The 132,384-nt window shown below is 42.7% G+C and overlaps 1 protein-coding gene across 1 annotated transcript; it reads right to left on the reverse strand.

Annotated features, from left to right (window-relative positions):
• Positions 1-26,027: 26,027 nt before the first annotated feature.
• On the reverse strand, positions 26,028-75,187 carry CHST15 (carbohydrate sulfotransferase 15). The gene is made up of 9 exons (XM_005154489.3): positions 75,133-75,187; positions 71,497-71,604; positions 45,581-46,668; positions 44,490-44,829; positions 40,335-40,481; positions 34,982-35,138; positions 31,045-31,201; positions 27,915-28,062; positions 26,028-26,653 (listed from the first exon to the last, which is right to left on the reverse strand). The coding sequence occupies exons 3-9, from the start codon at positions 46,121-46,123 to the stop codon at positions 26,463-26,465; spliced, it is 1,683 nt and encodes a 560-aa protein (XP_005154546.1). The 5' UTR covers positions 46,124-46,668; positions 71,497-71,604; positions 75,133-75,187; the 3' UTR covers positions 26,028-26,462.
• Positions 75,188-132,384: the final 57,197 nt, after the last annotated feature.

Below are 132,384 nucleotides of genomic sequence, written 5' to 3' on the forward strand. Positions count from 1 at the left end.
GGGATAAGAAGAAAATGACATAGCTGAGGAAGCAATAAAATTAACAGTAAGATCCACATGCTGAAAATGGTGAAAATTACAACCTGTGATTACAGATTTCATCTGTACAATTTGTAATCTGTGTTCATGAGCCTCCCTGGCTGCAGATCACAAACTCCCCCTCCTTGCAGAGTCTGAAATCAGTGATTTCCCTGTTCCCCTAGAAGTCCATGGTGGTTTGAAGACTCCCAAAGGACACTACTGTAAGCCCCAAGGTGGCTGTAACTGCTGAGCTATGTCATGCAAGCCTGCACTGCCATAGCTGTTACAGGCAGAAATATGGTCCTATTGACTTTAAACCCCCAAAATACACAAACTAAGAGGAAGAAATTGAATAATCTCATTGCTTTGAATGTTTTCCAGCAAAAGCCCCCGGCTGAGCCAGCTTGCTTCCTGGAAAACAAGGCAGAAAATAGAAGCGATGGGTTTGTTTCTAACTCAGTTTCTCTGCCCACTTCTCCTCCTGCATTGGCACAGAGCAATCCCTGCAGACTCTGGGGGAGCTGTGAAAACCCAGCACCTCTCCACATCAATCCCTCATTGCTGCTGTTACAGCTTCAAAGCAATTTCTACCCTGAAGGTAGATCCCGTCAGTCTATCAGCCCAGACACATGGGAACAACTTCTGATTATTAAAAGTATCATGAGCTCACCAGCTTGGAGACCCAGTGAGCTCTAGGGACTCTTTAGCATCCTCTAGCGTGAAAGAAAATAGCAATCCTTGTCAAAGGTTTTGCAATGTGCAGGAAATATTCCTTTATGTCTACCAACAACCTCGTGGTGCTGTGGTTGTCATGTCTCCATGAACCTTGCCTCTCCCATGCTGTTGGACCAGGGCACTGAACTAAGACCTGCCAATTTCACTACCCAAAGCAATTCTCAGACTTATGTCATGCTCACTTATGATGCCCTAATTGTAGCAACGATGTGGGATAAAGCTGAGCAGGTTGTCCCACCACTCCTCCAACCATGGGAGCTCTGTGGAGATGGCACTGAAGGAATGGGAAGCTGTCTGTGCTGATCGATGCTTTGGCATGGTTAGGGAAAAAGGCTATGATCTTGTTGAAATACATGGCATGAAGGTGTGAATATGTGAGATAATAAACAGCCTCCATCTCAATTAATGAATAGACAATGTATATCCCCCCCTTTGCTTTCATTTTCTTCTCTCTCCCATCCTCTGGTTAAAATGCTTTCACTGTGGAAGCCCAATGGGTAAATAATGGCAAAATGGGTAAATCTCAGGTTCAGAAACACAGGAAGAAATCACTGGGTGAGGAACTGCAGCTGCCTTTTCAGAGGACTGTGTTTGAAAGGCAGCCTCTACTTCCTCCAGCAATGAAGATCATCTTCATAGTGTATGGTGGTAAAGGTTTAGCAAGATGCTGACTTCAGTCTGCTATCTGCAAAACATTCAGTCTTGTTTCAGAATGTGCTCTGAATACAACCTGATGAAAGCAAAGCTTTGCTCCCTTGTACCTTTTGCCAGGTGAGAAGGTGAGAAACCTTCTCTGATTTTAACGTCTTCAGTCTTTTCATTGTTCTTTAACCTGGGTAACCTGTTGTGTCAATTCTTTTTTCCCAGAAACATCAAAATAGAGGGGGTTTTGTCCTCCTGTACCTTCTATTCTTATGGAAGTGCTTTACTGGAATTATAAACTGGCAGAACTCTGTCTCAGGCCACAAGCATACAGTTGCCTTTACAGGCATAGAGCCAATCTGTAAAAATGAAGAGAGAAAACTAAAAGTATTTGAATGGAAACATCAATTTTTAATAAAAATCACATTTTAATTGAAAAAAAAAGATTATTTAAGTGATTCTATTTTCAGCTAATCAAAGAGTATCTAATACAGCTCTAGAAATTCCAGAACTGTTAAAGGCCGATGTTCATAACAAAAGCTTTACCCCTTAGTTTAAAAAGAGAGTAAGCCACAGGGTTATCATGGATTGACTGTCACAGCCACCTTCCTGACAAGTGTTTATTCAATATCTGCTGGCTTTTCATTCTTTATCTGACTTTAGCCTCACAGAACCAAACCAGATTGTTGAGGGATGTGGTCTGGGACTTGGACAAGACAAATAAATGCAAGTGTTTTGTGATCTGCTCCAGTCAGAAATGAAACGGATTGTTCTTTATTTGTTTTTTATTACTGTCTCTGGACAATTTTGACTTTTTGGGAAAATACCAAGCCAGAAATATTCAAAACATTCCCAAGATACAACAGGGTAATTGAAACTGACTCCTGTTATTTACTGTTCCCTTGGAGGAGCTGGACTTTTCTGGCTGGATTGTCTTTACCATCACTACAAAGTGATAAAGGATGTGTCTGAAATGCGTATAGCAGATCCCAAAGAACATGTGAATTTAAATATTGGGAGTAGGGAGGATTTAAAGGCAAAAATATCACAAGTCCCTAGGAAAATATTACCAATACATCTGTGACAGATATCTAGAGTTCTAGTGTTTGTGTGCAAATATCACTGAATTCTAACACTGTTGGTGTGGATGTGGCAAGACAAAGAACAAATAACACCTGCAGGACAGACTTAGGAGAGAGAACTTTAACGGAAGCCTTTCTTTCTCCACTTAAAGAACTCTCTATATTATAGAAGGTAAAATCATTGTGGCTTCATCACAAAATATGTCCAAGGGAGGCAGAGATTTTTCGGTTAGAAAAGGTATTTTGTTTACCCTTGCATTCTCAGGGTAAGGATTACCCTAGATCTCAGTTTGCTGCACTCTGCTGCACAGGCAGATCTCTTATGACTTCATATAGGGAACATGGTTTCTGAAATAAGAAGACGTTTCTTTAAACAAACTGTGACATGATGTTCATCCAGCTGACAAAAGAAAACAGTGAACGCTCTCAGTAGTATGTAGAAGTAGGTTTGAGAGCTTCTGTTTACATGCAAGTAGTACTTCAGGCAATGAATCAAATTGCTGGCATCGAGTTTTGTCAGGACCCTCCAATCTCTTTTTCTTCGTATAATAATATTTACTTTCACAACACCCTCAACTACAGCCTCAAATTGTCAGTGCAGAAGATAAACTTCCAGTACAAGTTTCAACAGATACTTTCTTTTTCCCAGTACCATGAATCTGTGGCTTCTGCTTCAGATTCCCTTCCTTAGTTTTCCTCCTACACTCATTTTTCTCCAGTGTAACTTCTGTATTTTTCATATCTATCAGCATGAACCAATGTCCAATTGGAGATAGAAATATTGTTAAGCGGTTTTTACAGATCTCAAGCCCAGATTGTTTATTACATTTAAATAAGAACAGATTTTTCCAGATTTGCAACCATGTCTTTGTAATAACCCATAGTACATTAATAAAATATGTTCTTTACTGCTTGCAGTCACTCTGTGCTTTCCAGAGGTTGTTCCAGTAACAAAGGCATATCCGGATACATTCTTTAAGTGAAGCAAAGAAAAACAAGATCAGCCCAGAAGAGAGATTTCAGTGGCACTCCTCAATCTGTATGGCTTTGAGCTGAGGAAATGCACTCTGTGCCTTGGTGAAGGTTTAAGAGGTCACCACAGAGCTCAGGTTTTCTGGAGCTAAGTTGATGCTTACCCCAAAGCTTTCTTCTGCTTGATGCCTTCACCCATCACCCTGCAGTCCCCAGAAGAAGATGTCTGTGAAGGAACAAGTCCATCCTCCTCTCCTTGTGCTGCAGACAAAGACATGGGTCACAAAGGATAAGGGATCTAAGGCAGTTTTGTAGCCCACCTCCCAGGTTACCAGGTCCTTGGACATAACTGTGCTGTGTGGTACATGACATGGGTAGCATACTGAATTTGGTGGTGCTAGTGCTGCAGTCAGTGGCACATGCCCCATTGACTTCATTTGGATAGGGTTTTCATGTGAAAAGAAGGAAAATGAATCCAATTTTCTGATTACCATAGAAGAAAAAAAGATGATTAGCCTTAAATGCTAATAAAAATTTACAGAGCCAAGTGCCATGCTGAGTCCAGGCAGGCTAAGCAAAGTCATTGTGTTGCAACCAAGAAAATGCATTCAGTTTTATGAAAGGAATAGCCTGTGTTGTTATTATTGTTATTGCTGTCACTGGAGAAAAGAAAAAATGAACAAAAAGAAAAGATTTTATTCTATTTCCTAATGTTTTACTGAGTCCTGAGTCACAGGTTTTTTCCTCAGGTTAGAGCATTAATAAGAAAGCAATTTTCTAGTTGGCTGTGTGTCAGGCATATAATCCTTATCCTACTTTTTAGAACAATTGTCACTTATAAGACTGTAATTATGTTGTGTGCTAATCCACAGTAACTACTGTGAGAATTCCCAGAGACAATATCCTCAAAATCACACTTTTCTATTTAACTAACACAGAATGATATGGCCAAAAAATCATATTCACAAAGCTCAGCCCATTGTGGGTATAGTCCTTGTCCTGAACAGGAGAAAACTTCAAGTACTCTATCTGCAGATGCTTGCAGTTTTGTGGTGATTTAAATACACAATTTACCAGCAACAAGGATTTGGTCCCTAGCACTGTCAGGTGTTAGGCAGCATGAGATCAGACATTGAAAGTATTTTTCATTGGGAAAGAGAAATCAATTCAGATTTTAGATTTGAGTTTTTGTTTTAAATATATATATATATATATCAGTCACTTATTGCTCAAGTATTGCCATGGAAATCAATGGAATTGTCCTTATGTTCAACAGGAATGCAACTCCTCTTTCTGTGCTTGTTTTCAGAGGTAAAATGCCAGCTCTGCTAAGAGAGTAGGTCTATAGAAAAGGGTCTTGGCAAAGAGTTCAGCCATGAATCAGGCTGAACCCAGGAGCAGGAGATTTCGGAATGGTGTGTTGAAATGTCATTTCTTCCAGTCTTTATTTCTTTTCATCTTTGTACTCTTCCTTTAGTTTTTTAACCAATATCTGACTTTATTAATTTTGTTTTTTATGTAAATCAAGGTTTAGAAATTTATATGGTATGTTATATAGAATCATATATGGAAATGTATATGGTGAGATGGTATGTACCAGTACAAAACCAAACATAAATATAATGTAACAGATTATGAAAAACAGTGTCGGAAGGGGAGGGGAAGGTACAACAAATGGTTGGGATAATAAAGAGTGGGAGGAAAGGAGAAAGGCAAGAACACAATGAGCTGCATTATTTTCCTAAGATATGAGAACTTCCCTAAGCTTTGATCTCTAGACAACATAAATCTGTTGGTGTACATTGATACTGGCTCAACAGTGTCAACATAGATAATCATTTGTCTCTCAGACTCTCAGTAAGTCGCTCACCAGCTCTGCCATCCATCAGGAAATTGCCTTAAGATGCTAGGAATAGGTCTGTGACAACAGCAAGGGGTGATAAAAGTTAAGGTTTGAGATATAATGGATTTAAGCTCCCTGGCCAATGCTGAGAAAGCATTTGCAAGCCTTCATTTTGATAATCTGGGGCATAGGAAAGTTAACTTCAACTGAGGAAAATCCAATCTATCATTCCAGAATGGCATCCGACAGTCACCTTTGCAGCCTAGAGAAAGTTACCCCATTGAGAGCTGCAGTCACAACACAGTTTTTTCCCTAAGGACATCAGCTGGTGTTGGCAAATACTCTGCTTGTGCTGAGAGAGGTGAGGAGCTTGTATTATCTGGAGTGAGACAAAATACAAAGAGGAGACCAGCTGCCGGCTCTGGATCTGTCCTGGGTTGTGGCAGACACTAAGCAGCAGTAAAGTCGTTTGATTTGTCTCTTTGTTCCACTTCTCTATCAATGTTGTCCAGCACAACTTTATGGCAACTGGAATTTCTCTTCACCTGTAGAACTAGTATTCAACTACTAGTTTACAAAACTTGTACCTGTTTCTTTCTAAGCTATCAGGATCAGCCTCATTCTGCTTCCTTAAACTTAGCAGAAATGAAAAAGCTCTTGGAATTATGAGCCAAAACAATGTCATACTTTATAAACACAGTTCCAGTCCTGCCATCCACAGAATGATGGCATTATGTAACTGGCAAGTGCTGACTTTTTATTAGGAAATGTAATAAATGTATTAAATGGAAACATGTGATGCTAATTGGTTCAAGGCCTGCTCTATTTTTTTGTGTTGACAGTTTCTCCTTTAGCTTAGAATAGATTTGGTATTTCCGAAGAGTTTCAGGTATTAGGACAAATAATGTATTTTTAATGATATAGTGTTTGTCATGGTAAAAGCATAGTAAGGCATCGTTTTAAGGCCAAAACTATAAGCAGAATCTCTTGTGAAAATAGGTTAATGCAAATACTTCAAGTAACACTACTTGTCAAGTAACCAACTCACCTGCAGCAGTAAAGAGGCCATTCCATGGAGCTGTGTTCATTGCGTAGGCTTTCAACATTGGCCACCTAAGAGCAATGCACACTGAACACTGGAAGAAGCCAGCCCATGAAGAACAACCCTGCACACACCATAGCACTGATGAAAGATTTCATTATATGTGGCTTGGTAATGAATATTTTCTTTAGACATCCATCAGCTGAACTTACTTAATGTGTAAGAGTCTCGATTTCCTTTTAAGTTTCTAGCCCACATGGCTGGGAAGGCAAACATGAAAATGAAACAGGAAACCTGTGGATAACAGGGAAATGTAAGCTTCAGAAATGGCCCAAATGTTTTACTTTAATCAATTTCACATTTTATGGGATTGGACTCGTGTTTTTCAATACATGGGATTAGCAGCAGTTCACATGCAGTATATGTAGGTTTTTTTCTTTTAATTAAACCTGGATTAACTGACAGTATAGCATTTCTTATGTGACCAACTGTTTTTTAGAGATTTGCTGTTTTCTTGTGGATATACCATGGTCCAAGAGTGGAGATCCCCAACCTTATCCAGGAGTACTCAGTAAAACTGACATCTGTCAGAGGTCTGGAGCAGTACCTTTACAGAATGACATGTCCTGCTGATGCTTTGGCTGAAATACATCTTTTGTACAAATTAAGATGCTTTCCTGACTTTTCATACAGAAACCCAGGTGCTTTGTATGTTAGCAAAGACTGCTTGCAGCTGAGGATTATAGACATTAGCCTTGCACTTGATAATGTCAATAAGATCCAGTAGTTTGGATGGATTATTAGAATCAGCCTGGTATCAGCAGTCCCAGGTCAACTTTTAAAGACATTTTTCATTTGGACCTGTGTGCAGTCCACTTAGAAACAGCAAAATAATTCACATTTGCCTTATCTCCTTAAAATTCTAGTTGGGTTTTCTTCCACAAGCAATGGATTAAACTGGATTTCTTATCAATTACTTAGCATAGAGATATAGTATGATTGCCCTTGAAAATAAAAGTGCAAAGGTGAGACGTCCCTACCCATGGCAGGGGATTGGAACTGGGTGATATTAAGGTCCTTTCCAGCCCAAACTATTCTATGATTCTATTGGATTGGAACTAGATGATCTTAAGGTTCTGTCCAACCCTGTTTTCTGATTCTATGATACTGTAATGGTAATATTACCTAAAAAAAGAACAGATGCAGAACTTGATTCTTTCTTAGCTGAAAACCCACAACATTCAGTAGATGAAAAAGAGGATTATTAGAAGAGAAAGTTGAACTGATAAATATCTCAGGATGTAGAACATGCACAGTTGTGGTGGAATTTCTCATTCCCATTTGGAAGTCCCAGAAGCTGGCACACTGCTTTCAGCCAGGTTACACACAGAGGTGACTTGCAGACCTATTGCTGTTGCAGTAAATGCTTGTTTGGTACAATAATGAGGCATAACTCCCCAGTGGCTGATACATTGAGGATAAGAGGCACAATTATAATGAAAATGATATTTGGAAACAGCATCAAACAGTACTCAAAAACAAGCTGAAAACATGGTGGGTCTCAGACTCCGGAGTTGAATAGAAACAAGAACAACTCTATAGATACACAGACATGGAAAATGTGCTTCCTCATAAAAGAACCAAAAGGAAAGCTGGCTGTACAGCTTATAAAGACAGAGACTGTGACAACTTTCTCTACACGGTAAGATTTTAGTAGGAATGTATCCCTTGGCTTGAAAGTTTGCCCAGTTCTAAACAAATGGTCCATTTTTAGCTTTAGCACAATACTTTGCATAGTAGTTGCTTTTAGTACCTAGTTAGTATAACAGTTTGAAGCCAAAAAAAGAACGTCTTGCAAACAGACTGAGAAATGGAGTTTAAATTTAGTAGACAAAATGCCAGAAATAAGTGGTGAGGAACTGATGGAAAATGAACTTCCAGTGTGACTGAAACAAATATTGGCTTCAAACACTTTTAGCCAGCAAGCCAACAGATTCAGTGAAACAGTTGGGAAACATTTGGATGCTCATTCTCTCAGATATTTCTGATACTTAAGAAGAGGAGGGGGGATTTTAGTGACTGAAAACATTACCCCGAATTTAGGGCTGTGACATGAGTAGAGAAGAGGAATCATAATGACCTTGCCATGAAAATGATGCTGTTCATATCGCCATTAAGCAGAGGAGGTACTAGGTATGTTGGTACGTAATGCTCTATTACCCAGAAGTTTACAAGAGAAAATCTCCAACACAAAAGTGATTCAACTCAATCATTTTTTATCTATTTTTTAAAAAGGGGGCAGGTTAGGCTTTAGTTATCCTCATCTTTCAACCCTAAGGTGCTGACACCTCCAGCTGCTGTATATCCATGTCATTGCAGAACCAGGAAACAGGGGGATGATGACTTTGTTTGCCATAAGTGCCAACCAAATGACCAGGCTGCCAAGCCCATGCTAGCATGGCCATGCTGCCCAGGTGTGGAAGTTCCAGCAAGAAATGTAATAGAATTGTCCAGTAACATCAGGCCAAGAAAAGGGCAGGTATTTTTTTATTCCCTCATCTCTATTGGCCAATTCAGAATATTTTGGATCTTAAGAAAGCCTTTGGTCACAGATACTCATGGCTGATAGTTTCCTTTCTTCAGACATGTTATATTTGGATGGTGACGCTGCCATAAAACACTTTTTGACTATTGGAAGTGCACTGATCTCCATGCTGCCTGTGTAGTTTATCTCACACACCAGGATGAAGTATTGATAGACTATGGGAAGGGGAAGTATGGCATGGGGCATCTTGCCCTCCCCAGGGCATCACTTGTGCTCTGGCTTTGCTCTGCGGAGGGAAAGACCCTGGAAAGATCATAGTACATCTGTCCTGTGGCTGTCTGTTTCTATCTCCTTACCCTCCAGCTGAAGTTCACCCAGGCTGCCTGGCAGGGGCTATGTTCAGTAGAGAGTTTGAAGTGCTCCACACCAGCCATCAGAAAGCTCTTTTTACTTCCTGTTGCATCTCTTCCAGTTTAGGTCCACTCCACCCATGGGAAACACAGTTCTATATTCTGCTTGAGACCTCTTGGAAGTCCTCCCCAGCACTTGCTGTGAGTCTTTGACTATGGTTTTCAAAGACATGTATCTTTTTAACAATGGCCCTTGGACCTCTCAATCACAAATATCTGTGGCTTCCTGATGAGCCAGCCTGGCCATGCACTTCCTTAATCTCTTCTTACTCCTTATGACATCCCTAGAAAACTGAAGGGCTTAGATTACAGAAGGATGCAGACAGTGGCTGGCACTGAACAAACCCAACCTGTACACAAGGCAATGGGTATCCAGTGCACACAAATCTCATTCTCACAAGATGTTATATTCCTGTTGATTTAAATGATGTTGGGTTAGTGGCATCCCTGCCCATAGCAGGGTTGTTGGAACTGGATGATCTTAAGGTCCTTTCCAACCCAAACCATTCTGTGACTTTATGAAATCCTGTCAAGGTACTAAGGAGGGAATGTTATTCTCTCACTCATGCTATGAAAAACAGCCTTCTGTAAAGAAACCAGAGACAGGGGCTGGCCACCAGGCATCCTCAAGGTAAAGTTAACACATCAGTCTTTCTAATGCAATGGGTATGGCAATGCAGACTGCTGTCCACAAAGGTATCCCACCACCTGCTTTTGATCTCCAGTCTCCTAACAGAGGTGACCAGAAGGGTTCCACAATTCAGGCTCAAGCGCTGAACCAAAACGGATCCACTCTCAGAGCCAGTGACCCCAGAAGGATCTACTCTGAGACTGTAAATGCATTCATCACAGCTCCCTAAGCTCAAGCATACCTTTGGCAGCCACCCTCTGTTTTTGGGAGGGCTTTTGTTAGAGAGGTGAGGTCAGTTTTTAGCAGATGGTTTTATTTACATCCCAGCAGCCCTTTCTCAGCTTTATTTGTATTTATTGCAGAGGTTGTGTTTCTGGCTCTGGGGTTGCACTGGGGGTGGTGCATTATAACCAGTGCTGACCATTCTGCAGGTTGAACAAATGACAACTGGCAGCCTCTGGAGTGTTTCCATTTCATAAGCACTTACTGCTGTGTCTCTCTGTGATAAAACACGTCAGCTCCCAGGGTGTAGGCTGACCTGGAGCATGTTAGCATCAGAGATCTAACACCTGATCAGAGTGTTTTCAAATGACAAGTGGCCTGTGGAGAAAGCAGGACATGGGAACCTCACCAAGCTTTTCCAAGCGAGCACACTTCCAAGCATTTCCCTGATCTTTAGCTCTCTATAACTTCCAGGTTCACTAAGCAGCTCTGTGGGATGCCACACATCAGAGGCTATGAAAATTGCCAGATCTTCAGTATTGCTGCCAGAAGAGTGATTACACCTGTTAAATACTAAGAAAGGTGAACCATAGGGAAGTAGCCTCTCACCAATGGGTTCTGGGAGAGGGTTATTCTAAGGAGTCAGGGATCTTGTTCTTCTACAAGGCAGACATTTTCTTCCAGAACTTGCAATGCTCATTTGATCAGGATCTTTATATGCCTGCCTGCCAAAGAAAATATGGCTATAGCATACCAAAACCATACAGAAATAGCACTGTGATTAAAAAGGCTCAGTTAGGAAATGCCAGCATCAGCCTGTGTGTCTGTGTGTGTGAGTGCGTGGAGGCTGTGTGACAACCTAAGCTGGGGCTGCCGCTGCCACTCTGTGTTAGCACAACAAGCACTGCAGGGCCTTACTCCTCCTTTAGCATCCCTCACAATGAATAATAGCCATATACCATAGAAAAAGCAATCTGAATCATTACAAGGATATTGGGGAAGGATGGAAAAGATTGCACAGGAATTAATGCAGTGTTTTAAAGACCCTAAAGTAGTTTAGCAATACCAGCCCAAAGATCTCTTATTCATTCCTTAAAGACTTGAAACATATTTTGCAGTTTTAGGAAATGAGTTTTTGTAGAGTTGGGCTTGAAAAAGCTCAGCACAAATAGCAATGTTTGCTTTGTTTTTGATGTAAAGGAAAAAACATGTTTTCCCTAGAAAGACAGATGATAAGTACAAAGACATCAAACCTGCTTTTTAGCATTACAGTATAATGGATGATATGCAGTATTATGACTGATTATTATTTTCTTTACTATATGAGAGCTTCCTCATGGCAATTAAAAACAGCCTTTGAATAACAAACATTTCTTCCACTGGTTTTCTTTAATGGGAAGCTGGAAGGGACCACTTGAGTCATCAAGTCCCCTCCCGTGTAATGCAAGGTAACCATATAAATTATGGAATCATAAAATAGTTTGGGTTGGAAAGGACCTTAAGATCATCAAGTTCCAACCCCCCTGCCATGGATAATTAGTTCAGAAGGCTCCCTTAAAACCCCATCTGTAGTGACCTACACCCCACAGACTGCACCACCTACCCCATCAACACATTCAGGACCTCAATTCGAAGGTCATGTTATAAAGCACCCCAGGGAGAAAGAAGGAATGACGTAGGAAATTACCAGTTACTCTAGTTCCCTGCAAGAGCAACAACATTGCTGTTGACTAAAACTCCCAAATCTCTATATAAATTTCCATATATTTTCAGCAAATCCCTGAGTTTTTCTTTCTTCCTTTACTTTTTTCCCCTGGAAGAAGCAATTTGTGCTATTCCAGTCATTTCTCATTTCTGCATTGGAAATGCTTTGTTTATGAACCACCAAGATCCAAAGGGCATATAAAATTTTAATGAGACATGTTCTCCCAAGGATGAGAAGATTCAACATTTCACCTGAGAGTGCCTCTTCTATTAAAAGTAGGCCACTTCAGCCTATCAACTCACATGGCCAAGACAGCAACCCACGCTTTCTATTTGAGTCTATCTGATGGTAAGAGCAAGTTTCTGCTGTGAGAGATGCCTCTCCAGCATCTTCCCACTCCACAGATGGCTCCCAGCAGATGTGTTGGATGCGCCTCTATTTGCCTAGGACCTCCTGAGCTGTGACCTTCCCTTGGCACATGGTGGGACCACCACTGGGCAAACACCTCCCGCAGCTGGGATCTCCTGCTCCTGCAGAGCACCAGGACCTCACAGACAGAGGAGCAGGCTCGGGGCCATCCCACCCTCACACATAGGGAGAGAAGAAAGGAAGCTTCTTTTCATCAGAAGAAATAACCAGAGTCAGGGCTTTGGAGAGGTTCCAAGGACCTTCTGTTGTTCTCTCCATTATCCCAGGAGCTTCTATTGTTCTCTCCACTAGAGATGACTTTGGCACTGCCCCCCCTTCTCCTGCTGAGCCTATACAGCCACCTTACATACCCCATTGTGCACACCTGGGGTTTATGTCCAGAGACATATGGTTTATGTTCATGCTGGTGAGAAGCAGCACAGTGGCACTGTTTCCTACCCAACATGGGACTTGTGCATGTGTAACACTCAGGCTGGCAATCACAGAAGAGCACTGTTACTCCTGCTCCTAATTCATGGAAGTGCTTCCTCTGGCTCTGCCTGTTGGGTTTTACTGACCTGTGCTCAGTAGGAACAGGGGAAGGTTTTATACCTTCCAGTGGATTGCCAGTAGAATTATTTCCTAAGCAATAATTAAAGGCCTAAGAAGATAAATCTCCACAAAGAGCATCTCAGCATGCATAAATACATCAGAGGGCAGAGAAAGGCTCTAGAGATCCCAGAACTTCACTACTGCTTGCATCTATAGGTAGCATATAGAGAAAACATGCTTTTACTTATTTTACTGTGACTGTACTGCATCTTTTATTTTCATTGCAATGTCTGCATTGTTACTTCGTGTAGCCTTTGTTTTCAGAGTAAAACTTCAAGTGGTTGCAGTCAAAATACTACCTTGTGATTTTAATTCAATATCTGTTTAATCCTCAGCCAGTAAGAAACCCTTTGAAGTAGAAGAACTTTGCTTGGACACACAGTAATCAGAGACAGACAGCAGGCAAATGTACCAGAGCAGAAATCACAGATTTGCTGCTAGGTCCCCGACAGCTCCAGATAGACCACAGAATCCTGGAATGGTTTGTGTTGGAAGGGACCATAAAGCTCATCCAGATCCAACCTCTTCCACTGAAGCAGCTGCTCCAAGCCCCTGTGTCCAACCTGGCCTTGAGCACTGCCAGGGATGGGGCAGCCACAGCTTCTCTGGGCACCCTGTGCCAGCGCCTCAGCACCCTCACAGGGAACAGCTTCTGCCTAAGAGCTCAGCTCAGTCTCCCCTGTTCTGGCAGGTTCAAGCCATTCCCCTTGGCCTGTCCCTACAGGCCCTTGTCCCAAGCCCCTCTCCCCTAAACTAAACTAACCCTGCATTAGTTTTGCTTGCTCCAAAGAGAGGCATAACAGTAAGAGGACCTTGCTCCATTAAGTCCCCCCACTACTGGACTTAGAACAAGTGACAAAATCCTCACTACAGGGGCTACCAACCAGCCAAGTTGGTGTTTGTCTACACAGAGCCCTGCTCCAAAGCATTTCCAAAGCTCACTGCTGCTGGAAACCTTCCTGATACCCCCCTCCCTCTACAGCAGAGCCCCAGGCTGTGACCACCAAAGCAAGAACCAGCTCACATTTAGGTTAGGGAGGGGACAGTCAATGGGGAACCTCTCAAACCCATTCAACCCTTACTATTCCCAAGTCTCACTTCTGTCTCCATCAGTAAAACTGATGGGTTCCAAGCATTTAACTGGAGCAGCATGTGGAAATGGACAGGAAATAATCAGCCTCAGGTGCATGTCTCAGCTGTGGCTGCAGCAAATGTGTTTATGACCTAAGATGGGATCAACCAGTGGTATGCACTGTGTCTGCTGCCTCTCAGAAGAGTGCTTTGAGATCCAACTGCCTGTTATACAAGTGCCATAAGGCCTGAAAATGCATAGGGGTGGTCCTTGAGGGCCTTCCTTTGAGGAAATGATGTCAGCTAAATGGATTTCCCCTTTACTGAGAATAAACTTGCAGCAAAGGAGCTGTTTGGATTAGAGGAGCAGCCTGAAAGTACCACCTCTTCTCTCCATCCCTTGCCGAGGTGCATGGCACTCATCACACAGAAGGATGCGAGGTGGGTTTGTTCTTCCCTTCAGTTTCCTCACACACTTTAACAAGGTGACATTTCCCATATGAAAACCAGATTGCTGCAAAGCAGAGGGAAGTGCAGGGCTTCAGCTCTGCTGTGCAGGGGTGGGTTTCATCTGGTTTTCATGCTGGAGCAACCTGAAAACTATTCTTTTCCCAAATACATTCAATGAATTATAAAACCAAGGTAGTAGATGCTTGAAATAAGTGTTGCTGCCCCTTGCAGTCCTATTCAAATTGACTTAAGCATGTAAAATGATTTTTAAACTGCAATCAGCATAACTGCATGTACATTTTATGCATCTAAATTTACTGTTGTGACTCAGAGATGTTTTTCTGGTGTAATATTCTCTGGGTTCAGTTTGTACATTTTCCTTATCCTAAACATGGAATGTTTGAAAGACTGTAATTCAGGGAAACAATGTTTATGCTGTAATATTCTTCCTGATGTGTCATGCAGTGCAGGTATGACTTTGGCATCAACACGTGCATCCAGCCTGGTGCTCTAGCCAATGTGCTGGCAATGTCAGAACTGTTCCCATTCACCTGTGGGCTCAGTAACCATCAGTTTAAATACAATTTACACTTTGTTTAGGGGATATTCATTATACTGAAGACTTCTTCAAGTGGCCTCTTGAAGAAAAACATGGTGCAAGCACCTCCATCTGCCTAACCTACAAACCTGAGCCCATGTTATTTGTGTTACTAATGTGTATTAAAGCCAGGCCAGTGTCAAAATGCTTTGAGCACAATCAGGAGCCAGCTCACTTTATTCTGGGGACCTGTGTGAGCTGCAGAGCAGGAAATCTGCAGCAGGTGTCCAGAAATGAGTTGCTCTGGTGACAAATATTAGGAAAACTAGGCCTGAATGGGATTAAATAAAAATGTGGTATTTCTCATGGTGAAACTGATGATATATTACAAATGCCTCTCATAAATTAAGAGGTTTTGCTTTTCAAGCACATGGTAGATATCATAACATCATGTCAATTGGAAGGCCTCCTAAAAGACTCTATAATGCAAAGCTAAAAGCTCCTGTATCTGTGTTAATGTTGCAGAGTATTGATGTTAACATTGCAGAGATGTCACAGAGAAGACTGGAGGTGTTGCACTGGGAACAGACGTGGTTAATCACAGCATGAATTTTGCTTTCTAAAAGCCTAGAGCTCAGTATTTGCTGTGGAAAGGGAAGGTGTTTCAGAGCTTTGCTTTCTTTATACATTTCTGGTGTCCTGCAGTACTAATACAGAAAATTCACCTCTTTTTGTCATAGACCCAGTGCTATAGGAGACACTTAATTCTGAAATACAATGAGGATTTAATTTAACCGTTTATGGGTCATAGCAAAAAGAGGGGAGGGAAAGGCTATAGAGGAGAAACGTGCAAAATTCCACTTCCTGAACAATGTGCAAGTTTCTAAGTATAGATATATATAGTATAGTATAATATATATATTATTAGAAAATAATAAAATAACCCAATATTTTCTTGGATCTTGAATTTAGGAACAGCCAGGTTCTGGCTACCTTCACAAAGCTTTGTAAAGAGCTCCATGTATTAAAACATCTCAGGATATTGCTCAAGCTAGTTACTCTAATCAGTTGCATTGTCCTTTTGAAGCAACTGGTCAGGCAAATACCAGGCTGGCTCCTCACAGCAGAGGGATTTCTACCCATGCTTGTACACAAGCCCTTCCAAGTTCTCTAGACTGTCCTTTACTCTTCCCAACTGGAGCTATGTGTGGACTCCTGCCCATCCACAGGCTGGGTTTCTTAAGTAGCCTGTTTTTACTCCATTGACAAGTTATCTTGTAAGACTTTGGATGATCCCATACTCTCAGGTGGAATATTAGTTTAGGTGTAATGCCTGAACATGGCTGATTTGCATCCTTGATGTTTGCCAGCCTCAAGAGCAGGGAGGTCATATGTCTGTCTTGTGAGAGGCTTCCTTGGGATCTGATGGGGTCTGGGTACCATTAAAACAACACTAAAATCTGCTGAGTTCCAAGGAAGTACATTGGCTACAAGATCCTCTGCCTTTCCTTTAGCTTTGATGACTGCAACCATGAGCTGGGTGTTATATTGCCTGTGGCAAATCCTTGCTGCAGTTCTTGAAAGTAAAGAAATGTGAACAGAGAATGTACAGCTCCTAACAAAAGTACTCCTAAGGGCAATAACAGATTTGGTTTTAAATACCCACAGCTCAGGGCACTTCATATTTTAAAGATATACAGTCTAAAATGCTGTAGATACCTGCCAAGACAACAGTGAACACTGAATGCGTCTCACTGGTTGGTTACCTTTGCAGTCGGAAGACAGTACTTGGAGCCTTTCATCTCTCTCTGACCTGACTTCTCCAGGTCTCCAACAGTTCTATTCCTGAGCTTCAGCTCTGCAAGCAGTTAACTTCAGCAAATGCTGCTTCCTGTGGTGCTGGCCACCTACAGCTTCTGCCTCCTGAGGGTTTTACCGCACTCATGCTAGTCCACTTGCACTGGTTCAAGTGCTTTAAGTCTTCTGGCTTCAGAAGCTGAGGATTTTGATTGCTTGCCCAATTGTTCTGTTTCAAATCCCTGTCTTGGTTCATGCTGTGCTGCCTTCAGCTCCCCAGTCTTTAATTACACAGCAATGAGTACCCACCGGGGTGTTCATTAAGTAATATACACTTCTGTAGCACATATAGAAGAAAGGAACTATTGAAAAACAGCTTAATATGAATGTATAAACCCAGTACTTCTCAAACACAGTATTACAAAAGCTCAGCCACAGTCAGAAGTATGGGACTGCTCTGCAGCACCATCTGCTGAAATGAAATACACCTGGTAATCCAGTTTCAGCAAAGCACATATGAACTGTTGAATCAGGGCAGACATCCTGCACTCTTGGCTTTGGAATAGGAGCAAATGGTCCAGGATTCACTCTGGGCTATATGACACAGTGCTGTCAAAGACCGACTCATATGTGCCTCTCTGGTAGGTGGTATTTAGATGTAGAGGGTTTATTTTTTTTCAGTCTAAGCTTGTTTTTATGTGTTCATAGTACTACTGAAGCAAAAGATGCTTCAGCAACACTCGGTTTGGTAATGTCACTGTGAGGCAACAGAGCACTTAAATACTGTTTAATGATTCAATAAATACTGGTTTGACTGCTTAGCATGCGGCTATCACAGAAGGATTTTTCAGTGGGCGTAAGTTGTTCGTATGTCCTTTTCCTGATATATCATGCTCCAGGATAACTAAATAATGCACTGCAATTAACATACTCCTAGAGTTTGGGCTTATGTTTGCCAGTCACAATAAGGAAGTGGTATTTCTATTTGCTGCCTTCAGAATCCATATTAGTTGCACTGAGGTTTGAAAAGGGATTTGTATTCAGCAGCACAGATCAGAGTGAATAGGCTACCCCAGACCTGGTGGGCTCATGCAGAAGAGAGAAGGATCACAATACCAATGCCTCTACATGAATAACATCAGTGCTGTGTGGTTGGAATCGATGATCTATAAGGTGTTTTCCAATCTAAATGATTACAGCAGTGCATGTAAATTGTACTGCTGTGCATGTTTCAGTCCTTTTGCCTAATTTTCCCCGTGCTCTTTGTGTTATGGATGAGTTATGTTGTATGTGAGTTATATTGAGTTGTGCTGAGTTATGTGTGAGTTATATTGAGTTATGTTGAGTTATGTACAAGTTAGATTGAGTTATGCTGCTATGTAGGGGTTATATTGAGTTATGCTGAGTTATGTATGTGCTTGTGTTATGCAGCATGAGAACCACTTTCACTTGGTGTGACTCTGGGAAAGCCTCTGTTAAAAGCTTTTTGTTAGTGGATCTCTCACTAGGATTATCCCACCTGGCTGCAGTCACCATCAGACATGTCCCTTCTTTTTCCCCGGGTTTCTTTACCTGCCTCCTGGGTGTCATTTAGAGAGCAGCACATCTGGGACTGCCCATTGCACTCCAGTGTTTCCAGCTGCAGCTGAATATCCAGTTATGCCCTGCCCTCTTGTGGTGTGCTGCTGGCCTGATCGCACCTCATCTGATCTTACACCACTGGAGAACAAACGCCTGGAGACCCCTCAAAGCTGCAGCTGAGGGGATGGGCTGCCAATGTGTGAACACGCTGCAGGCAGATGGGTTTTGGCAAGTGCTGTGCTGCTCCTGCCACACATTGCCTCTGTCAGCAGCATCACATCCCACCACCTAAAATTGCCACCATGGCTTCTCACAGAGACTAAAATGAAAAGCCTATGTGATTTTTGCCATCTGTTACACACTCTTTGGACCACAGTCCTGCCCTTGGATGGTCCTCCCATCTACAGTCTGCATGCAGGGACTGAGGATATCTGAGACATCCCCTAATCAGAGAATGCTGGAATGGTTTGGGTTGGAAGGGACCTTAAAGCTCATCCAGTTCCAACCCCTGCCACGGGCAGGGACCCCTTCCACTGGAGCAGCTGCTCCAAGCTCCATCCAGCCTGGCCCTGAGCACTGCCAGGGATGGGGCAGCCACAGCTTCTTTGGGTACAACATCCACAACAACTCTAGTTGGCTATGTCAGCACTTTTCTCTTCTTAGCTATAAATGCAGCATTTAGCCTCTTTCAGTCTCTCAATACAGTCAAGCAGCTCCTATTCTTATTTTAGCCCTTCCCCTTCAGTAGTTTCTCTATTCCCTTTAACAGAGTTTACTCCTTCCCAAGCCTGAATGAGGTGTTGGATTCTGTTGTATGAGCTGAGCAAAGAGGGGTTAGGAACACACATTTCTGCAGATCCCATCCCATCCCTGTTCCTCCTGACTTGAGGTTTGACCTCCCAGTGCAACATGGAACAAAAAACAAGACTGTGGTGGGCTCAGCTGATACATTTCCCGTCAAGCCAACATAGTTTCCCCAGATCATATCATTATTTCCTTTACCTAAGCCTTTTCAGATGGTCAAAATAATCCATCTTTTCCTCTGACAGCCCTACATCTCTTCCTGCTTATTTCTCTGTCTGATTTATTCTAGTAAACCTTGCTAGGATTTACTTTCTTCAGTGCAGTTTTGCCCTATTGATTTCTCTCACCTCTCTGGGATTTCATCTGACTCAACTGCAGGATTTCTCTCTTATTTTCCCCCTTCCTCCATCCCTTTCTGTAGCTGTTGTATCGCAGCCTTTGCCTCTTTACCCTGCCTTGTGTGCCCTGCTCATATGAATGGACAGCAGTTTTCTATCTCTGATTTCAACATACTAGAGGAAGAGTTAACATGTTTAAACTTAATTAATCATGCAGGTAATTGGGGCCACTCAGGCAGACTGCATAGGGAGCAGTGCTTGGCTCCTTCCAGGCCCGGGATAGGTTGGTTGGAGATACCCAAGTCTATTTCTGCTTTAATGCCTATGTAATGGCAGCACAACTGTCCTCTGAGTAGAAAGTTGGTAACTGCTCTTCTAGTAGAAGACCTGAGAAAGCAACAGTCACTTAAATTAAGTCAGTTCAGGCTTAGAATATGCATACGTAAATACATACATGATGTGTGTCACTGCAAGGGCTGAGCTGGGAAGACAGAAAAGCTGGGAATGACCTAGATCTGATGTTGTACACTCATCTGACTTATGGATGTGTTCAACAAGTTTATAGACAAGCACTGAAAGTTTAAACACAATTGTTTTTTCTGTAAACTCTTTTTTTCAATACATGTCTGTGGGAGAAGATCCAGCTTGGATGGATAAACTGTGAGCAGCCACTGACGGGTGATGTCCCACTACATGTACATGTGTGAAGTAGACAGCATCTTTGATCTCCGAGAAACCCAGCATGTTAGACAACCAGGATTGAGCTTCCTCAAAAGCTAAGCCCCAAGTTATTTGCCATTCATCCATGGCACAGGCCTCTGTAGCCTAAACCAAAGCTCTGGGAGCTGCTCTGAGGCTGTTCTTCCACTGCAATGCTCTGAGTATCAGCACCTTCTCTTTTCTCATTCCCATTCATTAGTAGATGAAGGGATCATTTTCCGCAATGTACCTAGACTGAGGAAAGAGCTGTGAGTTATTCTGTTCCTCTTTTGACAGTGACAGTGCTCACCTGTGTTTTCCTTGGGGAGATGCCCTGTGCAGCAGCTTTGCAGTGCCACCACTGCCGTGCAGTAAGTTGTTACTGCAGCAACTGCTACTTCAGTAATTAAACAGCAATTGTAAAGCTCTTAAAGGTGCATTTTCAGCATTTTCCTCTAGATCTTGCCTGTGATACATAGCTAAAGGAGACTGAGCAGCTGGGTAGGTGGGAAACAGGGAGTGTTGCAGTGGGTAGGACCCTGCCACTGAGCTGGGCATCCAAACTGAAGAGGAAAGGCATCTGAGGGTAGGGAGGCAGGTACTAGGTGCACTCCCATCCCTCACTGGGACTTGTTTCTCCAGGACTGGAGGTGATAAACCAGTCAGATCATGGGCTTGGGGTGTCTCACCCCACCAGAGCACCAGATGAGTCAAAAGATAAAGGCATGATACAGATGTGCACAGAAATCTTACCCCCTCTTCCTGAAGCCATCACTGGAGAGAAGTACATTTGGTGGGTGATAGGAGAAGACAGATGGACACATACAGAGCCCAGTATTCCAGTGCTCCCCTGCTCTGGCACAGCCCAAGGGTAGGAGCAGTCCCTTCCACTGCTGCAGAGACACCAGCACACCTAGACCTGCTCAAAGGGGCAGCTTTTCCACCTAGCAGATGGATGCTCAGTGATGATGAGAGCGAGGGATGGTAAGTGTGTGCTTCCTCTGACATGTGAATGTGCTGATCACTATTGTGTCTCTTCTAAATCTTATTTTTCTGTTAATTGTGACTTAATATGTACCCAGCAGGCCTCTAGTTTTCAATGGCAGCTTTCTGCCTGGCAGCCCATTAAGCCCCTGCCATGCTGGCAATCATTTTAAGGGCTGCTCCATTGATTGAGGTAGCACAGAAAGCTGGCAGAGTTTTGACAGGAGCTGTGACTTTAAAGCAGGGGTCCCCAGCAGGACACTGCTGAAATCAACAGAGGTGAGCATCTTCCCAGCCTCAGCCTCTGACATATTTGCTCTGATGCAGGCAGAGAAGCATGGACAGAAGTGTGGACCAAAGGCTTTAACAGCACCTCTGCAAACTGTGCCTGACAGTGGTTTGGCAGCTGCTCTGCTATTAACAACTAGAAGTACTACTGCAATAACACGACCTCACAAATCCCTTCTGTGCAGAGGTAAGTGCTGTATAATGGTCAGCATTGGTGCTGCCAAATCTCATTGGGAGACTGCAGCATGTGCAGGACCCTGAAGCAGCTCCCCAACAGGGACTGCAAGGATGAGGATGTAGCGAGAATTGGGTCTCTTTTCCCAAGTAACAAGTGATAGGACAAGAGGAAACAGCCTCAAGTTGTTCCAGGAGAGGTTTAGGCTGGATATTAGAAAACATCTCCACCAAAAGGGTTGGCAGGCACTGGAACAGGCTGCCCAGGGAAGTGATGAAGTCACCATCTCTGGAAGTAGTTAAAAGATATGTAGATGTTCTATTGAGAGCAATGGTTTAGTGGTGGTCTGGGCAGTGCCAAGCTAATGGTTGGACTCGATCTTTTCCAACCTAAAGGATTCTGTGATTCTACAAAGCTGGGTCTATGTGGAATCAGCGCATCCCCATCGGGTCCCCAGCTCCTGGGCTGCACGGGATGTTTTATTCTTGTGGCATTGGAAAAGAAGTGGAAATCATTTCTATTTCTTTTTTCTTTTTGCACCTGCCTTTATTTCAATATAGGATTAAAGCCCCAAACCATGTCGGCAGCACAAAGTGTTGCCTGCTTTGACCACACGATGGTGATGCAACACAAGCGTTTGTTGGGGAAATACAGCTGCTCACATCCTAAAACTATGGGATCTTAGAAGGGTTCGCTTTGGAAGGGATAAAACATCCAGCTCCAACCCCTTCCACGAGCAGGGACACCTTCCACTGGAGCAGCTGCTCCAAGCCCCATCCAACTTGGCCTTAAACACTGCCAGGGATGGGGCATCATTTAACATGCCTGTGTTGGGGATATCTGTCAGGTGTAACTTCTTATGGCACTGTTGTGCCTTGTCTTTAATAAAAGAGCATTTGGCTTACTTGGAAGATGCATTAGATTCTTGGCAGAAGGTTGTATTCAGAACTGTGGCAGCTTCACTGTTTATCTTCAATTTATTAAGCTGAAGCATACAAACCTGCGCACTGGACACAACAGATACCAGCATTTTCCATGTAAACCAGTGCTTGTTTTCCTTAGCCAGGGATCCTTTGTTTTTACTGTGCTTCTTTCAGCCAGCCAAGCTGCTTGGGCCAAACATGCAAGGTCTTACAGAAAACACATTTCACATTCTTCTGCAGTAGCAGGGAGAATATTTGGAAACAACCTCAATGCCTTTGCACTCAGGAAAGCTGCATCTTTGCCTGATTACTTTTGCTCAGCAGAGATAACAGTGAAAACACAGTATGAGACAACACATTTTTGGATGTCTCTGCAAAGAGCTGTTGCTACGCTTCGGCAAACATGGAAATCTATTGTCTTCATAGCAAGTCCAATTCCTTAGCAAATTACTGTTCTGGGGATGGAGGTCAGCTCAGCGCTATAGCGAATAGCAGTAATATTGAGTTCTTTCACAGCTAGAATTGTCAACAGAAAGGTGAAGGGAATTGGAAGAAATTGAGGTGAGCTTTATCCAGTATAGAGATCTGCTGTGAGGCTGGAGTGAAGCCACTGAATGGCAGTGGTACACTGCTCTGCGGCTGACAGAGAGGGGCTCTGACACCCAGTACTGTCACATCGTTCAAAGAAATCAAATGCTTTTTTACTTTAAGGTCACCAGATCAATACTATTTTTACAGTATGGACTAGAGAGAAACATCCTTACTTCCAAAATACCCTTTTGACAGCTAATTTCCTACTTTTTGATAGTGCTCCAACCCAACAGTATAAGGTTGCGATGTGTTAAAGCGAGAGACCATAATTTAGAGCTCATGAAAAAGATGAAGACCTAAAGGCAGCTTCAACCACAACACAGCCTCACTGGAGACTTTGCTTTCAGATCTCATATAGCTTATAGCCCCTTCCCCATGTGTTACAGTGCTCTACACAACACAGTGACGCTCAGTGCACCGCCTGCTCCCACCCTTTGGCACATCTGGACACTGCTGTCCAGCATCATAGAGGGAACCTCCAATCTTTCCTTTCCTCTGAGTCAGCCTAGGAGAGTGATGGGTATGATTCAGCCTAAAGGAGAAATTACAACCATAAAGCATGTTTTGATTTAGTTTATATACTTAGGCAAAAGGCAGAGAGAATTTCCCCAGCCACTGGTGGACTGCATGAGTCTGCTGGCAGAAACTGAGTTCAGCACCATACATCAGTGTGACACAAACCACTGTGTGTCATTGGTTCATGGCATTAACCCTCACACTAAATGGTAGTAACAGAAACGTTCCTTAGCTTTTAGGGCTGATAAGATAGCATCACAAGCTCATGGTTGTAATGTAAATATTTGACCACGGCAGATCAGGTTAGCGAACATTGTGTATAGCATTATCCTGACCACACAGTGTTGACTCTAATTCAGAGCACAGGCAGCAGAAATCTTTTAGTGTCAATAAACTGTTGGATGAAGCCTTGGGTGATATGGTTTAATGTGAGGTGTCCCTGCCCATGGCAGGGGGTTGGAACTGGATGATCTTAAGGTCCTTTCCAACCCTAACTATTCTATGATTCTATGAAAATGTTACATTTGCAAACAATGGTGAATTTATTCTGATTTTCTGGTTCATTCTGCCATGGTATTTTTTGTACTGCTAAAATAATCCATCCTCAGTTCTCAAACCATTTTTGGTCTTTTAAGAATTCCTGAACTAGAACTAATCTGTTCTGGTTGTCTAGAACTACTTCCCTAAATTACTTATTTTAGCCTTTCCAAACAGCAGACCGAATCCTTTTTAAACAGCACATTAACAGTTGGCAAAGGACCTAGAAATGTACTTCTGTTACAAAAAAATCTCACAGCATCAGTCATAGTCACGTGTGAAATGTTCAGGATTCATGAAGTTTCCAGCATTAATTCTCAGTTTAGAAACAGGAGGTAAATAACTTGGCCCTGTGGAGGAAGATGGTGAATAGTTATCCTTAGTATTTGTAAATGTATTTGTGAATCCATCGGGAAGCTGGATTGTGGGGCCCTACATAAAGATTGAAAGGACACATAAAGCCAATTATAAATGATCCGTTGGGCTTTTGATACTTTCTAGCTAGATATCAGCTTCATTTGACCCATTCAATATGCATTCAGGAAGAAACAATCCATTTTGGCCTTAAAATGAAGTCATATACAGGCAGCATTCTTATGTGTCCATGCTGGCCAGTTCCATCTGCATCTGCAGCTATCAGTGACTCTGACCAGGTATGTTTGAAATCAAATATTGAATTACTGCACATTTATGGAGAAATTTGGCCATTTTGGTCAAATAAAAACCTTCAGTGAGCCCAAAATTTCTTCATAATTGATAAAATGTTTGTTTTTACCAATTCTGCAAATCTCAACCTTCTTAACTAGATGTAGACATCTTTCCTGAAGAGGGAAATACGTAACACACAACTAATTAATTGGGTAACACATCCTCTCTATGAGGGCACAAGATACTGTGCATTCTGTCCATTTATGCATTTAATAACAAGATTTCATAATGATCTTAAAATCATAGAATCATAGAATAGTTTGGGTTGGAAAGGACCTTAAGATCATCTAGTTCCAACCCCCCTGCCATGGGCAGGGACACCTCACACTAAACCATATCACCCAAGGCTTCATCCAACCTGGCCTTGAACACTGCCAGGGATGGAGCATTCACAACCTCCCTGGGCAACCCATTCCAGTGCCTCACCACCCTCACAGTAAAGAATTTCTTCCTTATATCCAATCTAAACCTCTGCTGTTTAAGTTTCAACCCATTACCCCTTGTCCTATCACTGCAGTCCCTAATGAAGAGTCCCTCCCCAGCATCCCTGTAGGCCCCTTCAGATACTGGAAGCTGCTCTGAGGTCTCCACGCAGCCTTCTCTTCTCCAGGCTGCACAGCCCCAACTTTCTCAGCCTGTCTCCATACAGGAGGTGCTCCAGTCCCTGATCATCCTCATGGCCTCCTCTGGACTTGTTCCAACAGTTCCATGTCCTTTTTATGTTTCTTTTCAATGGAGAAGAATAATTTCATAGAACCTAACAGAAAACTCCATAAAAGCTCTTGGTGGCCAGCAATGGACTTTACATCAAGCCCGTTAGTGGTTTCCTAAGTAAACATGTGAGTAATATGAATAAATGATATGCATTTGTATTTACATGAACAATATATGGAAGACAATGAGTTTGTTATATTAGGCACTAAATGTGGCTTGCTGTTTGTACTTCAGTCATCAATTCTTACCTGGAATATAAAATGTTCTTTCACAAGATCTGTGGCTAAGAAAGTCCATTTACCTTGAAGGTATAAATTAGACTTGCAAATTTATGCAAATTCAATTATCCTTTATCTTTGTTTCAGAATTAAGAAAACATAAAAACCTTGCTAACAGCGAAGACCATTTGTGAGTATGCTGACAAAAAGAAGCCAAATTTTAGGTTGAATTCAATTAAAAATTTTAATGACTAAATGACATTGATAGTTTGAAAAAATGAATGAATAACATATACTGAAAATGAGATTATAAGCGTAATTGTAGGAAACTGATGCTAATTCTGTGTTGCAGCATCTTAAAGAAGGTTAAACTTCACCATCCCCATGGAGAGCGTAAGACATCATCTTTGTACTAATGCTTTTCCACTCTTTTCCTGGGGTAAAAGAAGTTGCAATAAACTGATAAGCAAGATGCTTTACATTCTCACAAGGAAAATGTGGTATAGCTGTCGTGAAGTGTGCTGACTGAAGGTGAGAGTCTCAGCTCATCAATCGGCTTCTCTTTGGAATGGGAAAAATGTAAAGATCCACGCACAAAAATAGAATTTAAAAAAATAAAAACTCCTTTAAGCGCTGTATTTGTGGCACTAAATTTACATATTATGTCCTCTTCCATAAAAAAGCATCATCAAAAAGAACTTGTGCCAGTTTCGTATTAAAAGGCCTGTAGAAATCTCTTAAAATTGCCTTTGTTGTTGGTAGCATAGGTCCTAGACTTCTGTCTTCAGGTCGTCTAGTGTTTGATGCAGGACTCTTTGTAATCAGTGCTTCTTGTTTCTCACTTAGAGGTCCTGTGGAAAAACAGAAGATTAGCTTAGAATATTTCACTGAAAATGCCCATGCTAAAGACAGCAAATGACTAAATCATGTTTGCGGGGGAAGATAAATGGAATTTGTGTTAGCAGCGGTGATGTCTCAGAATACTTAATACAGGCTTAGATTAGTGAAATAAATCACTGTTAGTAAATATGGAAATAATATGTTTTCCTTCCATATTAATTAATCATTGCTACAACAAGCAGCAGAAATCATTCCTGGAGGAAAAAGAGTGTTTTAGAAGACAACTATGACATTGTGGAAGGTGGCCCTGCCCATGGAAGGGAATTGGAACTAGATGATCTTTAAGGTCCCTTCCAACCCAATCCATTCTGTGAATATAACTTTCATCCATTTTGGATTTGCAATTATCTGCTAATGTTACTTAATTTTACGATGTGAGTTGTCTCATATTTGATAGTAACTTTATGGGTTTCACTCATGTAAGCCCTCTTTTTGTTTGTTTTGGAGGCTGTCAGTGGGATCAAAGTGGTCCACGGGTATAGCGATGCCCCTATTCCAGGAATAAAAGTAAGCCCTTGACAATGTATTTCAGCAAGATAAAAACCCCACAGACTTTTCCAATGTAAACCATATTCAGGAAGGAGATGCCAAACTCTTCATCTGTTCAATCTGCTACGTTCAAACTTTCTCATCATCTAGACCAGTGTTTGGACCAGCCAGACTATTTTGCAGCCACATTCTCATCCTCTTGCTACTGTCAAATCAACATTGGGCAACATTTTGTCTGCCAGTGTTTCTCTGAGGATTAGCAACAGATGTCTCAATCAACACAGCAAAAACACAACTTCCCCCTTTTCCCAAGGCTAGAAACTCAACCTTTCATCGTACTCAGATCTAGATCCTGGGTTGGTGGATGCTGGCAACAGCAGGCACACTTCAATTTGTTTAAATTGCATGGGATTGCTCTTGCACCTATGTAAACCCATGACAAACAAGCCCTGACTGCCTTCAGAAGAAGGACTGGCTTCTGTATGGTAAGATTTATCAGATACATCCCTACATGCTGAATGGTTTTGACTTTTTTTCCCTGATATAATCTTATTAACATCTTCCAATACCAGCTTTTCTATGGGAATTTGAGAGTTTTAATTTTGCTCAACTCCAGGCAACAAGTTTAATGCATTCTTCAAGTCAGATTCCTATGCTCCTATTTTGTCTCCTAATAAGCAAATATTATCTAGAAGAAGGATAAATCAGCCGGAAGACACATACCCAGATCCAGAAACTGGAACACCATGTGCATGGTGTACTTCACATTTGATGCGTGGTCCTCCAAGCGAAGAACAAGGATCTGATCTTTGTTAAAAACTGTCAGCCAGTCCAAAAGATACACCACATAGAGCCCAACCTGTAACCTTACCTGTAGGCAAAAACAATCCAAAGCAAATAAAGATGAATTCATCTTAGAACACTTGTAGCAGTAAGAAACCAAAGCTCAACTCTGCCTTTTGGGCAAAATTTCCACACACGTGCTTCTGAGGAACCATAAAAAGACAATATCTGAACATTGAACATTTGTTTAATCTTCCTTTTCTTTCCAGTGCAGCTTAAGGAAATCTATGCAGATGGCCTTTCTATTGGTTAGAGATATCATTTTACTAAGGGCTTGGTTGTGTACCTGCTGCAACAGGCACAGGTCTGCATAAAAACACTGCATAGAAACAACTATATGAAGAAGGATGCTCGGCCATCTCACCTCCATGATCCTCTGTGCTTGGGATGACCCAGCCTTCTCTGTAAGTAGTACAAATACTCTGACTTGGTGTTAGGAATTAGATTTGGATGTATTTGCTTGTATCCTCTAATTGCAATAATTAGATTTAGATCTAAGCTGAAGCAGCAGTGGCTGCTAGACACTGTTAATGGCATGTTGTCTGAGTATGCGATGAGAGTGCCAGACTATGTTAGACCAGGCATGTGAAAAGGCAGTTTTTCAGCCTATCCTGATCTAATCTCTGTTATTCTTCCCTCCTCAATTTTACATAACAAGCTGAAACATAAAAAGGGTAGTCTGGAGTTCTTAAAAGTCCAACCTCCAACTGTGCCTATAAATACTTTCCTAAATCCCTCCAGGCTCAGGAGAGAGAATCACAAATCCCAACTCATAAGCATCTTTCATAAAAAGGACTTAACATCTTTAAGTCGCATTACTGCAGAACAAATGAACTCAGATAACAGTTGTAACTTTCACTTCTTACATTGACTCATGGCCTACACTGATATCTAAATTCCAGTAAAATAAGCCATATTTTGATTTATTGCTAGTCATTATTATCATAATGTATGATTTTGATGCAAGTATTTGGCTGTTTATAACAATAAGCATCTATATTTAGCAGACTTCTTTGTATACATGCTACACAAGAACTTGAAACATTTAATTAAAACATCAGCCTAACATGTAATAATAGTGGCACATATAATAATAATAGCTCTCCAGCCCTCAGTCAATGCCCCATTTCATGGAATACTGGGGCAAACATGTCCTCAGTGATGGGTTTTGCTTTTCGTTCTCCTTGGAGATGGAGGTGAGTGAAAGGCAAGCATGAGCTGCATGATGTAGTTTGGGATTGCAGTGCTTTCCCACACAGGTTTAGAATCCTTTTTAAAGCTTTTCACCAGAAAGAGGAATTTTAAGCTATATGTCCCTATAATTTAAACTAATATGTCCCTGTAATTTTCAGTTTTCTTGGAATCATCAAGGATCTTGCTTTTATTCCCTAGACAGTGTGTTGTACTGACTTCTCTTCCATCACTGTTCTTCTGAACCAGATCATCTCCTTCCATAAAGCTCCAATGCTTCTCTATACATCAAAAGCATCAATAGCGTTTCCCAAGCCACTCTCCCTTCCATAATATCTATTCTTTCAGTTTGTTCACCCTGGCTTTGCATGCCTTTCTCTGGGTAATATGCTTTTCATTAATTCTAGGTAAGGATAAGCTGCCAAACACCCCTTCCTTTACACATTAGCAGGTATCAGCAGCAACAACGTCTACGACACCTCTTTTGTTTCAGGAATATATTAACAAACAACAACATTAAAGTCTTCTGGCATAGTCACACAATTAGCAATCTAATGAGCTCACTAGGGAAAATAATCCTTACTTTTTCAACGTGTAGCAAACCATGCACATAACAAACAGACTTTAGCAACTTGAATGAAGCAGCCGCTAAAAAAGCCCGTTGAGGAGCACAGTTAGCATTTGTGGTTTATTACTAATAGCATTTGTGGTTTATTAGGAATAGCATTTGTGTTTTATTACAAACACCTGCTTGTGGCTCTTTGGGAAGAGGCATCCTCTGTTCATTTGCAGAAGTATCTTCTTCAGAGGGCTGCCTAAGACAGCAAATGAAGATTGGTTCTGTACCCTGAGGATGAAGAGAGGAGGGAACTCTTTCCTTCTGCTTCCCTCTCTGCTTTTCTCTCCCCACACTGGAAGAAATGCATTTGTACAGGCAGATGGCTGGAAAATGAGGTGATATTGCCCAGCAGCAGCTCATGTCTGTGGAGGTCCTGGAGGCTATCAATAAAGATGAGCAGCTCCAGTCTACCTGCCAAGGTAAGTAAGAGGAATGTCCTCTGCTGTGGGGCTCAAGCCTGTGCAATACACTCTTTTATGGCTATTTTATTGAGTGGAGGAGGGCAATAACTTCCCCCTGGAGACAAAGAGAGGAAGGATTCCCTCTAAGTCCTTTACAGCCTGAGCAAATAAAATAGGATTGAATGGCAAGCTGGCCAGAAGTGATACTTCAAGCCAATCTCTTCCATATTATTTGCCCCCCCTCAAGCAAAGTTTGAAGTCATTACTACACTGAAAATGTGCATTTTGGAATACTGAGCCTGTAATACTCATCCATTCTCCTGCCAGCACTTTCTGTAGTTCCTTTTATCATTTTCTGATGTGCACAACTGAAAAAGAAAGTTTTGGGTTTTTATCTAGTTATTGGTAGCCTTTTCTGGAGAAAGAATACATCATTTCTTCCGATTTTGAGGCAATTTTGCACCAGAAAGATCCTTGCCAGAGCTACTTTTTGGAGACATCTGCAAAAAAAGCTTACACATTAAACTGTAATCTTCACTAAATGCGCTCTCCATACGCTTGCACAATAGAAAGACTGTATTATTACTGTTGGCATTCATCAGGGAACAGACTGAGGAGACAGCTGAGCCAGTATATCAGCTTTTATATGTTTACATATATATTTATGTCATCCACTTTATAAATGAAGACGGATAAAGTTTTATTTCCTGATGCTTATTTGCTCAGCATTTTGGTGTTTTAATACCCTTGACACAACGCAGCATCCCACAAGCAAGGAACCGAACTTGGAAATACATACGGGCATGGCATTGTTGAGGCTGTTGTTGTAGACACAGGCTCTTAGGGAATAATCCAGCATGCAATTTTCAAACAGCTGCAGTGATTCTGCCACTTTTTCATGAAAATCTTCCACAGATTTATTAGCACTTGCAAAGTACAGATAATCGGAGTACAATCTGTGAATGACAGAGGGAATGAAAGCAGACTTATTTACATGAGAATGGTAACCAGTTAAGTGAATCAAGGGAAAGGGTACATGTGTGTAACATTGTTGGCAGCCTGGTCAGCCAGGGATATATTTTCTATTCATTTTGATGGGGTCTCACTCAGAGTAGCATTCATTTCAGGGAGCTGCTAAACATCATCTCTGCTTTCAAGGTCAGCATCACTTGAGAACCTGGCCCTAGTAGTTGTGCAAGCCAGTATTTTCTCCTGAAAGCAAGTTTTATAAGTGTATGTGCTTTTATTTTGTGTTATCTACCAATAATGGAACTGTTCTCAGCTGACATTGGGTGTCCCTCTATATCTGGTGCTCCACACTGCCATGGATAGAAACAGTCTCTATCTCAAAAGCTTAACGTTGATTTCAAAACCAACAGGGATGGGTTATAAGGAGGGATTTGTATATGATTACCAAGCTGGCCAACATCAAGAGCAGCAAGAGTCCAGATGAATGGTTCAGGTTTGTGCTACAGTGTCTAGTGCTGCACTCCCCAAGCAGTCCCACCTCTGCTTACAGGACAGCAGCACATGAGCCCATGCACGTTTGGAGCTCATAGGCGAGCAGAGCCCGTGCATCAGCTACTGCCATAAGTAGTAGGAATTTCTCTTAAGTTATGTCAAAGGAATATCCCCTCATTGCACATTTTTAGCCCAAGTTTTACAGTTGCTTAATATCACTTTAAAAAGATCATCTAAATTCAAATCCCTCTGCAGGGTGGTGGTGGTGAAACAACCCCAAACCTACAGGCAAGTGAAATACCTACTTTAGCATTAATCCCTGAAACCCTGATTAGACTTTTCCAAAGTAAACGTGGTTCAAATAGACAGAGGAAATGCCCTGACACAGCGTAAATATTAGATCTGCTGAACGTGGTATTTTAACTTTCCTTCAAATTAGGCTTAGAAACTCTAACCAGAACCAATACTGTAGGTATTGTTTGATGTTATTATTGAGAAGGAGTCATTTCTCCGAGTGTATTTGCAGCACAAATATTGTGCCTCCATAGCACCCACCTCTCACAAATCCTAGATATCTCTCAGCCTCTTCCAAAAAACACAGGTGTCTAAGGAATAACCTAATAAAATCCATTTATTTCAGTCTTATTTTATTGCTGCAGTAACCTTTTGTACTGCTCTCTATTTATTTTTTAACTTCCCTCGATGTCCACAGGTACTTAAAAATTCATCATTTAATTTGGGAAGTTTAGGCCCTAATCCAGTAAAGCACTTAAGCACAGGAACAGCCCCTCTGCACTCATTATTTATGTTAGCGTTTTGCAAGAACATGATTTTAACTCCCATATGAAACAAACAGATGCTTCCCATTCAATTTTTACCTGTGTTTTAAAAGAAAACCCATAGCAAACTATAGAAGATGAGGCAGAGACATCCAATCCTATGTATAGGAGTGACCAACTAAGAAAAAAGACTCTTTTTGTCCAGTTTTTCCCAGTCTGGCAAATATGCTTCAGTCAGCTTGCTTTAAATGAAAACAGCCCACTTCAGAGCAGAGGGAAGGTACCAGGTTTAGATCAACCTGGTTGAGCAGCCTATTTCAAAGCGATGCCCACCAGTCCTTGAGGACCACAACCATGACACCATGTGTGTCTCCTCTGCAATGGCAAACCTGGGGTCCCTCATGCTGTACCCACCAAAGAGCCACCCCATCAGTACAGGGTATGAGGTGGAGAAGCTAAGGTACAAAGCCAGCTGACTTCAACTAAATCAGTCACACAACAGCATCTCCTGCTTGCAGAGAAGTGTGTACATCAACAAGATCTGAGCTTGCCTGGCTTGTGCCAGGAATGACAGGACCGACTGCTCCTGGCAGACAAGATGAAAAGCTTCTTGCTGAGGGAAGTCAGCCAGCAGACATCACGTACAGCATGGGCCTGGCTGCAATTTCATTTGAAACGTTTAATATGACTGCTTAGAATTTCTACTCATCCATTAAAATAAATGCATCATTTTAAAGACTTGCTGACATCTGATGGAAAACTACGTTCTTGAAGACAAGCTCCATCTCTACAGGGCAGTCAAGATTTTCTATGTTTCTTTCCATCTGTTTTTAATTCTGGGGACATCTGCCTGGAAATAAAACCTTTGCTGATTAGGATTTCAGTTGTTCCAGCTACTCGAAGTCCTTAACCTCAATCACTATCCATTACAATGAAATAATGACGACACTGACACCCACCATCACAAATCTTGATGTCCTCCAAATATCCCCCACTGGGGGATAGCCCAAACCCTGTGCAGGTGAGATCAGACCCTGTCCCAGACCCGCCTATTGCATTATTGATGGAGTTGCCTGGGCTTCCCCTTCTGCCAAAGCTGCTTTTGCTCCTGCAGCTCAGATGAGCTATCAATAGCAAAGGCATAGGGAATCAAACAAAAAGCCACCAATTTATCATCAATAGAGCAAGTGAGATGAAACTGACTTTTTATCTCACCCTCATTAAAGCTGGCAAAGAACTGCACCCGTATTACAAAGGATGGTTAAAGCAATCAGGGAATTTGTTGGTAATTTACATGAGGAAGCCACTTCAGCCAGCTCTCTAGCACAGAATTACCACCTGTTAAATCCTGGGGTCAGGAGATGCCATTAGAAGTTGAGAGCTTTATTTCCTGACATAGGAGATGAGAAGCACTCTCACAGCTCTGCCTCTCCCCAGTAGCCATGTCCTATCACCAGGGAAGCTTTCCAAGGAGCACCCTTCTCTTCCCTCTGCCACTCTGGGCAGCTGTTGCCTCCATGAGCATCCCAATCCTGCTCTTCTCCCAGTGCTTGAGCTCACACCAGAGCCTGATCTCATCATCATCTGCAACCCCTTCTCCTTCTTGGTCATTTCTGGGGTTTTGCCCCTGAGCACTGACCTAAGTATCCTGGATATCCCTGCGGAGCTACAGAGAGAAGGAATTCACACCCCCTTGGTCTGATACTTTTGGACTCTTGCCTCCATGCCCTCCACCTTCCCTGTTGCCCTCATTGTTATCATCCTCTTTCAGACAAAGCAGTGGGAAGAAATGCATCAGAAATCTGGAGGAAGACTAGAAGAAAAAGTGAAATCCAAGTGGAAAAAAGGGCATTCCTGGCTAACCCAATGGAGAACCGAGAACAGCCTGCACCTTTGCAAAAGCAGGGCCTTTTTGCTGTGAACAAAGTCAGGAAGACCGAGAATGAACTCCTGTTGTCTGAACAAGCTAAAATTGCCCAGTAAAGCTTTATATGACTGTTGCACCAAGTGTTTTTAAGATTAAAATAGGTTTGTATCATTTGCTGACTGTGGAACTATCTGCAATCTTTGAACCAATTTGAACAGTATAACCCTTGAAGATACAAACCTTATTAACCTGAACTGAAGCACGTACAGGACCACACACTCAGAGACCTATAAATGCAAGTGCCATGCTCAGTCAAGTGAGCCCTGCTGAGAACCATATTAGCTCAGGTGATGGTGTTATATTGCATTTGGGAAGATATATATTCATTTCTTTTCAGGTGTCCACATGTGGCACTCACAGTAGCATTTACACTCACATGTCCCTCCTTAAAACACTATCACAATGCCAAAATACACAGAATAAAACCCCTTGGCAGCTCTTAGCACAAACCATGCAACTCCGTCAAATACCACGTGAACATTTATTTGCATCCAAGAGAGTGAAAGCAAATAAAACCATTATAGTAAGAAATTGTTGTTGCATACTTTAGCAACGTGATCCTTGCTCACCTTTCAACAGGGTCTCTCAGCATGACGATAAGTTTGGCATTCGGTTGGAAGGCATGGATGAAATCCTGGATTAAGAAGGGAGGTTCTCCTTCAGTACTGTTGTCATAAAAGAAAATCCAAGCGTTGTTATCCCACATTGTTGAGGCGCTGGCCTCCCCTGGAAATGAAAAGCATCTCTGCTAGTAACTCATTTCATTCCTTGTCTTGGAGTGGAAATGGCTGAATTTTGAAGTGGTGCAGATTGACCAAAATTGACTCACAACATACCTTAGTTGGTTTAAATTGATCTAGCTAATGCTACCTCCAGGGCCAGATCAATCACTCAGCCTCGTACCTGTGTGAATGTAGTGATGGGTAAGGCAGGTTTTCATGTAATTCCACCTGAAATATTGCTGTCCACTAACCACACTGCTTCCTGTTAGTGGTTAACACATGGAAATGTATTTGCTCTGGGCTGGAATGGACGCTCAGGGTTTTGGCACGTCCTCCAGTGAAGACTTGACTGCTGAAGACCTGCCAAGCTCTCTGTAGCACCCAAAGGGTTGGTTTTAATACTCCTGGTCTCGAGAAGTGACTGCTAACAAATAGTACAATTTGACACAAAGAAAAGAAAGAAGCAGAAACCACTACACTGGTGGATCAATAGTGTTTAGAACATAAACAGGAGAGCTGATGAGCACATGGGAAATGTTAAAATATAATGCACAAAGCAGCTGAATTGAGTCATTGTGGTTTGAAATATCCCTTCTTGAGAATATTCCATTATCGGAGCTTTTTTATAGAACTACAATTATTCATGTAGGTGAAGTCAAATATAACTATTCCCCAACCATTAGACAAAAGGTCTATAGAATAAAGAACACATTGGTTAAATGCCAGATTCTGACATCCTTGGTTTCTGAAGATGCTCACTCTGAATGTAATGCTACAGGGAGAAACACAGCCAGTAACGCTTGTGCCAGCACAAGGTACATGATGCTTCAGCTGCTAAATAAATGATCTGAAAGGATGTTTTGACTTGTGTAATCATCCCTGTCTTTTTAAGTAACACTGGCATTTATGTGGTATGCTACCTCTTAATAAAACATATAAAGAAGCTTTTCGGAAACTTCCACTCTTTGACAGTCTAAAGAGAGCTAGTTCTTGTTAATGAGGTTTTTCAAATCAAAAGGAATAAGATGAGACAACATGACTTCACAGACTTGCACATGACCTTGGACATGATTTCCCCCCTCCTTTTGTTTCTTTCTTGGGAAAGTCCCATAAAGATCTTCAAAGATGGCCAAAACAGCATGAAAAATATACTGGCTTCAAACTTCAGCTTGACATAATGCAATTCATTAATAAAGTCTGGAAGTTGTTAGAAAACACATTAATCTTCTGTCATGTTCCTTTTGCCCCTTTTCAGAAGGAGGAGATCAGGTCCATTGGCTAAAGCTGGGCATCCACAGCTTTTCCATTCTAAATCAATTAGCCAAAGGACTGCCTAGTCATCAGTGAGCTTTGACTTGTCAATTAAAACTCATTAGCCCAGTTCCCACACTGGATGCAGCAGAAACACAAAAGACTAAATATAGGACAAGAGCTGAAATAGCCATACCACAAAAACATAGTGCAGCTATTTCTGTGCTATCAGAAGATGGTATTGTTCAAATGGGTATGAGCATTTGTGTACATGGATTTACGGAATAGTGCATTCCAGGGATGAGAGTGACCTTGGAAATTCACTGCTGTATCTCTGTGACTGGAATGGCTTAACTGCTCCCTCAAAAAGATTTACCTAAATCATGCCAAAGAGTGAAGCACACAACCTCCTCAGGCCATTTATTCCACTCTAGGATAGATTGTCTGATCTTCCTTCCTGCTCCTCTGCTCTGAAATCTCTGATCATATCTGATGTACTCTTGGATTTATTCCAATTACTCTTATATAGTGACCAAATCTAAGAACATCTGCTTACACATGTGTTATCTAACTAAGTAGAATCAGTGCATTTACACATAAATGGGCAGATTCTCTTAACATCACAGATCAGACCACTCCATAGCTGCCACCATCAAAGCATTGCAGGCAGTACACACGGGAAGGAAGAACACAGGCACATAGGCCAGTCATGCTAAAGCATTAACAGGGACTCAAGGTGCTTATCTAATGCAGTTGGTCCAGGATAGCTTGAATTCAAGAAGACAAATCTTCCCAAAACAAGATGACTGTCAAGAATTAAGGGGAGGGAATAATGATAATTAGAAAAACAAACAGCATTCTGGTCTATGCTGGCTCTTATTATTGTAATTTCCTGAAGGAGCCAAAAATAATCCTAAAAGTGCTTGTTTCTGTTTTATAATGCAGATTTAATATCTGCAGAAACAACAAACCATAATAAACAAGAGATAAATTAATCACTGGAGCAATTATGTCAAATTACTGCACTATTTTCTCTTACGGACTTAATGAAGATATGAATTAGTAAATTGCCTAAAAAGTGGATGTATAACCTCTTTATTCAATCACTAACAGATTGACATCATATTGTGTTTTCACAAGACATTCCTCTGAATTTATCATATTAATGATCACAAATAAACAAGTCCTGCTCAGAATGCCTCCGGCTACATCAGTGCTGTCCTCTTTGGTGCATCTCTAAGCAGATATTGGGCTTTTGCAAGGGGAAATGCAATTGTTACCCACTAAGTATACTATCCAAAGAAGCTGAACTTCATGTAACCTGATGAACTACTTAAAGGTTTATCATTTTAATAACTTGGTTTTCTTTCTAGTCATCTGAAATAAGAAGATGGAGGATTCTCAGCAAACCTGATATACAAACATATTCATTTTAGACCACCTCTCTGTGTTTTACCAAGGTCATAAAAGACTGACTTAATGAGTATAATCATTCAGGACTTTCCCTGTAAACTTAATCAGAAAAGCGAACAAAACCTTAATGAAACAAGAAATGAGACAACAGGAAAACAAAACACAAAGTGAACTCTAGAAACAGCTGTAACAGGAGGTAAGTAATCAAAGATGTGCTCTGCCAATTAGATTAGTGAATTTAATTAGTGTAAGCACTTCACCCATGAAAGGACAGGAGATATTATTGGGAGGAGGAGGAAAATCTGCAGATGTCCTTGATGGCAACATTCTTAAGACCCCATCTTGTGAATATTTAATAAAGTGAATGATGGACTTAAATGGAGGCTGAGGAAGCATTGAACACTTGGAGCATTGTGTGCAGTTCTGCTGTCCTCATAAAAAGGACATGGAACTGTTGGAACAAGTCCAGAGGAGGCCACGAGGATGCTCAGGGACTGGAGCACCTCCTGTATGGAGACAGGCTGAGAAAGTTGGGGCTGTTCAGCCTGAAGAGAAGGCTGCGTGGAGACCTCAGAGCAGCCTTCCAGTATCTGAAGGGGGACTGTAGGGATGCTGGGGAGGGACTATTCATTAGGGACTGTAGTGACAGGACAAGGGGTAATGGGTTGAAACTTAAACAGCAGAGGTTTAGATTGGATATAAGGAAGAAATTCTTTACTGTGAGGGTGCTGAGGCACTGGAATGGGTTGCCCAGGGAGGTTGTGAATGCTCCATCCCTGGCAGTGTTCAAGGCCAGGTTGGATGAAGCCTTGGGTGCCATGGTTTAGTGTGAGGTGTTCCTGCCCATGGGTTGGAACTGGATGATCTTAAGGTCCTTTCCAACCCAAACCATTCTATGATTCTATAAAGGTGATTCTAGCCAAGTCTCTGTTTAAACAAGGTAAGAGTCACCATTTCAACATGCCAACAAGAGGTTACATTTTTTTGGTTAGAATAAGACAAAACCAAGAAGATTCTGAGGGCAAGCAGCAAAAAAACCATGTCTCTGTTTCCTGCAGAATAAGGACTTCAGGCCTATTTGAAAAGTCTCTTTTCAACAGGGAACTGTCTCTTGCACAACTCCTACTTTCATGGAATGTGTCTGTCTTCCCTGGGAAATTCTGCAGTGACAGAGCAAGCCTGGTCAGACTCTGCCCTTCAGCTTTCTGGTGTTAGACAGCAAAGGCAGAATTTAGAAACTCCTCCTGATTTTCCCCATGGGCACTGTGAACTGATGGTACCATTGATGGCAGTGGATGAGCACAGTGCACTGACTACTGTGTGCCATAGAAAGCAATACAGAGCCCTCTCTAGAGCCCAATTTAACCATGGACTTCCATAAGGTACAATATAACAGCATTCCTAAACCACTTTTAATGCTAATCAGGTGATTTAATATCAACTGAAACTGTAAGATTGTCTTAAAATCATATCCTGTACCTCTAGCTTCCACATCTGGAAAGAAATACCATGCAAGATAGCTCCAGGTTGACTCTGTATGTTCCTGCTCTTGAAACTTGCATTATCTTTGCTGTTAACAAAGCAGTTCAGGGTTTTAATCATTCTTATTTTAGTCCACCACAGGCTACACAGACTGATGACTCAAAAAATAGGGTTCCTTCTTCCTATGTCTATCTTATGTAGGAGCCTGAGAAAAGCTGCTTGGAGCTATAACTATCTCCATTCAGCTACAGGGTTTCTACAGCAACCATTGTATGTCATAAAATCACAATTAGTCTGTTATACCAGATGCATTGCTACAGCATTTGAACCTGATGCTACAACCCCCTGACTACAGGCAAACCCCTGTAATGAAAACAAAAACAATGTTTGATGGAGTCACCAAGATCATTCTCACTATTTTTCGTTTGGTTGGGGGGTTTTTTTAAGACATAATTAAATGATGATGTTCATTAGACATTCACTGCTTACTCAGGCATCTTCTAAGGATAATCACAGGTTTAACAAAGCAAGTAACAACCCTCAAGGAAAAGACAAAAATCATAAAATGGTTTGTGTTGGAAGGAACCTTACAGCTCCTCCAGCTCCAACCCCTGCCACGGGCAGGGACCCCTTCCACTGGAGCAGCTGCTCCAAGCCCCTGTGTCCAACCTGGCCTTGAACACTGCCAGGGATGGGGCAGCCACAGCTTCTCTGGGCACCCTGTGCCAGCGCCTCAGCACCCTCACAGGGAACAGCTTCTGCCTAAGAGCTCAGCTCAGTCTCCCCTGTTCTGGCAGGTTCAAGCCATTCCCCTTGGCCTGTCCCTACAGGCCCTTGTCCCAAGCCCCTCTCCAGGTTTCCTGCAGCCCCTTTAGGCACTGGAGCTGCTCTCAGGTCTTCCTGGAGCCTTCTCCAACATGAACAAAATAATAACTTCTGCACTAATGTCAGGGGCTCTCATTCACATGTGGGACAATGCCCCTCTCATGCCACAGGTGAAAACGCTGCCAGCCTGGAGCTACAGAGTTATATTCCAGAGGGTTACTTCCCTTACCGATTACGATGTTGTTCATCTTGCCATGTTCTTTTGCTGCTTCACTCTGCAGCACACCCTGAATCTGATGCGCTGCTAAGTCAAACAGATCAAGGTAATCTTCCACTGGGTAGCGATCATGAAATCCATCCCTCAGACGAATGATTCCTAAAAACAGTGAAAAGAGAGAAGTTTAAGGCAGGGCAAGATTAACCACTGGTGTGACCCAAGATGGCTTCACTGACATGGCTGGCACTGAGCCAGTTAACATCAGCACAGAATTAGACTGATGAAGTGTAACACTCAGATAAAAGTGCCAATAATGAAGTAGCTGAGATGGGAGATGTTATACGATTAAGCCATAAATTCACAGAGATAGGAAATATCTGAAGTGTTCTGGTTTATGGTTCCTGCATGAATAACTTGCATTTATGTTCTTCTAAATTTAGCTTTTGGAATGAATATAAAAGACCAGATTCCACTTTCATGTGCACCAATATAAATTGAAGTAATGTTAATATTGGACTCCCACTAGATTTACTGTACTGAGATTGAGAACAGGCTCTGGTGCCAAATATGCAAATCAACATGCACTTATCAAAATCAGAAAGCTGTGTAATCATTCATGGTTTTCTCTTCCATAAGTATGAAAACAAAGCTCCACGATAGTGTTTTATTTTCCCCCTCTCCTTCCCTACACTCCGGGGTGTGTTCAGTATCACCTGCTCCATGCATTTCTCAGCATCTTCAGCTACATCTGTGATTTTTATACTTTTTTTCTCACTCTTCTATCCAAATCTAGTCTCACTTTTCTATCTTGTGTACATACTCTCCATGCCTATCTTTGCTTTCTTGCTTCTTAACACACCATAAGAGTTACTTAAGTGGACAGTGGTCAAGGACAATATTGGGAAGGCGACAGGATAGGAGGAAACCTAAGAGTATAGAGCAGGAATTCTCATCTCTCTCTTTCTTCTTCCTGCAAGGCCACTAATTATCAACTACGTGAGAGGAAACCTCAGCAACGGAGTTATTTTGTCCATTCCCTTTTATTTTCCCCTTTAGAAGAGTGGGATTTAATGAGGGTAGAAGAAAGCTCAGCAGTGAATTATGACTTGTTTTGAGGGAAGATAAAAATAAAGTACACTCGTGGTGCTACAGAGAGCCTTGGTCTGTTGCCACCCCACTCACGGGAATAGAAACGGTGGCTACGAGCCAGGGAAGAGAGACAGTCATGCTGGGACAAAGTCCTGTAGAGCATCAACCATCCCAGCGGAATGGGAAAGTGGTGATTTGCGAAACAGGGCTTCCCATGGAAGGCTGGTTAGCTTCAGCTGGAATTAGGCAGTCTCATGAAGATCCACTGAATCAGAGGATGCCACAGAACAAAGAGATTTTCTTGTTCAGATAAGTGTTACAAAGTAAACCGAATTAGTAGCCAGGAGCATTAGAGTCATATTCATTATGTGGCTTATAAACGGGGTTGTCTCAGTTTCACTTGTCATTCTATTTGTCATATTCTCTTCTTTTTTCTTATTGTATTTTTTCAATAGTAACCATTAGCTAATGCACTGATGAGGCAGAATGAAAGGACAAGACACCAGAGGCAAACTTAATCTTTCATTCTCGATGGCAGACAGCCCTAGATGATGGGAAGGTCATCTCCACAGATCTCCCTCCCATGAGATCACGAGCTCTGCATTCTTTCCTCATACTTCAGCTTCATAAAGTCACTTCAGAAAATGTAATTATGCAAAGAATGTTCTCTTCAAGGCTCTGCACTTGTCCCCAGTGGCTGACCACAAGACCATGCAAGTGGAGAGTTCGTGAATGCCAACACAGAGGTAGGAATTTATCCTTATTATGAAACTATATGCACTCCAGCAGGATTCCTTACACTCTTCTGCATGTTTGGTAGGTCCAGTTCTGAGCTTTAGCGAGTCCAGTCTTGCTTTGGTGAGGTTAGAAAACACTACCTCCTCCAATGTTAATTCCAAACATTTAAGTTGAGGCTAGTGTAGGTGTAGAGAACTATTCAGTATAAAGGATTTCAGCTTAACACATCAGTTCAGCTCGCCCTTTCCTGCCAGCACTCTCATGGAAGACAAACTCTTCCACAGCTGCTTTTGCTGACAGTCCCTACATATACATGGCATTTGAACTGGAATGTGTTCAAGCCTAAAATCCCTTTTCTTCACTGAACTGACTTATTCCGTTCAGGTCAGGAGGTAATTCTTATCATTTATCTTCAGTCAGCCCCTGACTGTGATGAATGAGTGTTTTCTAATGGGGCTCCAGGGGACACCACAATGCTTCTCTTGCTTGACTTTGACTCCTCAATTCCCACTACTGCTGCCTCCAGTGTCTCCTAAACTGGGATAAATTATCTCAAAACTGCATTTTCATCATACTGCTTTAACTCTTAGTTTATAACAAACATTTATAAAAGGTCTAAACCACTTATTTTACCCATTTTCTTATGGCATTCACAAGGGAAGAAAATACAGACTCTATGAACACAGGACAAGCATGAAATCCTGGCTCTGTGGCTGAGCTCTCCTCCTCACTGAGCAATGAGGAACAAAGCCCCATCTGCAGGAGCTCAGAGGCTGTTCTGGGCTCCAGGACACAGGGAAATGAGGTGGAAACGGCAACACCACATGCAGGAGAAAGAAAGAACTGAAGGTATGACCCCAAAATAAAGAACAGAAGCAACACTGCAGGTGCCCTGGTCCCTCAGACAGTGTCTGTCCTTGCCTTTAGCCACAGCACTTCGTCAGAAGAGTTTCTCATTTCAAAGAAGCTTAGAAAAGCACCAAAGGAAAGTAGTGATACAAAGTCATCAATTGTCTACCCCACAGAGCTAGGTTTTAACTTGTTTCAAAGGCAGTCTGCGGTAAAGCATCAGCAAATGAGAAATAGAAGTGAAAATGTCACATCTTTCCCTTGGAAATGGTAATATCACTGAAAAACCTGTGATCTTTGATACCAAAGTCATGCAACGTGAGGGCATAGCAGCACTTAACAGCTAGACCAAAGAGTGGGAAAATCCAAAGCCTGGGTGGAATACAGCAAGAATTATATGGATCTGCATTTAGAGGAATGCAATAAGCACATAGAAGTCTGGAACTGAAAATGAGTCTTCTGCATCTCATCTGGTCTCTGACCACACGACTGAGCTTCCTTGGCACCCAGGGAGGACAGAGCAAGAAGGAGATAAACCCCTCAGCTGGATAAAACGATGCTCTCACCTCACTGCCCTCAGACACCCTTTGAAGGTGCAATCATGAGGGGTGGATGAGTTTTGCTCCAGCAGGCCATAACCTGAGCTATTCTAGTCTGCCTTCAGAAGTGAAGGGTCACTTCATGAAATATTGATGTCACCCAAGAAAAGAGCATCAAAAATACATGCAGGTTCCTTAGTGTGAGACAGCTTTCTCATGCAGAGCATCTCTGCTCTTCAGTGCTTGACTAGAGCTGCAATGCTAATGAAGTTCCTACTACAAAGCACAGTTGTGTTATTTACTGAACCGTAAGGACTGAAGCCACCTACTTTTCAAGTACTGGCCCATCTTTTATGCATGTCAGAAAGGCTTTACAGAACTCTGCAATACAAAACTATCACTGCTCTTCTTTATATCTCCCATCACAATCGAGTTGTTCCTCTCCTGCTTTTACAAGTTCACAGGGTTGGTTTTATCTAATGTTTTTACTTTTTCTCTAGGTTTTCCAAATGAAGCTGCATCATCTCAAAAGAAACAGACTGAAGCATACTGAGCATTTATCATCTGGATTTTCCAAAACTGTTCATAGAATCATAGAATGGTTTGAGTTGGAAAGGACCTAAACATCATTTACTTCCAACCCCTCCCATGGGCAGAGGCACTTCCACTAGAGCAGGTTGCTCAAAGCCTCATCCCACCTGGCCTTAACACTGACAGGGATGGGGCAGCCACAGCTTCTCTGGGCACCCTGTGCCAGCGCCTCAGCACCCTCACAGGGAACAGCTTCTGCCTAAGAGCTCAGCTCAGTCTCCCCTGTTTAACTTTTAACTCCAGTGAGTTCAAGGGAAGCCAATACAGAAAAAATCCATAAGCTTCATCCCAAAAGTATACAAGAAATATCAAAGTTTAATAGAGACAACTCATCTGGATGCCAGGGGACACATTTACTTACCAAACCTTTTTCTTGTCCACCAGTGAGGCTCTTTGATTGCTGAGAACCGAACATCAGGGTGCAGCCTGAGCCGGTCATACAGGTCCGTTGTCCCACACTTGGGCTGGCCAATGATGTAGAAATGGGGGAGGCAGCGCAGGCGGTAGTGCTTGTCCTTATAATGGTACAAGTGGTTCCAAAATACCTTCCTGAGGTAATCAAATATGGTTCGAAAGCGCTTTGAATACAGTGCATAAGAGTTTGTTGCATAAGGATCTGTGGTTGTGTTTCCTCTGTACTCTTCATACCAACAAGGATTCTTGCTATTTGGAATGAATTTATTAGGAATTACTGAAAACATCTGCAACATAAAGAACAACAATTTCAGTCAAGGCAGCAAAAAGTTAACAGTCAGACTTTTCTAACTTAGCACAGTAAGACAACACAATAAAATCACTATATGGCCATTTTTAACCCTTATTTTGTTAACTATAAAGATAGCCTATTTCTTCTGATGACACCAGAACCAAATCCCCTACAAACAGTTGGATTAGGAGACAAGCATATTTAGAAATCCTTTGCTTTTAAGGCCAAAAAGGACCTCAATAATCCCCCAACTCCCCTGTAACCCTGGATTTAATTTCTAAAGGCAACCACATAATACTCAAACCAAATTATCTCCCAGTTTTTAACTCTAAAGTACAAGGTTTGCAATGACTACATTTTCAAGGAGGCACACAGGTAGCCAGTTATTAGAAAGGCTCTTTCTTCATTTATCATTTAAGTTGACAGGCAAATTTAAGTCAGAATGATTTTGCATGAGACAAGTTGAAAATTCAATGAGATCGTACAGCTGTCGGAGAGCTGCCTGGTTTTTGTTTTAGGTGTCAAGGCCGTTTACATAACCCACCTATTTTGCCCATGACTCAGAAAGACGTGATCTACAGCATCAACTTTTCAGCTGGTGTTAACCAAGAGGCTCCAGATGGTGTAAATCACTACATGAACATCTGAGCGGTCTCATTTGCTTTTATATCAGTAAAAGATGGACCCAAAAGTCTTGAAATAAGCAAGTATAGAGCAATCAAAGACACACGTCAATTCACACTTACATGTGGCTCTTGTTTCCTCAGTTCTTCTGAATCAGGGCGCTGTCTTGTTATAAACTCTATCTTTGAAGTAATAGTGTCAATAATTAATTTAATGCTTGGATAATCCTTTACGTATGAAATATTCATTTTGGAAGGCTGGTAATGGTCTTTCATGTCACTAAGGCTTTCATTGTCCATTAAGCTTGGATTGCTAGTAAAAGCTCCATAATGGAAGGGAGACGGTATTAACAAGAGGCCATGTTTGGCTCCAGTCAGTATGTAGGATGCCATCACTAAAGTCATTATAATCAACCCAAATATCAAGCTGCATAGCTTCCCCTTCCTCAAACAGAAAACTCCATTCCAGCTTTCACTGTGATCAGTCCTTACTTCCAAAACTGCAAGCAACTTCATCTGCTTGCTATCGGTGTACAAAGGGATCTTACTTTCTTCTTTGCAAACAGGACACTTCTGGTTATTATGATTAGGTCCACGACATCTGAAACACTGTCTGTGCAAGTCATTTGGTAACAAATGTATGCAGCAATTAATGCAATACCTCATTACTACTGTTAAACTCCTGTATTAATGAGCCAAGCACTGCCATGAAAAGGTTTCTGAAGCATATGAGTCATCTTCTGTAAATCTGAAGTTACTTAATTCCTTGAGTTTACAGCAATTAGTTCCTGATTACAACTAATCAGCAATGCAAAAAGACAGGTTCAAACCAGAACAGGTAAAAGCACTCAAAAAGTGACATATGTCCCATAAAGAAAAAAGCCCAAACCAACAACCCACACACAAAAATAGACGTAGTGTGGTCGTGGTTTCCAAGAATTTGGCTCAGCAAGAGGAATGTGGTGAAGGAAGAATTGCCTACAACAACCAGCTCAAGTTTTTCCCATCGAACAAAATGAGAAGAAAGAAAAATTGTTACGTGGTGTGAAAATATGCAAGAAGTAAAAATAACTCATTGTCCTCTGGTTTACGCTGGAATGGGCAAGTATGGGTAGAAATTCCCAGGTAGTCTTAAAGCAAGTGGGTTCCAAACTGGAGTGCTGCTACTGGAAGCGCCATCTTCCCAGAGACACAGATTTGCAACGTACAACCTAAAAAGGCAAAAATACACATATATATACACACAGAACAGCAGACAGAATATCTACATTCACCTTCACTCAAAGCCACAGCGAAGTACCAATCTACTTCAAGTAATTTCCCAACTCTATTTGAAAGATGACTTCTATTTGCCAAGTATATTAATTACAGCACTCACGATATTAAACCCAGGAAACGTTTGGCTTCAAGTTCAACAGCAAGCTGCCCTTTCTTTTCAATCACCCATCTGCTCACATCAACAAAGAGCTGCTACCACAGGTAACAGCAGAGAATCTCCCTCAGCTACTCACTAAGCTATCCAACAGATCTCAGTTGCTTCTTAAATATGGAAGCATTTTTGGGCAGTGTTCAGTAATACAGGTTCAAATATTTACACTCTATCTGTAGCTGGGGACCTTAAGTTAACTGTCTTGAAATGGAGTAGAACCCTAGTTAAGAGCACAAAGGATAAGGTAACAGTCTCCTTTCAAGTGTGTAAGATAAAAAGCCAAACAAAAACCCCCAAAGCTACAAGTAAAATTGAAGGGATTGAATAATAGACATGGGCAAAGGCTCATGAGAGGATCTCTGGATTCCGGACCAAATGTTTCTGGGATGGGAGTAACCACGCACTGCAATGTACTTTATGCATTACTGGCCAAACACGTTTTGAAAACATAGTGCTTGATAAAAACAGGAAATGATGTTACTTAAATAAAATGTACCAACACTGCTGCAACTTCAAGGCAAGACCCTGGATCCAGCAAATCCTCTTAATGGTGGGCACTTTAGTACCTGACAGGTGGTGCAGAAAACATAGGAAGTGATGTTCCCTTGCTACAAGGCATGCACCATGGGCAGGGACTTGAGCACTCATGGGTCCCATGAAGGTGTCCACATCCACACAGACCAGGGGCTAAAGCAACCTGCACACACGGTTTGTGCCATCCTCCTATAAACACTTCAATACCATGGTGTCTTTCTTACAGCCAAAAGTAACCAGAGCTGTTCTAAAGTATTTGTGGTCTTGGTTTGAGCACATCCGTGCTTGAGTTTCCAAGCAACATTCAGAGCAGAGATACCTGAAAATCACAAGTCATCAGCTTAAGGATGGTCTCACTAAAGCATTTTTATGCATAGTTCCTCTAGAATTTCTTTTTCATGCCTTATAAACACCTTGCTGGTACAACACACATTTTAAGGTCAAAATCAGCTTCTCTGCTTTGGGAAGCTAGATTATCAAACACAAAAGTTCACAGATAATGTTATCTTCTTCCATATACTAGAAAATACTCCCATTTTCTAAAATTATTTTTCAGAGTGAATTAAAGACAAGAAATGTTTTAAAATAATCTTGAATAATCAGAAGCAAACCAATAAACTGGCATAGGATGAGGAGAAAAAATATGGGGAAAACCTAAGGGTAGCAGTAATGCTCTGACAGGTAAATCCTGCTTTGGTTTTTGTCCCTGATAAAGACAGAACTTCCCTTTAGCAGCTGGGAACAATGACACTTTAAGGCTGCAGTGCTGTTATGCTCCTTGTACATTCCAATGTGAATGCAGGTGAAAGCAGCTATCCAAATCCCCTCTCAACACCTCCATTTCCTCAGCATCACCCAAGACCTGGTTTGCTACAACCCAGTATTAACCTGAGTAATCACCCTGAAGGTTCAATGCACACAGTTTTAACTGCAGGCTGATTAAGAGGCTCAATATTGCCTCTGAAGAACAGGACTGCCCCTTCTACATAAAATACAACATCTTAGTGCAGATAAAAGCAGCAGCTGAAGGAACCAGAAGAATTCAGAGAAATAAACTTTGCCTGGCCAGAACAGAGTCTTTTGCCCAGAAGACTAAGGATGATTAAATATTAATTAATTAGAATTAATTGTTAGATTAAATTCATCCATGTTATAATTAACTTTGCCAGACCAGAGAACAGCTCACTGCTGTATGGGATATCTAAAGGTCCGACATTCACTTTTACTACTTAAATGAAAATACATTTTCAAAGTCACTTTAATCAAAATATGAAATAGAAAAGAGATTTGACAATTCACACTTAGAAAAGTCAGTGCACTATCACAGTAACAGCAAAACATCTGCACCATTATAACTCCCATGTGGGTACCTTTGTCCTATTTTAAATACACCTCAGTAACCATGCACAGATTTCCTTCTCATTACTTTTTTTGCCAGTGGTTCCCTCCTCTGGACCCACAATAGTTGTTCCTTCTCTATAAAATTCCATCTTTCTTTTTAAGGCTCAGAAACAGCTTTTCTCTGCATTATTTCCAGACATCTTTCTGTTTTCCCTCTCCTACAGTGCTCTTCATCCCACCCAAAACAATCTAACTCAGTTCATCCTTTTGCACACTTGTGTCTTCAGCAGAATTCTTCCTATCATCTGACTTCATCCCTTGGTTCCTGAAAAAGAGACTTACTTCTGAAGTGCACGTTTGTGTAATGTCCAAGACACTAATAACAAAAATAATTTCTCCTGACAATACAGAGTGTACAGAAAGGGTCCTCTGAGTACTCCTACAACACATAGAATCATAGAATAGTTAGGGTTGGAAAGGACCTTAATATCATCCAGTTCCAACCCCAATGCCATGGGCAGGGACACCTCACACTAAACCATGCCATTCAAATCATGGAAGTACAATCATTAGAATCTTAGTATAGTTCAGGTTGGAAAGGACAACCCCATGTAATGGGACTCATCATCACTAATGAGTCACAGAATTTGGCAATTTTGCCTTTAGCTCTCTCAACATTGACTTTGAATTCTTAAGAAACATTGCTATAATCCCATATAAGAAGTCTTCATTCATTTATACAAAAGCATCCAGATCAAATGGGGCAGTCACTTCAGATCCAGCATTAATCATCCTTATTCTACTGCGTTTTTTGTAGGAGACAAAGTGCTTCTGTACAATTGTTTGTTTTCTTGATGTTTTTCCCACCTAACACCGTCACTGCTGGAGCATTTCTGCAATCAGAGCAAGCACGCTGTGTCTCAAGGACTCAGGAGTCGTTATTTAGATACTTTATAAAAGTATTTGCCAAATATCTTCCTACAAAAACTAAGGTTCATTTCCTTAATGAGCTCATTCTAGAGCAGACAGAAATCATTGCTGAACCCTTACTCTGTGGTAAACCAAAGTGAAAGAAATCAGTGTAAGACTTCTTAAATAAATGAGTCTTAAAAACTTCTCTAAAGAAATGGGCCTGAGATGATTCTGATGAAAGCTTGAATGACTGAAGAGACAAAATTGGGTTCCTATTGTGCAATATTAAACCCAGAGAGTTTATGCTTTCATACACGTAAAATGAAACCCCTCCTCATAAAATGTCCAAAAGAAAAACTATGGAAACAAGCCAAGATTTAAGGCAGGAACAAACCCTACAGTTGTCCAAACACCAGTGATGGCCCTAATGGCTGGAGAAGAGGACAGGAAAGGGAGGTCCTGAAAAGAAGTAAAAAGCTTACACTTTTCAAGGGTACATTTGGGGCAGCAATAAGACACCTGAGCAAAGGTTTTCAAAGAGGAAGCAAAGGAGGCAGGAGAGAAGTGCTGCCAGGACAGATTCGGACATCGTCCACGGAGGTAATAGAGGAAAACATGAAAGCAGAGATAGTTCCCAAAAAAGACTATTGAAAAGAGGGGATAGAGATAAAAAGGGAGATGAAAAAAGCACCTCTTAACGATGCATAAACAGACTGCAGGTCACAGTGGCAACTATATAAAGATCTGGTAACCAGAAGGTACTCTATAGCATCACTTCAACTAAATTTATCCTGTGCTACATGTTTGTTTTCATGTAATCCTTCCACTCTGAACTCCTCCACTTGACACCCAGTGAGTATCTCAGTATTCTCCCAGCTCCTTGCTGTTTATTTTGCAGTTACTATGTGCTGTCTGCTTAGAAAAAAACATAAATCCAATTTATTTCCAGTTCTCTTCTAACCAGCATCTGAAATTGTCTCAGTGACACTGATTGAGAGGATTTATCTGATGTGGTCTCACAGAATCAGTTCAAGCCCTGTGTATTTGACATTCATTCTCAGACTTTGAAAAAGAGCCATCAGAGATACATTCATGAATGCAGAGCACAAGAGCTTAGCAAAACCACAGAAGATTCACTGTCCTATCTCATGTCCATTTTGATATTAATAAAATGAGCTGGAATTTACTGAACCTTTCCCAGCTGCCGACATCTCTCATGAAACTCCATTGCAAATATGACAAGCTCAAGGAAAAAACACGTTAGCTACATCTTTGACACCTGAGGAAAATGCTTTATTGGGAAGCTGCTATAAGGCGAAAACACTATGGTTAGGCTATGGTAAAACAGAGATCTTCATCACACCAGTCAGGAGGGGAAATGTAAAGTTTCACCAGCAACTATAACCACCAACTTATGCATACACACTACAACAGGCTGCTTAATTAGATGATCAGTTTGATGATCTACTACAGGACAATATGACATAGTACTCAGCTAATGGAGACATCATTTTTATTGTTTTTAGTTGCAGGCATACCATTTTACATGCTTTTCCATGGTCATGTTCATGTAATAAAATACCTAATCAGAATAAACACATAAAAGTCAGGACATGATTCTCTACTACCACTGTCTTTTTAGCCAGAAGCTTTGAATACATTCCCTAACTTTTCACTGTGGAATGAAGGATGCTCACAAGAAGGCCAGGATCTTTCTCCACCATAAGCAGCCCTCATTTTCCTCATTCACTCCAAGAAATCAATGTATCTATAGCATCTTTTTTGCTTGTTTTTCCATTCAACATTTCCAGCAGTCACAACCACAGCCACAGATATACTTCACCTTTCTTGTACTTCAGTACTGAAAGCAGAAGGATGTGAATTGCAGGCAGCAGGAAGGTTATGAGATTTGAGTTGGCAATAAACATTTATGTCTTTTTATATTTTAGTTGCAAACTGCTGTCTGTTCACTGCCCGAATATTGCTCTCTACACAACAAGCAGTGTCTTTGTGTATTGTTGAATAATGTAGCAAGTAATTTCCTCTTGCTGAAGAGAACGGTGAATTATTTATGACCATGTCTATACTGTATGGTGTTTGTCTGTTGTACATAACTGTATACCAGCTCTAACCACAAAGCAGAAATCAACGCAAACCTTTTCAAGCTCCTGGGCCAAAAGCAGCCCTCCCTATAAAAATGAGGATTTTGGGGAGTACCTAAGTAGGAAACATGGGTATAAGAGATGGCACACAGTGAAATGGGAAAAAAATTATGAGCTACCTTGTATTTCAAGATACCCCTGCTGAAGCTAATGGGATCAGATTGAAGCAGTTTCAAGTTAGCAAATATATTTATATGCAACAAAGAACTTAATAGCAAAGAGGTGAGACCTTTAGTTGACAGTTTCCTTGTGCAATGCCTTCATTATACAGGAGGAGGAAGAGTTGGGTGCCCTGCATGTGGGATAGAAGGCTGACAGGTACCACTTGCAGGTACCACAAAAGTGAACAGCGGGATCTTACAAGTAACTACTGAAAATGCAGTATCCACCATGTCCTACTAATTGCCATACAAGAAGCTAAATAAAGTAGAAAGATAAATTCCACCAATAATAAAACATGTAACTTTTTTCAGCATTCACATGTTTTTATTCCTTATATAGAAAATATTTAAAATTCTATTTTATGTATATTAAATAAACATTTCACAAAATTCCTCCCCTTTCTCTTCAAAGACTGTAAGGGAAGACTATAGTCAAAATGGATATAGAAGCATAGAACCATTTAGGCTGGAAAAGACCTTTAGGATCATCAGTGCAACAGTCAGTCCAGCACGGCCAAGTCACCACTAAACCACATCCCTAAGTGCCACATCTACGTGTCTGTTAAACACCTCCAGGGATGCTGACTCTACCACTTCCCTGGGCAGCCTGTTCCAGTGCTTGGTAACCCTTTTGGTGAAGAAATGCTTCCTAATATCCAATCTAAACCTGCCCTGGTGCAACTTGAGGCTATTTTGCCTTCTCCTATTGCTTGTTACTTAGGGGAAAAGACTGACAGGCTATGAAGAGAAATTAGTTTCACATGTTCAGTCATACAACTAAAATTCTCCTTTACAAATAGGGTAAAACACATGGAACAGATCTTATCTGCACACACATCTTCTGGACATCTAAGTGTACCACCTAGTTTCAGGTCACCAGCCTTAATATTTCATGTGCTTTCCTTTAGTTCATAAGTCTTTAAAATGAAGACAAAACAAACTTTTGCTTAGTAATCTTGAGGCTAAATTTTATACTAGCCTTGCTACTTTTAGTCATATTCAGCTTTTCCTACTAGCACATGAAAGAGCGACATGCTGTTAACCCATTATAAGCACACTTCAAGCACACCAGTAACACAGTTCTCAGCTTGATGTAGAACAGTTCCTCTGGTTTATGGCAGTGGAGCTACAGCACTTTATTTCTATTCTTCACACAGTATAATTAAAATGTGGGACTCATTGAGGCCAAAATATTAATGCATTTGAAAGATGGTAGACAATTAATGAAGAATAAATCTATAAGCAGTTGCTATCCTCAATTCCCAAAAGCTAGGAAAGGATAGGGATTGGAGAAATCTATTAATACCTGTTCTAACACTCACTGAGCATCTGTTACTGCCCATGGCCAGAGGCAGGAGAGAGGAATGGAGGTATCTCTGCCAGGTGATAATTTGAGCTAAAAATGTCTTGTTGGGCAGGTCACAGCCCAAAATAAGGATGCCTAAGACAGAAAATAACCCAACAACTCTCAGGTTAGATGAGACAAAGCCCAGTCAAAGCACGCCCCACAGCTACAGCTCCCACAAGCAGGCTTTGTAGTCTCACAAAACACATCCTTTTTCTTTCTATCCGTTTGCCTATTGCCACTCCTGCCATACATCACATTAAGGGTTTGTATGTTAATGTGCTTGTTAGAGCTGAGAAAAAATAAGCACTTTTTCCCAAGGAATCTTATTACTTCTAAGCAAAAGTAAAACCGTGGAACTATTAATATGTGGCAACACAAGAGCACTTCATGTTCTTGCTCTGTTGCTTCCTTTTTAAGGGATGACTCTCTCCATGTAATGAGAAGTTGCACAAGAAGATACTTCAGCTGAAGCATCCCCCAAAGCAGACATGTGGAACACGTCCCCTGCAGCAGTTAGCCCTTTGCCCCCCTTCTTTTTTAAATGAAAGCTACAGCTCCTATAAAAATAAGGATAAGCACCTTTAGCAAAGAAACAATCAAAAAGGATTAGGCAAAAGATAATATTGCTGGAGCTCATCTGGTCAGTAACTTCTTTTAACTGACAGAGAGTACATTTAGATTAGAGATTAGGCAGAAGCTGTTCCCTGTGAGGGTGCTGAGGCGCTGGCACAGGGTGCCCAGAGAAGCTGTGGCTGCCCCATCCCTGGCAGTGCTCAAGGCCAGGTTGGACACAGGGGCTTGGAGCAGCTGCTCCAGTGGAAGGGGTCCCTGCCTGTGGCAGCGGTTGGAGCTGGATGAGCTTTAAGGTCCCTTCCAACACAAACCAGGCTGGGATTCTGTGAGTCTGAAGGACCACACAGCTCCTAATTTAATAATATCTAATCCCATTGTCTGAGGAACAGCTGTGTTGTTTTATTCATATTCTCCTGTTTTCACTAATCTAGATAAATAACCTCACTGCCTAAGTGCCTTCCCTGACAGATTTGTGTAATTCAGGTTCTCAGTTTGCACTGTTAATGTTTTCTGGAATCTCAGAGCAAAGCTGATCCCCACCCTCCATGAACACTCCAGAAATGAACTTCCCTTTGGTAACATTTCTCTGTCACGAGCTCCTATGAAGATGGAGCTGTTACTAGTCACAGAAGGATGTAGGTCTCTCAGTAAAATGCTGCCCACAGCCATACCATACCAAACTTCCCATGACTCACATGAAGAGGAATGGAAACATGAAAGGGCAGAGTGATGCTGGTAGCAGAAAACCTTCATCAAATTCTCACATGTAAAAAGAGAAGCAATATTTAGCAGCAGTGCAGCACAACCACTTAATTCCTCTTCCATCCCTCCATCGCCCTCTGCAACATGGCCCATGGCAGCAGGGACCACCTCTGTCCCTGTACAACAGCAATTCCTCAACCCATGCAGAAGTTCATGAGCTCTGGACACAAACAACCTGCAAACTTTACCATTATGGGTATATTTTAGCTATCAAGCTTACTGGAAATGATAACAATTGAACCAGACTACAGGCTGTACAACAGTTTTGTTCTCAGACGTGGCCTTTTCACGGCAAACAGAAGTGTTTTTACAAGTGGAGTGAGGTATTTGTACAGTGTGAGGAAGTTCATCCTGTCAGTGGGCAGGTTGTACCATAACAGTAAAACAAAAACAGAGCAAGTAATAAAAACCTTAGCTAAGAAAAATGAAAACGAGGTCGGAAAAGGAGAGGAATAATCGTACGTTTTCTCTGCCCCATTTATTGCACACGTTTGGCTGCTCGAGTTAACATTTTGGGAAATAAACTTTGCTTGAACTCACAGTTATTTACCTCAGAGAAATCAAGGAGCTGCCAGAAAGAAGATATGTCAATAAAATGAGAACCATGAATCACTGACCTCTGCAAGAGAATCAAACAAAAAGCAACGGCCGTGGTTTAGAAAAGCCGCAGGACTCAAGGCAAAGCTCAGGAGCCTCCTGCAGACTGATGTAAAGCTCCTCTCTTTGCTTAAAAATGCTAATTAAAAACACTCCCAAACCAATAAATGCATCTCCCAAGAAACTGTATGAACCCACTGCAAATATTTTCTAAGGCAATCACTTGAAATCAGTTGCTTGTAAAAGCCCAGAGATGTGGTCAGCCCCCATGATTATAGATTCGACCTGTTCAACAACTGCTGAACACTTGTACAAGCTTAATGTATTCTCTAAAGAAGCCTTTTAAAGCCAGAGAAAAGCTCCTGAATCACCACTGAATCAACAATCTCACCCAAATAACAAGTGTGGCTTATTCCATAACCCAGCTGGTTTCTTTCTCGAGATCTAATCCAAAGAGGCTCTGCCTCCTTCCTCATCAATAAACTCCCAAAGAAAATGTGAGAATGGAACAAATGACACCCTCCATTTGCAAAATAATCAGCAAACTCCCCTAAAATCAGTGTAATGGTAGTCGTTTCAATCAAATAAGGACCCACTCCTATTATTTGTGCTGCAGTGCTCAGGAAACAGTTACTGAGCTTGAATCACCACTCAATTAGCGCATAAACACTGCCTGAATAAACAGATTATTGGAAGCAAGGGAAAAGAGGGGGATGTGGGATTGGAAGCAGGAGGCTGTTCTGGACCAGCATGGTCATGCCTTCCCCCAGAAACCTGTTATTACATCTGAAGTTATGTGTGGGTTCCTAGAAAGTACCAAGGTCCAGTTTCTTGCGTTCCTAACATGCCACATCCGCACGTTTGGATGTGTTATTGTTTGGTTTGCCTTGAAAATGTAAAAATAAGAATTAAGCTTGATATCACCTGGTTTTAATGTCAACTATTTGTGAGCAGGAAAAACATCACTAAAGATTTAATGACTTCCATCCAGCCTTTTCTTTCTATTTCACCTGATTTCAGTCAGTCTAGAATGAGAGCCACCATTTATGGCTGCTTGAAGAATAAGAAGTCCAGATAGGAAAATAAAGCAGAACCAAAAGCAGCCAAAGTCCAGCCTACTGATAACTCCAAACTATATTATTGTCTCCCAGTTAGATCTGAAGTAGCACAAGGATTTGGACTGGTTCTTCTACATTGAAGACAGGAATGAGATCTCGCCAATTCTTCCACAGCAACATCTGCCTCAGACCCACAAAAGCAGTTTTCCAAAAGCTATTCCCACGCAAGATTTATACTGAAGGTTTTATGGGAGCTGAAGAGTTCTGTAGGGATTTGGGGCATCAGCACTGTAATCACTTCTCCAGAAATGTGATTGATTCCAAGAGCTCTGGGAGAATAAAAGCACCACTGCCAAGCACCCAACCATGCACACGGCCCCTGCACCATTAATCCCTCACTGTGCATCAGGGTACAGCTCACACTAATGGATTTGAGTCCTTCCCCTTGTACAAGCACGGAGCCAAATTCTCTTCTCATGTGTTTGGGGTTCAAACTTGATGATCTTGAGGTCCTTTCCAAGCCTAACTATTCTATGATTCTATTTCTAAGGATGCTCAGAGCAGATTTCTGCCTACAGTACACACTGGCTTCTCAATTCTTGATTAAAACTCACTGCCTACGATGTGCAACTTCTCCAGCAATTCATCTTTTCACTTCACTTAGTTTCTATTCATCTCACATGCTGTCTTGCTACAGAAGCACTGACAGATTTATATTGAATATGAAACAGAATGCATACTGTAGAAAAACTTTGACTTTACATGAATTACTCCAGTCCACGTCTCTCACAGAGAAGCTATTTTAAGAAATGCATGGTGGAAGTTCAGTATCTTTTCTCCAGGCTGAATTTGCCATATTTGCTTTCTTTCGTTATGTAGAAAAAGAAAATAGCCAAAGAGCTCACAGGAAAAGTACAGTGATCACCTGAAATACAACTTCAGGTGCAGACAGTGAACATCATAATCAATAAGATCAAACAATCAAACAACAAACAGCCGTTGAAGGCTTATTCCCAACACATTACTTCACAATAATAGAAATTCACATGCTCTTTCAAGGAACAAATCACACTATCATTCCACAAATCAGCAAGGTTCCCGTTATATATATTATATTCTTATTCCTATATATAGTGCTAGTACAACAGGGAAACATGAAGCATGAAAGTGAAGCTATCAAACAAATTCATGGGGTTTGGGGATTGGCAGGTGGGAAAAAATATCCTACCTAAATACAGCTCCATGCACCCTGCTGTCAGGTGTAATCAAAAATAGAGGAGTACTTACCTCCAGAAAACTCCAGAGGCAAGAAGTGGTCTGGTATTGATAGAGTTCCCTTATCAAAAGGACACTTTCTGTTCTGCATCTCATCTGCCCATCCTGCTTTATTCTCAGGCTTCCAAGTCTGCCTCATTGTTTGAGTCTCTGGACAGATACTACTGTAATTTACTCAAACAGCTCTTCTGGAGCAACTTGCTCAATAGAGATACAGGGTTTCCCTTCATGCAAAGCTCATTTAGGTGAGGACAGCATGCTCGTTGTCATAACCTTATCTGAACACAAGGAAATTGCTCTGGACAGCCAATTTCTCTGTGTCGGCTACAATGTGATGTTCAAGTGACCACCTCAGATTTAGGCATCTGCCATCCACACCTCTAAGGTCAGATGAGATGAACACCAAAGCCTCGTTGTGCTAAAGAAGAATAAATGCTCACATTCAGAGTGGCAGCTGATTTATCTGAGGCAGAGATGAAGAGCTAGCGTAGCACAGTTGAATTTGCAGGAAGAGAGCTCTCAGTGCTCAAGAGTTATTTTAAGCATGGGCCTTTGTCTGTTGCATTGATTACTGGTCCAGAACCAGGACGTGGGAGAGAAATGCTCAGAGAGTATTTCCAACAGTCCTGCCAAGCATTTTCAGCCTCGACATGCTGCAAAATAGTGGGTATTCACAGTTATGTTACTCTGATTACCATCTTGTTCTTTTTACACGTTTGATTTTACTTGATTTTAGCAGCTGCTACCTCAAGCTGATTTAAAGTGAGAACCATATTCTTTCCACCATCTGAAATGTAATACTTTCTGCCACTCTACAAATGGTACGAATAGCTAAATCTTGTGGGTTGTGAGAGATCAGCTGCTAATTTAAGGCTGCTTTTGAGGGATGAATAACATTATATGGAATAAATAGAATATGCATAAGGTAATGCCTTCGGTGCCTGTTTATCTCATGGTGTGGCAAAATGTTTTTGCATGCAATAATGCAACCAAATGGTATCTACTAGAATTCATTTGCTATACCTTCACACTTCATAAATAAGCAGTCTTTCTGAAGGGGGATCAGTCTATGTGATACTTAACATTGCTTTAAACACAATATTGTTGTGACAATTCGAGAGCAATGTACATGCTAACAGCTGCTCATTTGATTTTTAGTGACTGAGGAGGGATTTTCCTCCACCTCCAAACTGCATTTCCTCCATAAACTTTACTATCTTAACACAGTCATCTGAAATTTGTTGTTATGACTCATTTATGGTACCTTCTCCACGAGACAGACATTGAAATGGATGGAAAAACATATCTCATCTGTATATAAGTGCCCTGAAAGTGCTTTTTCATGAATAAGGCATTTCATCTTTCATCTAGTGCTGAGTGGGTGAAAGGAAACATACACAGCTGCATCCTGAAAAGACAAACTCAGTATTAGAGTCTGTCATTAAAGTTTCTTGTAAATTCAAACAAAAATTAGTCAACAAAAACTATTCACTGATGCCAAATCACAACTGTGCCTTTGTTTTGATACTTTAAAAAGTGTTCCCAGCTTAGTAGTAACTTTAATAAATGTCCAACAACTTTAACGCTTTAAGCAACAACACAGCAGATAAATCTCAGCCCATTAGCCAAAAGCCATACGCTTGTTCCAAAGTAAAGCGGATCAGATGAGATTCCTGCAGGTAACTTCTGGCTACAGATAATTAAGCAAAGCCTTTCTGATATAATACATGAAATTGCTTTCAACATCGTGGAAAAGTGTTTATTCTGCATAAGTCAAGCAACATTTACTCCTATAGTCTCCTATTGCTATTCATAAGTGCTTCATCAAAGGCTTAGACTCCATTATTCATCTGTATTATGTGCTCTTTAGCTACACAAAGTGAAATAATTCTTTACTAACCATCTTACAAGACACAGTCATTCTGAGGATGCTTCTGCAGGGGTATACCCTGTTTTCTGTTGCTTAGAACATTATATCTTCACAGGCAGAGGATGTAACTGATATGGAACCTAATCCACTTGGTAATGGATTAAACATTGATTATTGCCCTTTCATATCTTTAGCTACAGAACGACACTTTGATTACAAACTTCAAAGGAACTAACATATCTTCATTTATTAACTTCTACTATTACAAGGAAGAGAATGCAGTCCATTCTTTCACCAGCCTCTCAAAATATCACAGCTCTCTAAGACAGGCTGAGAGAGTTGGGGCTGTTCAGCCTGGAGAAGAGAAGGCTGCGTAGAGACCTCAGAGCAGCTTCCAGTATCTGAAGGGGGCTACAGGGATGCTGGGGAGGGACTATTCATTAGGGACTGTAGTGATAGGACAAGGGGTAACGGGTTGAAACTTAAACAGCAGAGGTTTAGATTGGATATAAAGAAGAAATTAATTTACTGTAAGGGTGGTGAGGCACTGGAATGGGTTGCCCAGGGAGGTTGTGAATGCTCCATCCCTGGCAGTGTTCAAGGCCAGGTTGGACAGAGCCTTGGGTGCCATGGTTTAGTGTGAGGTGTCCCTTCCCATGGCAGGGGGGTTGGAAATGGATGATCTTAAGGTCATTTCCAACCCTAACTATTCTATGATTCTATGACATTCATTACATGGTAAACTCTAGCTCAGAAATCTTGCAGCTGCACAAATACCCTGTTTACAACAGTAGTAATACAAAAAAGCCACGCTATGTACGGGACCTGGTAAGTAACTACTGTACTATGCACAGCAATAAGATAAATCTGATCCTCAGCCGCTGGGTCGCTGTCTCCTCTGACTCAACTCTGTATCCCTGCAGGTTTTGCCCATGTTTGGCTTCACTCTACTTGTTTTCCACTTGGAAAGAACACAACCACAAATACCTTTTCATGCTTTGCATTGCACTTAGCTGGGCTGCAGATTGCAAACAAACAAGAGAAACATCTGAGAACTTTCCTTACTGAATTTCCATGGGAAGAAACCAGGAAAAAGACGCAAACCAAATCCCAACCCTGCGTACTTATGAATGCACCACAGAAAACGTGGCGTGCATTCCCTCACACCCTGCCTCTTCTGCAACGTATTCTGCAACATAAAGCCAACATTTAGGCTAGCAAACTAGATGGTCTTTATTTGTGGTGCAGAGGTAATCTGAGGCAAGCTCTCTCTCTAAAAGACTTTTTCATCCAATGATGATGTTAAGTAATTACTTTTTGTTGCAGGCAGACTTTATCAAATTAATCTTCCACTCTTCCCCTGCTGACCCTGCAGAGGGGTCAAAATTCACTCTGTGAAGCCATGCATTGAAAAGTTGAAAGTAAAAATCCCACCCTCGACAGCTCACAGTTGGCACAAGTGCACAATTCACATGGTGATGCTCACTGATCCTCCCTGAACATCATGTGAGCACTGTACAGGGATGCATAGGGCTACACTGATCCCACTTGCTTAGTTGGACAGACCATCTCTTGAGATGGCCCAGAGGATCCCAGCCTGGTTTGTGTTGGAAGGGACCTTAAAGCTCATCCAGCTCCAACCCCTGCCACAGGCAGGGACCCCTTCCACTGGAGCAGCTGCTCCAAGCCCCTGTGTCCAACCTGGCCTTGAACACTGCCAGGGATGGGGCAGCCACAGCTTCTCTGGGCACCCTGTGCCAGCGCCTCAGCACCCTCACAGGGAACAGCTTCTGCCTAAGAGCTCAGCTCAGTCTCCCCTGTTCTGGCAGGTTCAAGCCATTCCCCTTGGCCTGTCCCTACAGGCCCTTGTCCCAAGCCCCTCTCCAGCTTTCCTGCAGCCCCTTTAGGCACTGGAGCTGCTCTCAGGTCTCCCCTTCAGGAGCCTTCTCTTGTCCAGGCTGCCCCAGCCCAGCTCTCTCAGCCTGGCTCCAGAGCAGAGCTGCTCCAGCCCTCGCAGCAGCTCCATGGCCTCCTCTGGCCTCGCTCCAACAGTTTAAGGATGCTAAAGAGAAAGGCAGAAAAGCTGTTCTCAGATGCTCTGCTCCAGCCGGGAAGCTCTCAATCCGATGAAAACTCCCCATGTCCCTGGGGTAGGAGGGCACAACTCAGAAGTGAAAAGTGGGAGGTAAAAGGAGGTTTTATTTTTAAACAGCAGTTCTTGTTGATATATTTGGTTCTATACAAATAAAGAGGGACATAGAGTCGCTGTAGGACATTGCAGCTGAAATCAGACCAACACAAGTTCTGGAGCTCAGGTTCCACTTCTTGAAATAAACCATTTACTGAAGTAATTCACAGAAGCAATCTGAAGTGACAGAAATTCCATCAGCTGCAGTTGGCAGCCAGCTTTTCAAGAACAGATGCATGACTGTTAATGATAACCCAAAAAGCTTCGTTTCTAATGCAGAAAAACCAAGCATTAACATTATAAAACTCTGCAGAGAACCAGAAGCTGAATATACACCACAAAATATCCTGCAAGGGCTTATAAAAACCCAACTTTAGCAGAATTAACACATCTAGCCAAAAAAACATCCCCAGCAAAAAAAACCTCCCAAGTTTGGAAATGTATTTCCATCTGTCCAACTTCCCCATTGCAAATAGTGTTTACCTTGAGCCGCAGACACAAGTCTTTGATTTCATGAGATTAATGTAATGAATTGGGTTAGGCTGTTAATGCATTCAAAGCTTTCAGACACACAGGAGACTAAGATGGCATCGAGAGCATGCAGATGCATTTGGAGGGGGTATTTTTTATGTGGAATAAGCTAGAAATTCCTTAATAGGTGTCTGCAGCAGGAACTACACTGAAATAAAAGCTTAGTATGGTGTCTTAGGCTAGAAGAGATGGTTTCCAAGCCCATTTACAGTTTCTAAGCACTACTATATATTATCAATAGTAACACCAAGAAAAACCCCTGAAACCCCATCAAATAAGTGGCAACACAAGCATTCTATGAAAGCAGCATTCATATAGTGAGATGTAGCCACTACAACACAATAATAAATAAAATATGTGCATTTTATGTAGACAACAGTATAGAAATATGCTGTATTTACCAGCAAAAGAGCTCAGTCCAGCTGATGCACCAAACTGCAGCTCCAGAAACAGGGGGTTTAGTGCCTCAGAGCAAGAGAAACATGAAAAATGGGTCTATATTGAGCTGTTCTATCAATAGCACTATTGAGTTACCCTATTTTTTTAGTAGTCACCCAAAGGAGGTGCATGGTTTCAGAAATAAGGCACTGCAGAAGCTGGCCCATGCTCAGTTTCCTTTAATGCTTTCCACCCTCAAGAATGGTGTTAACAAAACACAGCAGCTGCTGCAAAAAGCCATATCAATCATTGTCTTCTACAAAGATCGCTCCACTCCCACATCTAAAAACAGCAACATGCAAGAAAGTGCCACAAAATGCCACGTCTTCCATCAAAGCTTCAGGAATGCGACTCAACAGCCAGCAGGAGCAGTTTCAGACACTTCAACCCCTCCACCCTGTGCTGTCATAGGATTATAGAATCCCAGATTAGTCTGTGTTGGAAGGGACCTTAAAGCTCACCCAGCTCCAACCCCTGCCACAGGCAGGGACCCCTTCCACTGGAGCAGCTGCTCCAAGCCCCTGTGTCCAACCTGGCCTTGAACGCTGCCAGGGATGGGGCAGCCACAGCTGCAGTGTTGGAACTGGATGATGTTCAAGGTCCCTTCCAACCCAAACTATTGTGATTCTGCTAGGCATGCTAGAAAACCATCCATCCGAGGGGTGTAAGAGATGAGATAGCCTCACCACTGACCGTTTCATGTCATGTTTTCTGTCATGTTTAAATCCTGCAATAAAAAGCCTTCAGCATCCAAAACATTTATAATCAAAGTAAATGACTTCAGAAGTTCAGACTGATCTATAAGCTCAGAAAATGTCACAGGTCCTCATTAAGTGAAAAAAATAAATGATATGCTGATAATATACTTCAGTTTCTTTACTTCATGGCACAGTGTTATAAATTAGACTTTGGTAATAGTAACAAATTGGAATGAAACCTTACAATTACATGCTTTTTCTTCCTTTGCCTGTGGAAACTTGACTTTAAAGATATTCTTATTTTCCTCCTAAAGGCTCCTTGTGTAGGGCTAAGCTACACTAACAAAACTGACCTGGAACAGCCAAAACTTTATCCTCCAAACACAAACATTTAAATACAATATATGCATTATTTTATTAATAGAAGCTTCTGTCCAGGCTGAAAAAAACACTGAAATGAGTACAGGTGGTACTTTCATTGCAAACGTTTATGCCATACACAGCAGGCTCAGGGGATGCTGCAGTGCGCTGAATGCATCTCAGACTTTGGTTAACGTCCATGTGCATCGGACCCTTGGGGCATGGAGAGTATTCACTTTGATGGAGTAACTCCCAACAGCAGGTGTCAGAGTGCTTTTCAAAGGTGCTTTTCAATTTGCAGCTGACAAGATGACAGAGTGCTGATGTGTGTTACCTATGCTACCAGATGGCATAATACAGGAGAAGTCCAAGAACTAAAATCAGGATCTCCTAACTCACCATCCAGAATCCCATTACATGGGGATTGAGGGACTTGGAACAAAATAAAGGTATGTATTGTACAAGACAGAAAGTCATGGGCAATCCAATTTCTACATAAACCATCTAAGACATCACTCGGCCTGAATTTCCCCCAGTAACCCTATTAAATGGGGTGAATTTCAGTCTTTCAGGGGCTTGAAAGACAGAGAAGGCAATTTTCCAGCCTTCCCAAGCTGCAATCCAGCGCTCCATCCCAGAGTGACTCTTGGACACTGCTGCATAACAGTGGCAGGGAGCACTTTTCAGTGCTGGCAGGTGGCATTTTCAGGAGTGATGGTGCAAGACCTCCAGCTGGGAAGTGAAACCTTCAGTCTCATAAACAACTCTCAGTTAAGAGCTGGAGCTCTCATTAATAGAACTGTTTTCATACTTGCTGCTAAAGTCCTAGTTCACTGCATTTTGAAGTCAACACCATAGTCAAGGAGAGCTTTGCTCAAGCATAGAAGGAAAGGTGGGGAATAAATGCCTGTGTCATTTTTCAGGTGCGAAATGAAGGCAGGCAGTCTTTCAAACAGCTGCTCCTGAGGACTCCAAAGGAAAATAATGTGGAGAGCAGCCCTCCCATCACTCAATCAGAGCAATAGATTCATGTCCAACCTGCATGAGATGCACCAAGTACGACTCCATCCCAAACTGACATCGGAGGTACAATACACATTTAAATTCCAGAAGCAAACAGTACTATCACTGGGATAAGGGGAAAACAATCCCAAACAAACACTAATAATTACCCCTTGGGAAATCATTCCATTTTCAGGCTTTCTGCTTCAAGCCCAGAAAATTAAATTTCCCCTTTCTAATGGTGCTGCCTTAGAGTGCAGATCAGAAAATATAAATGAGCATTAAGCTTATGTGACCGTGAAGCAGGAAGGATACCTGCACATGCTGGTTTAGCATCTCTAATAATGGGAGGAATAAACCACTGTTGAGCCCCATGACCCAGATCACCAGCCCTTTGCTCGATCTCACTGGTGAGCAATCAGGCATCTTGCCCTGCTCATGCTCACTCAGGTCAGATAAAACAGCTTTGCGTTGGGTATCACATGTTCCTTTTTCACTTTAGAGATATATCCCCATCTATCTAGCTTTATTTACACCTTTCTTTGAAGCCTTTAAACCCCGAGGGTGAATTGCATCCTTCTGTAAGTGGATGCTGTGCTCTGAATTTAGAAGTGGTTCTTCCCCTGCCTGCATGTACTTCCACCTTGCTTTCAGTCCTGCAGGACTTGAAGACTCGTCTCCCTGCTTTTAACTTGGCTGAAGATGAATATATATTTAAGCCACTGGTTAAAGTGTCTTTAATGATAGCAGAGTTCATAGTAATAAAACTGTCCATTCCATCAAATTTACTTTCATCCTTCTGAAAACTTAGTGAGCCTATTCATTATTTTCTTAAAGACTGAGCTTCAAAATGTCACTGCTGACATTTAAGGCTCATAAAAAATGCAAGTCTGTCTTATCTGTGAGAAAAGGGTCTATATGATCTATTTCAAGATGAAAATATTGCTCGAGCAAGACAGTAGCCAATTATGAATGCAAACAGCAACAAAGGCACTGAGAGCAAGTTCCTCTTCCTTTTTAATCTTTTATAGACCAAGGACGTGTTTCTCCCCAGCACAAAGTAAGTGACATCTGGTGGCTACACGCTGTAATGTAATAAGACAACTAATTTCAACGCTGCTAACCGACTCAGGTTTTAAGTTTACTGCTTCTTAGCAAAGCCTTTTAGATGTTTTATTTATTCATTTTGACACAGAGACTTCTGAGGCTCCAGGCATCGCAGTCCCCATGCACGGTGACAACTGCTGTTATCTAATTAAAGTGGGATTGTCATATTCACACCAGGAAAAACACGATTCCATAAAGGAATTAGCAAGGCATAGCGAAACAGCACAGAGCTTTAGCTGGGCAACACCAGCGAGAACCACACAGAGGCAGGCTCTGAGGGAAGGCTGCACTGAATCCCACAAAGGAAATCCTTCAGGTGCCCGAAGTAATTAATATCAACTCAGGTTGCTCTGAGTTGTTTTTCATTCGATTTTAATTAAACCAAAGAGAAACAGCTGCAATTTTCATTCTGAGCTTCGAAGCATCCCAGAAACTTTCACAGATTTAAAGCAGCCTTTCCACTTCTCACACCTTATCGATCCTCAGCCGTGGTCACATCTAATCCAGCCAAGCCTTATGCTCCTTAACCTGCGTCCCAGACATAAAGCAATTCCAGCTCCTCTTCTAACTCCTACAGCCCAGGAATGAAGTTCTCCTTTTGAATGCTCTAAGCATCTCTTGGATAATTAATAAATACACTGTCAGTCAGCCACCATTAAAACAACAGAATTGCTGGCACTGCGATTTCAAGGCTTGTAATACCCATCTCTGCGGTAATCAGTATTTATGGGGAGAAAAAAATCTAACAGAAATGAGATGAAATCTAAACAGACTCTAAATATTTATCAGCAGAGGAAGTTCAAAAATATCCCTGCAAAAATAAGGCGGATGGCAGGCTAAATGCAGACCATTGAGTGTTCTTCGAAGGATGTGCTAGGAGGAACTTCATTTTCAGTCTGACATCGCTAAATCAAATTAATTCCTTCCTCCTATTCAAATGCTGCATGAAAATCCTTGATGCCAAAAGGACAAAGCTAAAAATGTCCCTAAAACCATGCCTGAAGGCTGCACTTGATGGAAATGACTGCCTAGACTCCTACCGGCACAATGCAGTAGCGGTATACTTGAAATAAAGAGTTAGACTTTGGGGCTTTCCATCACTTTTAAGGCCTAAATATCTTCAACAGGAATGTCAACCTGCACGGTCAGCATCCCATAGCACAGAGATGGGGACGTGTCAGCAGTATCCCAATAAAAGGGGACCTCTGGGACAACATAACTACTGATAGACTATTCCTTTTCACATACGCTCATCCCCACCAGACAGTATGTTCACCTTAAGACTGCTTGGCTGAACTAAAGAACATACACAGAGAAAAGAGCATCTGAATGGCTTTAACTCCAGTCAATCCCTAAGAATAAAACTTCTTGAGATCCCATTTCAATTTATGTTGTTTTTCAATCCTGGCATGCTGAAGTCAGCAGGAAGGCATTTCACTGACTTTAATGAAGCCAGAGGTTCATCCTGCAAATTGCTGTTTGGAATGAGCACAGCATTTATATGACCTCATTTGAAACCCTCCATTTTTTCCTGAAGTGCAACTTAATGGTATTTGCTATTTCAGAATTATTTGTTATCTTTAAAAATATACAGAGAAGGTTATTAAAGTACTGCAGTGTAAATTGTTAGTGGTTAGGATTGGGATGATCTTGTTTCAGCAACAGGCAAGTGTTTTTAATGCAGGAATATACATTGTCATAAAGTTCCAGCTCATTTTCTAATACCAAAAAGCCTTTGAATGTAAGAATTGTGATAGTCCAACAAAAACCACTGTGGATATTTACATACTTACCTGTATTTTCACAGTGCATCTAATCCAATGTACTAGTACAGCAAGATATAAAAAAATGGAAAACTGAATAGATTTCTACACTCGCTTGATGGGTGCCATTAAAAGAAAAAGCTATCAAAACACAGCAGAGGCTTTTTATGCATTCCCCTGTATTACACCAGAATGATGTACGGCATCATTGCAACTCGGAAATCAAACAACAAGAATATTGTTTATAAAGCTGCATGCAGAAATAAGCAGCAGGTCGTTTAAAGTCATCTAAGAAGGGTATTTTACCCAAAGAGTTTCTGAAATCTAGGGCTTTTTAAAGGGTTTTTTTCTGACTAGTGGGGACTTCAGCTAAAAGCTACTCACTGCCAAGTACTGGAGTGTTACAGCAGACCTGTGTTTAGGTTCACCAGTGTTATCATTATAGCCACACACTTTGTCAAGCAGAAGACCCTGGACTTCCCCAAGCCAACTGGAAAACATTTTCAGTGCCCAACAGTTTGGAGAAGCCACATTCTGGTCCCTCTTACATGAGTGAAAACCAAGAGCGGAATTACTCTTGATCTACTCTAACGCAAGAGAAATCCACATGGGATTTCCATGGCTACCAACAAATATTCCATTTTCCTATTTTTAACTTTGCTGATCTCCTCAGCAATGTTCAAAAATCTTCTCTGAAGACTTAAAACACTTCAGGGTTCAAAATAGCCTGATGTTAGAGAAATTCATTTTTCCTCTTTCCTATAGAGAGAAGGATAAGCCTAAGTTCCACTGTTCCCTTCTATTCACCTCTCACATTTCTTGCTGAAACGGTTGTAAAGCTGGTATAAATAGCTCTGTAAAGTAATTCTAATACTGAATGTCAAGAGCGATAGTGGTTTCATTCTGATTTATCCTTAGCTGTTCCTCAGGCAAGTTGATCCTCAACCTGAGATACTGTTTTCATAGCTCTATAATTTATGACATTTTTCATCTAAATTATTCACTTCATGAATGGTTCTGATGAGTTACTCAAGGCATAAAGCTGCACTACTGGGTGCTGAAGTGCTCAAGAACACATTCTTGTCTCTTTAAATGAAGAGACCACCACTGTATCTCATGTTGTAATTTCTATTGGTAGCATTTAATACACAGCAATGTTTTTACCCAGCCTTTTTATTTGACCCCTACACTTGCAATAAATGCAGTTACAACCCAGGCATCACAGTGTTATCCCAGGCTAGAGCTCCAGGGAGCCAGGAAACAAGCAAAAACTCCCTAACCCTGAACCCATCTTCCTTCAGGGAGCTCTGCATGGGCTCAAAACCTGATGGACACATGCAACCTGCTTCTCTCCCACTTCAACACAGCAGCATCCAAATTCCATTCCAGAAACAGCCTAAGGAGATTTAGCAACCAAGGCAGAAGTTGGAACTAGATGGTCTTAACGTCCAACCCAAACCATTCTATGCTTATGAACTGTAAAGCAGCAGCCCTATAAATGCACTAAGCAATGGATGAAGACAGAAGAGCATGACCACTGGCCTAACAGGGTGATACGGGTTTAGGAAAAACTAAGCTTTCAGAGTATTCCTTGGAAATCCTAGACATTTCAGGTGCATTATCCATTTAATTTGGTTAACATCAACAGGCTATGAAAACTGGGGCTGTTTAGCCTGTTTTCCTCCGAAAGTCCTGTGACTTGGTTGGAGGGGGCTTGGAGCAACCTGCTTCAGTGGAAGATGTCCCTTCCCATGGCAGTGGATTGGAACTGGAGAAGCTTTAAGATCCTTTCCACCACAAACCAGTCCGGGATGCTATAATTAACAATATCTATTTTAGCATTGTCTCTATAATACCTACATAGCTCAGACAGAAGACAAATTTCTCAACTTAATAAGTAGCCAAAACTGGCGAGGCTGGAAAGGAATGTTGGATAAGGCATTTGATGGACAGGCAAAAATAGTGCTGGTTTTAAGAACCTGTTAATGTTAAAGAATTTTCAGGAGATGAAGCCCCGCTGCAAAGAGCTGGGCCTGCAGGCAACCCTATCTCATTACTTGATATACCCTCCTAATAGCCTACTAACACATCCTTCTTTATTTGCTCCCCTTTCTAGCTTTAGACAGTCAAACCTCCTGGCTGCATCAGTCAAACTGAGTCCTCCTTTGGTTTAATAAATTCTGGCACTCATCCTATGTCAGGCACAGCGGGGTTAACACTGAGCTCTTACATTTTCTTCAAATCATGTGCAAAACCTTCCAGAATCCTGATTTCTATGACTTTTTTTCCTGAGATCTCTCTTATTTATTGGTATCTCACTACTAATTTGGTGCCAGATCTTGAGCGCTTTAATTAAGGTGCTTTTTTCCCCTTACTGCTCCAAGACCTGAACTTTAACTCAGCATATAGAACATATAAGGACATTGTCATCTTCAATCATCTGAAACCATCCCATATTGCAAACTCACATCTAACGTGCTGCCCACTTTCATAGCACTCTTTCAACATTACCACTGACCAGGCTTCTTCCATCCCCTAAGGACAAGTATTGCAGTTAAATCTGTATTATTTTTCCTATTGATGTTTCAGAAGTTCACATTTTTTTTCAAATCAGTCTTATTTCCTCTGTACATCTTAAAACCTGACATTTATCTTCACTCTTTTTGTTTGATCATAGAATGATAGAATGGTTTGGGTTGGAAAGGACCTTAAAGCTCATCCAGCTCCAAGCCCTGCCATGGGCAGGGACCCCTTCCACTGGAGCAGCTGCTCCAAGCCCCTGTGTCCAACCTGGCTGAAAAATGTGCAGGACAAATATACAGGGAAAAAATAATAATACAAAGTCTTTTTCAATCTCATCAGTTTTTTGAATTTTATTAGAATAAATAATCCTGTTAGAATCATTCTAACAATTCTAATAATAATAATTCTAATAATAATTGTATTAGAAGAATTGTAACATTAAAATAAATAACTCAGAGTACATTCATCTACAATTGATATCAAAGCTTTTTACAGGAAACATATCTCCTTGTGAAATATTTTTCCTTACTGGAAGGTGTGAAGCAAATGAAAAAAGTCAGGTTTAGTATTTGTCTGTTTAGGTACTGATCTGCACCTTGTATAGTGAGGAGCAACTCACCTTAGACACAGATTGACACAAACCCCCCCATGTTTATATAATAGTGTGCTCTTTTGATGACTCCAAAAATGACACATTAACGTTTAGAATATAAAGTGTGCATTTAGTAGTGCTTGGTATATATATAGTTATATGTCACTTCCCTGTCTCTCCAGCACCACATTTCTTATCAGAGAATCATAGAATCCTGGAATGGTTTGGGTTGGAAGGCACCTTAAAGCTCATCCAGTTCCAAGCCACACATAGGGACACCTTCCATTAGAGCAGCTTGCTCCAAGCCCTGTCCCACCTGCTCCATCTTCACAGGACTTTCAGGGGAAAGCCATTCCATGGAAGGCAGGTTCCTCAGCAGCCAGGTGCCTTTCACCATCCCTAATGCTGCAGGGGCTTTAGCTGCTTTCTGCAAACCCAAGGGGGAAGACTCAGCACACCATGAGCTTCACAAGCATTTCTGGGGCTGGGTTAGCCTAAATCTACCACCTCATGTCTGGCAAGTTCATCAGGCAAGCAGCAGTCTTGTCACTTCAGAGGCTTGGGAAACAAGCGTTTCAGCCAGCTCAAGCTACCGTGGGAATGTTAAGAAGCTGGATCTGGGAATGAGAAGAGGCAGAGCAATGGGTTGGGGCTGGTAAGTCTATGAGTTCTGATGTGCTGCCACAAGGGGACAAAAGTAGAGCACTGGGACAGAGCCTGCCATGAACCTCTCACTCTTATTCACCTACCCTCACATATGGTCCCTCACCACCACCACAGCTGCTTTGTCATTGCCATCAGCCACTAACACCCACCTGGACATCATGTTTCCTTCTGCTTCTTCTTGCAAGCTGTCATGCTCATCTCTTCTTAGGACACCACACTCCTTAAAACTAGTGCTTACAAACCGCATTCAACAGCTCCTGGAAACCAAGTGTAACATAAATTAATAAATATTCCATGGAAAAGCCACATGAACTGCTTGCCCTCAAAGTGCTGTTTAGTGGCATGTCAGGCACAGCTGTGTAATCAAAGGATTACAGTGCTCCTATTGCAACACGCTTGCCACACTCTACCTCCTTGGTAGCTTTCCTGTCTCCCTCACATGTAAAAACCCAATCAAGTAACCAGGATGGAATTGCAACCATGTCTTTCAACCCAGGAAACACAAATGAACAAGGACAAACAGCCAGTGTGACTGTACAACCTGGTTTCTGTTAGATACATGGGCAGCCCTATGTATTTTTAAGGCAATGGGTCAACAATGTCATGTGTAATCAGTTAATTTTAGTGAAACTGCAGTTAGAAGTGGAGAGATCAGTGTAATTCAGGCTGCTTTGAGATAAGGACTTGTAGGAGCTTACAGATCCTTTTCCCTCCCGTGAATAGCTGTATTTAGACTCCAAATCTGGCACCGCACTCCATCACTAAGAAAAACAGTGCACTTCACTATAAAACATAAATAAATAAGAAATACTAATTTGTGGGGAAATGGTGAAAAATATTAGCTCTCTTATTGGAAATCTACCTTGGTTTTCCATAGCACTTTGGATGCTTCCAGCTTAGCAACATAACTCCAGCCAAAGAGAATGGTGGGAACTCAGTTATATCCCTCACTGTGCAAGGTACAGGGGAAAATAGGGGGGTTAAGGGAGGAATTGAAGCCTGAAAACAGCAATTAAGAAACCCAGTTCAAACAAGGGTACAGCTCCTGCAAACTATCAGCTGTTGGAAACAGGGTGATTCACATCACTCAAGTATCCAGAGTGTCACTGAGTGATTTAATAGCACATTTCCTTGGAGTTTCTGATTGTGGCATATAGAGCCTTGGAAGACACAGTAACTCTAAGAGTAATTAAGAAAGAGAGGGAGAATATTGACACCTGTTTAAGTCATGGCTTTCTTCACCTGAGTGATGCATCTGTACCGAAAGAGAAACACAATTGAATGTTGTAACTTTCTAAATCAGTATGTTATTTAGGCAAGATCAGCCCTTGTTGCTAGCTTATCTCTAGAGAACACATATCAGAATGTAATAGTAACACAGTGCTGAGTTACAACTTAGTAAGGATTTGCCCCCATGTGCACATGAGGAAGCACTCAGTGCAGGAGAACTTTAATAATGATTCCCTTCCTAATTGCAGATGAATTTGATAAGAAATCCTTATTGGGGGTGGAGGGATTGTAGTATCATGGCTGGTGATGCCACATGAACTTTGGAAGAGTTTACTGCCATCCACCTCATAACTTGATCTTAATACAAACCAATACTTTGAGAGGTGCCTTGGTACTGGGACACAGTCTATAGAACCATGCACAGTAATACTGAAATCACACCACCTTTGCTCACCTCTTGGTTCTCACAGAGCTCGTGCTGCAGGTTGCTTAAAACACTGTTAAAATATAAGCAGTATCTTATTTGCATCTCTATGATTATGCCCATATAATTCCATCCTTGCTAATGCTGCTAATGGGTTACATAACTTCATCCTTCCACTTCAACCTCATGCAATAATTCAGACACAAGAGTCTGCTTCAACCTTCTCATTTATGCAGTTTCCAGATACCTACTTTCAGTTTAGCAAAGATAAAATCCATTACTGTCTTCCATTGCATGTGGGGAATAAAGTGTTTTGTCATGTAAATCTTCATTGTTCCACTATATTCCTGTTACAAACCACCAAATAAAACACTCTGAATTTGAGAACAATCTTCCTATTACAAAATCTGAACCTTAAGGCTGTTTTCTCCTTGATTTCAGAGCTGCATGGTGACTGCACTTATAGACACAGGATCTAAGTAACATCTAGAGAAAAAAGAAGGTAGTTTCACTACTAAATCTTCATACAAGTAGTTTCCTCTTTTCTGCATTCAAATTGATTTTCTTTCTTTTGGCATGTGAAGAGACAGATGAATCCTTTGACTCAATGCCCAGGAGTGAAGCAGCAGCAGCGAAGCTTTCAGGGCAAGAGATGTGTGACAACACTTTAATCACCGACAAAACCAAGCTTCAAGACAGTATTTACTGTTTTGTAAGTGAGTGTATATATATATGTGTGTCTGTATATAAAAATACATATACCAGTGTATGTAAATAGCACAGATATAAATACATCTGTATAACAATATGTATGTTGTGACCTTTTATTGATGGAAATTTCCCCTTTGCCAGAGATCAAGTAGTCCCCAGTTACTACCAAGGGCTGTGCTCTTCAATTAGGTTTCTGTTTACACACACGAGTGCATCTGATTTTGAGTTAAGCCTTAAAAACATTTACTGTTCATGAAGGGTGCCAGCAAACTTTGCGTTTTAACCTGCAATCAGTTCAGCTGACTCCTCTGGGGTTTTCTAGTGGCAAAATACACAAGATACATACTTGTTCTATGGAGATGGTAATGATTTTTGCCTGGCTAACAAACAGTTCAAGAAGTGAAACCATTCTTGCGTTACAGACAAGAAAATCAATAAGCAGAGAACTTTAGGCCATAGAACCACATCATAGAAATAAACACATTTCCATATCAGAAAGTTTGGTAGGTGTTTAGATGCACCAGCCTGGACATACTATCCCCTCTCCTATTCACCTACAAATCTAGCTGAGTCTGGGAAAGTCAATTCACTGCAGAGCACAGCTGTAGTATTACAATGAAGCAGCACAGAAAACAGACAAAACCCAAACCTATCTATGACACCACCAAAGTTCAGCTGGTGAATTGTTGCTTAGCAGACTCTAACCGTAATAACCCATCGCTGAACCTTGACTGCATTCTCAGCAAAAGCACGCTACGGAGCTATTTTCAACAGCCAACAGATTGCATGTAAGAAATACCCCTCTTCACCTAAAAATATTCATCAGTGAATGGCAGCATCATCCCCGGCTTCATCCTAGGTAGGATGCGCTGCCGGAATTCAGTGAGTCTTGCAGGGAAGGCCGCTTTACAAGTGTCTTCTCCCCCAAACAGCCGTATACCCACAGCGATGAGCCAAGGAGCAGCTCTCCGGCGGGCAGCAGGGTCTGCCCAGCGCAGGAGATGACAGCAAGCCGCGTTATCTTTGCCATCATTCCGCCCTCCCCGGACCACTAACCTGCTGGGGGGCACGAACTGGGAGAAGTGCCCCCCCCTCCGCTCACCCTGCCCGGGGGATGCTGCACCCTCAGCCCCGTGAAGAAGAGGAGGAGAGGGGGAAGAGGAAGGCTCCCGGTTCCCCTTCGCTAGGGAAGCACCCCCAGGCTTCACCCCGGAGTAACGCAGGAGTAGCTCCGCGCCTCCACAGCGGCTGCAGCAACGGGAGCCCCACAACCCCGGGTCCGCCCCCCCGAGCTCCGCTCCAGCGCACCGAGCCGTACCGAGCCGAGCCGCTCCGCGCTGCCTGCCCAACTTCCCGCAAAGTCCCAATGCTTCCAAACTTGGGGAGCCCCAACATCCCCATGTCCCCTCAGTGCTCCTACCTCCGCCGGCTCCACCGCTCTCCCATCCGCGCCCGCCGCCTCCGCCGGCTCTGCCCTGCGGGGGGGGTGGAGGAGGAGGAGGAGGAGGAACAAGGGGGAGGAAGGGAGGGAGCAGCCCCGCGCCGCTCGCCGGCCGCGCTGCGCAGCCCGGGAGGCGGAGTGCTGCCGCTCGGCTCTGCCCCCCGGCTCCGCAGGGGCGGAGGGTCCCCAGCGGTGCCCCCATGGGGAGGATGGGGGGGTAGAGCAGCCTCGGTGCCTGCGGCTCTGCGGGGGAAGGGGAGCGGAGCACCCTCGGTCGGCATCGGGGTCCGTCCCCCCCCGTCCCCCCCCGTCCCCCCGGGCTCACCGGAAAGCTTTGGGAAGGAGAAGGGCCTTTCCCGAGGGGTCCTACAGGATTCGAGCTGTCCCGAGCAAGCGGCGTGTAGGTGGAAGCAGCATCCCGAACTGGGGGCAGGCAGAGGTCAGCCCGAGGAGACACGCTGCTGCCATCGCTTGATCGGAGCTTTGATGCTCCGGACCTTGCACTGCTGCCGTGGTCCAGTTTGAACTGGGAACAGCACAAACACTGGCTAAAAAGCCGAAATCTTCTACTCAGCAAGTGCGAGGTTTATTCTCGGCTAAGAGGATCCTACCTGGAGTAATGTGTTCAGCTCCGAGGTAACAACACAGTGGAACTGCTCGAAGGGTCTGGAGGAGGCCACAGAGATGCTCCAGCAGAGGGCTGGAGCAGCTCTGCTCTGGAGCCAGGCTGAGAGAGCTGGGCTGGGGCAGCCTGGACAAGAGAAGGCTCCTGAAGGGGAGACCTGAGAGCAGCTCCAGTGCCTGAAGGGGCTGCAGGAAAGCTGGAGAGGGGCTTGGGACAAGGGCCTGTAGGGACAGGCCAAGGGGAATGGCTTGAACCTGCCAGAACAGGGGAGACTGAGCTGAGCTCTTAGGCAGAAGCTGTTCCCTGTGAGGGTGCTGAGGCGCTGGCACAGGGTGCCCAGAGAAGCTGTGGCTGCCCCATCCCTGGCAGTGTTCAAGGCCAGGTTGGACACAGGGGCTTGGAGCAGCTGCTCCAGTGGAAGGGGTCCCTGCCCGTGGCAGGGGTTGGAGCTGGGTGAGCTTTAAGGTCCCTTCCAACACAAACCAGGCTGGGATTCTATGATTCTACCTTGTATCCATAAATGTATATGTAAATATATAGTTTGCTTATGAAATCACACAGGTGATGCTCACACCTTCTGTGATGTAACACAGTTTCCCATGAAGGTTTAACTGAGCCCTTACTAATGGTGTCAGAAGTCGTGTGGCTGTGACTACATCTGGCCAAAGCTTGTGTGAGTGCACTGGAGAAGGGGAACTCTTCATATCTCCCCCCTTACACTAAATGAACCCACTGTTTGTCTTAGATCCACATGTCTAATATTCAGAAGCACTGTTTCTAAGAAGTCAAGGTGATGAAGCACAAGCTAAATAAGAAAGCTGTGGGAATCTGGTTTGAAGTGAAACCTTATGTAACACAATAGTAAAATGCAAACCAGAAGCTTCCACATTACTCAGCTACAATTCGGACCAAACAGATAAAGGATTTCATATGAGTGATTATACACCCCTAAGACCATATATAAGGTACTGACTTAAAAATCCCACAGGCTCCCTACAGTACAGTGTGTGTACATCTGATTCTCACCTAGTTCTTAGCTTAAAAAACCTCACAGAATAAGACATCTGACAGGGTGAAACCTGTGAATTATGAAATATTCATGCCCAGTCAGTGTTTCTGGTCTGGGTTAAATATGCTGCCCTCGCAGGCCTTTTTAAGCCTCCTGGGATGCTCTGGGTAGCAATTAGGCTCAGGCAGATTTCTGCATAATTATACTCCCTTCTTTCTTATGTATGTGAACAAACCAACAGATAAGCTGCCATGAAAAGAAGATCTCATTCCCTGGGGAAGTCTCTGTTCATGCTGCTCCTCACCAAGCATCAGCTGGAGTAAATGTCTTGATGGTGGTATCTATACGTGGTAGCTCAGACTTCCAGGCACTCCATAAAGGTTGTGTCTATCCATTTCACAGGCACTTGCAAACTATCTTCAACACTACCTGGTGAGATGGGGTAGAAAAGACAACGTTTTATGGCACAATAAATCACTGTCCAGGAACTCATTGTATTACCGTGACCAATAGAGAATAAACAGTCTAAAAAGTCTAAAAACCAAGGCTGAACTTTAATTCTCCTCATTCCAGATGTTCAAAGAGGGAGAAGATTTCAATATAGAAATTCAAGTAAACTTTCTCTGACCAGATTGGATCTCATAAAATGGAAGCTTCTGACCTCCACCTCTGTATATGTGATTTCTGCTGGTTGCCATGCTTACTGTGCAGCGTATAAAGGATCATCCCACTTCCAAAACAGGTTTGTATGTATTTCTTAGCTCTGAGAAGGCTTATCTGGTAGCAGGAAGATGGGAGACCCCTTTAGCAGTGTTGGAAAGCAGACATAAAATGGGTAGTGTAAGTGTGTGAATTTTAAAGGTGATTTTTTAATGCAGGGATGTCCTTCTTTGTTGCTCCTGACCATGGTTTGGGTCAGGAATGTGGCACAGAGGTTTGTGGCTGGGTTTGAGAGCAGCAGAGCTGTGCGTTCATAGCCAGATTGAACTCTAGGATAAACAAATCAGATCATACCCTCAAAGCACTGCTGTAATGGGATGCTAATCCGGGGAAAAGAGCTGCTCTTCCTCCGCTGCCTGTTACAGCATCAGCATCTTTAGGTTATTCTCATACAGAGGAGTTAGGAATGCAGATGTTTCTGCTTTGTGCTTCCTCTCTCCCAAACTCAAAAGGCAGACGAAGAAGTTCATTGCCCGCAAGCACTCCGGAGCCTTTTGCTTCCCACTCTTCTGCTTTTGGGGAGCCCTTTTCCCATGACCTCCCATCATCAGGCTCCACTTTCCAAAGCCTTTCCCAAGGGATGTTGCTGCAGGGTACCAGCATAAACCCTTACATCAGATTGCAGCCTCAGCAGAAGCACGTGTGGGTTGTGACAGGAAAAGACAAAAACTTCCCCAAAACATCTCTGCCCCCCTTCTGCCAGGAGCTGTGAGCAGCAAACGGACATTCCCCAAGAGCAGCAGCATCAGGATTCCCCCTTTGCCCAGAAAAGCAAAGGAATAGCAGGAGCTGGAAGCAAATAACTTATTGGGTGGGGATTCCTAAATCCAGCCAGGGAGTTTCCATGCAGTAAGCCTGAAAAACCACAAGGTGATATATATGTTGTACTTAACAGTTTTAGGACTTGGACTGCTGTGCTGCTGAGCCACTCCGCTGAGCAGGAGCACAGCAAAGCCCAGGTTCACACGGACATTCCATCCTATGGAGCGCACGGTTGCCTTCTAACACAGGTTGAGGTGAGGATGTGCAATCCCAGCACCCCAATACCCATGGTGACTGTTGCGGCTCTTCTTCCAACTCTGAGGCTGGGCTCTGAGCTGTGAGTTGGTGCTAGGAGAAAATTGTGGAAGGATTTGCTTTTCTGGCTGTATAATTCAAAATAATTATTAAATAATTGTTTAATTCTAATGAAAAAATAAAAATACCCATTAAAATATGGGTATGGTTCTCACTGGAATTAATGGGATATGTCTGTTTTAAAGACATGCATTATTGTATTTTCCCCATGGTATCCTGGCAACAGACAACACATCCCTAAAATACAGATCACTAATATCACACCTTATACATTCCTCACTTCTTGGCAAAGGGTATATCAGCTTCCTAATTGATAAGCTTGTTTGTTATTTTCCCAACTTGGTTGGGAATTACCCTTCTTGGTATGCATATCCTGGGAGTGCATCTGGGAGTTGCGGCTCAGCCTTTAATTGAGAACAATGCCTTTTTCCCTAAAATAGGCCAAAATTAATACTGAAACACAATGAGATAAATGTGTCAGAATTTGGTTCTGCACACATGGCCTGTTATATTGTAATGATGCATGTGGACAGCCAGTTTCCTTTGCCTTAACGCCATCCTTTCATCCCTGATACCATCCTTTTATCCCAAGTTGTATGTCCTTCAGTGCCCTAAATTATTCCTTTTTATTTGTGATATTTATGCCCTCCAAGTACCTGTCGAAGATTATCATCTCCCTCTTAGTCATCATTTAGCCAAGCAATATATATTAAGTTCCTTTAATCTTCACTCATAACTCAGCCTCTTCAGACCCTTAATCATTTTTATTGCTCTTCTATGAATTTCTCCCAATTCCTCCGCATCTCTTTGGCAATGAGGTACCCAGAATTTAATGCCTTATTTTAGGTGTGATCTCCCTGCAGCAACACAAAAGATGTTACCTCCTGCTACTTTTATCTACCACTGATTCAAATAATACACTGGAATCACAAAGTAGCTGGGAATCAATTAAAATAGATTTTAAATGGTCCAGTGCTCAGAATTACCATAATGCTTTTGTGGCACCGCATGCAATGAGAAGGCTTCGAGCTGTTTGAAGCCTGCTGCTTGTGGAAATACATATGTGTGACTTCTAGGGCAGGCAAAGCTTTTAAACCTGCTGCATGCACAGCTCTGTGATTCTCCAAAGGAATATGAACGAGGAGCTATAATTTAGCAGACGAATGGAGATGGGGCTCAAATTGGCAGCAGAAATAGCTCCTGTGTGCTGATTGCCTGGGGGTTTCACACTGCTTCTCCTATCATTCTTGGATATGTGAGGCCAACCAAAGGTTCATCACAGCAATAAAACTAGGTGAGCCAGCAGCCAAGGAGCTTGACATTAGGTTGGTTCAGGCTTTTATTCAATTGTTCTGTTTGCTTTAACAAAGAGAAGCAGAAAGTCTTTAGAAATAGGTAACTTTGATTAAAGTTGGAGATGTCTAAGAAGTAAACAGATTATGGAAAGATCATAGAATCACAGAATCCCAGACTAGTTTGTGTTGGAAGGGACCTTAAAGCTCACCCAGCTCCAACCCCTGCCATAGGCAGGGACCCCTTCCACTGGAGCAGCTGCTCCAAGCCCCTGTGTCCAACCTGGCCTTGAGCACTGCCAGGGATGGGGCAGCCACAGCTTCTCTGGGCACCCTGTGCCAGCGCCTCAGCACCCTCACAGGGAACAGCTTCTGCCTAAGAGCTCAGCTCAGTCTCCCCTGTTCTGGCAGGTTCAAGCCATTCCCCTTGGCCTGTCCCTACAGGCCCTTGTCCCAAGCCCCTCTCCAGGTTCCCTGCAGCCCCTTTAGGCACTGGAGCTGCTCTGGGGTCTCCCCTTCAGGAGCCTTCTCTTGTCCAGGCTGCCCCAGCCCAGCTCTCTCAGCCTGGCTCCAGAGCAGAGCTGCTCCAGCCCTCACAGCAGCTCCGTGGCCTCCTCCCAGTGGGACCCCAGTCGCCCCTCACATCTGACCAGATGTTGCTCTCTGGGCGGTATTAGGGCAGGGAGGGCCAAAATCCATAGCCCAGTATGCGGTCCCATTCTGTTATGCTTTTCCACACTCCATTTCAGCCAAAACAGAACATGGTTCAGGGAATAACATGGTCAGCAACAGTTCCCATAGGTGTGACATCACCTGTAAGGTCAATGCATGAAGTCAGCCTGCTTTTCAAAGAGGGCTTACTTGTGCAGAGCTGATCTGTGCCATGCTTCTTACCTCAGGACCAGAGGATGGGCCCTGACCTTGTACAGCTCAAGGAGATGAATTTCCAAGCATGCTTGTGCTAGCTTAGCCTTCATTTGAGATAGACAAATAAAGTAATATACTAGCTAGATATTATATGAAAAAGATCAAGAAGATCAACTGTCCTTACCTTCAAAGTTATGAAAACCATTACTACAAAGATAAATCACATACCTCCTTGCTGACATAATGATGAATGCTCTCTCCAAGTGTTATTCTCTCTGATAATTTCGGGAAAATGAATATTCCTGTTTGGTTTTGTTGCTAACTCAGGCCTCGTTACAAAGCCATTTCAATTTGCAATCATTCTTCCAGTACACCTGCAATGATAGAACTGATAAACACCTTCCTATATTATAATTCTTAATGACTACCCGCAGAATATTGGCTTTAGGAAGAATACCAGAGATGGCAGAAAGCAGAGAGATAAAATTCAGCTTCCATCATACAAGCTGAAGAAATAGCATGGGAGGGATGAATTTCATACATATATTATCTATTCTTAATGCAGATTCTACTCATATAGTTCGAACACTGCTATACTTGAAGCTGTGAGGGATCTCTCAGTTTCTCCTTGTACTGGTTCCTTCCTCTCTCCTGATGCCTAAAAGTTGAACAGCAGAGTTTCTGCACGTAGGTAATATCTTGCTGAATCAGGCAGTTTGGTGCAAAGCCAATTCCTGTGACTCCTGTGGTCTCGCATGAGAAATTGCTCTTGTTGAATGAGCATTGACCATTTAATATACGGTGCTCATGACTCACCATATATTTTCCAAGAGCACTTTGAGGTATTTTGATACTGTCTCTGTACTTTTACAACCTAAACATATTCCCTGGGTATTTATTCAGCTCTGCTTTCTTTTGCTCACATGTATTTCCAGGGGTTTTATGCTGAAGAAGGAGCCTAACCATTGCAGGCAGCTCACTTCATTCAGCACAGTCCTGTCCTTTCCAGTTCACCCACCTGCAAAATGGGAATAATAACAACTTAGGGAGAGTATTCACATGTCCAGCTTGAGACCTCTAATGTTAGTTTCTCCAGAGAGAAATAGCTTCTGATTCATATGTTTTGAATGGGCTTCTAATGGAACCTGCTTCTCTCTGCTATCAGTAAGGGAGACCAAGTTCTCAGCTCAAGCACCCCTACATCAGGCACTGCATGCCAAAAGCCAGCCACTGAGCATCCTCTTTCATACCTCATCCTGAAACCATTTCCATGGTCAGCTTTCCACTGTGGAGCAGTATCTGATTAACTCAGCAGTTTTCCACATATGCAAAGTGGAGTGGATTGCGGGATGAAGACTTTGAATAGCCCCAGCTATCAGCAATGGTGAATGAATCAGTATTTCAACAGCACTTTACATGTATTAAGCTCGGTGAAAGTGCTATTAATTATCAATATGGTCAGTCATTATCATTCATTAGTGGTTAGAGATAACTCAAGATCTCTGTGTTTGAGTCTCAGGATTGCAACTGTGTGATATCGAGCAAGTCACTTTGCTTCTCTTGTCCTCATTTTTCCTGTCATTAGGATATCTGCCTCATTCCTAAGTGTGATGTGAACCTTAATTAGGCTTGAAAAGAGCTTTGAGAATTGCTGGTGAAAAGTGAAATATTAATGTCAACCGTTACTACAGAGCAGATGAGACAGAGCAATAGTCTCATCCCTATTCAAAGGGGTCGGACTGGTGCCATGAAGCACTTCAATGCCTTATGAATTCTACCCAGAAGTAGCCAGTTCTCCTCAAAGTGAGAGCCAAGAAGCACCACTAGGGAGTTTAGATTTGGAAAACCCATCTCTACTGCTTTTCTTCTGGTTGTGCAGGCAAACTGCCCATCGGTATGCAAAAATAGATGTTAAGGCATCTGAATATCTCCCCCGGACACAAAAATGCAACTTGGAGTGCATTTCACATAGAAGGACTGGTAGAGAAGTCAATCTTTATTTCTGAAGATCTCCTCTTCAGTGCTGATGATATGAATTAGATCCCTATTAAAAATGAGCCTCATGTCCCAGAAACTAATGTGCTTTGCTCAAGAACCAAGACTTTCTGCGTTTCATCATCATTCTCATCGTTAATGATTCTGCTTTCCTGGCACTGATGAGAAACGTTTATTTCCCTGGAGTATTTCTGGATGGAAAAATTATCACGTTAGTTGTGGGCAATTGATGCTGCATGAACTTGCCAAGGCTATATTGCCACATTTAATCACGCTGTTTGGAAACCTGGCCACCTTCTTTCACACCTCGGGTTGCCATGATACCCTCTGGCCATTCCTAATTTATGCAATTCATTTTTAGGCTTAAGACAGTGGCTGACAGCTTCTGACTGCTTGAAAGCATAATGGCAAGATAGATGGGAAAATGACAGTGGCATAAAAACTACCCAGAGGTTTGAGCCTGCAGTTTAAGGACTGTTGTGAATCGGAGTGGTGGAGAGACGGGCAGATTAGCAATGCCAGTGAAGAGAGGTGAATGGGCATGGTGAAACCTACATAGTCCTTTAAAATGCATCTGTATATGTCACTTATACCCAATGCTAGTAACACTGTCATCATGTTGTGGGGGAAAAGGCTATGTTGACAGTGAGGTGAAGCTCTTGCACAGTTCCTTATGCTCTTCTGGGGTCATTAGTTAGTTAACACAAGTGCCCACAGTGATACAGCCACATTTCCTATCTACCACCCTGCTTGCATCTCCCAGTCAGGAACAGAGAAATACATTATTCTAGGCTATCATCTACAATAATTTCTTCTTCATTTCAGATGTCTCATTGCTTCTGAGCTCCATTCTGTTATAAAATCCATCTACCTTCCCCAAACTGGAAAGCCAAACTCAAAATCTGCACAATGTTGTTTGCACAATGGCTTTAACCTGCCCGAGGGGAGACTGAGCTGAGCTCTTAGGCAGAAGCTCTTCCCTGTGAGGGTGCTGAGGCGCTGGCACAGGGTGCCCAGAGAAGCTGTGGCTGCCCCATCCCCGGCAGTGTTCAAGGCCAGGTTGGACACAGGGGCTTGGAGCAGCTGCTCCAGTGGAAGGGGTCCCTGCCTGTGTCAGGTGTTGGAGCTGGATGAGCTTTAAGGTCCCTTCCAACACAAACCAGTCTGGGATTCTATGATCCTGTGAGTTATATATCCACACATACACGCTTTTTGTTGTGATGTTATTGTGGTTTGTCTAATGTAGCAGCATCAGCTAAGGCAGATTCTCTGTGAATCTGACCACACGCTTCCCTCCACCAAAAGAATGTTACATTAATGCACTGTCAGGCTTGAGCTCTGCCATCTGCTAAACCAGGAAAGCTTGAAGTTAAATTCACTATCAGAACCAGTGCTTGGCTGCTCTGCAGTTGCCAGCTGTAGCTTTTTACTTTACTGTTTATTCTGTTCAATTTATGCCTTAGTGTGTAAAAATGTCCACAAACTATAAAAGCAAATGAGCAATGTGACAGGGGTGAGCACAGTGAGGACAGGAACTTTGAAATTATCAGATTTTGAAGGCTTAAAAATCTCAAGGCTTAACCTTACGTAAAGCCTTGGCTTTTAAATTTCAAATCTCTATTCTTAGCAGTCCAAATCTTGCAATACCCTTATTCCCTCTGACTGCACTTTCAGCACGCTGGGGTATTTCTTACTGTTGGACTAACAAAGTACCACAAGTTTGAGAGGTCTTCATTGAGAATAGACTATTATCTCTGCTATAGAACATAGGACAACTGGTATCAATTGTTTCCATAGGAGATTTTAAGTCAGAACAGCTACTACATGGAGCAGTAAAACCAGGCAAAAAGCTTTGGTGCTCACTTAAACATGCTCCCACTCTCAAATTCAGCCTATATATGAACAAAGAAAACTGCTTGGGAAATACATAGGGATGCAAAAATCCCTCTTTGATAATTTAGTTGTGGGTGACTCTTATTTTAAGTGCAGATACAGGAAGGATCCAACTTCTGTGTCATTGACTCATTTATTAAATGAGCTCTACAGTGCATTTGCTTCCATAAACTTTCCTTCTCTGGTAGCTGCAAGTTCAGGGCTTTGTCCGCTTGTCCAAGACTTCCAGTGATTCATACGAAGCAGTGAGACCTCTGGAAATGTTTGATGTGTTTCCCATGGTCATGGAGATCAAATACAGGGATCTTTCACAGCCAGCCCAGTGTTTCTGAGCCATGCAGGGCCAACTGCTCCTGCCTTGCACAGATGGGCTGGAGCCATGCAGGAGGTCTGATGTGCCTTGAGCTGTCTGAACTGACCGTGCACTTGCAGATTCCCTATGGACAGGATGTCTGTGTCTTCCTGGAAGTTCTCAGCTCCCTGGGCATGGGACTGTCCTGGGACACGACCTCTGGTTCTGCTTCTTTTACCACCCAGGAACAGAACCATGGGCTAGCACAGCCATCACTATCAACCCAGCAGTGAAGCTGCTCTGGTATATCCTGGCTGTAGCTTAGCCTGCTACAATCCCGACTGGTGTAAAAACCACAGGGAAAAATGGTCTAAAAGGAAACCTGTTTGAATGGGAAAATGCAGACCTGCCTAGAAAGGCTGCTCTGGCACCCTTGTTACTTTTTCTTCTCAATCAAAAAAGAAATGTCAGTCTGACCCATATGTTGGAATCCACGCAGAACCCTCGAAGACCTATATACAGGCTGGAAGAAAAGTGCCCATATGGTGTCTTCATTCACTGCAGTACTGGTAGGCAGCAGAAATACCTCAGGGATGAATTGGAGGTGAGAAGATATTTTTAATAAGACAGACTGCAGTGATCTATAAGAGGAAATAATCATTGACCCTTTTTCACAGATATCTATATCTCCATCTCATAGACTTCCCTTTCCAGTGCTGGCAGGGGAAAATAGAACAGAAAGGTTTTTTGTACTGGAAAACACTGAGTAAATTTCCCAGTTACCGGTGTTCTACTCTATCAAGGTTACTGTGAACTTTATTAATATTCATTTTCATTTATACTACTGCAAAGTCATTAATGTGATAAGAGTGTTATTATCTTTAGAACAATAAGTATTTATTAAAAGCATGTACAGTGAAAATTGGTAATATGATGAAGCATTATGAAGTAGAATGCAATGAATCCCTTAGGAAGACTAATAAAGATTTCTGGCTCTTTTTATGCCTCCCAACAACCTCACAGTGTTAAAAAGAAAAGCAAGATAACAGCTGAAGTCACTTATCAGGATTTGCAAGTGTTCTGAGTGCTCATCCCCAGTGAGAGCTGGAGGGATCCATTTCTAGACGATGATTATTGTCTGCCCTTTTAGCAAGGAACTGTCTTGCTGGTTTTGTTTAATTAAACTGCTGCTGTCAATTACTGCCTGCAAAGAACATCAAAGTATGGAATGGTGAACTTCGGAAGGCACCCGGCAGTCACTGGGATGCTGTGAACTCCCGTTGCACTCCCCGTACATTAGCTAAGGGTGGGAAGTCTGTTACGGGGTAACATTCCCAATTCACATCCATTTTGACCTTTCTTCAAGGAAATAAAAAAGGTGGAGCACCATCAATTAAAGCACCAGCATTCCCATCCCAACTCAGACTATTTACTCCAGTCCCACACGCTTGGTGTTTGTCGAGCCTTTCCTATTGTCCCAGTGAGTGCTTCCTCCCGGGGGACCCCGCTCCAGCCAAACCTGGCGCTCCTCTTCCTCTTACTGGCACTTCCCTCTATTTCCAATTCTGGAATCACAGTTTCATTCCCACTCTTGTTTTGTTTTCCAGGACAAGAAGTGTTTCTCTTTCTGCTCACTATTCACCCCAGCTCCAGGGCCGGCAGCTCCATGAAGGTAGCACGCTCCCAAAGCACAAACAAAGAGCCGTCCTTTCCGCCCGTACACCGTGTTCCCTGCAGCTCGGCTGGAGACTTCCTCAGGCAACAAGAAGCCTCCCGGCTGGGCTGCAGCTGAGCCTGGCAAGGGCTGCTGCGGGAGCAATGACAATCTGCTGCTTGCTTTTCAACTGGTCACCAGCTGAGCAATGGCCCCTGTTTATCTCTGCTTTTGGAGAGATGAAAAGCTGACCTCTGATAAACTTTCTGGGCCAACAACCTCTTATATCCACAACCACTGTGTACTGTAGCTTGGTCATTAGCTGCTCCAGAAATCATCTCCTTTATTCCAAGTCTCCCCTATGTTTTTCAAATGCTAGCCCAAAAGAACATGTGAGGACAAGTGCGAGTGACATGGAAGCATAGAGTCCTGGAATGGTTTGGGTTGGAAAGAACCTTAAAGCTCATCCAGTTCCAGCCCCTGCCATGGGCAGGGACACCTTCCACTGGAGCAGCTGCTCCAAGCCCCATCCAACCTGGCCTTGAACACTGCCAGGGATGGGGCATACATGGTCTTAACTGAGTTGGATTCAATCTTTGACCGAAGTAACTGAACCCTTAGAAAGATTCAACCACAAAAGCTCCATCACTAAGTCATTTTCCTTTCTGGAGTGTATTTTTTCTGCAGGGAGCTCTTTTCAGTGGAGTCAAAGGCATTGTGCTTTTTCTGATGGACATCCCCATCAGCTCAGGATGTAGAGGATAACTGATTCTGGGGTAAGATTTTCATTATGTGCGTGGGTTGTACAGTCAATATAGTATGTACCCAGACTCCAGGCTTTATTTTCAAGGTGTACAAACATATGAAATACCATTACAGTGAAGTGTAATGTGAATTAACTTCTGTTTTCCTCCTGTCTGGTTGGCCCACCATGGTTCACTGATTTTATTTGTGGGTAGATTGGACCAATGTAGAAGTATTTACTTGAACATCTGCTCAAACCACACATCCGTAAATCTTTATTTTCAGTATGTTTAGCAATGCTTTCATCACAGGAGGTGATCTAGTGTCCCAACCTGCTCTTTTCCAGAGGTGTGTTATTGCCCAGAGCTGCTCAGGGTGTGCTGCTGTCCCTCAGCTCTGCTTATGCTTCCTGAGTTCCCACTGCATAGCTGATGGTCCTACAGAAACTGCTGAAATTTCACTGTACTTTTTTAGCAGAGACCCTCCATTCTGCTCTTTCGGATCACAAAGGCTTTTTTGGTGCCTGTGCTTGCAAAAAAACATATAAAGTGTAGGCTCGTAGGAGCTTCTGTGTTCAGAGATCTGATGGTACCCATGAGACATGGGCATCCGGAGCCACGTTTCACACCTTCCTCCCTGGGTGCTACCCTTTACTTGCAGGGAATTATAATGCCTGTGCTCACTCACAGTTCTGCTCTGGAAGATGAAGAGAGGGTCATGTACCCTGGCATACACAGTCTGGTTACGATACAGACCAGAGAGGAGAAAGGATGGCAAACGCTCCTCAGGCTACACTTGACATAGGACTTTGCACTTTTAACTCATAACTGCCAGCAGTTACAACACTATTGTCAATACCATTCTCATGTGTACCTGGAAAGCATCACTCCACTACATATGTCCTACAGTATGTTAATTTTACTGGTAAGGTCCTGAGCAGCTTTTTCCTGTTTCTGGTAGTATGCTTCCTTTACATCGCAGATGTTACTTTGGATAATAAGAACACGAACATGATAAAACATAGAGGTAAAAGAACCACAGCTAAAGCCACATGTTTATTTTACACGCCAGATGCCTTCATTTTTGCCTTACTACTTGAATTCTCTCTTCTCTCCATATTACAGATCTAGCTTGATCCACCCTGGTAGAATCAACAATTTTCTGTAGAAGTTCTTTTCAGTCTGAGCCCTTTTTGTGATAACAACTAAAACAGGAGGAGAAGAAGATTTGGATGATATTTATATGTGGCTGGAATATTGATCTCACAGCCCAGGAAATGAAAAATAAGGTGAAATTAGTGTGATCTTTAAATTTGATAGAGAGGAGGGGGTCAGGATGAATCCAATGTGGAGTGAGATTGTGCAGAGTCTCCAATCACCTCAGAAAATCAAGTTGTGGTGTTTGTATGAGATAAATTCAGCTTCTTGAACTCACTGGGGACCTGTTTTTCTCCAGAGAACACTTACAGACCTTTTAATTTACATTACTCATGTTACCTACATGCTGCAGAGTGATGGCAATGCTGTCTGTGCCTACAGGAAAGCTGGAGAGGGGCTTGGGACAAGGGCCTGTAGGGACAGCCCAAGGGGAATGGCTTGAACCTGCCAGAACAGGGGAGACTGAGCTGAGCTCTTAGACAGAAGCTGTTCCCTGTGAGGGTGCTGAGGCGCTGGCACAGGGTGCCCAGAGAAGCTGTGGCTGCCCCATCCCTGGCAGTGCCCAAGGCCAGGTTGGACACAGGGGCTTGGAGCAGCTGCTCCAGTGGAAGGGGTCCCTGCCCATGGATGAGCTTTAAGGTCCCTTCCAACACAAACCAGGATGGGGTTCTATGATTCTGGCTTGCAAGGGATGATTCCTGTCTTGAAAACCTTTGTTCCTCCTCCTCATTCACCAGACTCCAGGTCTGATCCCACTTCTTTTGACTAAGGGCTTTCCCTGGGGACTGTAGAGGACTTGCAGCAGGTTTTTCTCTGAACCTGCTGCAATGGAAATGTGCCTGTTTGTGGCACAGGTTCCTCATATCCCACCACCAGCTGCTCAGACCTCATCTCACCTAGAACTTGGCTCAGTGCAGCGATCATGAGGCAGACTGGTCCGGAGGGAAGAGGTGATGCCTGTCTGATGATGTGCTGGGAATTTTCTCTCCCTTTGTCTACTATAAACCAGTCTTCCTTCCCCAGCCTGCCTTTAAGACTCTAATTAGTGGCCTAATTACCACTCCCATGCTATGCCTTAGCTGACCTTTGCTGGCTCTTATCCTCACTCTGCCTTCCCTTGTCAATATAGCTTTGTGCCATAGGTCTGCAAGGTCTATACCGCTTCCTCCATAAACCGTGTCACTGCACTCTACTCAATGGCTATTTCTATTTCATACTCCAACAAAACTGATCTGTGAAAGAACTGTAAGTTTCCAACCTTGAGAGGCTCTTCATTAAGCAACAAATATCTCTCTGCACCTACTTGGTATCATCCTCCTGTTAGCTGTTTGTCACGCGATGTGCCTTCCCCCCACTCAGCTTGCTGTGTCAGTACCACTCAGCTGACAGAGCTGCTGCTCACCCCATAACTGTACATTCTATTGTGTTTTCTGGTCCTCTGTCTTTAATATAAAAGCAACAGCACCTACTTATCCTCTTTAAATTTGGTTCAGATACTTGTGCTATCGCACTGTTGTTACCAGATGTCAGCAAGCGTTATTTCATAGGACCACATCCCTATCCTGTCCTACAGGAATAGCTTTTTATGGCTTCAACACCACTGCTGTTGCTGATGGCATTTCCACACAAAGATGTGCTGTCCAAAATAATGAGCTACGTTTAATGCATCGATGCTCTGCTCCTGACAGTGTCCCACCAGGATGCCTGGCAGCTGGGGTGCCTCCACAGCCCATCTGCCTCCAGTCTTGGGAACAGTTTGAGCTCCAACTCCTTTGCAGCTCCTACCTGCCCCTAGGGCAAGCGGTATCACAGCTCCCTGATAGGTGCATTATTAATTTCCAAGACACAATGCAGCTAAAAGCCAACCACCACCCTGGGAAGCGTGTCGTAAAACAAATATTCCCTTCCTGCTGACATGCATTATTAAAGCCTCTACCCTATAAATCCCACGTAGATAACACTCTCCATGGCACCTTGTAAAATCAGCAATTTTCTGCTACCAAGGCAACAAATTCTTTTTCTCAATCCTATCTAAATTCCACCAACATGGTGACAGACACAACATTGCATCTGAGTTTGGTTTTGACAGCCTCATACATTTCTAGCTCTGTCAGCAAGAATAAATGTATGAAGCTTTTCATTTTTAAGGAACTCTGGAGCAAAATGGACTTTCTGGGATTTGCTTCACTTTATGCTGAAACATTTCCCACCATTTCCACCACTGCAACACTGCGAGGATGAGGTAGAATTTCAGTGCCAAGACCAAACCTACACCAAGTGACTTGAACAGAGGGAGTAAGGCTGGGATTAGAAAGATAGATATCAGAGATTCCCCAAAATATGCTTTTTCACCCCCAGAACATATCAGGATTGATCTCACTGTGTATCATACCACACACACACACACCCCGAGGCACTGCTGAGGTGAATAGAAGGAACATCTGCCTGCTGTATCCAACAGTCATCTCTTGTATAGGGGATATATATATAGAGAGAGATGGATATACACCCTAGTATAGGGTAATGTGGCACAAGAGCTTTAGATACCAGCACATCTAACAAGAACATACTACAAAATTCTACAAAAGCCCAGTTAATGCATGAGTAAAACAAACTGCAGGATGTGGTCTTGACCATGGGTACTGTGGCCATTGCAGCCCTTGCTAAGACAGACCTGGACAAGTCTGGTTTTGCAGCAGCAGAGTGTTTGAGATGACATATGGATTTTGATTATATTTTCTAGTTTCCTAATGCAACTGTCAATAGTTTGTTTCCATCAGGTGTTACCTTCATTGTTTATTTGGTTTGGGTTTTCTAAGCTGTAACACAAAAATACTGTTTCTTGGTGATTATTGTATCAGGGAAGTTAATGTTTTCTTCCAGTTTTGAATGAGAAGAAATTAAGAAATTCCAGCATTTGCCTACAAAATGAAACTGTTATTTTCTAAATAGCTCTAACCAGCTATCAAGACATCGCCAAATAATGTCCTATTTCCATCCATCATGAGCATATGCAGGTATACAAGTATATTTCTGATAGAAGCCTATGGGATTATTCATTTCAGGAAGCTATGTAATGCCTCCCTCGTGTTAATTTCTAGAGCAATCAGGAGAGTTAAGTTAGCAGTTCATTGTTCTTTATCTGTTCCCTGGTGCATAGAGTGCATCTCCTGTGTATCACAAAGCTGCCAGCAAAGCATGCAGTATCAACAGACCTTACCGGGTCCACATGTGAGCACAGATTTTGAATACAGACATTTCCTTTTCCTTTTAAAGCTGAAATTAAATTCAAGAAATCTTTATCTACATTATCATGTATTCAGGGATCAGCCTGATGCCAAAATACATTTGTTTCATGTTATGGGGGGAAAGAGGCTTGTTCTCCAGCTCAGCAGAGACAAATCACTCAGCATAAATTCTTTGTATTAAAGCCACTGCTTCTCATTACCAATAGAGAATTCCCAATCAGAAGATACTTTCCTGCTCCTCCTCATTCTCACAGTTCACACAAGGTGTAGCTTATGCTGTTATTTCTATTTCAATACTGAAAAGCTTAAGCAGAGAGCTACAGCAGCAAGCTCCTGTAGTGGTGAAAAGGGGTGGACTGAAACCACTTTACATAATTATACTGGGATATCAGGGCAAAATCAGTCACCTCCAAGCCCATCCTGTCCATGAAACAGCTGCATGAATCTTTGAGTAAGATCTTCAGGGAGCTAATGTACCCATTGAGAAAGGTGATACCATGCAGCTCATTATGTATCTATACTGGGAGTATCTGCAGTCATTGAAGAATTGTATGGGGCACTGCACTAACAGGGGGATGGCAAGATGCTGTTTAACTAGCTAAAGCAAGACAGTAAGTATGCCAGGCCTAAGAGCTCACCACTCTTCAGTGTTGCTTTTTCTCAGCTAAAACTTGTAACGAACTACTTGTCTTGTGTCTGAGGAAGAAACCCAGAACCTGTGTCCATTAGAAAGGACCCACAGTGTAGCCTTGCTATGAGCACCAATTAAAATTCCTTCATAGGAAAACCAGCTTTGGGTTGTTTTGGGGTATTTTTTCCAGTCTGCTATTATAAATAATAGCAAGGAAAAACAAAGTTCTTCATTTGTGCAAATGCTTTGACAAAGCTGTGCTTCATCCTTGCATAAATATTGCTCCTGTAACACTGCCAAGGAATGGCCTTGAACGTCTGCAGCCAAAAAGCCAGACCTGCTCCTATCTGAGTTCATGCGACCTACACATAATTCATGCTTGTGACTGGTATTCCAGCTCTTCAAAGCTTGCCCATGAGCCCCTCCTGACTGGGAATCCAGACTGCCATTCCCTGACTTCTGTGTAGCGCTTCAGGGGCAGCCAAGTTTTTGGAGGAAAAATACTTTTATTAGACAAACTAACAAAGCTGGAGAAAGGGCAAGTTTTACAAATAAGCAAATCCTTTGTGACCATTTGGCTTTGCGTGCCTGGGTGCTTATCTGTTCTTTCACAGCAATCCAATATAACATAAACTCTCTCCCCCTAAAAGCCATTGCCTCGCTTAAAGCATGGCTAAAATACCATACGTGATAGCACAGATTATGATGGAGACAAGGAGAAGAGATTCTGTTTAACTAAAGAAGGATAACTTCATACAGAGTGAACATAATCTGTTTGTATTCCTCATTTCAGCTTCCCCAGTTGGTTGCAGCCTGCATTCAAGTGGGGAAGGGAGAGAGAGTCCAGGCACAACCCAGCTGGAGGTGATATCTATAGGATGTGTCTCAGCTCTGAAGTTTCCATTGAATCTCTACCTCCCATATCTCATTTGACTGACAGCAAACCCTATTAGACACAAGACTTTTCCCTGTGCTTCTAGAAGCGAGAAGGTTCAATTGACTTCCATGAGAAGTGATGGGAGAATAAAGACAGGCTGAAGCTTGAAAACCTGCAGGGGTTTTGGATTCTGCCATTTCATAACCCATGAGCTTGCAGATTTGAAGATAAAATTACAGATGGACTTGAATGGAAAACTCCCATAAGACAAGCTCCTTGATTTTGATGAGGTGTCCAGACTAGACCTTTCATTCCAAGGTAGTGCTTACTTACATTCCAATCTAAACTTCAGAAAGCCACACTCAGCATGAACTGCTGAGGAACTACTTCCTATTACCCTAGGTAGGAGAATCGTCTCCTCTTAAGCATAATCAGGCTAAGGAGAAACTCCAGTGAAGCATAAAAATCTAACTTCTACTCCTGCATCTGCACTGTAAGCATGACTTGGACCATTCTCCAGCTCATCACTGCTGTAAAAGAAAATGGGTTTGTACAGCAGATACATGCAAATGGTTCATTACTTTTATAGATATCTGCAGATGACTTTATGGTCATAAAATCTTGAGCACAGAAAGCTTCTGGTTATGCCTTCTTGTGCTAAGGAAGGTAAATGCTGGGGGAGCTCTGTCTGCCAAGGAATCTTTAGTTGTCCTGTTAACAGCCAGTGCTTTTAGCATATCTGTTAAATATAATGAGCAGAGCTGGCACTACAGCAACTTCCTGCATAGAAAAGACTGTGGGCACATAATGATGTGGGGTTTTTTCTCCAAACCTCCATTGTTGTCTAGGCACAGGAAAAAAATCCAGTTCTGGTTCACTGTAACACTAATGTAAAGCTCCGAGTTATTTACAACTTCAGGTCGTCAGAACTGCAACAGGCAAGGAACGAAAGTACAAGGGAGAGGAAGATCTATTTATGATGAAAATCCACAGGAAAGCTGACCTTAAAAGAGAAAACCTCATTTTTAAAGACAATGTATGGCAGTTAAACTGCCCCATTATTTCTTTGTTTTCAGATACAACCCAGTCTCACTCATGCGTGCAGTAATATCCTGAAGAATAACTTCCCAAATCCCAAGAAGACAGAAGATTTCATTGCCTTTGTCCTTTAACTGATTTTCCACATTGTAATTATCATTTTCTGCCAGAAGCAGGAGAGCGAGCACAGGTCCCCATCCCACGATTGCTTCCATGACTCACATGTATAATTGTCTCATGTCAGCTGTAGTTCAGGGAAACGAGAACTCAGATTGTCAGGTTAAAGGAGTTAACTTTTCTCAGGTTAAAGAGAAGTGTAGGGAATGTCTTCCTATGAATTAAAAAGTTCATATACAGTAGATTATTATATATAGAGCAGTATAAAAACCTGTGTGAGATACAAGTCATGTGTCTAGTCTAAGCATTTGTGTCCCATCAGTAGCCTCATTATTTAGACTTGCCCCTCTCCATCTGCTGCAGATACTTCCTCTGATAGCAACCAGTAAAGATTAACATTGTTATGGACTGAAGTGACACAAAATACAGAAGTTTCACACTGAGAAGTGTACTCTGGCATTGGAGATAACCCAATCTAGTGAAAGATGTGGCCCCTCTGATTATACATCACTTTTAGGGCCCTTTTCAATGGGCAAGGCCTTAACCCCAGTTTATCAATAGACATCACTATGCCCAATCAATGAAAATAGTTATATTATTCTGGTTTTTAAGGTCAGGAAATGGTGAAACAGTGAAACTGTTTCAGGGAAGCACATTTTACATAATGCTCCTCTCAGCCCTGAACCAAAAACACTGAGAATAGCCTGGAGGAGATCAGTGCCTTTCATCCAGTTCCAACAGAGTCTGGAAACACTCACATCTAAACTTGTCAACCATCCTTTAACCTTTTCCCCTTTTTCTTTCCATCCACTGTGGTCTCTCCACACATGTCTCCTTCCTGTTTATTAGTTTATTTTCTTTTAATAAAAGAAGGAGAGACTGCTATGATAACTTCCCCCTCAGCCACACACTCATTATGATGGGTTTGCCACAGGCAGGAGCACATCGCTGTGAGCTGCCACTATTACTCTTCTAGCTGACATGATGACCTGCTAGATGGTTTCTCAATAGGTATGAAATCCCCTTGTGTCATGTTTATTGCTTCTACATGCTGCCCTGTGAGCAGGATCCTGACTTAGCCTCCCCTTCACTAGTCCAGCCTCTCTAACCAGTCCTCAGATAGGGCTTTTACTGCCTTGGAAAGTATAAAACCAAAACCCCCCCAAAACTGTGCCTCCCATCACTTTGGCTGCACATCCCTCTGCTTCCAGCCGTCCAGCTAACACCTTCTTTGTGTCCACTTCACTTTGCCCATCTCTCTGAAACCCATTGAAATGGTTTTCCTCCCTGTTGTTTTGCAGCACCACAATGATGAAGAGTTGTACAATTTTATGACCTAAAAGATTCTCTCTCTTCAGGGCTGCTCAGTTAAAGGGAAATCAATGGTAGGGACAAAAAAGGGTACTGAGAGTGGGACCCTTTCTTTGCAAAATAAAGGGGTATCAGCCACATCTGTGGGTCACACAGCTAACCCAAGAGAGGGGAAAGTTATCATTTCAGAGTGCTTTCCAAGTGACAAAGATACCTTCATATGAGCAATACATTCTTGACACTTGTATAGCATTTGCTGTCTCCAAATATTTAATAATTAATTAATTTAATGAAAAAGTGCTTAATCCTCTTAATGAACTTGTTACATGTGGAGTCCCTTGATTTACAATTAGAAAACTAGAAGAAAGTGAAAAGTATATTCAGTTGTGTCCATGTTTGTTCTCCTGGTGAATGAGGTACAGCAGCCACAGAGAAACATCTGGGCTGGTACAGCAGCTCCCTCCCATCTCCATCCCCTGGTCCGAGCACAAGCTGCCAAACAGTACAGAAAATGGCATAAAATCGGAGTTTCTTTGTCAAATAGGTGTGCTCTGCAGGCTAACTTAAGTATAAATTCATTTCATAGTGGCACAGTATTTGAGTGCCAAGTTGCAACTGGATGTACAGGAAACACTTCACACGCCATAGCTAACATAGCCCCTGCTCTTAGTTAACCAGCTTCTTAAGCATGCTGATGTTGTTGCTCTTGTTAATGCATTTTAATTCCACTCTTGATGGGTTTGCACACTCATGCATAGCCAGGGACATTGCCCTGAAGAGCTATTCTCTGGGAAAGGGTGCAAGAACCTAAGCAGATGATGGGATGGGGAGCGTGGTTTTCTTGTTGAGTCAAGTAAACAATAATAATGCCACAAACCATGTAATTACCACTGCTCCCTCTTTGCACTCAACATGTCTCCAGGCTGGATTCATTCAGCAGGTAGAAAAGCATGAGAAGAGAAGGGAGGGGAAGGAAAGGGTGATACCTGCTTTAACAACTGCCAATTTTCCCCATCGGCAGGAAGCTCATGAGCTAAGTGCAGCTGAAAATGTGGTGAAAATAAAGAAGCATCAGGTTCAAAGAGCTGTGGGTCTGGACTTGGAGTGGGATGGGAAAATTCATCCCTATTTTGTTACCTTTCCCCATGGAACCAGGCCCTGGTGTGAGTACTCAGCCATTTATCAAGAAGAACCAGGAGGTAAATGTGCCTCCATGCTGCCAGAGTGACATTCCCAAGAGGAGATCAGCTCTTGCACAGAAAGCCAGAGGTTTACTGCTGTGCAGGGGCAAGGAAGTGCTTTGAAAGAGGGTCATTGCCATTGAGACTGACTAAAGATCACTGCAGGAACACAGCTTCCCCAAAGAGGCTTTCAAAGGTCACTCCCATGCTAGCCCAGTCTCATTTGCAGTGGAGCAGAGTGCACTGTAGGCAGGCTTACCCATAATTAAAGACCTGCAGTTTAGTACATATGTATTCTTCAGACATCTGTAAGCATCATTACAGTACACCACTTAAACTGCTTAATATGAGGCAGGCGTTCTTCTTCAACAGGAGATTGCTTTTAATGGTGCAGTGTACAGTAGAGTTTGGTGATAAGGCCAGAAGTTCACCTCATTATGTCTCTGCTGGCAGCCACTGTGCTTAAACTTGCATTCTCATAGCTATACACCAAGCTTTTTGTTTTCCCTCATGATGTCTCCTATTCCTCTTAATGCCTAATTCTCCATGCACTGCTCTAAGTTAAGCATACAGCCCCAAGCCTGTGCTCCTGCTATCCAGTTAACCACGAAGAACACTATAGAGCTTAGTGCCATTCCCTCATGTCTTCCCTCTTCATTACTTTGACACGTGCTGATAGCACTCTTTTGTTGGGTGAGGAGTATATTTAGTATCTCTATTTTTGCCAAAAGAAGGCAAAATGACACTGTCTGCAGTGTGGCAAAAGGGTATTCAGGAGATGGAATGTAATTCCTGGCCACATTACTGCTCCTGTTTCCGAAGTGCTTGGCTTTCTCCGAGACATTCAGTAAGGCAGAGTTGTGGGGAACTATTTGATGTCTGAGACATGGTTCCCACTGGGGGAATTTTTCAGCCTGGAAAAAGAGATTAAGGAACCAAATTAAGGATGTCTAAAAACCTGAGCTGTTTTCCAGGGACATTTTTAACTGGGTTTCTGTTTGCTTTCCTGCTTGTCTCAAGTGTCACCCCTCTCACTTGGGGTGTTTGCAATCTTAGGAGGAAATCTTTGCTTTAGAGAACTGATCTGAGGTGACTTTAGAATGTAGGGCTCAGAGCTGGGGACCTAACTTCAATCATTTGGGGGTGAAAGGAACCAAAGCTAGTTCCTTTCTCAAGATGGGAGTCCAGTTTTCACCCCAAATGAAAAGACTGGAAAGACCTATTGGATAAACTAAGGGATCCCACGAGGGTGATCTCCCTTTGCTAGGTTTGAAACTAAAAAGCAGAACTGAGAAGGTTTCTACCATCACACAAAGTCTGCAGTGATTTTTTTTAGCATGGTAAACAGACAGAAAGAGAAAAGCAGCTGCCTAAATAAGGAACTGGCTTAGGAAGGAAACGTTTCATGAACAGACTGTTGTCTTGCAGGAAGAGGTCAAATCTGGGTTGGGGAAGAAGATACAGAAAGACTCCATAGTCAGAGATGCTAAACATGATTGAGAGTGGAGAAAGAGAAATCGAGATATTGGTGCTTGCAAAAAGCTAAATGGAAATACCAAAGAGGTTAGAAGGAGAGGACACAGATGGAGCTCCCATTTTGAGATGCTCCTTTGCTCCTCCTTTCCTGCTAGATGGTAACCTCGATATTGCTGCTCTCCAAACCAAGGAGCACATCACAGCACAGATTTGGTTTGGATTTGCAGGGTTTATTGTCTCTCGTGATAACAACATTCAGCAACAGATGACCTCCGGGTGACTGCATGAGCTTCCTGGGATGAGTCCTCTCTTGCGTGTGCCTTCTTGTGTCATGGCCAAACACTCATCATCACGGACACCCCAATTGCACAATCCAGACAGTGTTTTCCGGCCCGTGGAGAGCAGTCTGTGTCCAGCTGGCTTAATCCTGTCGCAAATGTGACCTGTGGGAATGCAGAGGTTGTGCAACTCCCACTGCCCCACTGACTCATGGACCTCTACAATGAGCAGACCAAGCCTCTGGCTAGGTTTGGAGCAAGGGTCATGTGAAAACCTTCATCAAGTGAAGACATGCTCAAGGTGGGATGTGGGAAACCTCCTGAAAACCTTGCTGCAGCTCCCTAATTGCACGCTAAAGAGCCATTGGAGGAAGGCACAAGGCCAAGGGGAATGGCTTGAACCTGCCCAAGAGGAGACTGAGATGAGCTCTTAGGCAGAAGCTGTTCCCTATGAGGGTGCTGAGGCGCTGGCACAGGGTGCCCAGAGAAGCTGTGGCTGCCCCATCCCTGGCAGTGCTCAAGGCCAGGTTGGACACAGGGGCTTGGAGCAGCTGCTCCAGTGGAAGGGGTCCCTGCCTGTGGCAGGGGTTGGAGCTGGATGAGCTTTAAGGTCCCTTCCAATACAAACCAGGCTGGGATTCTATGATGATTCTAGGACCGTGAGGCTATCAGCTCTCCTGCTCTTCTACTTTGCAGCATGCAAAATATGCTAATGGTCCAGATTTTGTCCTTGTGAATCCTTATGGCCACGTGCTGCAGCATGGTGACTATCCCATAGCATCAAAGGTTGGGAGAGTGAAAAATGGGCCGGATGATGCTGGTACCAGCTGTCCCATCTCTGTTGATGCTCAGGAAGAGGAGCTGCTACAGCACTTACACCTCTGCTCCTGACAAAGGGGGTGATCTTTCCAATGTCAGGTGGCGAGCATTCAAGACCTTAGGTTTAGGCTTCTTTTAGAGTCAATAAGAAGAAAAGGACAGCAGAAATGGCCCCAGGGAAGTTCCTCTCTATGGACTTTATGGAGAGCTTAGAAACTGAGCTTAAATACAGATAAATACATTTTAGATGCTTGAAGCTAAATAAGACATGTGTTCCTCTCACAGTATGTGCTTTGAATGTGACCCATTGTGTTTGCTTTGTCCTCACCCTCCGAAGCCTGTGAAAATATTGCAGGGATTAATTTCTCCCCTAGAGTTTTGAATGTCAGAATTGCATCCGAGCAGTTCATACTGATAATATTTCTACACAGCCTTGCAAAAAAAGCAGATAAACCCAAACTATATTTCACTGAAAGATTTGGAATACCAGAAATGACACTCATCTGTGTCTGATGGTGAGCCGTATTTCAGTGTTCTTCTGAATAACAGGGTAGAAATAGGCTATGGTTTTGTACTAATCAAATTAGGATGCATTTTCATCCAATTACTTTTTGCCTGTATGACCAGTGAAAGCTAGAAAGCATATACATTTGTCTAAGTAAATGTAGTGGCATTTTGTGTGGATTCTGTTTGGAAGCAGATGGTTATCAAGACAAGTCTTAGCAAGTATTTTAACAGAATAGAATAAATACTGCATAAATAACTATTTGTATATAAATAAGTCTTGCTGTATTCCCGCAGGGTTCGAATTCTGTTGTGGTTCAAACTAGAGGACAACAGAATTCTCCTAAAGAAGCTCATGTGTCTTCTTCCTCTCCTACTATAACTGGAGGCAGAAGCTATTTTAAAAGCAGCTTTTCTTTTTACCAATTCATTAAACATTAATTTTCTCTGAAAATATCAATTGCTCTATAATAAAACAAGATATTCTACAGCTCTGAGTCCAATTTCTGCTCCCAGGAAACAAGTTTAAGGCTTCTGACACGGGTCTGGTCTTCAGGTGGTCTGGATCTTCTTCTCTACCTCCTTTTCTCCTACTTCATGACCTTAGAGAAGTCAGTCTCTGAATCTCAATTGTCTTCCTTGAACAAGGAAGCTAATTCTCTCCTGCCTCACAGGAGTTTAGAAGCTTTAACCAAGCAGGGTGAGACAACAGCAGTTTGAAGAACAGCAAAGAAATACCAATAAAAAACCAAGTTCTACTTGGCAAAATTCAGTATTGACTTCAATATCTAAAAACCACAGGAAAATTCTATTTGGAAACGCAGAGAAATGCATACGCACCAGTAGACAGTGTAGCCTCAGCACTTTTCTTCAAGGATCTAAAGAGAATGTCCTTTGCAGATGTTTTTAGTGCCATGAATCACATTATTCACTAGTATTGAAAAGCAAAGTGGTTCTACTTGCACAGTTTCATTCAGCTATATATGAAGAAAGAATTAGCATCCATCAGTCTTTCTCAGCTATCTTTGATCTGGGAGCTGCAGTGATCTGGAGGGTGTACCACCTACATTCTGCTATAGTGGGAGCAATGCTCAGTTTTGCTAGGCAATCTGGGGTATTTATCATTAGACAAGATAATAATAGAAGATTACTTTAAAGATATTTAAGGCTGAGGCTGTTACCCTTTTGCCTATCCTCATTGGTATCACCTAATAAAACACTGACCCCCTGGGTTGAGTGATGTGATGGCTGTGCACTGGCCAGCCACATTACAGCAACACCAGGCCACTGGTACAGAACTTAGAGAAGTGTTTGTCACTCACTAAGCAGGAGAAAGCAGTGGGTGATGGAGCAAAGGTGGGATACAGGGAATGTGGGCATGGTGGGGAAGGGAGACAAACAGCCAGTGAGGGAGGGAGTGAAAGCTTTATATTTCTTCCCTGTGAGGGTGCTGAGGCGCTGGCACAGGGTGCCCAGAGAAGCTGTGGCTGCCCCATCCCTGGCAGTGCTCAAAGCCAGGTTGGACACAGGGGCTTGGAGCAGCTGCTCCAGTGGAAGGGGTTGGGGTTGGAGCTGGATGAGCTTTAAGGTCCCTTCCAACCCAAACCAGGCTGGGATTCTATGATGATTCTAGCTCATCTGAGCACTGGGGGCAGCTCAGTAATAAAAAGCCTCCAAGACAAAGGTAGCACACTTGTGTCAGAGGGACTGCTGTGGAGAAGAGGCATTGACTGTGATGAGACTGAGCAGCACACTGAAAAGAAGACCCTGGGTAGAGTGAACAGTGATGGGAGAGACTGCAGTGGCTGGCAGGAAGCTGTGAGCAAGGATGAGAGGAATGAGATGAAATGGGACTAGGAACTGCAAGTGTCTAAAGAGTCAAAGAGCATTATGGCATACCAGGAGCAGCTAAATTTAGATCTGGGTTGGTTTTGCTTAGGGAATGGGTTAACCTTCAAATGGACTTTGTTAGCTTGCTCATAGAAATCTAGGTATACATGTCTTAGAGAAGGGAAGACTGAAAACAGGAACAATTTGCTTGAGGACTGTGATCTGTGCAGGGTAATTGTAGCTGCAAGAGATTTTTATGTCATCACACAACAGTTTATTACAAAAGCCCTTCCAGGTAACTTCAGCCATATGTGGAAACTGCTCAGTAGGGTATTTTATGAGGAAAATAAACCACTAAGAATTGTGTCTGAATTACGGATGTTGTTAGAAAGGAAATCATATCACCATATGTGACACTGCAGTGAACCATTGCATTATGATACTCCAGTCACTGATTCTAGCTGGGAAGTGATTAATACAGCTCACAGACATGGAGATTAGATCCACCAGTGCCTTGCTGGCCAGAGGGTGAGCTCTGACACCAGCTTGCCACCAGGTAGGACATAACCAGCTCTCCCAGTAGTCAGGTAATATAATAAAGACTTCTAACATGGTAACCTCTTTCCTTCTGGCAGAGTTACAGACATTCCTCTGACCGATCCAGAGAGACTTTATTCATGACCACACTGTTCACATTAAGTATTGCATTACAGCAGTGCAGTATGAGAGGTCAGCCACAGAGAGGACTGAGAGCAACTCTGACTTTCTTCTATGTCCACATAAGGGTGGATTATCACATAACTGCTGCGTGTGCTGGTGTTCTACTGGTTTCTATTCTGGCAGTTGGAAGATACCTGTGTCGTTCAGAGCAATAGCCTTAGTGCTCTTGAGAAAGCACTTAAATAAGGCCTTTCTGTACAGCACACCTAATATTTCCATGCAGTTTTCCTCTGGGTCTGAAATGTTCTGTGGCTGCAGAGGTTTTCTTGGAAAGCTAAAGGGGAAAGTAAATTTAGTTGGACTGTTTCTTAGTTACCTGACCTTTCATATTCTGTGGCATTGGGATTTTCCTATAGTCTAGAATCCCAATTAGCTGCTTCTCTTATAATTACCTCCTTTTTTTCTCAATCCTCCTACAATCGTTTTGGTTGCTTCCTGGGAACTGGACTTCCACAAACAAACATAAACAAACGGGATAAGATCTTCAGCCAGGGTAATTCATGGTGTCATTTGCTGACTTCATCCTAGTCCAGTATCGAAATGAAATGAAAAACACTGAAAATTCAGCTAAAAAACTTCAAGCATCATGATTTTTCTGTGTGTTTTCCTTCAAATTCACTGACGGGCATGGATGCCATATACACTTCTTCTGTTCCTCAGGATAGAAATAGATCAAAGTACAGGGTGTTTTCGCTTTTATCTTTGCGTGCAGTAATAGTTTATCACAGACTCCAATGGCCTTTCTGTTGTAGCAAGGGCTTAACCTCTATTTCTAGAAGGCAAAACTCATTAATTTTTGCTGAACTGAACCTTTTATGTGCTGGCTTCCACAAACCAGTTGTTCTCTTCTGAGACAGCTTCTTCCTATGATGATTTCCTTAACCCAGAAATTAAACTCGAGTTCCAGCTATGGCCATTTTCATTTCATACACTAAATTGTCACAACCAAAGGCAGAATCTCTGCTGAACAGGTTTGGAAACATCTGGCTCTTTTCTTTTGACATTTCAAACCACTTATCTCAGTGCAGATTGTGATTGCTAAGTACAAAATTAAGCTGCCCAACCACAGCAGTCTCGGAGAGTTTGGGGTTTTGGGTTTTTTCCTCACCCTTTGTATCTATTTTCCCCACAGCCTTAAATCATGCTGAAATGGAAACAGTAAAAATATGTACCCAGAGCGCAGTCCACATGTGCTGGCACTTTGAAACACCACCACAGGAATTTCTTGCTGTGTCTTACAAGAGCCATCCGCTTTGTGCAGAAACCAGGGAATGAGGAAGGCTTGAGTATTGGGAACAGCAATGGAAAAGATGCACTCATGGGAGACTCTGCCATCGAGCTGGTCCATACAGGCTGGAATAGGGATAGATTGAAAGGAGAGATACTTTGTGAGACCCCCACCCTGGAGCTCTGGGGCAGCAGCACAAGAGGGACCTGGAGCTGTTGGAGTGAGTGCAGAGGAGGCCATGGAGCTGCTGCGAGGGCTGGAGCAGCTCTGCTCTGGACTTGATGAGCTTTAAGATCCCTTCCAATAGAAACTAGTTTGGGATTCTATGATTCTAGGATATTAACCCAGGGATACAAACCTCCTGGTGCTGCAGAAAGCCATGTCTGTTTGTGCTGTAAAGGTCTGCCTATGGAATATTTCTGATCCACTGCATCCATGGTGGTCAGGGGCACTTGCAAAGCCCAGGTCTCATTCAGTGCTCGCTGTCTTTGTGCATCACCCAAGTGCACATCTGTCAAGCAATGGTCACGGACCTCACAAGAGAGATCCCAGACTCACTGTGATTCACCCTGTCCATAAAATGAGGGCAAGGAGCTACATGACAAGAACCATAAAACCCTATGTGACACTGAGGTGGCACAGGCAGAAGAACTATGGGTAGAAAGCAAAGTATGAAAGGACATAGAAACAAATTTCCCTATTAAACTGGGGAGGATGATGTGGTCTGATGAAACTATCTCTCCTGTCATCTTCATTAGGACAGCATTGCTTCACTTTGGCTGTCTGCTTTGAGGACAGATGCTCTGCTTGGCAGCATTACCCCCAGGAAATTCAAAGAGAATGGATTGAAAACGTGTCAGCTTTGGGGAGCCCAGGCTTGGTTTATTTCTTTTCCCTCCCCTTTTTTCCCAACAGGAGCAGGAATGCTGAAGGAACAGATTGTTACTTTATCATAATGGCACTCTGCTCCAGCTCCAGACCCACACCTCAGCCTCTCCTCCCCTCATCTTTCTCTATGCCAGGTTGTCTAACACATGTATGCACACTGAGAAAGGAAAACAACAAATCACAGTGAGCTAACCAACCTTTCCATAGAGCTTGGAAAACTCCAGGGAGAGACTGCAGGCATTCCTGTTTCCAAACAGGACCCAGACATGAAGGTGAGGACTAAGTGAGAGTGAAGCTTCAGAAGATGGGAAGGAAATCAATAAGGAGGAAAGGATTTGCCCCATGTGGCCAATCCACATAACATGGTAGATGGAGGGTCAGGCACACATTGGTTTCCCAACTTCAGCAAAGGTTTCCAGAGATAAGTGCATTGCTTGGGCAGAGGCACATGCCAGCAACACTCATTATTCTACTCAGCAGACATCTGTCATTTTTCTGCACCACTTGATTCATATATCCCAAATTGTATCTTAGGAACCAGAAAAGGCTTTCTGCCATGGAAATGAAATATAGTAATTTCTAGTAAAGAATGAAGTTAGTTGAAAAGCCAGCTTTCTTTGGAAATGACAGATGGTGCTTTGGTTGTAAAGGGTGAGGGGAGTCATCCATTAGCATTATTCCTTATGCTGCATTCCTCGTTTTAATTATGTAAATGCACTCAGACAGCATGCATAGATGCAGGTTTATGGGAGAAAATGTATCTTCACTATTTTACTAATGTTCATGGTCACTATAAGACATGAGACAGCCTGAGTCAGAAACCCTTGAAACACTTTATGGGAATGAAGACATAAACACAATGAAAGGTCAAAGGAGGGGATCCTGCCCCTCTGCTGTGCTCTGTGAGACCCCCCCTGCAGCCCTGATCCAGCTCAAGAGGGACCTGGAGCTGCTGGAGCGAGGCCAGAGGAGGCCATGGAGCTGCTGCGAGGGCTGGAGCAGCTCTGCTCTGGAGCCAGGCTGAGAGAGCTGGGCTGGGGCAGCCTGGACAAGAGAAGGCTCCTGAAGGGGAGACCTGAGAGCAGCTCCAGTGCCTAAAGGAGCTGCAGGAAAGCTGGAGAGGGGCTTGGGACAAGGGCCTGTAGGGACAGGCCAAGGGGAATCGCTTTAACCTGCCAGAACAGGGGAGATCCAGAAGTACCTGCTCTAGTGGAAAGTGTTCCTGCCCATGGCAGGGGTGGAACTGAATGAACTTTAGGGTCACTTCCAACCCAAACCAGTTTGAGATTCTGTGATTCTATGCCACAGCAGGACCCAACATACCAAGGCATCAGCTGCCTTCAGTTTGTACATGGAGTTTGTGTATGTGCTCTGTTGTAGATAGCTGACAGTGGAGCACATATACATAAGCTATTTTTGATCCCATGTGCAGTTTAAGGAAGTCACTATTAGTGTTATGTTGATGCTATCCATACCTTCTGGAGAGACCTTAGTGTTTTTACTAAACTCAGAATACTGTGGGGGTCCCTCTGGAGCCACAGGTTGACTTGTCTTGCTACAGATGTGCATGTCAAGATGTAAAGTGTCCACATGCTGTGCACACAACCTGCAAGAAGGAGTCAGAGCTCCTTTACCCCTTCCTCTCCCCAGTGTGTTCCTCCAACCTGCATATGCATCCTTTTGTTTGTAGAGCATGTCATTTCAGGCTTGAGTATGCTCCTCTTGGGCTATATCAAAGCCCTATGATAACACATACAACACACATGGCTCTCCTGCCTGTTTCCAGATGCCTGGAAAGCTAACCACAGCTCTGGTTGTGATTGTGGGAAGAGGAGATCCCATCTTCTGTGTGGCTCAACATTGCTATGTTTGGCATTTTCATTTAAGCTGTGTAATTATAGGAGGCCCCACGATACTTTGAGCCAGAGGTTTGTGATTTTCCTTTCAATGAGCTTTAAATCTGTAAAGACAAGGAAATTAATCACATTGCCAGCATGTGGAGGAATTCCACGCTTCAGTTGTGATTGTACCTGCCCAACTATGAATTACTATCAGTTTGCAGACACCTGCATTCACTTGTTGGAAGCACACCCAACATACCCAAGGTCAGCAGCTTGCTCAAGTCTGGGACCTGGAGAGGCTGAGTCCTGTGACACTGGTTCTCAGGAGATGAAGTTGTGCACCAGAAAGAATCAAGCTCTTCTTGGAGCAAGCTGCTCTAGTGGAAGGTGTCCCTGCCCATGGCAGGGGTTGGAACTGGGTGAGCGTTAAGGTCCCTTCCAACACAAACAATTCTAGGATTCCCTTCTCAGGAGATGAAGGGAATCAAGCAATGTTGCTAAAAGAGCAAGGCCCAATGCAAATACCCTTCTCCATTTACCTTATTCAGGTCATATTTGTGAATATTAACTTATTGCATATTTCCTTAATGAAAAATTCATCAATTATTTTTCCTCTTGAAGGACAAGTTGTGGAACGGTTGCCCTGAAGAATTAATGCTAAACAGGGTTAAACTGACATATGCAAGGGAAGACACATTTGGTTTCTAGTGGGCTACAGGGATTTTGAAGTGTTGGATCCCTCAAAGGCCCATGCCTTGCTCATGATCATTCCTTGGTACGAGGCTCAGCAAATGATACGGTTCTCAGATCATGAGTCAGTGGTGCCTTGTGCAACCCCTCCATCACATCCTGAGTGTCTGCGCTGTTCAGCATCAATGCTGTCTCCACCTCTCCACCTTGGAGGCTCTGATCCACCTCTCCCCTCACAAAATTGATTTACAGGGTAACTGAATGGAGATGAGCAAGTCACATCTGCAGAGGATGAGAATGAAGATGAGGATAAGGGGAACTCCTGAGCCCCAACACCCACTGCCCTCCAAGCAGAGGTGGGAAGTGCAGACATGCAGCAAGTGGCCCATTACTGACCAAGTCTCATCTCCCATCACTTAGTCATCAGGACTCAGTGCTGGCCTCACATTTACTTTCCCATGGTACCCTCCCCTTGCCAAGTACATGGCCATTAACACTCTGCTGTGTATGTTTATACAGCCAAGCTGACAGAAGGCTTAAGACAGACAGGAAGCCTATGGTGTTTCAAAACACTTCACTGTCAATCTCAAATGATGTTTAATGAGGTTCCTGCTGTGAAACAATTTCCAAAGGCAGGTGTCTAAAGTTACAGGACACTCAGCGTTTGGGTATAAGCCTCTAACAGAAGGACTTGAATAAATAAAAGAAACCACTTCACTACTTACCATATAAAAATACAAAGACCAATTTAGGCTGTGTGTAAGCCTTTGAAATCCTATGTGAATTAGTCATTTAAAATCATATTATTGCCTGCTCCTTTCATAATTTCAACCATTTACACCACTAATTTCATAAAGCCGTCAACATTATTGTCACAAGGTTTCTGCTTAACAAATAAAGCAATGCTCTCACACTGATTGTCCCTCACCACCCCCCCTGACTTCCCACTATAAGTTGAGAATGGTAATATAAGCAGGCACTGGTTCACCAGCACTGCAGAAAGAGTGTAAAGTAAAATCAGCAGAGTGGCTCATGTCCTGCAGCCAAAGCCAGTGGCTCAGCTAACTCAGCTGCTCAGGTAACACAGAGAAAGGCAGGAGATTAAAGACTAAGAAAGATATGATACTTTTCTGTTAAAATCATCTTGGGATAACCAAAAGAATAATCTATTTATTTGAAGGGTAGTACAAAATCAAGGGGAGGTATATATATAGATAGATATAGATATGTATATTGGTCTTGAATACATTTAAGTGTGAAATTAGAAGGTCTATAATCACCACACTGAATTTTAGAAACCCTCCATCAAACACAGTGGTGGAAGAAAGAGCAGAACCTGTTTGCAGATGGATCTTTGCAGCTTTCTGGGTGGGATTTGGTAAGAGAACAGAAAGAATCCTTAGGTTAGAAATTAAAGGCTTTGAAAGATGGTTTTCCCCACAAGGAGCTGAAAGGAGATTTGTTGAGTAGTTGTTGAACTTTGATTGAACCATATTTAGGCTATTAATGAATTTGGTTCTTCTGGCCACTAGTTGCTTGAAAGAGCACAAGGGCTTTTTGACTTGGAGAGGTTTTGCTTGCCTTCTACCAACTCAGCAGAGCTGGGATATTTGGAGAGGTGTGAGGCCACCCCCCATTGTATTCAGAACTGCTTTCAGGATTCAGATGGTGTGGACAGTCAAAGCTACACAGCCATCAGTTCTCAACATGGTCAAAACGGGAATCACATACCACAATGTCTTGGCTATTGCAAGCATCCTGGAATGCGGCTATTGGTTTTGTCATCTCCCTTTGATGTGTTGGCATTCTAACGGCTTTAGGGTTTTTTACTGATCATTATGACTTTTTTCCATAGGGCCTTAAAAAGCTCCTAGAAAATACAATTTCCAGCTCCTCAGTGTTATACTGTAGGTGAAATTGCTTGCAGCAGCCTAGGCACTGAAAAACAAATGCTTTAATTATACCAGCTTTATGATGCATTTTATTTAAAAGAGTCTTTCCTTTTCATTTGGCATCCACAAGTTTTACTATTACATTGATCTCACTAGAAATAAGCAGCGTTTGTGCGACCTAAGGAGTTTCATTATCATTGCTCTGTAGTCAAGACTATCCCAAGAGAGAACAAACCCAGGGGGAAAAGATATGAAGAAACAGAATATTACATTATAAGAAAGAAAAAGGAAAAGAAAGCTCCTGTAGCCATTACTTGCTCTTTTTCCTCCGCAGCTATTAATCTCTGCAGAGCTGTACCACTGTGTTAATAAGTTTCTGGGAAAGGACTTGGCAAATCTGAAATGAACTCCAGGCCTCTGATAATGAAAAAGGCTGCAGGATCATTTGCTTACTAAAGGGGAAAAAGACCAAAACCCCTTTAAAAACAAAAAAAGGCTGCTTAGAATAATTTGTTTTTAAAAAGCCACAGAGAAGTCAGACCTGCCCTCAGTGAGGTTACACTGAAGGCTATTTATAGAATCTCCATAAGACTTTGTACTGGTTGCTAACATTTCATTGCAGGAGTAACTGCTCCTTTCAGCTTCCAGCCTTCTTAACAATCTCAAGTTATTAAACTTGCTGAAAGCACAGGCTTTTACTTATTCTTAGAGTTCGCGCTCTTCAAGCTTGACAGAGATTTGACTGTAATGTAAATTACTGCATATATAAAGCTCACAGTTCACTGACATCACTAAAACATGATGTTTTTATGAGATAAAATATAATTAGGGCATTTATTATTTTCTAGGATCTTAAATTGCCTACAGATTGTTTGTTTAATGTAAGTACATTAAATTATGCCTTGCTGAGAGCAAATCAGTGTAAGCATTTGAATGTGGGACAGGAGATGGTCAGTGCTTGAAGATCAGCCTTTAAGAGTAAAAGCATAGAATCACAGACTCATAGAATGGCTTGGGTTGTGAAGGACCTTAAGATCATCCAGTTCCAACCCCCTGCCATGGGCAGGGACACCTTGCACTAGACCATGAAAGCTCTGTGCAACCTGGTCTTGAATGTTGCCAGGGATGGAGCATTTACCACTTCTCTGGGCACCCTGTGCCAGCGCCTCAGCACCCTCACAGTAAAGAACTTCTTCCTTATATCTAACCTGAACTTCCCCTAAGTTTGAATCCATTACCTCTTGCCCTATCACTGCAGTCCCTGATGAAGAGATATTAGATACTCTGACACTGAAAAATCTGTTGAAAGTCTGTTTCCAAAACCCAGTATGGAAAGAATTGACCTTGAGGTGTGCCAAAGGAACAAGGAAAATATGAAAACTGATAAAAGTTTGTTCCTCATCTTTGAAGTGCATAATTGGTATTTTTGCATTCCCCTGCTCTAATCTGTACTTAATGCATTTACACTGAAGGGCTCCTTCGTGTATTCTTGGTGCCAATTTCAATCTGTTCATGTAATCCATACAACTAATTTTATGCTTTATTTCTGGGCCATATGAAAGGCGGTGATTTGAACCCTTTAGGATCTACACGTGTCTTCTAAGAAGACTTCAGGTTTGTGGATTTGGAGGTGAACTATAGCTTAGCTGTCATTCCCACTTCTAATGAAACAATTCAAAGTACATTTTCATTTTCACAACAGAGGCTTATTTTTGCTCGAGTATTGAATACAACATGCCAGAAACCCCATGTTTTCATAATATCAGTTGAAAACCCCATACATTTGAAACATTTTTCAGCAACCAAGTGTGATGAGTTGAAGGCATCTGTTACCATACTGATTGCTTTGAGCAGTGCTTTAAATTAGCTTTCTGTTCCTCTCCATATGGTTTTCCATTAAATTTAAATAAATTAAAGTTCAATTATCTGGAAGAGAGGCACCGAGTCCTCCACACGTTGCTGGATGAATTACCGCTCAACCAACTCTATGAGGAACTCATCAGGACATCTGCCTTTGGGTACTGTGGACCTAATGCTTCCTCTTTGAGACAACATTTCAACACAGGTGCCAAGAACACATTCAGAAATAGCCCTGTAATTGGAATTTACTTTCTTTCTGCACTGTTATGGGGAAAAACCCAACTAAAACCAACCTAAGTTCATCAAGTGGAGAAGCTCGGCATTGACACACGCAACAGTTTGCAGTCTGCAGAGGAGCAGCAGACATAAACAGGATATGCCACAGATGGTGTCTTTCATTCTGAAATCAAAAACCATTAAAAAGGATTTAGCTTGTATCTGCCGGTTGGCTCAGCAGGCAGAGGAGGGGAAGGAGAAGTGTGACCAGCAACCGCACTATTCACAGATACGGGTCAAACCCAACCCATTCCCATACACTGTATCTTTGGACTGTATACAAAGAGGTTTTGCAAGAGCTTCAGAAGAACATCTGGAGGATGTAGAGTGAGCCCAGGATGTCCTCCTTGACTGTTTGTTGCCTATTTGCCCCATGTCCTTGCACATCCTTCCAGCTCCAGGTACCAGCCCTGGTACCAGCCAGCCATTGAGAAGAGTGAGGAGTCATTTGATCTCATGAAGAAAGACAGAAACATCATTCAGGACCTGTTGCTCTCATTCTCTTTTTCTCTGTTTGGCATGCACAAGAGCATAAAACATATCTGTCTTGCAACTTCTGTCAGCAACAGAGATTATCCCAGAAGGCAAAACCACCTCATTACAGTCCCTGCCTCAAAAGTCTCATTTGCCTCAGAAAGGGAATGCAGCTGTGAAAAACATCATCAGAAGGAAGAATAACTTAATAGGAGCATGACCTATGAGAAAAACACTGCCTCAAGGAGCTGTAAGACAAACCCTATTTGCAGGAAACTGGGTACCCATGATGATGGCAACCCCTGAGAGACTAGGGCTGGTGGGTCAAGCAGGGCACATGGGCTCAATGCTAGGGTGAAGCTGGGCCATGCTGCCCACTGTGAGCAATGGGAAGGGGTGAGCTAGAAGGGCTTGGCTGGTTTTTGAAATGATCAGAGACACAAAAGTAGCAGCACAGCAAAACAGGGCTGGCAGCCATGTCCATGTAGTGGTTATCTCTACAGAGCAGCTCTGTGGATGCACATGAAAAAGAAGAAAACTGAATTAGGGAACACACTCTTGTGTATGTTGTGTTCTCCCTGTATTGTAGATACAGCCATATCTGTATTGTGAACACCTGACACATTACTGCATTAAAAATAACATACTGTATCAAGACTTTGTATGACCCCATAGTGACATTTTTGAGGGTATGCAGGGGTGCTCAGCAATGAAGTGTCCATTTTCCTCTTCTCTCTGCCTAAATTAGGACTCTCAGCCTTAAAAGTCTGTGCCCTGCTATAAAACTTCCCCTACCTCCACCTCCTTAAGCCTCACCTCCAGTGGCCCCAGACTGGTTGTTCCTTTCACTGAACGTGTCATTCATCCCTCCCAGCGTCTATCCACTTTTACTATGTGAAAATACATTAAATGACTGAATTATTTGTTTCTAAACAACTTGCCCTGCAATTGCTCGTTTGACCAGAAGCCTGGGTGCCTTGCAGTTTGCTTTGCACACGTGGCAGCTCCGAAGGAGCCCTTAGCAGACGGGGGTCAATGAACAAAACATCCCTTTTAGTGAGCCTTGGCATATTCACCCCCATACGAACCACAGAGGCTATTGTCTATTGTGTCGAGGCTCTGTATTGCTCTAAGAGCAGAATTATTCATAGTAATGGCTTTATCCAGTTGATAGTATCCAGTTTTAAGATTCCCAGAGTATGCATTTATTTGAAGAGATAAGACAATTAGAGAGGTTTAAACCAGCTTTTATAGGACTATTAAATTTCCCAACAGCACCATAAAAATTAATAAAATCAACTGCTTCTATTGTACTAAAAACCAAACAGAACTAACATTAAGGACTGGGTTTTGGTTTGGGTTTTTTCCAAGGTTTTGGTGCTGCTGCTGTTCCCATACCAACAGGTATAAATGGGTTTTGTTCCCTGGACTGGTTTCACTCACAGTCACAGGGCTCAAGCCCACATTCACTCAGCTCCATCCAAAGCCCAGCAGCAAAGATGGGCATGGGGTGTAGGGCAGGAGGAGACAGTGAGTGAATGAGAATGACAAAAACCTCAGTGTTGCAATAGGAATACATTGGTCAGTCAGTCCATAAGTCAAGATGAACAACACTTAGCTTGATTAAAGCACAGCACTGCTGTTTCTGCCCATCACAACTACATGGATTGAAGTATTGATGATGATTTGTTCAGCTGGTATCCAGGAAGTCTTAATGTAGAATCCCTTTTCAGCTGGGTTCACTGCTGTTCCTAAATGCCTAATGGTTCTCTTGCACCACGTAGCTCTATTTAAACTCTGTGGATGGCTGTGCAAAGATGGATACTGGTCTTCCTGTGCACTCCTGAAAATTAAAGTCTCCATTCCTGTAATACAGTGCTAAGAGTCTAACTCAGCCGTACAAAACCAGCTCGGAGGTAGAGCTGTCTACATCATGCACTGCAAATTCTCCATTACATTTGTGGGGGGAAAAACCCTTTCACGTTACCTCACTCAAGCTGCTTTAATCACTTTAAATCATTTAAAATCACTTTGAATGACTATTATCAGTCATTCCATTTCCTTGATAAGTGCCTTTTCCCCTGAAACCTTACTGCTTTCTACTACTGAGATGTTTTTAACCTGTACTTGGAACAAAACTTATTCCCTTCAGTATAATTTTCATTTTAACCTTTCCTCAATGGCCTAGAAATAATAGATTGCCAAAATTACTTTAATAGATTGGAAATTTAAACCTCACAGGGATAACCACCTAGATGATGTTACAACTCAATGATAAGGCAAAGAATAACAAATCTTAAAGGTTACCGAACTCAGACTTATGTTTTAGGGCGGCTGAAATACCGCGTTTCATTACAGCTCTGCAATTAACTAACATTACCTAGCGTTATGGTTCCACATCCTATTTAAACCCTCCAGTCTGAAACTGCTGTTTTTAATGGTAACTCTGAAGGCAGTTATTACATATGCAGGAAAACAAACATTTACAGTATTCCCCTATGGCCTTCCCAATGCTCCAAGCTCTCTGGTTCTCTCTCCATAACCTTCTGGGCAATGGAGGAGCCACTTTTCAGTTGACATCTTCAGACTAATAATAATGTCTTCATCTCTTGGAGCTGTGAGTGCAAACCATGGCAACCTGCTTAAAAATTCTTGCAGCTCTGGTAGCAAGCAGAAAATCTTTGTGAAATAATGGAAGTAATTGAGGGTTTTCTTGCTCTCTAGTACCCAAATGACTCTTTCGTATAGATTAGTTCCTAGAGGATTACTGGGTTTAATTCGTAACACCTCGTGTGACTGTTTCCTGCCACTGCTTTCTATGGGAGGACCTCAGTAAGCTGAAGGCTTTGTCTAAATGAGTTGAAATTTAACAGTTACTATCCCACAATCTTGTTTTTACAATGACCTGTGTACATAATTCATTAGAAAATGGTGGTGAATTTGAGCATTAGCCTGTAAATGACCAGCAAGGCTGTGAACTAGAAGAGGACAAGAAAAGTGGCTATGCCCAGGCACCTCATCCTCCTCCCCATTCACAGCTCCATCCTCACTGAGCACTGAACCAGGACAGCTTCCCACTTTATGTATGAGAAGATGAAAAGTGTGTGGGATCAGAGGTCAAAAGAGGCACTCTGGGGAGACACTTCAGCCACACTTTCTGAATGGACATTTAACACAGATTTATGTACACACACCCCAGACACATGGAGCTATCAGACTGGTTTTGAACAGCTGCACAGTCCCTTGCTCTGCTCCCTGGACACGTTGGCTGCTCTAAAAGATCCAGTTCTGGTTGAGTCCAAGATGTTAATTCTGACATACAGGACAGCTTTGAAGGTCAGTTCTATAGCTTCTTCCAAGTGCCCTGCAGAGCACTTCATGGTACATAGAGCACATGGCTCCAGAAAGGTGACAAAAACCATTCTCTATCAACATTTGGACTAGATGACCTTTGAAGGTCCCTTCCAACCCAAACTATTCTATGATTTAATGATTTTTGGGCCCCTAAAATTGCTACAACCAAGTTTAAAAAGGGATGCCCAGAGCAGTGCACTGTGCTAAAGGCTTTAACTTTTACCCTGTGTCTAGGGCTGCATAACACTCAGCTCTGCAGCTCCCCAGTACCACAGCCATCCTCACAGCTCAGACTTCAACCAGGGTAGTTGTGTCCACCCTCTACCTTCCCCCAAAATGTGGTGGACCCTTGTAGCAAACCTGGTTACTTACCCCTCTAAGAATAGCCTCAAGTCTTGTTCCTTTAACTGTTATTCCTGGTGTATTGCAAATATCCGACTTATAATGGGGTACTTGTGGTGCAAAACACCTAGAAATACTTGGTAATTTCAGTTCCTGGACTGAGACAGCACAGTGCTAAAACATTCCCTTTGCATTGGGATTTTCACTGTTGCAATCAACAGCTACAAAGACCCAGGAACAGCGTCGTGTACTTAATATCTCTGTATTTATCTGCATACCATTTATTTTTAGCCTGCCTTTCTCAGTTGCTAGTGGGGAGATACTGCTTTGTGCTGCACTGGGCTTTCCTGATTTATCAGTCCTGGAATCGGATAATACCACTTCATTCAGTTTATGCACTCCTCCCATGTAAATGCTTTAGCACAGATATCTGAAAGAGGGTGTTTTTTTTGCTTCCATGTGATATTTATGACAAACTATTTCCAAGATTTCCCATCTCCATCAGCAGTTTTCAAATGCTATTTTCCAGCTCAGGCAAATTTCGTTGTTCTACAGAACAGAAGAATGCTTTATTTGAAATACATTTGCTTCAAGTCTCTTAAAAACCTATGAATTTGAGGTCACTGGTGGCCAAACTTCCTCCCTGACACAAGATTAGTGAGAGTTACTGCAGCAATTGCCCTCATGGGAACTACCTGAGAAGGAAAGTCCAACTTTGCACAGCTTTTAAAGCAATTACAGTCATGCCTGAACAATTCCTTATCAGGGTGGGTTCCCACTTTCCCATCGGATATCTCCATGGATATCCAGTGTAAAAAAGGTGCATAGTGCAATATTGGCTTATTTTGCACCCAAAAAGAGTCCTGTGGGCTCTTTTCCTAACCCTAGAAGGGACAGCAACCAGTGTTGAATGACTGAGAGCTGAAGCTCCCCAGTCCCATTAGGGACATGATGCTATAGGTGCTCTCCTTATATTGCTGTGCAGCTGCAGAGCTCACCCATGTAGGTGGGGTTTGCTCCTCGGCACACATTTAAGATGATTCAAATCATCTTCAAAACCAAGCTGCTGTATCGTGGGCTGACCTCAGTAGAAATAAACTGAGAGTGAATGCGTTATGAATATACCACATGGCATTAACTCATCACAGATGTGACAGGAGGATGGGAATTTTGCAGCGTGTTTTCTGCTCTCTGGCCATCCTCAAGTTATTAAAATGTCACTGAGACATTCATAGTGTGAATCATGTTTCTAAAGTGAGTTTCAATTTGGTGGACTCAAATCCTTTCCTGCAGAAAGCTTAGTTGTTACCTGTGCTACTCCATCCTCTGCCTGCGATGGGCTACTGACTGGAGCTCACCAGGCTGGCAGGCTCTTATGGTACATCCAGGCATGGACCCAACAACCACCTTTCGTGCCAGCTCATCTTCTAGGCTGAAGAAGAGCTGCCAATGCTTCTGCGTGGTGAAAATCCTCCCCAGCTGTATATCACAATCCCAGCTATCTGAACAGACACCAGTGGCATCTGACAACATCTGCTTGGTATCTCATGCTTGACAACTCTACAAATGCTTTTGCATTTGTGATAACGGAAGGCTGTCAGTCGTAACTCTCCTATGTCTTTACCACACATCAGATACTTGACTTTATCATAAATAGCAGGGAGTTAAATGCTGCTCTGATGTGATCTGCTCCCAAGCTGCCCCAGAAATGTCATCGTTGCTAAACTGATTGCCTGGGCATGCCTTTAGTCCTCATAACATTTACTTTAACCTGATCCTCAGCACACTAAATGTACAAGCTGTGCAAGTAGACTCTCCAGTAAGTAAATAGTAATTCCAGCTAGGAAAAAATACGTCTTGGGGCAGGATCCACCCACGCTCTGGGTTGATCTTGAACCATCATTCTCATCAAGTTTTGGCACATAATGTAAATCTCTGTACGGCAGTTGCAGGATATCAGTAAGGCTAAGCAAACACTGGCAGAATTTCTCTTTTTCCTTCCAGTATGTTTACCTCAGACATTAAAAATAATGCCTCAGCTGCAGTGGAACATTGGAAACATGTAAAAGGTAACAGAGCCTCCCATTGAATAGTTCTGCCAAAAAGAGAGATGGAAGAGTTTCCACTCGAATCACTACTCTCCTACTTCTTCCTCAGCTCCAGGGACCACTAACCCACTACAAAGGCTGAGCTTGAGGTTCAAGTCATGTCAATTCACTCACAGATGAATGTGCATCATCTAACAAGTCCAACAGCAACTGAATGTGCATCATCCAGTGGCAGCACATCAACCCCACTGGGCATAAACTGTGTTTCCTCTAAAGCCAGTATGCACCCAGACAGTAGAAGTGGAGATCATTGGGTCAAAATTCAGGCTGTTATTGGAGCAGGAACTTGCAGATTCACTGGGAAACCTGGCACTAATTTCCACCTTGGATCTGCTGGCCCCTTTTGAAAAGCACTGCCTTATTGCTCAGCTTGGACTAACTCCACAAGCACACCGATGGGCAGAAGAACACTGCAATGCTGTGGGTGATCGCTACCCAGCGCTCACTTGTCATGCTGGTGTTTTACCAGAACTAAGATTTCCTCACTCACAGAAAGCCATAGCTGCCTGGTTTGCACTGGAGAGGGCTGGCAGCAATGGAGCTATTGACCTTGCTCCCTAAACATGTTGTTCTTGTGAGTTAAATATCTGGACCACGTTTGAAGTATTTCTCTACTTGCCCTCATACATTGGTGAATATCAAATCACCGTATTCTCATTTATGTGTAATCATCAAGGTGCTGATGGGGTCAAGTACTGTTATATGTATGTATATGAGGATCTAATTTTACTCTATTATTTCATCATTATCAGGCTGGATTGTGCTGATTTGGTTCTACTGCCATTAAAAAAGAGCAGTGGAAGAGTAACGGGTTTTGCTTGACGGGTGGAATGAGAATGTTCTGTCCAAACCAAACTGCATATGGACTTCAACCACTTGTAAACATTTGTCTTGTTTACTTCCAATAACAACACAGAAAAGGAAATACTTTCAGAACAAAAAACCCAAAGAACAATGGGCATTTTTGCTAAAACATTAACACATTTCCGTTGGGTTTGAAATGAGCTGAGCTTTGTTTCCAAACAAGCAAAATAGTAGGTTATTTGGTTTAAAATCAACAAGCAATGAACCTGGCTTTTCTGATCAGAAGTATCTGTGTGTGGGTGAGCAAGCTGTACAGACAAGTGGTGAATTAGGCCTCAAGTCTGCTCTTGTGTAGGCAGCAAACACCCAGCCTCCTGACAGGGGTGAGGCAAATCAGCCCTGCCTGTAGCCTTAAAATGCAACCTTTTCTCACCTATTGGTGCTTCAAGACAGCCTGGGGAGGTTTATTGCTGTTGAGGGCAGGGACCTCTGTTAGAGGGCACAGAGCAGAGCTCAGTGGGTTCTCACACACACCTCAACACATGGTATGGCCAGGGGGGAACCTCATAGCTCAATCTGTTCATGGCCATACATTAAATATTAGGCACATCCCTGAGCAGGATACTTTGTACCCACAAGAAGCAGCACAAAGAGGATGAAAACCTTTGACTGAGGCTGTGAGTTTTGCTCAGTTTCAGATACATCCCTCTCTGCCTCACTCTAGATCAGATTTTCTTCCAAATTTTACATTGCAAAGCTACAGATTTTGTGCTGACGTTTATTTGTCAGCATCTGTTTGCTGGAATTAGTGCCTATACATAAGGTGGGGAAGTGATCCGCAGAGGTGAAAGCTGCTGGATATCTTCATAGATCAAATCCCAAAAGCTTTTGGTGTTTGGGTTTAAGGTGCTACAAAACTGTTTGCGGGTCTATCTGATTATTTGGGGGAGTTTTTGTTATTGCAGAATTCACAACTCTTGTAATTCATTTGTGAAAGGGAAAGAGCCCCCATTGCTGCTTCAGCTTCACCATCACTGCTTCAGTGCTCGCTATCATAACTCAAGGATGAAACCAGGAGCTGCTGGTGATTTATGTCATTGGGACTGCCTTAAGCAATAAGATTTGGATGGCTCCCAGCACTTGCGTGGGTGAGGAGTCAGTGATTGAGAAGTTCATTCCTCTGCTTGAAAGGGAGCCTACACTGATTTAAAGATGGAAGGCTAATTTTGTGATCTCTTCCGCATTCTGGTGGTGGCTTATTATATGATCTTACTTCTCAACTGAGATGGAAAGGCTTCCTCTTCAGATAAATCCAGTTAAGTAAGTTAAAATCAGTTAAGTAAAGCTGGAAGCCTTTCTATTCTGCCTGATTTTAAGACCTCTGACTTATTGGTTGTGGACTTATATCTAAATCACACTAGCTTCTTTGCAGTTTAGACAATTTAAATGTTGAAGGCTTGCTGCACGCTGTCTTTAAAATGAACAGATTTTAGGTCCTGCTTAGAGCATTTCGTGTTCAGATGTATAAGCAAATGACATAAATCATGATTCTTTGTTATTTAGCAACACAACATGCTCTTGGCTTGTCAGTCTTGCAGAGACTCTCACTCCTTTCTGGGATGCTTGCTTTTGGGGCAGCTGGAGGACGTGAGAGGCTGCCATGCAAAGTGAGTGTGAAAGACATGCACAATCCTTTTGTCTTCTTCATGAGTCATTCCAGCCTTCTTGTCTTTCCCTTCCTGTATCCCAGGAAAATGGGGGAAGGCTAGATTCCAACCAGACAAGCACCAGCAGGAGCAGGTAGGCGAGCCCAGTGTGCCCACAGGCATGTGTGCAGCAGGTTTGAGGATGGGACCTGCTGAAATAGAGCACAAGGAAGAAGGAAAAGATCTGAAGAGATCAGAGCAAGGCTGGATTCCCAATCCAGAAGTGGTTAGCACACAAAATGGAATTGCAAGCTGAAACTTTCTTGGTCATGCTGCCAGTTATAGCAGCCTTCGTTATGGCTATTTGTGTTAAGATACTGTCCCTGTGGCAAGGGAGGATTAATCCATTCCATTCATTGTGCAAGAAGATCTGTCTTTAAAGCCAACAATGCTGTGTAATCACCACGGGCTCTCTGGGGTTGCTGGAGAAGCATTCCCAGCACCAGCCAAGCCAGTTATCATATAATGGGCCCTTACTCTAGAAGTCCCTCCTCATAGGTGACTAGCCTCAAGCACTGCAATGTACTTTCATATGGTATAAGAGATGGAGAAAACTACTTTGATGCTGCTGTTCTGGTGAACTAAACATAAAACAGGGATCACTGGTGTTTGTCTTTTTTCTTTGATGGCTTCTCGGGATCTCCAGGTGCTCAAATGTTCTCCACAGCCTTGCATGCTCTTTCCGTGCTTCCTTCCACAGCTGCCTGCAATAACCCTCCTACCAGTACATCAGTGGAAGCCCTGTGTGATCCTGAGCAGAATTGTGCTCCCTGCTATTCTTGCACATTGGGAACATGCAACTTTCAAACTCTCTGTGAAACTTTAGTTACAGAAAAATGACATCTCTTAGATAGAGACTGTCCCAAAGGACAGCAGAGCTGACAAGTTATTTTGCTTGTCTATGGGACTAGAACTCTTTGTCATAAGCAGATACTACAGCAACACTTAGAAATTAACATGCATTAGGCAGCACCTCCCATATGAAGACAGGCTGAGGAAGTTGGGGCTGTTCAGCCTGCAGAAGAGAAGGCTGCGTGGAGACCTCAGAGCAGCTTCCAGTATCTGAAGGGGGCCTACAGGGATGCTGGGGAGGGACTGTTCATTAGGGACTGTAGCGATAGGACAAGGGGTAATGGGTTGAAGCTTAAACAGCAGAGGTTTAGATTGGATATAAGGAAGAAATTCTTTACTGTGAGGGTGCTGAGGCACTGGAATGGGTTGCCCAGGGAGGTTGTGAATGCTCCATCCCCGGCAGTGTTCAAGGCCAGGTTGGACAGAGCCTTGGGTGCCATGGTTTAGTGTGAGGTGTCCCTGCCTAAGGCAGGGGGTTGGAACTGGATGATCTTAAGGTCCTTTCCAACCCAAGCTATTCTATGATTCTATGATTCAACTTGTGCCTTGTTGAAGAAACTGAAGCACAAACTGACTTTTCAAGTTGGTTGTTGCTGAAATTGTTCATTGTGTTGAACTCAGCAACGCCAATACTATGCCTTTGGTTGACTTCACTGTGGTGCAGGTGAGTCCCGGTCCAAGTAAAGTGTTTTTGTTATGCCTATCCTTTCCTAGCAGATAAATGTCCTCATGATGGAGGACATCTTTAACACCATGACCAAGAGGAGACAGACCAGGATCAGGACTTGCCCTGGGGGTTTTGAAGGGAGCCAGCATGACTCAGATTCATGCCATGTGTGCTGGCATGCTACAGCGGCCCTGGACCAACATAGCCAACAAACTCATCTCTTTGTGCGGCTGCTAAATCAAAAGCCAAACATGAGAAAGAGGCAGTAATAGAAGTCACAGAAGTTCTGCATCTGTGAACACTACTTAGTAGAGTGATTACAATTGTGTCTGGAAAAGAAGTTAAAAAGAGATTGTGTTTCTTCACTCCACCCATCTTATTCCTATGTGTGTGCAGAGCAAAATCTACATGCCTTAGCACCTTGCAGACCTGCTTTGCAGACTACAATTCCCCTTCAGGAAGGTCTGAGGTGTTGAAGAGAGCCAGATGGTCGTTGTCTCTTGTCAGGCGTGTTGCAGATGTGTTTCATCTTAGAAAACAAAACCATCCTTCATCTTTTCAGAGCAGCAATGAGAAAGCCTAAACAAGGCAAGAACCAGTGCATGAGCCTCAGCCTAGCAACAGCTTGCACCTGCAAGGCTGAGCCAGAAGCTTAAGAGGATGCATTTTAATGCCATCAGCTTCCAATTGCACCCAGGCCTTGCCCTGCTGGTCCTGCAGGTGCCTTTTAAGACTCTGAAAAACTGCTGACTTCAAACAGAAGCACTTTTAATTCAAGAATACCTTTCCTGGTGTTGTCACTTGGGTAAAGCTAAGACAGACTGACAGCTTTCTGCTGCATCGCACAAGAGGAGGCTGAGTAGAGGAGATGACCTTGGAAATCACAGCAGCTTCACAGAGCAGAGACTGCTCTGTAACTCAACTGAGCCAGGCAGGAATCCATGTCTTTGTCCTCCTTTCAGCTACAAAACAAGACTTTCTCATTCTTATCAAGAGCATTTCTTATATCTAGCTGCTTTTCTTACCTTTACATGTGTCCTACCTTCTACAGGAGCCAAGTCCACCCTGCCATGCAGCTATGCCATCAGGTATAGAAATAGATTGAGAGCAGCATACAGGAGGTTAAGCATGTTCTTTTGCTTGGTTTGTATCAGATTAAACTCTTTTTCTCCTTCCATTCTCCTTATACACAGACTTTCCATAATCTCACCACACTGAATGATGTTCTGAATGTGTCTGGAAAAGCAGCTCTCTTGCTTGTGCTCACTTCAGTGGTTTTTGTGCTAAATAGTTCTTTCTGCCACTCCTTAACAATTCTTTGCCCAACACGTTGTGTCTAGCCATACCCTTCCTTGGGCAACATCAGCTAGTGCTATCCCTCTCCTTAATTCTCCTCACTCATCACAAAGCCCAGGAGTTGGATCCTACCCAGCTTTTGCTATTTCTCTCTCTTTTCCTGCCTTTGTGAGGCCTACAGCTTGTTCAAGCAGGCCATATTGTTTTGAGGTATGGCCACTGCACATTTGCACGTACATGCTCTTAAAAACATACATGGGTGGCTCTATAGGCTGAAGCTCTCTTCTACTCTCTCTGGATTATTAACAGACTTTCATCCCCTGCAAAGGAGGTTGTTTGACTCAGTCTACTTATGGTATAGTAATCCCAGGTTAAAGAATAAGCAAGCCAAGAAAAAGAATTAAACACCTTGTGAAGTCTGCATGTGAATAACATCATTCTGAAGCAGATCCACCTCCTCAGCCCTCCTCATTGGCTTTGGTATAGCTTTATGTGCATACAAATGACTTAACACAGGAGGTGCATCTCTTTGCTGATGTGCGTGACTGCTTCTCCATGCAGCTTCAAACAGAAATCACACTTTTCCCTCATATAACTCAAAGCACCCTGCAAAGTAGCAGACCCATAGATTACAACTCAAGAAAATGAGATGCTGACAGCTTGCTGAGAGAGATAATCAATGGCAGAAGTGGAAAAACCATGGCTCTCCTGTTCCTGGTTCCACATCCTGGTCATATTGACCATAGTCACAGTGAGCCTACCAAGAAGTTAGCTTTTTTCCTGTATTTAAATACTCTCTAACTGTTGATAGCAAAGATTAAATGAACTTGGAGGCAGAAAGCCTCATTTATGCTAAAAATGAATGATTTCCAAGTCAAAAATGAGAAGGAAAAGCACATCTCCTTCTAGGTACAACAGGGTGTCCTCATACCCATGAGTGAGATGATGCTGATGCTGCAAAGAGCTGAGGTTTTGTATCTGGGTTCAGGCACTGGAGGAGACCATGACATTCTGTGCCTCTAGTCACACAGGGATCTGGTGAATCAGAAGTCCCTCATTCTTAGATGACTTCTGACTTCCCTCTTTAGCCCTCTCTGCAGACAAGCCAAGGTTTAGTTCTGTGTATGGTATATATCTGAGGCACATCTAGCAGGGGTAGGTCAGGAGTATCATTAAAATTCATGGAACTAATGCTGATTCACACCTAGAAACCTTTAGTTTCATGCAGGAGAAGCCCAAAGCCCTGTTCTCCTACCCTTTAACCCTAACCTTCCACATGGGGCATAGACATCAGCATGTACATTACACATGCACACACTTGCTTGAAAGCCCCTCAGACCTCTTGCTGAGGTGCTGCATGATCTGCATACATGTATGCTGGCTTGGCCCTGATTATGATTTGATCACCCCCAGCTGCAGCATCCACCCTTCTGAGTTCATCAGTAATACTTGACCTTTCCCACAAGGGACTTCAAACCCTTCCCCTTTCCCTTCATCAGCTATTCTTCTGCAGAAGGAATTAGCTGACTACAAATTGAATTAGGAAAAATTAAGTTGCTTTCCAAGTTATTCACTGAAAGAAACAAAACTGAGCAATGGCAAGTTACATGAGGGAATATGTCAAATACAAAGCATTTTCCCTTTTTCTCAGCTCTTTGACATCACTGGGAACCGGGATCTTGCATCCTTAATAGACCATAACTTTTTCTTCTTGTAGAAAATGGGGTATTTAATGCAACACTCATTTTTCCTGAAGATCTTCTTGGGGATGTAGAAATGAATGTTAATGTATGCAAGCCCATCACTGGGAATGGTAATGAGGAAGTCGCGGCCAATGGTTAAGCTGAAATTAAGCACGCTTCAGAAAACAAACACAACTCCTCCAGAATTCCTATTCAACATTTGTAACTGAATAAAAGGCCCAATAAAATGTTTTCCCTGAGAAGCAATAAATTCTGGAAACATGACTGTATTTACTTAAACCTTTTGGAGACAAAAACACTTCTCCTCAGACAGGAAAACTGCTTTCTACAAGGAAAACTCGATAAATAAAACCATGCAACTGTCGTCTGGAGACTTGTACAAACTTGTGCTGTTGCAAACGCTCAACAGGCCAGTGCATTAGAGTCCCTATCTCACATATACAAGTGTGTTAAACTTAGAGAAAATATAGCTCCAAAACCCACATATGTATTTTGCTTTTTCCCTATCTCATTGATATAATTAGAAGTTTTTCCAAGCCCTCAGTAGAGACCTGAAAAGAATTGATTTATTTCTCACTGGAAGCGATTTTGTTCATGCCATAAATCTTCTGAAATGAAATGGAACAAATTTCCATTGCAACTCCTTGAGAAATGCAAGATGTTGTGTTTTTTTCTATATATTATTTATTTGGGGGAGAAAATGCCTCAAATGTATGATTTACTATGGGAAAAATGCATCCCGTATCATTACGATTGATTAGCTTTAAGTGGATGCTGACCACCTAAACACTCTTAATGCCTCCAGAATTAACATCCAATACACAATTCACATGCACCCCTGGCTGAAGTGAGTTCTTGTAACTGGAGTTGCACTTTAAGTGCAGTGTTCATGACTGAATTTAAGTGAGTTTTCACTGCTTGACTACTACCATAGGGGTTTCCACCTCCTCAGGCCACTTCCTCATATCCTATGTGGTGTTTCAGAAAGCTCAGAAGGTGCAATGTCATCCCAATCTGCATTGATAAGGATGCTCAGGCCACTTTGCTGAGACTTGAAGCAGGTTCCTGAGCAGCACTGAGTTTTGCTTAGGACAATAACAACCTTTACATGGTTTTGGTGGCACTGTCTGGAAACAGAAAGGTAGTGATGAAAAGAGCTCTCCCAGTGCTCCATAGCACCAGATCCATTGGTATGCTATGTCCAGGCATATCAATGAGACAAAGCACCTTACAAACCTAACGTCTCTATGTTAAGCCAGGTTTATGGCTCTTTTTATTACCAGCACAGTGCAAAGCAGCTGGAAAGCACCAGTGACTTTGATCCAGAACTATAGAAGGAATCCTGATCATTAGGCTGACGCGATCCCAAGCAATCAGATCTTGCTCTAAACACAGAAGGAAGCACCTCTCAAGGAGTCTTTGCCATGTCTCATCCAACACAGACTGCTGGAATCACACAGGAATCAAAGGTCAACGATTCCATTTACACAGAGAATAAAACTAGCAGCCCCCATTGTGCACCACTGTGCTCTCCACTCCAGAAATCATCTCAGAGAATCCTGGAATGGTTTAGGTTAGAGGGGACTTTAAAGCTCATCCAGTTCCAACCCTCTGTCATGGGCAGGGACACCTTCCACTGGAGCAGCTTGCTCAAAAATGAGGGGAAAGGATTATTTGGGTTTGTGGCATTCAGATAGGTACATTTTAAAGTATTACACAAACATCAAATCATTTTGTTTGGGTTTTCACTGAAATGAAGATAATCGGAGAGAAAATGCTCTCTGGGACAATAACGGACTGGAATGGTGGTACAATGTGCAACTCCTGTTGGCTCGCAACAGGGTTTTCATGTATATTTTATACCTCTACTTTCATCTTTGAGATTTAATTAGCTTCCTAACAACATTCAAAGAGGAAGTTTCAGCTCCCGAGGCAATTTGGAACAAGTTTGGCCAAAATTATCTGCGCTACTTAAGGATGATGTTTCTTACCCTGAAACTAAAATACCTTTATATATGTGCCAAACACTTAACTATCCAGGTAATCACAGTGCCAGGCTAGAAAATTATCTCTGAATCAAAACGCTGGAAGATCCATCAGTCAAAGCAGTGCGATGGAAGTGTTTTATAAAGTATACTCTAGACCATCTGCATTCACAAAGACGAGAGACTCATTCCCATTTCTCCTAACTCTGTAATTTCTCACATTTCATTAAGCTTTAATCAGAAGACTTAAGTCTTAATCTATCCTAAATTAGCTTTAAGCAGAATATGAAGTACAAGTACTGTTAATCCATAATAGTTTAGATACCCTTAAAGAATAGACTGAAGGAATTATTGTCTTGCTTTCTCACCTAGGCCAAAAAGGGCAAAGGCTAAAACTTCAAATCTAGAAAGTATGCTCAGCTACAAATATATCTGACATCTCTAAAAGCTGTAATGTTACAGCAAGACTTTGAACTCTATGTCAAATATAGTGTAACTGATAATAAAAGCAAGCTGCAAACTCCAAATTTAACTGGGTTTTTTCCCACCTCAAAACCTTTTGACAAAAGGTGCTGCAATCTGTAAGCATTTATTGTGAATAGTCCTTAAAAGATGTAAAGTTTAGAAGGGAAAAAAATACCCAAGCCACTCAGATCCTTACTTCATATTGTGAAAGAGCTGTCACTAAATTTACTTCCTTTTTTCTCCCTTGGAAATATAGAGACTGATTCTCAAATAGTAACATGGACAGAACATTAACAGCGACCACGCAGCACACACATGGATTGAAATCATCACCCGCTGGGGAGGGTGTCTGGTTTATGAGTTGTTTGCAGGGTGTGTTTTGTTGAAGAACCTGCAGCTGACAGTAAGAAGGGAACTGACACCAGTTCCCCCAATTGCTGCCCTGGAGGGAAGGGGAGAAGGCAGCAGCCAAGTGCTCTTTGCCAGCAGAAACAGGGTATGAGGGACCAAGGACGTGGAGGAGAAACAGGCTGGCAGGATCCCAGTACCAAATACCCACCTAAGACATAAGAAAAACAGATTTCTTCAGGAACCACAGAAGGAAGTGATTGTGTGGAGCTGGTGGAAACCAGGAACCACCAAAACCTGCTGGACCAAGAACAAGGTCAGAAGGGGAAAATGGCCTACTAAATAGGGGGGAGATTTTTCTGCGGATGATCCCATTTCAGTCCATCTCATCCAGCCAACCTGGGGTGTTCTGATTTCGTGCCTTCATGAAACATAGCTTCAGAGCTCTAAAACTCATATAGCAACACTCTAGAGTCATAGAATACAAGGTTAGAAGGGACCTCAAGTATCATCTTGTTCTCTCTTTGAGGACTGGCCTTAGCACACATGACCCCCAACACAAAACATGAGAGTCTCTCTGCAGCCCATCAAGGGCCATTTTCATCTTTTAAGCTTATAGATGACCCCAAGACAAGCAGATCCCATAAGGCACATCCATGAGCACAGCTTGGATGGATCATTTTCACCTTGTTTGTACCAGTTCATTATTAACATCTTCCAAAAATGCAGTGGATCTTAACTATTCTATGATTCTATGATTATCTTCTCAGCTGCAATAACTGATATTACCATAATTGCCTCAGTTGTTGCTCATCAACACAACACATAAAGGACTTTGGGACTCTTGGCAGATGAAATCCATAGCTGTTCCTGCAGGATTGCTCCATTTCCTGTAGCATAATGCATCCTTATGCTGCTCCCACACCAGTCTGGGGGGAAGCAGAAGCTGGGGCCTCCACCTCCAGGTACACAGACCTCTCACACGTGAGCTAACATCAACAGCTATAAACCCAAAACTTGCCCTGAGGGCCTGGGTTGCTGATGTGTTTGCTGGCAGAGCCTGTGAAGAAGCACAGCCATAAACTAGACACTTCAGCAAGAGGGACCTCAGGAAAGGAAAACACTCAGAAACCATTTAGATTAATTTAAACAAGAGCAATGTTCTCTGCATGGACTGTGACACTCTTTGTCTCTCTGGCATCGGGTTAGTAATGCCTCCAAGGGCTATGTTATAGAGGAGTTCCCTCATGAAAACAAACTCACTCAGGCTTCTCCTGTGTTTATTATACCACAGTGATTTGCACATTGTGATGCTCTGGCTATCTTCGCCTGCATCTGCATATAAACTTTAGTTTCCTCACCATAATAAGACCCTAAAAACCAGGCGAGAGGATTCCTTGCAGCCATTGCCACATCTTCCACAGCATCTTGTGACTGAACTGCTGTTGGTAGAAACTCGATGAATGATTCAAACAACTCATAAACCAAACAGGAACTGATAACAGCCCAGGCTGGTCTGTCTCTGGAGAAACCTCATTGCCATCCCACCAGACTAGGTGATGACACACACCACTTGCAAGAGGGAATGGGACCTTCCCATACTGGTCTTTTCCATGGCAGAGCCTCAGGCTTGATTCACTTAAGTGCAAAGAAGAGAGGATAACTTTCAGTATCCCACTGCAGATCTGTTGTTTCTCTACAACATGATGTGGATAATCACAAAAACCTTCACTGATTTTGTAAGATTATCATAAATCATATTGTAGATGTTAATACTTTTAATGAGTACTCTGAGGAAAGAAGTTTAATGGGCAATGTATCAGCACAAGGGAGAAAACACACTGGAATGTGAAATGTAAAAGCCAGTGAAGCAGCACAACAACAAGATGTCCCAGATGAGAAGGAAGGAAGGAAGGAATGATCTTTCTCCATCAGCCATGGCAGGGCTGTTAGGAGACCCATGTGGAAAGACATGTTAGCTCTTCAAGAGAGAGACAAAGGGAGCTAGAGGAGCCTGTTCTCAGCCTTGCCCCCATTTATATGCTTACTGCCTCACCTCCTGCAGTGTTTTCTACCAGCAGCTTGGACTGAGTTAAATCTGCCTATAGGAACAGTAGTGCAGGACTGCTGAGCTACCACTGTCTGATATCAGAAGACAAAACTGAGGGTCAGCACCAAGACAGAGAAGCACAAGCGTTTAAGCATGCCGGTGATGCCATGCTCCTTGTACTACACTGCGGCTCACACCAGCTGCACCAGGCTATTGCCTGGTAGGGAGGCCAAAGAAACTTCATGATGCATTTGAACCTTGAATTTACTAAGGAAAAACTAAAGATGTCATTAACAGATGTTTATGGGGTCCCCCTTTGAATCTGGTGAAGTCTATGGACACAGCCACTTATCTCCATGATAAGCTCACTGACAAGCAGCACAAGGAGTGATTGCTGTGAGCATTTCTTCTTGCTGCTTTCAGACAACACAAACTCCGTGGTCCATTTCTGCACCTGGGTGATGCACCCACCTTCAGAAAGCCCATCCTGCTTTGTGGTGAACAGTATCTTCCCTCATGGCTCCATCAAATTCCCTGGGAATCAAGGTCAGGCCCCAGCTTGGCCGAGAGGAGAATATACTTCAGCAGGAAAGAGAAACAACCTTTCTGGTTCCAAATCTGCACTTGAATAGGTTTATTAATCCCAAAGTGCAAATCAGGGGAAGAAGGAGAGGGGAGGAGGAGGAGACATGAGGAATTCAGAGAGTCCAGAACAAAAATAGTACTATTAAACACTTCATTTCTTTTTTTGGACATTTTCCCGAAGACTTTGAAACCTCTATGGGCTTATAGAGGATAAAAAGAGAAAAGTTTATACCCTTTACTGCTTCTTTATGTAAGGTCTTTCAGAAGACAACTTTGTATAGTGCTGTTGTATGGGGGAACTAGAGCTGCGGCTCTCCCATCCTCATGTCTGGGAGCTCAGCACCAGTCCCAGCCAGCACATCCTGTCTGCAGCCCCCCAAAACAGGAGCACAAGGGAGACGCCAGTTAGTCCTGCTAACTGAAGGGAGAGAAAAGTCCTACTCAGAAATAAACCTAATGGGAAGGGGTGGGGTGTGGATTATGGCAGCTTTAAACAGAAGTTATAAGGAAGTGAAAGAATACAGAGTCTTTTGTTCATCGTGGGGAAAAATGATTACACAGCACTTTTCCCCCAGATTCTGGCAGCAGGTACATGTATCTAAGGAATAGATACCATTTTTCTTCCATTAAAAAAATTTCTGCCATTAAAAGTTCATTTCTTGACAGCTTAAGATGCAGTACCTGATTTGCATAGTCCTGCTCTGTCTCTGTGCTTGCCAAGTATAAATTAACTTCTAATTGTCTCTTTTACTGAAATACAGCTAGACCTGCTTGTTCTTGTGTTATAAAACACAGTCATTGCTTTGCATATAGAAGCAGATGTTATTTTCAGTGTTGAAAAAACAAACATAAAACAGAGCAGGAAGGGAATAAAGTGACTGGGATGTATGTTCATAGCTAGTGAAGTGAAAGCACAACTTCACAGGTTCTGGTGTTCTCAACATAAAAAGGACATGGAACTGTTGGAATAAGTCCAGAGGAGGCCACGAGGATGCTCAGGGACTGGAGCACCTCCTGTATGGAGACAGGCTGAGAAAGTTGGGGCTGTTCAGCCTGGAGAAGAGAAGGCTGCGTGGAGACCTGAGAGCAGCTTCCAGTATCTGAAGGGGACCTACAGGGATGCTGGGGAGGGACTCTTCATTAAGGACTGTAGTGATAGGACAAGGGGTAATGGGTTCAAACTGAAATAGGGGAAGTTCAGATTGGATCTAAGGAAGAAATTCTTTACTGTGAGGGTGCTGAGGCACTGGAATGGGTTGCCCAGGGAGGTTGTGAATGCTCCATCCCTGGCAGTGTTCAAGGCCAGGTTGGATGAAGCCTTGAGTGCCATGGTTTAGTGTGAGGTGTCCCTGCCCATGGCAGGGGGGTTGGAACTGGAAGATCTTAAGGTCCTTTCCAACCCAAACCATTCTATGATTCTGCAAAAGGAACTCTGCTGAGCAGATTATTATTGGCTATCAGGTTCAGACTGAGATAGCCAATAGCTTCAGCAACACAGTTTTTCTTAGATGCCCTGGCAAAGGTGTTTTAATCCGGTTTCCATGATCTGAAAGAGACTGAATGGGTGACTGAAATGCAGTAGGATAACAACAGGAATAGGAGCCAGCACCTAAATCAGATTTGTGCATAATCAGCTCAGGCAATTCAAGCCTGTGAAAGCTTTTAAAGGCTCGCATGATCCTAAATGGTTGACATGAAAGGGTAAGTGTATATGTCCATAAACTATTGAGTTTATTTAAAGAGCTACCCTGTAAATACAGCTAGGCTGGAAGGCTTGGAGAGGACTGGTAATGGACTGCAGGGTCTTTTATTTATAGACCTGCTCCAGTTCAAACCCAGTTCAAGGTATCAGTAGCTAATAGCTGGGTATTTTTCCTGTGGCCTGCATGGACTTGGTCCAAGACTGCAGAGCTGTGAGCAGGAAGGAGCTCCCAGCCCATAGGGTACCATTAGGGACAGGAACTTGCAAGGATGTTACAGGCTGAAAGCCTGGAAGAGGCAAATCCAGTCTTTGGGATGGGGGCACAGCCTCCCTCAGAGATCACATTAGTGAGAGAGGGGATGCTTTTAATCCTGCCTGTCCTCCCTAGATGTGATGCCTTCAGGGTACCCAAATCCAGCCTCAGCTGCCCCTATACACAGCACTAAATACTCAATGTACCTAGCTAGCATCATTGGGGTTTTAGCTCAAGGTGCTGCTTGCACAGTCAAAACAAACACAGCCCTGAGGATGTGGTTTAACACAGGAATGGGTCAGTGGTGGCTCTGTCCTCTGGCCCATCTGGCATTGCCACTAGCAAAGCTGGACGCTGGACTGGGGCAAAGCAGCCTCCACACTGCTGAGACGAAACACTACAAAGACCACAATTCTCTTGAGGTCACTGCTCTTTAAAGTCACTGCTACAGCAGCAGCAAGCAAAGACAAAACAGCAAACTAAATCTGTTTAGCTCTTGATAACCAG

Source organism: Melopsittacus undulatus, chromosome 4 (genome assembly GCF_012275295.1).
Source record: "Melopsittacus undulatus isolate bMelUnd1 chromosome 4, bMelUnd1.mat.Z, whole genome shotgun sequence".
NCBI classification, from domain to species: domain Eukaryota; kingdom Metazoa; phylum Chordata; class Aves; order Psittaciformes; family Psittaculidae; genus Melopsittacus; species Melopsittacus undulatus.

Coding starts and splice junctions, on each gene's coding strand:
- CHST15 (XM_005154489.3), bottom strand. CDS start 46,123: ATGAGGTATTGCATTAATTGCTGCATACATTTGTTACCAAATGACTTG. Junction 31,202..34,981: donor CTGAGAGACCCTGTTGAAAG/GTGAGCAAGGAT, acceptor TGTCATTCACAG/ATTGTACTCCGATTATCTGT. Junction 28,063..31,044: donor GCCTCAACAATGCCATGCCC/GTATGTATTTCC, acceptor TTTTGCCTACAG/GTAAGGTTACAGGTTGGGCT.